The sequence below is a fragment of the Gracilinanus agilis genome, chromosome 2 (genome assembly GCF_016433145.1).
Source record: "Gracilinanus agilis isolate LMUSP501 chromosome 2, AgileGrace, whole genome shotgun sequence".
NCBI lineage: Eukaryota > Metazoa > Chordata > Mammalia > Didelphimorphia > Didelphidae > Gracilinanus > Gracilinanus agilis.
Window position 1 is genome coordinate 603,992,074 of NC_058131.1, and position 130,359 is coordinate 604,122,432.

General features: G+C 35.5%; 2 protein-coding genes across 2 annotated transcripts in view; both read left to right on the forward strand.

Annotated features, from left to right (window-relative positions):
- The first annotated feature begins 1,227 nt into the window (after nucleotides 1-1,227).
- On the forward strand, nucleotides 1,228-90,701 carry ZFAND6 (zinc finger AN1-type containing 6). The gene is made up of 7 exons (XM_044665472.1): nucleotides 1,228-1,369; nucleotides 61,789-61,920; nucleotides 72,265-72,435; nucleotides 75,503-75,614; nucleotides 76,969-77,069; nucleotides 87,998-88,111; nucleotides 89,543-90,701. The coding sequence occupies exons 3-7, from the start codon at nucleotides 72,282-72,284 to the stop codon at nucleotides 89,689-89,691; spliced, it is 630 nt and encodes a 209-aa protein (XP_044521407.1). The 5' UTR covers nucleotides 1,228-1,369; nucleotides 61,789-61,920; nucleotides 72,265-72,281; the 3' UTR covers nucleotides 89,692-90,701.
- Nucleotides 90,702-109,949: 19,248 nt separating this feature from the next.
- The window catches only part of FAH (fumarylacetoacetate hydrolase), a 57,036-nt gene continuing 36,626 nt past the window's right edge, over nucleotides 109,950-130,359 (forward strand). The window contains exon 1 of the mRNA XM_044665470.1: nucleotides 109,950-110,115. Within this exon, the coding sequence (XP_044521405.1) occupies nucleotides 110,035-110,115 (81 nt within the window). The 5' untranslated portion in view covers nucleotides 109,950-110,034. The remainder of the gene's footprint in view (nucleotides 110,116-130,359) is intronic.

Consider the following 130,359-nt stretch of genomic DNA (forward strand, 5'->3'; position numbering starts at 1 on the left):
TTTTTTTTTTTTTTTTTTACTTATTTGCACAGAGACCACATGGATGACCTTAGTGTTAAATCAACTTCAGAGTGCACCATATTTGTTATTAGAGAGTTACAAAATGGACAAGATATAGATTAGAGGACAACTGAGAAGTTAACCTTATTTTTTGTATTATCTCTCCCAGTCATTTATTCTCCCCACATCCATATCCTCTTTTTGGCTCAAACTTCTAGAAGCACAGTTGTAGGCTGAGTGTAACAAGAACAACAACAAAAAGCGAGGGGTCTAATATGGGCAATAAAAACATTTTCCTTAACAGTGAGTATTGGCGAATTTAGGAAGATTGGACTCCGGATTGGAAAATATCACACCCCCCCATGCAAACATGATTTTGCTCTATAGACCCATCTACTCATGTAGGTGTAGTGGGGTTTGTCCCACCTGCGTAGGTGGGACAAAAGTGCACTTGGAGCTAGTTACTTGGAAAAAAAAGCATCCCCTAGATTTACGCTTCCCCCCAAAACTGGGGCAATTTTTTGAGTGTTAACAGTTTTGCAGCAGAATCCCCACTAGGGGTCCTCTGTTGTTTGCCACTGCCATTATCAGTTGATTTTAAGTAAGTTCTGAGGAAAGGGGAATGTTCAGCAGCTGAGCTCGCAGGTGCAACTCCTACAAACACCGGGCGCTTTTCACTTCCCGTGACCCAGGGACAGAAACGTCCCGCCCACCTCGCACCAGCTGGGTAGGAGGAGGAAGGTGCTGCTTCTGCCTGTGTCTGTCTCTTTAAATTTTCACTTTGCCAGGGAAAGCCCAGCGCGTCATGGCCACGCCCCCCTCCGTGCCAGAAACTATTAGATGCCTGGAACGCAGCTGGGAGTGGGGGTAGGAGTAGGACGTGAGGGTGAGGAAGGAGTGAGGAGGGAGGAGTTGAAGGGAAGAAGGACCCGGGAGTGGGTGGGAACAAGTTAGGAAGGGATGGGAATGAAAAGGGGGGAAGGAGAGCGGAAGAGGGAGGGCGGGGGAGCGTCGCTCCGCGGGTTCGGACCAATCGCCGCGCGCTCCGAGTCGTCGCCCCACCCCCACCACCCATCCCCCGTCCCCCAGCTCCGCCTCCGCCGGTAATAATTAGTCTGCGGGAGGGGGGCGCCGCGTCAGCGCCGGGCGTTGACCAATCCCAGAGCTCTTCCCGGCGGTCGCGTCACGGGCCGAACAACCAAACAGAAAAGTTTAATAAACAGCGGACGGAGGGGCCGGCGGTGGTGGCGGCAGCGGCGGGGCCGGAGCCGGAGCGAGTGGGGGGTTCGGCGGCCTCACCTGTCCCCATTCACCCGCGGCGGGGGCGGCGGTGGTGGCGGGCGCGTCAGGCGGAGGGAGCCGCCGCCAGGTAAGAGTGGTCCGGGACCCTCGTCGGCTGAAGCTGTCCCCTCCCCCCTTTCGGGTCGGCCGGCCGGCTGGCAGCCTGAGAGGCTGGCGGGCGGTGCTCGAGCTAAGAGTTAGGCACCTCCCTCTGCCCCTCCCGGCTCGGGTGGGGAGGGGGGAAGCCGGAAGCGCCCACGCAGCAGGTGGTGGGACCGGACCTCCCCCCGCCTTGTGGGTCTCATACTCCGGGGGGGGGCAATGGGGGGAGGTTGAGAAGAGGGAGCGAGTAGGGACGTTTGTGGGGGAGGGGATTCCTGTTCTGGAGGATAATAGGGAGGAGGAAAGAGGGGGTGGGGGCGGGATGATGGGCGGAGGCTTGGATGAGGCCGCGTGTGTGTGTGGGGTGTCCAGGGGCGGGGCCAGCCGTGGGGTGGGAGGATTAGGTTAGGGTGTGCTGTGGCCTGTGGGGTGGAGAGGAAGGGAAGGAGACTCGTGGCCCGGCCCGGTTAGGGTGGGGTTGAAGTCTACTTTGTTTTCCAAAAGCTAGGTCAGGTCCCGGGTTTTGAATTCGGAGGGTCTGGCCCTTCGGGTGTAGCCGAACCCTGGCCAGCGTTTCCCTGGGGAGTTGGGGGGCGGGGTAGGAGTAGGCTTCCATTGGGCAACTGATCTGTAATCGACCTGTTTACCCTTTTAGGTCTCTGAGTAACTCTTTTCCGGCCCCAAGGTCCCCCGACTATGCCCAGTTAACCCCAATTTGTTGGTGGTGTTGGGAGGTTCTTAAGACGGATGGTGTGTGTAAAGGTTTTTAAACACCTTTAAAAATTGATTTTGTACGTTTCATGTCTATTTCTGTGTAATAACCCAAACTACTTAGTTTTTAATTCTTTTGAAGTGTCTTATCTATTGCTTTGGTAATGTCCCTTTCCAGAGGATGGGGGTAGGACACTTATTCCCTCTTGCATACAATTCTTCGACATCTGATGATCTCTCCTTTGTAATTTTTCTCCGGGAGGTGGTGACTTTGGCATAGAATGTGAACATAGTACATAGGTGTCATTCTTTACACACAATTGCTCTTTTAGTTATACCTGGAATTTTAGAGTTTTCTAATGCATGTATTAAAAATAATGTTTTTCCAGGTCAAAACCTTATTTCAGGCCTCTGATTCTAGTGAGATAGTTTTTTTTTAATTTTTTCCTCATGGGAAGTAAGGCTTTTGAGTTTAACATTAGGTTATGGTTGGGAAAATTAATTCTCTAGATCAAAATTAAATATGCAATGGGAGAGAGATTGTTAATGTAAGAAATTTAAGAGCCTTCCACCTCCTATTAAGTAACCATTGTTATAATCGAAGTCATTTGAAAATATTAATAGCTGGAATACAGACATTGATTTTAGGTGAAAAGTAAATTTAGCTACATAAATTAACTGTAAAAAGTTGTTTCTAATGAACACTAATTATAAATGAATGCTTTAGGTAAAATGAGTACATAAAGAAAATTGTATTCTGAAAGGGATTTTAAGACTTGCGTCTTTCTAGTAACCAGAAGTAAAATGGAGTCAATGTATGACTTTTGAATTTTAAGAGAATCTCTAAAAAATTTTTATTTACATCTTTAAAAGAAGGCATCATAGTGTGGAGAGGATACTTAAGAACAAAAAGAAAACTCGATGTTTGTGATCTTGGGCAAGTGTGCTACCCTTTTCTATTTATTTCCCTATAAATTAAATGGAAATGACATTCTCCCCTCCTAAGTACCAAGTAAAGGTCTGTAATGTGAGGGGAAAATTTAGGTTGAGTCAACAAGGTGACTTCTGCTAAATTACCATGTTGCTGGAATTTGTGTGTATGGAAAGCTAGATACAATGATAGTGGGTGAAGAAATAACCCAACACCTTGTGTTTTTTTGTTGTTGTTTTTTTATAGTGTTAACTTTTAAGTTAAGAGGCAATATCTAAGGAAGTCCTCCACCTACATACTGGACTGTGACCCTGGGCTAGTCATTTAACCCTTCAGTGCTCTAGGCCACTTTCCAAAATTCAGTTACAGAAAAGTGCTGACCTGTATCAGTAGAGGGAGTTTTACTTACCCAGAAATTTCTCTATACTATTGAACTCACAGGTTCAATCTCTAGCCTTACTCATATGGTAGAAATTGCTTAAACTGTTTTCAAGACTAAGAATTTCCTTTCTCTTCTACCCGTATTATTCTGTCCCAAAGGGCAGGAAAAGAGAAGCTTGTCCAAAGTTTTAAAAATTCTTAAACAAGGCACATAAAATGAGCTTTGATTGGTTCATATAGATAGTTAACTTTTATAATTTGAAAGGAAAGAAATCCCAGTAGTATACTTTTAGTAACTTTTCAAAAACTTTTGTGGATTGATAGCCAGGCCCAGAGGGGAGGTCCTGGATTCAAATTTGACCTCAGACTCTCTGGGCAAATGCCATTTCCTAGAGCTTACTGCTCCTCAGCTGTACACAATATTGATTCAAAGACTGTGAAGGTAAAAGAAAACTTTTTAAAACTTCTCATATCATCTATTGCAGATTTCATTACAGTGTTCGTGCAAGAAATAATTTGCTATAAAGTTATAAAAGCAATGTGGAAATTTGCTTTTATCTTTTTTCGATATAGGCCTGATAGTGTTTGTGGGCAGTATTGTTGATTCTCCTGCATTGTTCTTATTAATGAACTCATTGAAAGAGCTTTTTTTGTATAGTATCTCTTTTCTATAATTACCCTTACAAATAATGCCTTTTTGGCTCTATGGTGACCCAGTAAGACCTGTTTAGGATCCCTAGTGATTACAAATTATTTTAAGAAGTGTTTTTTGGCAGACCCCTGTGTCTTCTGAGAAGTGTGACTATTTAGAAAGCTCCCTGCGATTTTAAATCCTCTTGACTTATTGTATGAAAGTTCTCTTTGCACCACTTAAAAATTAAACTACAGTAAATTTGGTATTACTGAAAATGCTGCCTCCTACTTTTCTTCTTAGGGTCTTGGAAGAGTAAAAAACATTGGATGTGGCTTATTCTCTAGAGCCTTTCTAAGAAGATCATATTAAAAAACCTCTTGGATTTACTTAGTGAATGTACTTTCTGAGGATATGAGTACTTAGTTTTTTGGAGGTAGAGATATCTCATCAAATTGAAGAAAAACAAACTGATTTCCTTGTTTTGGTAAAGGGTCTTTCTCACAAAATTTTTTATTGGTGGTTTATTTACTGATAATGGGATTTCTTTGTGTCCCCTTTTAGTTTACCACTCAGCTTTCTAGATTAACCTGGCCCAGGGGGGACTTCCACACTGGAATAACCAATTTTGAGGGGTTTTTATGTCTGGAGTGAACTTTTGGGGTACAAAGTTTTATTCCTTTTGTCTTAACAAAAATTTGAATTTTTTATTTTGCAATTTTATGAAGTTGATTTTGTCTTTATTAAGTTTAGTGTCCTACTTCTTCCAGTCTTTGTTTTCTAACTATGAGTTGCAGGTGTGTTGATGACATCCTGGTTCAGCAGGATTGCTGAATTGTAACCTATATCTTAGGGTTGCTTGTGTCTATTTCATACCAATAATTAACTTTTGTGGGTGAAGGATTGTGGTCAGATCAAAGGTTGTTTTGTTTTGTAACTGTAAGCTATTTGCTTCCAATTTCATGCTTACCAAATTTGATGTTTAAAATGTTTGCCCTTTGTATCTTCTTGTGACCTTAAAATTTACTAGTCACACCCACACCACATATACAGTATATGGTGTATATTTTTTTCTTTTTATTGTTCATGTTGTGAACAGGGTATGTTGGTGGCTTTACTTTTTTCCAAGAACAATTGGGAAGTTAGGTTAGGAAGAAAACCTAATGAACTTTACTCTTGCAGTGCTATGCATTCAAAGCACTGAGTTCTTGCAAAGCATCTTGGGATTAGAACTCTGTGAATTGGCTCTTTCAATTTGTACACTTAAACAGCATAATAGATTATGCAGCTGTCTAGGGCTTCTTGAGTTTGGTTATTTTTTTAATTGCCTCATGTTTGAGCCTTAGAAGTAGATATGTGAATCTTATTTTATTAAAAAAGACCTTGGTTTGGTATTCAAAGCACTTTTGTATGTGTTTCTTTAAAATAGCCTACTGTAAAAAAGAATTGTTTTGCAGTGGCTTGAAGTTAGTTGAATGCTAACTGAAATGAAAAGATGCCCTAATTTAAAAATAATTTTGTTTAATCTCCTTTCAACATTAATTTTTTTTTGTTAAAAATTAAAAGTTGAAATATTCTGCATGTTTTGAATCTATAGTTGACATCACAACTATATTGCATAGATACTACCGTAAACATGTTTATGAAGTTTTATTCTTTGAACCATTAAAACGATGTTTGGGGACCTAGTAATTAGTTAAGTAGTTAATTTCTTAGAGACAATTTTCAAAATTGGTAAGTTTGGAAAAAAAAATTTCGACTGATTCTTCAGTCTCTTTTTGATATCGTTCCTTTAGCTATCTGTAGGGCCCAGAGATACTAAAGAAGAAAAAAATGGTTCTTAGGTTACTAGAACTCTGGCTTTGTAATAGATGCAATAATTTTAAATAGTTTAGAATAACCATAAAAATGACAATGTAATGTAAACCAACCTCTTTAAGTTATAGTATAAAAATAGTGTTTCTCCTTATAACATTTTCTTGTAGTCTAAAATGTGATTGAAAAAATATAATTTTGTGGTATTGAGCACAAGTTTGTCAAAGAATTTTAGAAATATCCCAGAAATGAACTTCTAGTAGTTTATGATGAGCTGTAGTTATGTTATAGTGAATCTTCTGAGTAGTTTTCTCCATGGTGGAAGTTTAGGTATGAAAGTAGTTTAAAAATATGAAAGCTAAAAAACGTTGCTGAATCATTTCCTCAACTAGTATACTGAAACTAATTTAAACTTTACAAAAAAGCATAACCAACCTGTTATTCATTGCCATTTCAAATGAGCATTATTAGTTTTTATTTTCAAGTTAGTATCTTTTTGGCGTGATATTAATTCTACCTTTAAGAGTTGACAGGAAGAATTTTTTTTTTGAAAGGAATACATTCTAATTTTTAGACAAAGTGAACAAATCCATAACAATAAAATCATGATTAAAAATCTAACCTTATTTTCATAGATTGAATGAAATGCAACAGTATTCAAGCACAGATTTAAGTATTGTATTCTGAATGGTTTGACAGCATTAACTTACATTAAAAAAGTATGTGATCCTATATGATTTTGTTAGGCAATACAGTTTTATTTTTTGAGGAAGGTAAAGGAACATTTTTTAGTTTGGTAAAAACTGAACCCTTATTACATACTGTTTCTTTAAGGAAGCAGCTTGCCTAGGGTGTTTTAACATGCTTAACCTAACCTGCTAGCTGAGAAAAGTTCTTTAAAATAATGGATATTACCGTTTACCAATCAAAATGAAGAGTTTGACCAACAGGGCGGAGATTTGATTCTTCAGCCACTAACCTCTGAGAAGGCTGGGCTTGATCAGGGTTGGTTGCTTTGGAGTACAGCTTCAAGTGAAGTTAATCTGAGGTGAAGCAAACAGAAAATTGGGGAGGTTTTGTTGGTAGGATTTTTGTTCTCATCTCATAATGTTCCTCTGTTTCACACTCGTGCACCTTTAGATTAATGTGAACGCCAGATTTTTTCATTGTTTTTATTTTCCATTGTTAGCTGAACATAAGAATTAAGCAGGGAAGCAGAACAAAAGGGTTGTTTGGACAGGAAATAGGATGCAGAGAATCCAACTTGACTTTCCATGGTGGTTTAATTTAGTGTAGTGTCTGCCTTTTATTTAAAAACTAGCCCCCATCCTTACAAGAATCTTGTTATGGATTGCTCATGTAAAAAGTAATTCTTGATGAAAAAAATAAGAACTTTAGGAAATCATCTTGATTTGTAAAAATTCTAATTTCTTTGATTTTAAGAGATTAAGTAGCTGAATGAGCTGTATGTATAGGATGGGTATTAAAAGTATTGAAATATTATAGTTTCATTTGTATTCTAACCTCATCTTTAATTTTTAATTATACCAGGGAACTTTAGATTTAAAAATATTCATGGTACAATTTGATCTTTCTGAAAAGGTCAGTTGTTTCCTTTTGAATTGAAGCAAAGCAACACTTTCACCTTGATTCATTGAAACATCTTTATTTCTTCAAAAGATAGAGAGTGGAACTGGGAATGGTTTTTTTTTTTAAGCCTTATAAGTATGTTCTAATTCAGATGGGGAAAATTTTTATTAGGAAATGACAGTCATCTTTTATTAAAAGGATTAGAACATATTTTAGTTGACATTTCTTTGTTTAAGGTGCATTTTCTTTTTAAAAACTACTACTACATTACATCTGTGAATTCAGGGGACTTTAAAAGAATGACTCACAGCTTTTTAAGTAACACTCAATGGGCTTAAATTCTTATGTTTACAGACTCATTTCTTCAGGTACTGAAGTAAAAAATTCACCACCCTTTGTTAAAACTTTTACTTGGAAATAAGAAATTGAATACTTTTGGAGATTATGAGAACAATCAGGAACACTGAATTAAATTGAGACTGCTTTGACTAGATTTGCTTTTTGGAGTTAATATTCTTGATCTCAAGTTCCCTTGCTATATTTTAAAATAATTTCTTGTAATGACCAGCAGAAAGAAACCAAGATAATACTTTGTGGAAACCAAGAAAGATCTTTACCATTCATTTTTCATTTTTCAGTAAGAGTAGTTGTTTTCATATTTATACTATCTTTGCTCTTGTTTTAGATCTTATCTTTGTATGTTTTTAAAGATAACACTATTTAAAAAACATTTTTATTCTAAGTAAAGAAACCTAAGAATATTAAGGGAGTCTAAAAAAGCTGTGCCCAATAACCAATCTCTTTCTTCACCTGTCTGACAATCCATTCTATGCTGCATAATTCTCATGTAGCTACTAGGAGTGTTTTTTATATGGACTTCAAGAGCAACAAAAATAATATTTAGTTTAAGTAATAGGTTTAGGTTTAAAAGTGCCAGTGCTCTTCCAGCTTTTTATTAGTTTTCATGACACTGGCTTTACCCTTAATTGTATATACTATATATAGACGATATTGTATATCCTTTTGCCTTTAATAGTATTCTTTGTTTCCTGGTGACTTGCAGATTATATTTATTCATCACTACTAGTCTTTTGATGCTAAATGTGCTATAATAGAAACAGTTTGGTTCTTAGTCTGGATATTTAATGTTGATTCTTCTTCCCACCATATCTCCTTCCCCCAAAAGCAAAATGCAAAACAAATGTAAGAAATATCTTAAATGATAGATTTACCAATGAAGGTAGTTGTGTATAGAAATTAACTGTCTTTAAGCCAAATATTTTGTTAAAATATTCTTATTCATTCTATATCTTAACTAGTCATTGTGAAAAGATTAATGTTGATTAGCTGTAACAGTTCTCAATTTATACTTCTTTCAGCTTTTAGAGGCCTACTATAGTAGTGATTATGTGTCTTGTGTCTTCCACTTCTAGAAGTGGAAATTATATCGTCATGACTGAAGTGTTGGGGTTTTTTTCTTACTAACTTAATTTTGTACCAAGTAGATAGATATTTAGCTTTCATTGCCGAGTATATGTTACTTGACCAGTTTTACTTTAGTGAAATAGTTTCTTTGAGGATCTGTTGTACACTTGCATTTAAATTTTTTAAGGTGTAAGCATTTAGGCATTTTCTGCCTGCCTATCATTTACTTTTAATTTGAATAATTGAACCTAGACTTCCTTTTAGTTGTAACTATCTGAATGAAATATTTATCTCATTCAAAATTTCAGAAAAGGAATTGATTTTTATTTCTTTTACTTTGACCAAAAAGTTAATTTCATTGCCTCCATGTTGAGAATAAACTTTTGATTAACTTTCAGACAATATTATTTTAAAGCTCTTTGCAGTTTGTTTTGTGTATGGAATACCAGGTAAGGACTGCCAACTTTTCTTTATATGATAGGTATATCCAAATCCTCTAAGACTTTTACTGACTGAAAATTGAATCCCAGGAGTTGGCAGGGAAAGCACGGAAGCATAACCAGGGAGAAAAATCAAAAATTGCTAATATAGTTTCTTGTTTCCTACTAACTATAGGCTATGTCTTTGAATTGTGGCTAATCATAATTCAACTTTTTTTTGTTCTATAGAACATAGCTATTACAGTCTTATATTATAAAGTAGTCGTGAAGGTTGCCTTTCCTGTTTGTCTTCTCTGTGAAACTAGATAAATGTTTAGTATAGGTAACTTTTGTTCCTAATTCCAGAGAAGCTGTTAACTATTTATACTCCCAAACCTGTTTTTAAATGAATGTGTGTTTTCCTATATACTAATAATTAGGAACAAACTGGAAGAGAAGAAAACTGGGGCAGAGGGAACTAGGGGACAGTGAGTAGGTAACTGTAGGAAGCAGTTAACCCCTTTTAATGCTTGGTTTTATTTTTGCATCTGATACAAAAAAAGCTTAAAATTACCTCATTATGATGTTATTTTTCAACTATCATTGCCTTTTGTCATGAACTGAGAAGTATTATTTAAGCAGATAGTTGGCTTAGGAGGTAGAATGCTGGTATTGGAGTCAGGAAGATTGGAGTTGGAATCCTGCTGCAGAAATATAGTAGCTGTGAGATTATAAATCATTTTATTTCTCTCCACATTTTTCCTTTTCTGTAAAAAGGGGATAATAGTACCTACCTCACAGGGTTATTGTTAAGGATTAAATGAGATAACATGTAAAAGTACTTTGCAAAACTTTTATGTGCTATCTAAATTTATTACTACCACTATTACTAAAAAGAGCACTGGACTTTGATGTCTTCTGATGCTAAGGTTTGAGTTTAAGTCTTGTACTCACCTGATTCAGTTTCCTTATTTGTAAAACGAGGATAAGAATACTTGTACTTTCTTGATTTGTATTGAGAACCAAATTATATGAAATGTTCAGTTTAAGGCCTAAATAAATCCAAACTATTATTATTCTCTTAAGGCCTTACTGGACCCCATTTCCTTAAAGTCCCTAACTGGTTCTAAAGGTACTTTTGACACTTGAAATGTTATAAAAGGTATGTTTTTCTATTTGCTTTGGAATTAACAGCTACTCTGTTTCCTCTTGAGTGACTAAATCCTAGGATTGAAATGGTCTGAACAGAGATTAGGCAAAGTATGAAAGCACTTTATACAAGTCCCTCTGCTGTTTGAAATACTAATGTCTTATAATTCACACTTAGTCACTTTTGCATACAGGTACAGGCTTACCTCAGAGATATTGTGGGTTTGGTTCCAGACCACCGCAATAAAACAAGTCACACAAATTTTTTGGGTTCCCTGTGCATATAAAAGTTACATTCACATGATGCTGTAGTTTATTAAATGTGCAGTAATTTTGTTTAAAAATATGTACAAACCCTAATTAAAAATACTTTATTGCTAAAAAATAATGCTAACTTTCATTTGAGCCTTCAGCAAGTAATAATCTTTTTGCTGGTGGAAGGGGTCTTGCCTCAACTGCTCACTGGATCAGCAGCCTGAACTAAAGGTTGGGGTGTGACAGTTTCTTAAAATAAGACAGCAATGAAGTTTGCAGCATAGACTGACTGTTCCTTTTACTTGAAAACTTAGTAGTCATTAAGGTTATTAACTGGCCTAATTTCAATATTGTTGTATCTCAAGAGAATGGGGATGCCTGAGGAGAGGAAGAGACTGGGTTGCTGAAACAGTCAGAACACATACAACATTTATCAGTTAAGCTGTCTTGTGGTTCATGATGCCCCCAAATAATTACCATAGTAACATCAAAGACCACATTTACAGATCACTGTAACATAATAATAATAATAGTAATAGAAAAGTTTAAAATATTTCCAAGAATGACCAAAATGTGAGCATGTATTATTGGGAAAATGACACCAATAGACTTTCAGCACAGGGTTACCAGAAACCTTCAATGTATAGAAAATGTAATATCTTTGAATTGCAGTAAAGCAAAGTGCAATTAAATTAGATATGCTTGTATATGAAGAATCCACCTGTGAATACAGCATCTTTGAAAGCAAATTCGAAGGTAACTTTAAAATAGCTTAATCCAGTTGTTTTCCCTTGCACCACCCTACCTTCAGCATAATTTGAACTCTCATGCTCTTCCATACCCACCCACCCCCAATGCAAAATACAGTACCACATCTTGTGCAAAGTGACTCATGTGGAATAAAAAGTGTGATCTTGTAAACTTCTAGATAGAGTTATAAACAAAACAGTGCCCTTGCTATCCTAAAAACAACAGCCTTCTCTCTTTAGATGTAAAAACTCAACTTTTCTCATTATGACCAATCCCTGAGAAAAGTTTGGAAATGGACTATCCTCAAAATTAGAAAATTGAATAAATTTTGCAGTTTATTTTCAAAAGAGTTTTCTTTGCCCAAAGCTTTAGATTACAGGCATTTTGGCCCTGTTTAGACTTGTTTTTTAAAGATATAAAACCCTAACTTGTTCATCAACATTTGTGTATAAGGTATTTTGGTATGTGCTGAGGATACAAAAATGAAAGCACAACAAATTCTCGCCTCTAGGAGAAATACAATATGTGGTGGTAGGAGGGAACAATACATTTTCATAAAATGCAAGGTAAAATGTGGTAAAGACAAAGGGAGGGATTTAGACATAGTGGTGTCAAACTTCAAATAGAAACGGATCCCCAAAGGCTCCATAATAACTTAGGAAATCACAAGTTAACATATTATATTGCATTTGTATTTATTTTCTTAAACTTTTCCCAATTACATTTTAATCTGGATCAGGCCCTACTGGAAAGTTTCAGTCAGTGAATTAGACACCTCTATCTAGACAGTTTGCCACTGGGAAGGAAGGACGGACCATATCCCTTTTCTGGGAAAAGAGAATTGGTGGGAAGTTAGAAATTACAAGGGGGCTAAATGAAATTAAGATAGATGAACACATAGACTGCTGTTCATCTCATTCATTTTATGATTCATTGCATTGGATCTTGGATCTAGAAACTGAAACCTCATTTGCTGTGATCAGGCTTCTCATTTATAGATGAGGAAACACAGCTTTAGGGAGATTAAGAGACTTTCTATACTACCAGTAGTATTGGGGCCAGTGAACTCAATTCCACTGACTCCAGAGACCCTTAATACATTAAAGCTCGGGTTTTGTTTTTGTTCCACATATTGTCCTTCACTGGATCAGTCTTGATGACCATAGGGATACAGCTGAATTGCCAAAAAGTAGAACTTCTGAAACTGACTTTCTTCTTCATATGAGGGGTATTTTTTTCAATTATCCAAAATTTACATTTCAGGTTTTGCTTGGGAGATAGTATTTGCAATTGCTTTGAAAAAGTGGTTTATTTTTAAAATTTAAGGTTTGCAGTTATTTATGGCAGTAAGCAAAAACATTTCCTTCTAACCATTTCCCTGCTACAGCTATTCCAGTTGAAAAAGAAAGAAAAACAAAACCCTCCTAATAAAGATATATAGTCAAGCACAAAACAAATTTGTGCATTGGTCATGTCTAAAAATATATTTATATCTCAGTCTGCAATGTGAAGTCCATCACCTCTTTGTCAGGTGCAGGGAACTAGAATGTTTCAAAATTAATTCTCTGGAGCCAAGGCTAGTGGTTAGGTGAATCAGAGTTCTTTGTTCTTCAATTACAAAATTTTTGTTTTTGCATAAATTCTTCTGGTTCTGTTTGCTCCACACTGCATCAGTTCATACATATCTTTCCAGGTTTTTCTTAAACTGTCCCTTTATCTTTTTTTATTGTATAATAGTATTTCATCACATTCTTGTGCCATAGCTTTAAAACATTCCCTAATTAATGGGCACCTCTTCATTTCCAGTTTTTGTACATTTGGGTTCTTTTATTGTGGTGAGTTATGGAGGAAGCAAGGGAGCAGTCAAGTGGCACAGTAGATAGAGTAGAGTAGTCAGGAAGACCCAAGTTCAAATGTTTCCTCGTCTGTAAAATGAACTGGAGACATGAATGGCAAACCACTCCAGTATCTTTGTTAAAAAAAACCAAAAGGGGTAACAGTTGGATATGACTGAAAAATGGCTAAACAGCAATAATCTTGGCAAAGGGCATGTGTGTTTGGGGGGGTTGCTAGTTCCAAATTTTTTCCAGAATGTCTGGACCAATTCACAACTCTATCAACAGTATATTAATAGTACTTCTTTCACTTCAGCCCCTCTAGAACCTGAGTTGTTTCAATAGACATTTCTGTAATAGTAAATTAAAACATTTATATGGCTCTCGATAGATTGAATTTTTAAATCCTTTGAAAACTGGTCTGATGTTCATAGCCTTTAACCATTTATCAATTAATTGGACAATAGTTTATAGACATTTCTACTTCGGAAAAATAAAGAAAATTCAAATGAGTAATTTTTATATAGCTTGTGTTTGAATCAATACTAATTGTATTTTCTGAATGATTGGGAAGAAACCAATACTTTGAGAAGTGTGTAATTTCTAAATGAAACATCTTTATCCAATAAAAACCATTTCATAAGGAAGATTTCTTTAAATCTTGTTAATTCTACAAACACTAATCATTTCACTTTTCTTCAACACGTGCTACATCTATTCTAGTTTAGGCTCTTGTCACATTCATTGAACTATTAAAATGGCTTTGTAGCTATTGCCCCTGCTTTTCTAGTTGTAATCTTCCTAATATACTTTTCTGTTGAAGTTTTTCTTTAAAAAATATTTAGTGACTCCCTATTGCCTATCAAATAAAATACAGACTTATCTTGATATTTAAAGTGCTCCATAGTCTAGTTATAACTTCTTTCCACACTTACCTTCTTTGTGTTCCATCTAAATTAGGCCAGTCACTATTCTCAGTTGTCTTATCACCTTCTCTTCTCAGTACCTGTCTGCTATAACTTGAACCTCCAGTTGATTCTTTCTTCTTCATAGTCTTCCATCAATCAGTGCCTAATGAGAGTTTCATTCTCACTGTGAAGCCCTGTATGATTTTACTTCCAAGTTGAAAAAGGTACTTTCTCTTTTGTTGATTTTCCCATGATACTGTGCATTGTGGGGCTCTTCTCTTCACTTTGAGGTAGCTCAGTAGTGCAGTTATTAGTTTTGTGTCTGAACTCAGGAAGATCTCAGTTTAAATGTGACCTTAGACACTATACTGGTTGTGTGACCTTGGGCAAGTCACTTAACCTTTGCCTCAGTTTTTCCAATTGTAAAATAGGAATAATAATAATAGTACCTACCTCCAACATTTGTGAGAATCAAATGAGATATTTGTAAAGTACTCAGCATGGTGCCTGACATAAAGTAGGCACTATACAATTGCTAACTGTTAATAATTTTCATTATTCATACCTTATTTTTTTCTTTTTTCTTTTAAACTCTTATCTTCCATCAGTATCAATTCTAAGAGAATGACAAGGGCTAGGCCAGTGTTGGTGAAAGTATTAGTAAACCTTAAGCCCGAAGGTTTGGGGGGGCAGGGGACTGCTCCATTCTGTCATGAATAAAATTGATATAGATGGATATAGATAAAAGCATTAATAGTTTATTTAAAGGCATATTGGTAAATTAAGGCCACACGCCTACTAAGATCTAATTCAAATCGCCCGCCATTACTTCCTGCCCACCTGGCTACTTCATAGGAAAGAGAGCATCTCCCAATCACCTCAGGAGTCTTACACTGTTCTCTATGTAATCACACTTACTTCCTAAGAGGAATCATGGAAAATGTAGTTTCAAAGTCCCCTAAACGTCCACAGGAAGTTTATGTCCTATATCTAAATATTTAAGGCTCAAATGAACCCCAAAGAACTCCCAAATTCCAATAACACATTTCCTTCTCTTCCCAGTGTCTGAGGACATTTTTTTGCATGTCCAACCACTCAAAGTGAGCACTTCCTCCTTCCACTGTCTGGGGTAATAGGTGGGTTGGGGGTGGGGTTCACAGGCAGCTTGAAGTTGCAGTTTGGGCATATGAACTCAAACATTCGCTAATACTGGCTAGGCAGTCAGTTAAGTTATTTGTCCAGGGTCACACAGCTAGGAAATATCTGAGGCCAGATTTATCTACTTTGCTACCTAGCTTCCCCTTATCTTATATTTTCTACTTTGGATTGCCATTTATCTTATTCAAGTTATTGCCCCATGTCTCCTCCCTTTCTTAGCTAAAATACTAGAAAAGGCTGCCTCTGATTCTTCCCTGTTGCTTTTACTTCTTCAGTTCTCTACTTGTTACTGTCTGACTTTCAATCAACCAACGATTTTTTTTTTATACCCTAGTACTTCGGTGTATTGTCTCATAGGTGGAAGATTGGTAAGGGTGGGCAATGGGGGTCAAGTGACTTGCCCAGGGTCACACAGCTGGGAAGTGGCTAAGGCCGGGTTTGAACCTAGGACCTCCTGTCTCTAGGCCTACCAACGATTTTTTTTAAGCACTTTGTTCCAAGTGTTGTACTATACTATAGGTGCAAAGACAAAAGTGAAACAGTACCTTTCTCCAAAGAGCTTACATCTTAATGGAGAAAAGAACACACATAAATATGTAAATAACATGTACAAAATAAGTCACAGGTGGTTTGTGGAGGGGAGTTCATGAGCATTTGAGGGAATCAAGAGAGCATCAGAATATATATATAGCTCTAGCTTTTTCACATATGTAATTATTTGATGATCTTGTGTATTAACATTACTCTTAGAGTACTTGGTTTAAAAAAACCACCAAATGCAACTATTTGAAGAAATTTTTTAAAACTTATTTTTTATTTTTGTCTTTCCTTTAATTCCCAATGCCCCTTCCCTTTCCTTTGTTCTTATTATTTTTTCTTTTACTTTTAAATTATGTTAAATATTTCCCAATTATATGTAAAAACATTTTTGACAATTTTTAAAATTCTGAGTTTTAAATTTTCTCCATCTTGCCCCTTCCCCATCCTGAGAAGACAAGAATTTTATTTCAGTTTTATATGTGAGATCATGCAAAACATTTTTATATTATCTATGCTGCAAAAGAAAATAAACAAAATAATAAAAAGTACTCCAACCAGCATTCAGAGTTCATTAGTTCTCTCTATGGAGATGGATGCCATTTTTCATCATGAGTCCCTCGGAATTGTCTTGACTTTGTCTTGATCAGAGAAACCAAGTCTTTCAAATTTGCTTATTTAATACAATATTGTTGTTATTGTGTACAATGTTCTGGTTTTGCTCACTTTACATTTTGTAAGTCTTCCCAGGTTTTTCTGAAATTGTCCTGCTTATCATTCCTGATAGTAAAATAGCATTCCATCTTTATCATATACCATACCTTGTTCAGCCATGCTTCAGTTATGAACATCCCCTCAATTTCCAATTCTTTGCCACCACAAAAAGATGCTATAAATTTTTTTATACAAATAGATCCTTTTCCCTTTTCCTTGTTCTCTTTGTAGTGTGGGCCTAGTTATTGTTGTGGCTGGGTCAAAGGGTATTCACAATTTTATAGCCCTTTGGATATAGTTCCAGATTGTTCTCTAGAATGGTAACAATTCCACCAACAATGCAGTAGTGTCACAATTTTTCCACATCTCCAGCATTGGAGGTAGCATCTGAGTTGTTTTAACTTGCATTTTTCTAGTCGATTGTAATTTAGTGTTTGTTCATGTGACTTATTTCCAGATATCTTAGCTCTGCCTTTTTATCCCCACACATAAAAGACACCAATTAGCAAACTGATATGTGTGTGTATGTATACTGTAATATATATTGTGTGTGCATATATGTACACACACATATATATATATATTGTGAAATTGAGCTAACATCTACATCCCAGAGTGATTATGAGGATCAAATAAGGTATCATTTTCCAAAACTCAAAACACTACAAATGCCTGGCTATTGTTTTTATAATGGTTTTCCTGCTTTTTCTGAATTCTTAATAGTCATCTTTTCTTACAACACAATAATATGCCATTATGTTCCATTGGTATTAAATCTGTGATTTGATGTTTAGATAGATTTCTTTTTTTTTTTGGTCAGGATAGTCTAGCTTTGAGCACTAACTCTTCCCTCCAAGTTTTTAGGTTATTCCTTTTCTTTATGGAATATATATATATATATATACACACACACACATACATACACACATTTTATGGAATATATATGTCTTGAATGTGATTCTGTTGATTAGACATCAAATATTTTATGTTTTGTAGTTATTTTGAACAGGACTTAAATTTTTTATTTCCTAAAGTATTTATTGTAAAAAGAATATGCTTCATCTTTATTATTACTAAGAAAAAAGACAATTTCTTCTTTGAGTTTAATACTTCAAAGTACTCTGACTTCAAGAAGGCCAACACTCTTTGCAGTAATATTGAAATGCTCTTTCCCATATTTCTGCAAAAAAAAATTTTTCTATTGGTTTGTTGTTGTCAAGTTGATTATCCTTACAACTTGAAAAACTATAGCATTTTCCTTGTATTTTTTAGTTTAAGCAATTATGAATGATTATTCAATATATCTACATTGCTTTTAGGTCAGTGCTTTATTGACATCAGTTGAACTCTGTACAGAATCCATTATAATTTGTCAACATTTATCAATTTTATATTAAAAAATTAACTTTTAAGTTCTAGATTTCCCTCCTTCTACACTGCCCATTAGCAAGAAATCTGAAACCCATTACAAAATATTGTCATGCGAAACAAATTTCCATGTTAGCAGTCTTCTAAGGAAATTTTTTTTAAAAGGAAAAGATATTCTTCAGTCCCACTTTGAGCCAATCAGTTCTCTGTCTGGAGTATGTGTCATCATAAGTCTTTTGGAATTATAGTGGGTCATTGTGTTTGGTAAGAGCTAACCAAGTCTTTCAAAGCTGATTATCTTTGTTATGTTCTCACTTTTCTTTGCATCATTTCACACAAGTCTTCCCCTGTCTTTTTAAATCTATCTTCTTCATGATTTCTTATATTGCAATAGTATTCTATCATCTTCATATACCTTAATTTGTTTAGTCATTCACCAATTGATGGCCATCCCCATATTTTTAATTCTATGCTACAACCAAAAGCTGCAAAAATTTGCCTTTCCCCTCTTTAATCTCTTTTAGGTATATACTTAATAGTGGTACTGCTAGGTCAAATGGTATACATAATTAGCTCTATCAGCACATATATACTAAGTTGCTTTCCAGAATGGCTGGATTGATTCACAGCTAACCCTCACAGTGTAGTGTACCCATTGTCTCACATCCATTCCAGCAATTGTCTTTTTCTTTTTTTGTTATGTTAACCAGTCTTGATTTGTGTAAGGTGGTCTTATGGGGAAAACAGAGATACCTCAAAGTGTCTTAATTTGGATTTTCTATTAATTATTAGGGATTTAAATTTATATGACTATTGATAGCTTTGACTTTTTCCTATGAAAACTATCTTTTCATATATGTTATTTATTGGCAAATATCTCATTCTCTCTTAATCCCCTTAATATTTTAGAAATGCAACCTTTATCAGAAACTTGCTACAAAGATTTCTCCACCTCAGTTCCCTGCTTTTCATCTAATTTTAGTTGCATTAATTTTGTTTGTGCAAAAACTTTTTAATTTTGAATAATCAAAGTTAATCATTTTACCTTGTGTGAAACCATTCATTTTTTGTTTAAACTCTTTCCCCTATCCATAAATCTGACAGGTAATTTCTACTCTACTCATTTCTCTTTGGTCTTTGCCTATTTTTTGACAGAGTACGTGTCAGTTTTCCCAGTAATATTTGTCAGATAGTGAGGTGTTTTTTATTTTCCTTCTAGCTGGAATCTTTGGATTTATTTCACACTTTGGTCATTTACTTATATATATAGTATACTAAATCTGTTCTTTTTATCAACAGAATCCTGACTTACCCAGAATTCATTGATCTTATTTCTTACTTAGTATCACGTTGTATTTGGTGATTACAACTATTGTACTATAATTTGCAATTTGGTACTTCTAGACTCCTTTCCTTCCCACTTCTTCACCTATTCCCTTGATATTCTTTTTATACCTTTTTTTACCCTTACCTTCTTTTCTTTTGTATTGATTCTAAGTCAGAAGACCATTAAGGGCTAGGCAATGTGGGTTAAGTGATTTGCCCAGAGTCACACAGCTGGGAAGTGTCTGAGGTCAGATTTGAACCCAGGACCTCTGTCTCTGGGCCTGTCTCTCAATCCACTGAGCCACTCAGCTGCTCCCTTGATATTCTTTATCTTTTTTTCCTCCAGGCGATTTTTGTTACTGTTTTTTTCTAGCACTATGAAGTAGTCTTTTGGTAGTTTGGTCTGGCAGCAAATTAAATTAAAAAAAATAAATTTAGATAATATTGCTTTATTATTTTGACTTGGCCTATATGTGAACAGTTAATATTTCTCCAATTATATAATTGTCTTCATATAATTCCTCTTTGTTTTTTGTCACTTAGACTTCCAGGTATTTTTATATTGTCTATAGTTATTTTAAATGGATCAATACAATTTTTAAAAAATCTACCAATTGTGTTGAAAATTTATCACTTGCAATGAAAAATAGGCAGATGTTATTTATGATACTACTCTATGCTGTCTCATTCTTCTCAGGCATATTTTTAATTTTTTCCAGATATGTTAATAAAATGTTCTTACTTGTTTATGGTATCCTTTATTTTGAAATCTTGACTTTACCTTGGGTGGTATATAATGTGAGGTGTTGGTCTGTACCTAGTTTTTCCTATAATCTTTTTTGCGTTTTCCTTGCACTTTTTGTTGAAGTTCTTTCAAAACCTTGGCTTCTTTGGTTTGTCAAGCAGTAGGTGGCTATGGTCATTTATTACTGGAGTGCCTGATCTCTTCCATTGATCATTACTTTATTTCTTACCCAGTACAAGATGTTTTGATAGCTGCTTTTTTTTGAAAGTAATTTGTTGAATTTAATATACATATATTTGAAAATAAAAAAGGAAGCTCTTCCAAACAGATTCTCAGCTTCACTTATAATCTTCTACTATGTAGATGAAAATACTGTATGCAAGTTATTTAAATCCAGAAGAAAAAACAATAAAAATAAAAAAGAAATGATAAAAACCTTCACAATATGGATCAAAAACAATGGCAAAAAGATATGATGGTATCCTGAAAGAAGTGAAGTTGACTCTCAAGTCTCTGATCTGAGCTCGATTTTTTTTTAAGTTAATTAATTAAATTTAGAATATTTTTCCATGGTTACATGATTCATGTTCCCTTCCTCTCACCCCGTCCTGTAGCCAACAAGCAATTCCACTGGATTTTACATGCATCATTGATCAAGACCTATTTCCATATTATTGCTATTTGCAATAGAGTGATCCTTTAGAGTCTACGTCCCTATCCCCATTGAACCATGTGATCAAGCAGTTGTTTTTCTTCTGTTTCTACTCCCACACTTCTTTCTCTAGGTGTGGATAGCATTGTTTCTCATAAGTCCCTTAGAATTGTCCTGAATCTTTGCATTGCTGCTACTAGAGAAGTCCATTATGTTAGATTGTGCCACAGTGTATCAGTCTCTGTGTACAATGTTCTCCTGGTTCTGCTCCTTTCACTCTGCATCAATTCCTGTTCATATGGAATTCCTCCAGTTTATTATTCCTTTTAGCACAATAGTATTCCATCACCAACAGATACCACAACTTGTTCAGCCATTCCCCAGTCGAAGGACATCCCTCATTGTCCAATTTGTTGTTACCACAAAGAGTGTGGCTATAAATATGTATACATATTTTCCCTATTATCTCTTTGAGGTACAAACCCAGCAGTGGGTGTGGCTGGATCAAAAGGCTGGCAGTTTTTTTAAGCCCTTTGGGCATAGTTCCAAATTGCCTTCCAGAATGGTTGGATCAATTCACAACTCCACCAGCAATGCATTAGTAGTGTCCCAATTCTGCCACATTCCCTCTAATATTTATTACTTTCTTTTCCTGTCATGTTAGCCAACCAACCATATTAGGTGTGAGGTGGTACCTCAGAGTTGTTTTGATTTGCATTTTTCTGATTATAAGATATTTAGAACACTTTTTTCATGTGCTTATTGATAGTTTTTATTTCCTTATGTGAAAATTGCCTATTTATATCCCTTGCCCATTTATCAATTGGGAGATGGCTTGATTTTTTTGGTACAATTGATTTAGATTAAGACATTTGTCAGAGGTTTTTGTTATAAAGATCTTTTCCCCCATTTGTTGCATCCCTTCTAATTTTGGTTGCATTGGTTTTGTTTGTACAAAACCTTTTTAATTTAATGTAATCAAAATTATTCATTTTACATTTTGTGATATTCTCTTTTTCTAGCTTGGTGTCTTAAATTCCTTTCTTTCTCATAGATCTGATAGGTATACTATTTATTCTGTGTTCACCTAATTTACTTATAGTTTCCTTCTTTATATTTAAGTCATTCACCCATTCTGAATTTATCTTGTGTAAGGTTGATAATTGCTGCTTCGAGGTCCAGTATTACTAAGTCACTTTCCTTCATATTTTTTCCATTAATTCCTTTGATATTCTTTTTTTTTTAATTAATTTTACTATTTTTTCTAGCTATGAAATAATTCTTGGGGGATTTGATTAGCAAGATAGTAAATAGTAATATAGTAATAGCAAATAAAAATTAATAATTGATAAATTTATTGAATTATTCAATTAAAAATAAAAATTAAATTACTTAATTAAAATTATTATTAAAATTATTTAATTAAAAATAAAAATCAAATTATTTAATTAAAAAATAAAAAAATTAATTTAAGTAGAATTGTTATTCTTATTATATTGGCTTGATCTACCCATGAACAATTAATGTTTTTACAGTTGTTTAGATCTGATTTGTGTGATGTGTTTTGTAACTATTTATATAGTTCTTGGATTTATCTTGACAGGTTGACTCCCAGATATTTTTTATTGTTTACATTTATTTTAAGTGGGATTTCTCTTTCTATCTAACTGTTGGACTTCATTGGTAGTACAGAGAAATGCTGCTGATTCATGTGGATTAATTTTATATCCTGAAACTTTGCCAAAGTGAGTTGTTTTGATTTTCTAGGATTCTCTTTAAGTATAACATCATATCATCTGCAGAGAGTGATAATTTTATTTCTTCATTGTCTATTTTAATTCCTTCAATTTCTTCTTCTCCCATCATAGCTAGCATTTCTAGTACAATATTGAATGGCATAGTGGGCATCTTTGCTGCACTTCTGATTTTATTTGGAAGGCTTCTAAGCATATCCCTCTTACAGATAATGCTTGTTGATGTATTTAGTTTTCTGTTGATCATTTTAAGAAATGTTTAATTTAATCTAGGGTTCTCTAGTGTTTTTTAATAGGAATAGGCATTGTATTTTGTCAAAAGATTTTTCAGCATCTATGGAGATAATTATATGGTTTCTGTTGATTTTGTTATTGATATGGTCAGTTATGTTGATAATTTTCCTAATATAGAGCCATTTCTGCATCCTAGCAGAAAACACACTTGGTCATATTGTATGATCCTTGTAATATATTGCTGTAATCTCCTTGCTAGTATTTTATTTAAAATTTTTACATCAGTATTCATTAGGGAGGTTGGTCCATAATTTTCTTTTTTTCTCTCTTTCTTGATTAGATATCAACACCATTTTTGTATCATAAAAGGAATTTGTTAAGAGTTCTTTCTTTAGCTGTTTTCCCAAATAGCTTATATAATATTGAAGTTAATTATTCTTTGTATCTTTTGTAGTTTTCACTTATGAACCCCTGTGGTCCTCAGACTTTATGTGTGTATGTGTACTTTTAAGATATTTATGTATTTATTTTATCAATTAAATGTTAAATTACCACAAGTTTTCCAATGTTACAGGATCGAAATTGTCTCCCTTCCTCCCCCGTTCTGGGACTGGCAAGCAGTTTGATCTGGATTATTATCCTGCAAAATGTTTCTATATTGTTCATTTTTGTTTGTTTGTTTGTTTTTAAGCCCTTAACTTCTGAGTATTCCTTGGTGGAAGAGTGGTAAGGGTGGGCAATGGGGGTCAAGTGACTTGCCCAGGGTCACACAGCTGGGAAGTGTCTGAGACCAGATTTGAACCTAGGACTTCCGCTCTCTAGGCCTGACACTCTCAATCCACTGAGCTACCTAGCTGCCCCTTATTGTTCATTTTTGTAAGAGAATAATCATATAAAACCAAAACCCTGAAATAAAAACCTATACAAACTAAAGTGAAAAAACCATGTGCTTTGATCTACATCCTGACTCCTACAGTTCTTTCTCTGGAGGTAGACAGCATTCTTTGGCATGAGTCCCTCAGAATTGTCTTGGATCATTTGTGTTGCTGAGAGTAGCATCACAACTGATCATTCCACAATATTGCTGTTACCTGTATACAATGTTCACCTGTATTCTGCTTATTCCTCGTTCTGCTTATTTCACTCTGCATCTGTTCATGTCTTTGTAGTAAAACTATCTTTTCAGCTCTCTGAAATCATTGGTTCATCATTCCTAAGAACAAATTGTATTCTATCACCATTATATAACCATAATTTGTTCAGCCATTTCTCAATTGACTGGACATCCTTTCAGTTTTTAATTCTTTGCCATCACAAAAAGAGCTGCTATAAATATTTTTGTTCAAGTAGGTCATTTCCCCCTTTTTTTCAAATTTCTTTGGGAAATAGACCTAGTAGTGGTATTTCTGGATGAAAAGAGTATGTATTGTTTTGTTTTATTTTTTAAATTCTTACCTTCTGCCTTAGAATCAATACATTATGTATTGGTTCCAAGTCTGAAGAGTAGTGAGGGCTGGGCAATGGGGGTTAAGTGACTTGCCCAGGGTCACACAATGAGGAAGTATCTGAGGTCAGATTTGAATTTAGGACCTCCTATCTCTAGGCCTGACTCTCAATCCTTTGTGCTACCAAGCTGCTCCTATGTATTATTTTATAGCCCTATAGGCATAGTTCCACACTGTCCTCCAAAATAGTTGAATCAGTTCACACCACCAGCAATGCATTAGTGTCCCAGTTTTGCCCCCATAACATTTGTCACTTTTCCTTTGCCTGTCATATTAGTCAATCTGATAGGTTTGAGATGGTACTACCTCAGATTTCTTTTAATTTGCATTACTCTAATCAAAAGTGATTCAGAACATTTTTATATGATTATTGATAGCTTTGATTTCTTCATCTGAAAATTGTTTATATTCTTTGACCATTCATCAATTGAGAAATTGCTTGTATTCTTATAAATCTGACTTATATTTTGAAACCTCTCCTACCTCACATAGCCACCAACTTAATTCACATTCTCATCACCTCTTGCTTGGACCATTGCAATCTAATAATTGATTTCCTTTTTTCAAGTCTTTCCCTATTTCCAATCCATCTCCACACTGTTTCCAAAGCAATTTTTTTTTAATTCAGATTTGTCCATGTCACCTTCCTGTTCAATAAATTACCTTTTATGCCTGTGGTATTGCCTCTAGGATGAAGTAAGACGGTTGTGTTTGGCTTTTAAAGCCTTTTACAGCCTGATCACCATCAACTTTTTCCAGCCAAAGTGGGCTTCTTACTAGTGTGTGCCTTTGTACTTAGTTTAGTCTTCCATGCCTGGAATGCACTTCTTTTTTGTCTGTACCTCATAGAATTTTCTTAAAGGAAAGCACCACTTTCTACCTGAAGCCTTTTCTCTGTCATATTTATTCTTTATACACTATATGGACTTATTTTCTCCTCTACTTAATTGTACACTTCTTGAGAACAGGGATTATTTCCTTTTGATTTTATATTTCCAGTGCCCAGGACCTAGTAGATAGATGTTTGTTAATTAATAGATGCTTGTTGACGTTTCATGCTAAATGCTCTTAAAATGTATAAAGCAAACCTAGTACATGAATGATGAAGAAAAATTTAACATAATTATAATACTTTGCACTTTTACAAGAAGATTGTTTTTGAGTTTATACTTTGTGTTCCAGATAACACTAGAACTCGATGGCACATGCATGCACCTACTGACTAAAATTTTAGTTCGTTTGTATGCACCATTCACTTGCTATTCTGGATTCTTAGTCAATTAGTGAAGATTTGGATGTCAATTATTATTGATTTTGACATTTGTTTTCTTTGAAAAAAATTGAATGTATTTTTTGGGAGAAGGGCATTCTTACAAATTGTTTATAGTTTTCGCTATTGCTTCTTATATATCTCTCATACGTCTTATACATTTGGAAAACTCTGGATTAAGATATTTAGAAACAGATTGCTGGAGATAACCAAAGCTTGGTTACTGTCTGTTACTTTTAAAGTAATGACTTAAAAATTATGACATCCCTTACTATGCCTTTTGCTAGGATATCTATGCAATTTTTACAAGCCTTCAGGTAGTAGAATGGGTAATTTCATGCCAGTCAAAATGCCTTCCTATTGAATTGGTTGGTTTCTTTCTCCCTTCTGACATGTATTGGGGAAAACTTTTGGAGAATTGGAGAAGAGCAAAAGGTAAACTTGGTTTTGCAGTCACTGAGAAAATACTTTTCTACCATACTTGTCCTTCGTTCATCTTGATTCTTAGAATAAGAATAGATGAAAAGGAACCTAGTGTGGTTGAAAGCACCATAGAATATGGGCAACAAGAAATAATTGCACCCCAGGGTTCTTATAAGTTATTAGCAACAGCTGAGTATCTTTTCTAAAAATCCCAGGAGATCTAATTATTTCATAGCATTCATATTTGTCTCAGTTCAGCAAAATTGAGAGTGAGGGGTGCCATCTTCTTCATGGAAAATTTAGTACTTAATCGAAGGAGACTCATGTTAGACATTTATAAAAGAAAAAAAGAAACTTGGAAATTCTTCACTATACTTGGGCTAATTTTGAGCCAATTCAGGTTAATCTAGTCATGGTTTTATCATGATTTCAGTCTGAAGAGAATAATTTTATTTACTTGTTCCAAATGTTTAATGAGAAAATGTGAACCATCTGCTTTTCCCTACCCATCAGGTGCCAAGGACAACCCAAAACCCATCTAGTGGCCACTAAAAGCTTTTGAGGTATTCCAGGAAGAAATGGCTTAAGTAGAGAAGCCTAAGCTTCTGGGAGAAGATTTTCTAGAAAACATATAGAAAAAGAGAAGGGAATAAACTTATTAAGCTTTGTATTCCAGTATAGCAGACAGCATTGTAACCCTGATGGATAGCACATGCACATACCTACTGACTAAAATTTTATATCTTTTGCATGTACCATTCAATTGCTATGTTGGATTTATAGTCAATTAGAGCAAATTTGTTTTTTAGATTAATCTTTGTTTACGAGATTTATTTTCTTTTAAAAAATCAGATGTATTTTTTTGGGGAGGGAGGTTGTCCTCAAAAATTGCCAATAGTTTTCGTGTTTAGTATATGGAAGGCCCTAAGCGTTTCAAAAATTTTGTCCCTTTTGATCCTCACAATAGCCCTCTAAGATAGATTCTAGAAGAATATAACCACACTGGAAAGATAGGCTGAAGACAAAGGATTTTAAATGCCATATGGAGGGGATTAAAAAAGAAACACTCAAATACACTGTTGAAAACCAATTTGGAAATATTCTAGAAAGTTATTAAACCTCGATTCAGAGATACCATTGCTAAGCATATACTCCAAGGAAATCAAATATAGAGGGGTGGGGGAAGGGTCTGTAAACACTAAATTATTCATGGCAGCATTTTTTATGGTCGTAAGAACCCTGAGACAAGATAGATGTTCTTTCAATGGTATGGTGAAGCAAGTTATAATTACAAAAGGAATGCCATATCACTGTCCCATAAGAAACGATCAGTATGAAAATTCAGTGAAGCATGGAGATTGGTTCAGTGTGAAATAGTCAACAATTTACAGAGTGAAAAGGCATTTTAAAGACCTTATTATGTGTCAAGCACAAATGGCACAATACATATAGAAAAATGAATCCTTTGAGATCAAGACTAATGTTTGGGGAAATAGTATATAAAAGAAAATTCAGTTGCAAGACATGAAAAGTTCCATAAATTCTAAGAGATTATCAATGGCACATATTTTTGTATTGTCGAACTCAAATAGAAATGGGCCACGAGGGCTGCATGTTGACTTGCAAAACCACACATTAATATTGTCAGTGTTCTAGTGTATTTTTCTTTATTTTGTTAAATATTTCCCAGTTACACTTTAATCTTGGTGTTTGAGACCTCGGATCTACCATCACCAGAAGAAAATAGAATTGGTGACAATCTCTAAGCCATATGAGTCATCAAGCAGCAGTGGGAAAGACATTAGGTGTTAGCAGATCTTTCTACTGTCCTCAGTGGGTTCTGGATTCTCTTGGAGCCTTAGTGAGTAGAGAAAGAAGAACAGAGGATTTTGGATTATCCCTGATGAAGGGACCAGACCTGAGTAGATATTATGAAATGAGAGAAGCATAGAAGGGTAAATACATTTGAACAGGTAGAAAGAACCCTATATGGTCAACTGCTTATATTCTAATAAAGAAGAAACATTGAGAGCCCCAATATTTTATTGTTGGTATTTTTATTGTATTGCCAATATTTTTGCATTTCTAACTGTGCTCAAGAATTTTTTAATATTGATTCCATTATTATTATTATTATTATTTTGGTAAAAGAACCAGATACTGCTGAGAATTATGTTTTCTTTTAAAAAAGTGTTAGGCATATCAAGCTTTTTGTAAAGTTCTGTTTAGTATTTTAATTTATCTTAAAAAATGTCTAGGGTCTGAAAAAAAGAATTGTGGGGGTCCCTGAATATTAGTTTTGTTGACTATTTCTTTCTATAATTCATTTTAGCTTTTTCTTTAAAAAGTATTTAGATTCTATGTCATTTGGTGCAGATTTAATAATTACTTTTTCTGTAGTGCTTTTGAACATAATGTATTTTTCCTATCCATCGCTTCTACTTTTACTTCTACATTGTTTGAGATCATGATCACTATACCTGCTTTTTTGAGTTTGCCTAAAACACAAATTCCATTCTACCTCTTCAGTTTTAACTTCATGAATCTATTTCAAGTTTATTTCATGAAAAAAAAAGCCATGATGTTCAATTGTGCTTTTTAAATTCATTTTTGTATCTTGGCAACATAGAAAAGTACTTATTAAATGTTTATTGATTGATTCTTAAATTCTCTTCCTTCCCTTCCATTGAGAAGGCAAGGGAAAAAACTATTACAAATATGCATAGTCATGAAAAACACATTTAATTCCTTTAGTTTACACACAGGACAAGAAAAAGGAGAGGAAAAAATACTACTAATTGCTTGTGATATTACTGTTTGGGGGCTAAATCATGTGCCACTTTTGGGCTTCCCACAGTTTTCTCAACAGTTTTTGTCAAATAGTTTTTGCCTCAATAGGTAAAATCTTTTCACTTTATCAGAGGCTATTTGCATATCTGCATATTGTGTACCTAATTTGTTCCACTGATCAACCACTCTACTTTGTGTCTGTATGAACTTAATTCATTTTTAAGGGCTTATATCACAAGGAAGTTGATCATTAAGGGGAAATAAGGTCCCACAGATATCAAAATATTTATGTCATCTCTGTACTTAACAAGAAGGTGGGGGGGGGGGAGCATATATGCCAATCAAATGGGGAATGACTGAACAAAATTCAATATGTAAATACAATGGAATATTAATTATCCTAAGAAACAGTGAATAGAGGACATTGAAAGAATGAATATGAATTAGGAATAGTATAGGAAAACTTGCATGAAATGATAAAGAATCAGTAGAGCAGAACCAGGAAGAAACATTTATTTAAATGATGATGGTACAAATAAAGACGAGACAAGATGCTACAGAATTTAGATCAATTATATTGATTCCAGATATGACTGTTGAAATCACATGATCTCTGTTAAGAAATGATTACTATAGGGCAGCTGGGTTGCTCAGTGGATTGAGAGTCAGGCCTAGAGACAGGAGGTCCTAGGTTCAAATCCGGCCTTAGACACTTCCCAGCTGTGTGACCCTGGGCAAGTCACTTGACCCCCATTGCCCACCCTTACCACTCTTCCACCTATGAGCCAATACACAGAAGTTAAGGGTTAAAAAAAAATAGAAATGATTAATATAAACACACATTCTTTCACAATTGCCATCTCTGAATTTTTTAAAGGGAATGTAGGAGGCACCTAGGTGACTCAATGGATTGAGAGCCAGGCCTAGATATGGAAGTTTCTGGGTTCAAATTTGGCCACAGAAACTTTCTAGTTGTGTAAGTCACTTAATTCCCATTGCCTAGCTCTTACTTCTTTTAATACATAATATTGATTCTAAGACAAGGTAAGGGTTTAAAAAAAAAAAACAAAAACAGTCCTGGGCAGCTGGGTAGCTCAGTGGATTGAGAGCCAGGCCCAGAGACAAGAGGTGTCCTGGATTCAAATATGACCTCAGACACTTCCCAGCTGTGTGACCCCGGGCAAGTCACTTAACCCCCATTGCCTACCCTTACCACTCTTCTGCCTTGGAGATAATACCCAGTACTGATTCTAAGACGGAAGATAAGGTTTTAAAAAATAATAATAATATGGGATGTAATACTGGGAAATACATTGAATCAAAATCAATTAGACTTTTTTCATTTCATTAGAAAAAGGATTTTATTAGACACCAGAACAATTATATAAAAGAAACCTGAAGAAAAACAAATGCCCTCATTTATCCTAGGTCTGCATATAAAGAACAATAATGCCCATGAGGACAAGGACATCAGTATGAAGAGAAGTAAATAGGTTGGAAGCTTGCAAATTCTCAACACAGAAGAGGGGGTGGGGTGGGGTGGTAGTGAGAGAAGCTCAGAGAATGCTAATGAAGGAAGCTCTAGGGAGTTCTGAACTCAGCAGGACTGATTGGGACTTGGAGAAAAGGGGGTAAGAAGTTACAAGAGTGAGAGATGGGGCATAGAAGTCACAGAACTCTGAATTTAGACTGTAGCATTAATAACTCTGGTTGATTGGAGGTGAAGGGGGGGGGGGAGAAGCATGGAATAAAACTTGCCCCAGTGAAAAGAATTAAGACATGTTAGGACAGATGAATTCAGGATGTGAAGGGATTAAAATCAGAACCAAATGAACTCCATGCAAGTGGATGCAGGGGTAGAGCTTGGCTACTCTAGCAACAAAAACCCAAATTAGGGACTGAGGCTAGAGATAGTTTAAAAAGAAGACAACAGAAAACAACAGAGAATTGCCCAAAATCAAGAGATTTCTAAAAGGTAAACCCCATAAAGTCCAAGTAGAGCTTCAGAGAAAATAATAGCTTGACCATAAGAATTACAAGAGTACTACTACCCACATGAAATCAAATGGGGGTGGGAGGGTGGGTGGGTGGGAGGGAATGGAAGTAAAGTAGTTTATAATAGAGAGAAAACTTACTGAAGGATTCACTGGAAAACAGAATGAGCAAGGAGAATCCAGTGATTCTGGGCGGGGAATCAAAGGTTGAAAAACTAGAAAATGAAAGATGTGTTATGCAATACAAAAACAAGGTTAAGAGAATTTGAGTATCATTGAAATCAGAAATAATTCACCTCAATAACCAAGTGTTTGATAAATCTAGAAATATAAATTATCTAGGAATTCCTTATTTGAGAAGAATGTCCAGGAAAACTAGAATGCATGGCCATTCTTCTCAAATAAAGAATTTCCAGCAGAAAATATTTGATCTCTCTTGAACCTTGTCTCTTCTCTTCCTTTGTCCCTTTCTGACTTATGGAAATCCTTTTGGTTGTGGCATAAAATCAGTTTAACTGATTTACTTTTAAGTACTTTGAATGTTCACTGTAGCACCATCAACTTGAATCATGCCACCTTTTTCAATTCTCTCCATTTTTTATATAGTATCTTTTTCACTTCTCACTTCATCAGAGTTAACTTTTGTGGAACCTTATAGATGAAATCTTATTAGGAATTTGACTACATAACATTATTTTTTTCTGGAGCACATGTGAATTATAGCTGTAGTGAATTTTAGTTAATATTTGTCTTGACTCTTTTTACTGAGTATGAACTGGAATATGAATACTTAAATCTGAGAACTTGGGGTCATTTAAGGAAAATTGATCCTGTAATCCAGGAAGACTACAGCCCACAAATTGCTGTGGAATTCTGTAGAATTTAGTCATTTCTATTGATTTATGGTGCTATTGGACTTAGTTCTGAAGCCCTTGTTACCTTTTAAAGAAGTAGCATCACACCACATTGCTTCTTTGAACAACTTGGAACCATTTGGACTTCATCCAGAAACAGATTTCACAGAGAAAAAGTAGGGCAGCTGGTCTAAGGCTTATTGTTTCTATAGAAATTAAATCTACATCTGGATGTCAGCTGTAGATTGGTGTCATTGGATTCCATGGTACTTAAACAATTTCTACTATGTTAGTTCTCAGAATGCTATAGAGGTTATTATTGATGATATGTTTTCATAGCCTAAGTACAAACCAAACCATACAGTTTTGATGAATTTTTGGAATAGGTTTGGATTTATTTTCTTGGATCTTTTTAATATCTTTCATAATTAAGGGAAATTTGTGAACTATTACTAATAGTAAATTTGTGAAATATTTCATTTTCATTGAAAATATTTCATATTCTATAATTTGTGAAATATTAATAATAAACATTAAAATGTAGGACTTTTTAAGGCAATTCATTATTTTTATACTTTGTAGATGCTACTGATATTTTTAATTTTTAATTATTAAATTAATAAAATTTAATAATTTTAAGTGACCCTAATTCTTTCTGAAGATCCTGAAATTATTATACTTCTGTAAATGAGAATTTAGGGAAAGAGAACTTGGAGCATCTGGTAGCCTATTTTCAAATCATCACGTTGCTTAAATCTACTGCTATAAGTCATGGAGTAGTGGAAGAAAGGTTAGAGAGGCTCTGTTTCTGCTGTAAAGAGTTTATTAAATTACCTAACATAAACCAAAGATGTAAAAGATTATTATGCTTAATTTTTCCTAGCAGATGATTTTTTCTATAGCAGACATTTATTTTTTCTCCTGTCTTTTAAAATATTTATTTTAACAATTTTGAAAAAAAACTTCAAAAGTTTCAAATTCTTTCCCTCCAGCCTCCCTCATCTGCTGACAAGGCAAGCAAATATGATACTCTTTCAAGCAAAACATATTAATACATTAGTGACATTGCAAAAAAAAAGGCAAGAAAAATTATACTTCAGTTTGAGCTTGGGAGTTTGTTAGTTCTTTCTCCATAGGTGGATAGCAATTTTCATTTTAAGCCCTTTGAATTAACTCGGATCATTATATTGATCAGAGTAGCTAAGTCTTTCATAGTCAACCATCATCACACTAATTCTGTTACTGTAGGGCAGCTAGGTGGCTCATTGGATAGAGATCCAGACCTAGAGATGGAAGATGTTGGGTTCAAATCTGGCGTCAGCAACTTCCTAGCTTTGTTACCCTGAGCAACTGCCTGGCTCTTACTGCTCTTCTGCCTTAGGACTAATATTTAGTATTCATTCTAAGACAGAAAGTAAGTTTTTATGTTGCTGTTACTGAGTACAATGATCTTCTGGTTTGCTCACTTCACTTTGCATCAGATCCTACAGGTCTTCCTAAGTTTTTCTGAAACCATTCTCCTCATCATTTCTCAGAGTGTTATCACAATTTTATACTGTGACATGTACAGCCAATCCCCAATTGATGGGCATTAGCTCCTCAATTTGTAATTCTTTGCCAGCACAAAAAGAACTGTCATGAATATATTTTTCTACTTTTTTATGTCCCTTCCCCCCCTCCCCCCTATCTCTTTGGGGCACAGACCTAGTAGTGGTATTGCTGGATCAAAGGGTATGCACAATTTTATAGCCCTTCAGGAATAGTTCCAAATTGTTCTCCAGAACTGTTGTATCAATTTACAACTTCCCTGAGATTTCACAATTATACTTATTTTTTTCCACATCCCTTCTAGCATTTGTCATATTTGATAGGTTTTAAGTGGTGGGACCTTAGGGTTGTTTTAATTTGGATTTCTGCTTAATGATAATTTGGAGCATTTTTTGATAGATAATTTTAAAGAAATAGATAACTTTGATTTCTTCTTCTTAAAACTGCCTGTTCATATCCCTTGACTATTAATTGAGGAATGGCTTATTTTGATAAATTTGACTCAGTTTCCTATAAATTTGAGAAAGGAGTCCTTTATCAAAGAAGCTTACTATGAAAAAATTAACTTATTTTCTTTGGTATCTTTGATCAAAATGTAGTTTTCCTGCATATCTTTTTTATTGGGTCCATTTTTGCTTTTTCATTTTCTGAGAACATGAATGCTTTTCCACTTAAGCTGAAACATAATAGATTCTGCTCCAACCCCTTATTTTAACTCTTGTGTTTTTCTGTTTTAAGTGTGTCTCTTGTACAACAACATATTTTTGGATTCTAGTTTTTAATCTATTATGCTACTTGCTTCAGTTTTTTGGTTTATTTGTTTAGAATTATTTTTCATTAAATATTTCCTAATTACATGTAAATTTTTTTAAACAATCATTTTAAAAGTTTTTGAGTTTTAAATTCTCTCCCTCCTGCTCCTCCCCTTGAGAAAGCAAACATTTCATTAGCTATGTTGCAAAATAAAACAAAAATAAAATTTTTAAAATTATGTTTCTATCTACATTTAGAGTTCTTCAGTCCTTTCTCTGAAGATGGATAGCATTTTTCACTAGGGCTATTTTAAGAGTCTACGTCCATTTTTTCATTGAATTCATCCTACTCACATTCATCATTATGATTACTGTTTATTTCCCTCCATCATATTTTCTTCTATTTATCCTTCTTTCTCTGTTTTAACCCTGTCCCCCTTCAAAAGTTTGATTTGCTCCTGACCACTGCCTCCTTTAATCCACCTTCTTGTTTAACATCCTCCCCTTTTCTTATCTATTTTCCCTTTTTTTTCCTCCAACTTTTCTGTTGAGTAAGATAGATTCTCATACCCAACTGTGTATAAATTCTTCCCTCTTTGAATCAGTTCCATTGAGAGTGAGTTTCAGGCATTGCCCACTAACCCCCACATATCTGTCCCCCTTTTCCTTTCCGCTGTAAAAGCTCTTTCTTGCATACTTCTTTTTTGTGAGATACTTTTTCCCATTCTTCCTTTTACTTCCCCTTTCTCCTAGTACATCTTTCTTAATATTGCTGTCCCCACACCCTTTTTTTTTTTTTTTTTTGCTTTTTATGTCATCTCAATATAATAGACTGATATCCATGCCTTCTATGTAGATTCCTGTGAAGTGTTCCAATAATGATGAAGTTCATAAGAGTGCCCCAAAGGGATTTCTATAATCTCTGACCAGTTGACTGATCTCTTTACATCTCTTTCTCTGGGCTGAGAGCGCCTGAAGTTGCTGCAGCTGACCCTGTCACTGTTGCTCTCCATGTGTAACCTCCATGTGTGCTTCAGGCTGATCTCCATCCCAATGTCACAGACCTCTCCTGCCAACCTCCTTAGTTGTTGTAAGCAGGAAAAATGTCTCACCCTGATATTCCAGAATTCAATTTGAGGCATTGTTTTAAAGTTATTAGGAGGGAAATATTAGTTCAACTACAGCATCATTTTGGTTCTACCTCCAGACCATTTCTTAACAATCAAATGACTAAAATATAATAAATATAAAATCAGCCCATAGTTTATTATTTTGTAACTGGATTTTCAGACTTTTCCCTATGGACCAGGGGAAAAGTTTTTTTTTTTTTTTTTTTAAACCCTTAACTTCGGTGTATTGTCTCATAGGTGGAAGAGTGGTAAGGGTGGGTAGGGGAAAAGTTTTGAAGCCAGTAATTTCCTGGGAAATTCATCCCAAGGTTCTCTTCCAGTTCTGGAAGGGACAGACTGAGTGAGACTATTGTAGATTCTGGCTCTGGAGAGGTTTTCAGTGAATCTTAGAGGGCAGTGGCTGTAATTGTGTCCCCTGATAGGAAGTTTACATGAAAAAGTTCATTGACAACAATAGTAGTTAGAGAATTTGGGAGGGAGAGGAGAGACTCATTTTTTGGCTCCATTTGCCAAGCATCTGCCAATTAGGTAACTTTACTCTATTCCTAATGGAGATTGTCTGGGACACACTGAGACTGACAACTGTAACCATCTCTTCTAAACACAAAAGGTTTGACTTCCATCACAAATTTTTTTTTTTGTGAAAAGTATCTTTAATTTTGTCTATGTATTTATTAAGCACCTATATAGATACTGTGCTAAGCACTGGAGAAAGAAAAGACTGTCCCTAATAAACTTGGAGTAGTCAGTAGAGTGAAGGCACTAGTATTACTGGGGATCTATAAAGGCATCTAGTAGAACATGGGGTTTAGCTGGGACTTGAAGGGAAACTATGAAGTGGAGTTGAGTTAGGGATAGAATTCTTGGTGTGGAAGATAAAAGAAAATTCTGGAGAATAGTGAGATATGGAGTGTCTTATGTGAGAAATAGCTAAGAAGCCAGAGTGTCAAGATTATTGAACATATGGGAATAGTAAAGTATAAGACTAAAAAGGTAGAAAGGACTCAGGTTATAAAATCAAATTATAAAATTTGAATGCCAAAAAAGACTATTTGATTCTGGAAACTAGATAGAGCCATTGGAGGTTTTTATCATATTCCCCTCCACTATTTATTTCCTCCATATTTGCACTGGAGGTGCAGATACTTTCCATATTATTTTCTCTACTTTTTGAAGCTTTTTCTATTTTCTGACTTTTTTTGTTGTTGTATGTAAAATCTAAGACTGATCATAACTTATTTATGGTGCATATCTGCAAATTTCATCTGGTGAATGGTAGTTTCCCTGCCCTCTGATGTATTGCTTCCATCTATCAGCACTTTCTAACAATACTGAATTAAATCCCTGGACATTTTTTTTTTTTTAGTACCCATCCCATCTCATTGGTCTTGGAGGGGAAGTCAGAATATTCCTTACTCCCTTCTGGTTTCTTTCATACTCCCTTTATTTCCCTTATTAAGTTACCTTTCCACTTTTGAAATCTACTAAAAAATTTTCCCCATTCACAATTTACAGTAGCTCTAGTATCCTGAACCCCAGGTCATTTTACATCCTATCCCAAGGAGTTCAGAACCATGCCTCCCTATCTTCTCTCCGATCCTTGTCCTTATTCTAGAGGTCTTGGACTCTATTAGAAAGACTTAACATAACTGATACTAAGTGAAATGAGTAGAATCAGAAGAATATTGTATACAGTAAAAGCAATATTATGTTATAAATCAAGTGTGAATGACTTAGCTATTCTCATCAATACAGTGATCCAAGATAAATGCAAAGACTCATGGTGAAAAATTTGCATTCCACCTCTAGAGAAATAACTAATAGAGTCTGAATACAAACCAAAACATGCTGTATTTTACTTTTTCTTTAACTTTTTATTTGAGATCTCTTCCATAAAATGACTAATGTGGAATGTTTTACATGATTGCACATATAAAATCTATATCAATTTGCTTACCATCTTAGTGAGGAGAAAGGGGAAGAAGAATTTTGAACTCGGAATTTTAAAAAATGTTTTAAAAAGTGGTTTTTACATGTAATTGGAGAAATTGAATATGTACATGCTTTCTCAAACTACCTAACTTCTAATTTCCTCAACCTCCTCAGGTGTAATGATGTACTCCTTTCTACCTTAGCCACACATAGCAATAATCATAACCTAGATCTCTTTACCTGCAAGTGTTCCCACTTTCCTAATTAGAAATGCTCACATTCTTTTACCTGTCCACAACTTTGTCATTCTACCTCCCATAAAGGTATTGTATCTGTTCATTGACACCTCCTTTCCCTTTACTTCTCAGGATTTTTATCAGGCCATTAAACCTGTTCTAAATTCACTTTTCTTTGTCTCTGACCTAAACCCAGTAGTTGACCGGTTCAACACTATAATGTTCTCTGCCCTTGAATCACTTTCTGCCTTTGCCAGTTGTTTTTCTTCTTTTGCCAAACTATAGCCCTTGTATTTCCTACCACCTGTATCCTCTTTTCCTACTCAGGGTCTGGTGAACAAAGCTGGAGGAAGTCTTATAACTGTACTAACTGGGTATACTGCAAAAATATATCTATCTATCTATCTATCTATTATCCAACATCCAACCTCAATTGAAGCCTTACTATAGAAAAGCTATTCTTCCCCCTCCCCCCAATTTGATCATCTGTCTCAGTTCCTGGAGTAGCTATTTCAAACCTCTCCTTTCAAGTCTTCCCAATTGTCTCTCCCCTTTTCTCAACTGAGGACCTTGCCTCTTAACTGAAAAAATTGAGAACATTTTGATGTGAGCTCCTCCTCTCCCATTTTATCTTCAAAACTCTTGATTTCTTCCTGTTTCTCTGCCCCCCCCCCCAAGTTTCTGAGAAAGCTGGTCCTTCTTTCTGTCAAGTCCAGCCTTTCTATATGTGTTCTCCATCCTATTCCCTTTGATCAACTTCAGTAGATTATAATTTCAGTCATCTCCCTACTTTCTTCAAATCTGCCCCTATTTACTGGGTTCAAACATAGTAAAGTCTGTCCTTAAAAAACATCTTCACTACACTCTACCATCTCCTTAAGTTATCCTATGTCTCCTCTCCTTTTCAACTAAACATTTTGAACTATCCTCATTGCCTTTACTTTTTCTTTCATGTACTTTTCATTTTCAACCCATTGTAGTTACCAAGTTATCTCTTAATTGTCATATTTCATGATCTTTTCTCAGTCTTTATCTTTATTGACACTACTTGCCTCCCATTTGATGTGATTTCTCCTCATTCTAATCTGTTGAACCATTATCCTTAGCTTGATACCCTAATGATGGTTAGATTCTTAGGTTCTGCCCTAGGCCCTTTTTTTTTCTTCCTCTCTACTCTTGGTTATGTCATCAGCTCCTATGGGTTCAACTCGTCCCTTTTGAAATGACTCTCAGCTCTATGTATTTAGTCCAGTCTCTCGCTCTTGAACAGTTGCCTATTAGACATTTTAAATCGGATGTCTTGGAGAGACATTAATAAGTGGAGAAATATTAATAAATTCAACCAAAATTGAACTCATCACCTTTCTCCTCAAGTCAGTCTTTCTTCCAAACTTCTATTTCTGTTGAAGGTACCACTCTCCTTCCATTGTCTCAGGTTCATAATGTCAGCATTATCCTGGCACTCCTCACATATCCTATCAGCTGCCAAATCTTGGTATTTCTAACCTCCATTATATCTCTTCATTCTGACCCCTTCTCTCTTCTCATATAACTATCTTTTAGTTACAGGCCATATCACTTCTTGTCTAGATACCTGACTTATTGTAACAGCCTGCTAATTGAGTTCCCAACTTTTAGTATCACCCCATTCCAGTCCATCCTTCACATGCAGCCACCATAGTAATTTTCCTTAAGTACACATCTGATTCTGTGTCTCCTCTTTTCAAAACAACTATATCTCTGTGCCTTTGCATTGGTTGTCCCTCATGCCTACAATGTTCCCATTTTACTGCCACTTGTAGAGTCCTCACTTGAAGATGCAGCTCATATACCACCATTCCCATCTATTAGTGCTGTCCCGTCAAAACTCATTTGCATTTAACTACTTTGTGTATATTTTTATTAATTTTTTATACTTGCGTGTTCTATAATTTTTTATGTACTTTTCTCCCTCTTCAGAATATAAAGTCATTGTGAACAGGAGCTGTTTCATTCTTTGTACTCAGCACTGTTTCATTCTTTGTGCTTAGCATATTTCCTTCCACATAGTAAGCATTTAATAAATATTTGTATATCTATCTGTCTTTGAGAACTACCAATTTATACTTGTTTACTGGGGAATAGCCTTCATTCTTATATTTGAGTCAATTACTTCTATCTCCTAGATATCACATTGTTATCAGAGAAGTTCACTGTAGAGATTTTTTCCCCCTAGTTAACTATTTCCTTTTCTTTTTAACTGCATTGATTTTGTGTAAGATTTTTCTGTTTTATGTCTTCCATGATTCTCTGTATCCTATGTCTGGGATCATAGATTCTTTCCCTATTCATAGTTATGAAAAATTCTCTTCATTTCTAACTTTGTTTCTGGTGTTACCTTTTATACTTAGGTCATATATCCATTTTAGTCTTATCTTGTTGTACATTGTACATTATTGCTCCAAAACTAATTTCTGTCAGGCTATTTTCCACTTAGTCCAGAAGTTTTTTGTCTCGTATAACCCAGATCAAATTGCTTACCATCTCCAAGAGAAGGGTGAGAGGAAAACTCAATTTGGATCTTATAAAATTTGGAAACCATATGTTGAAAATTATTATTACATATAATTGAGATAATGAAATATCTTTGAATTTAAAAAATTTAAGAAGTTTTTTTGGCAAATAATTAATTCTTACTCTAGTAATTGGGGTCCCTAAGTTATCAAATATTCTACTGCTGCATTCATTTTCTTGCGTATATGGTATGCTCATTCTGTTACATTATTAAACTAATTTTAAACTACTACCAAATAGTTTTTGTGGTTACTGCTTTGTAATGTAATTTAAGATCCATGATACAGTTTTAACAGATGGCCAAGGGAATTGTAATTTTTCCTATTTTACCCAACTTTCTAAGGACTAATGGGAAGGTTACATGCAGAACCCAGAAGTGGTTCCTAATTAAATACAAATCCTAGGCTATATTCTCTTTATTTTGTTTGAAACTTTACAAAGCAACACATTATACAATTCAGTTCACTTTTATATCTAGAAAACTATGAATAATAGAACTTTAAGTTTTGAACATTAGCAAATTATTTAAAATCTTTCTAAGATGATAAGTTGCTGACTTGTAATGATCTGGTAGAGAACTTTCTCATGCTGAAGTTCTTTTCCCAATGAAATGTGTCCAGAAATAGTATTACTGTTTCAAAGCAAATCATCCATTTAGTCTCTTGTATAATTTCAAATTAATATCCAAAATGGCTGAAGTCAGTTAATAATTCCACTAACAGTATATTATTTCTGTCTTCCTTCTGTTTTTCCTCCTTAACTTTTATGCAGCCTCTATCCTAACAGAAGTCTTTTATGTCCAAAAATATTTCTAATTCAGGGAATGTATGAGTGATAAAATTTAGTATAAGCTGATGTTTTACATCATTCTTACAGTTTATCAGCGGATTATAAGGAAGGGCTAAGATTCTGGTGGGGAAAATGTCCCTATGTAAAAGAAGACCTTTTAAAATATAAAAATGGCCTTAAGGCATTTGAAGGAATTGGCTAAGTGCTCTTCCCCCTAAAGAAAATCTAGTTAGTGACTAGAACCCTGGATTTGGAATCAGAGGATCTGAGTTTGAATTCTAACTCTGCCATCACTTCTGAGGCCTTGAACTAGCTAACTTTGGTTTTAGCTTCCTCAGCTAAAAGAAAGGACTTGGGTTAGATGATCTTTAAAGCGCTCTTTTGCCTCAAATCCTAAGAAGAGAGGGTAGGATAGACAGGAAGCACAATTCCTTTGAAACAAGTAATGAATGAGCTTTTATTAAGTACCTATTATGGTAATTAAGTACTAAGGCACTGTGCTAGAAACTTATTCACAGTTTAAAAGTGAGACACTCTAATCCTTGACTTAAAGCTATTTATATTCACCTGGGTTAGATATCATTTAGGAGTAAATAAAATAAATCCAGAGATTTGTTCTTGTAAGTGCATATCCACTTGTTTATATGTACAGTTGGGGGAATCAGGAAATCTTGAAGGATGTAGAACTTTAGCTGGTTCTCGAAAAGATCTAGAAGTGCTACATCGTTCCAGTCCAGAATTGTGACACAACCTGTGCAAAGTCATCTTAGGTGGAGTGATGCCATACTGTGAATGAGAGCAATGAGTGAGTGGATCATTTTGATTGCTGATGAAGTGTGGAAGGGAAAATATAGTCTAGAAAAGATGGGCAGGAGCTAGTAAAAAAAAAAAACTGCTTTCAGATCCTCAACATATTAATGTTTTATTCTAAAGACAGTGAACCACTAAAGCTTCTTGTGCATATGAGTGACATGGCTCAGATTAGGTTTCAGTAATGCTGATTTGGCAGTAATGATGAGGTTTGGAGAGGTCAGAGATTAGAAGATACGTTAGTCCAGGCTGGTGAGGATCATGTGTGTAGTAGGAAAAAGAGACAGTTGTTAAATGTGGGACTGGAACTTTGGAAAGAGATGAGGAGTAGATATATAGATATATAGTAGATATATAGATTTGTATTAGAATGGTTTTACCCATTTGTAAAGTCACAGAGGATACTCTCTAGAGTTCTGTGTAATCCAGGAAAGACAGTATAAGGGAAAATATGAAAAATTTCTACTTAAGAATTACTATTTTATAATATATTAGGTACATTGGTATTTGTAGGATTAAAAAATACCCAAAAGCCAAATAAAAGCAATTTAAATTATATTTTGAGATAATATGTGTAAAACAAAACCTTTAGGTGCAATGTTTTTAAATTTTAAGCTATTTTGGATTATCCAAGTCTCTGCTGTCCATCATTATTGCAAGTTAGTGTAATAAACACATTCAGAGCATTAAAAAAAATTTTTTTTTGTAAACCCATATCTTCAGTCTTAGAATCAATACTGTGTATTGGTTCAAAGGCAGAAGATTGGTAAGGGCTAGGCAATGGGGGTAATTGACTTGCTGAGGTCAAATTTGAACCTAGGACATCTTGTCTCTAAACCTGGCTCTCAATCCATTGAGCTACCCAGCTGTCCTACAGAGCATTACTTAATTTTTTTGTATGTCATAGACTGCTTTGACAGTCCAATGAAACCTTAAGGCCTCTCCTCAAAATAATGTTTTGATATACATAAAATAAGATCCATAAACTAGCAAAGAAAACAATTATATTGGAATGCTTATCAAAATAATTAAAGTCCAATAGATCGTAGTTTAAGAATTCTTGCTTTATGAAACAAGTAATTGACAGGCTGTATCTCATTTGGCTTAGTATTGTTCCATTTGTTCCTTAAAAGAAAATTTTATGGTCATTTAATCCAAACTCCCAGACCTTTTCCTAATTGTTATTAATGCTTTTGTCTTTACTTCACTTAATTTCTGGATTTCTCTCACCTATTCCTACTTAGCCATTCCTTGTAAAAAAACTTTTGGGGGGGAGGGGAGGCAGACAGGAAAACCAAAACATCAAATATGATTGACTGTGACAGTCCCTGACCTTTACAAAAAAAGGGGAACTTTTACTAACTTCTGCAGGGACAATTTAGATCATTATAATTCTGAAACATTAATCCTTTCTTTAAAAGACCACTTAAATTGATATCATTATATTGTTTTTATATTTTACTTTGTGCCTCTGAAGTCATCATAGTTTCTTACAAAATGGTAATATCATGTACATTTGTGTACGACAATATGTTAGTACATTCCCCAGTCAAATGGCAGCTACTTTGTCTCCAGTTCTTTGCTACCACAGAAAGCTTCTATGAATACCTTGTGTATGAAACTTCTGTCTCAACATCAAGGTATATTGCTAGCAGAAGAATTAAGTCAAAAGATGTAGACATTTTGTTCACTTTTTTTAAAGGTATAATTTGAAATTACTTCATAGATTGCAGGCACCATTTCATGTCTCCCCTAACAGTGTGAGCAATAGTTTGTCTATTAGTTTGCTTATCTTTCCACAACCACTACACCATTAATTAGTCCTAATTTTTGTCATATGTCATTCTACAAGGTGAAGTCTTAAAAGTTATTTTGATAAGCATTTCTTCTTAATTATCTGTTCTTACATGTACTTGTTACTAGTTTACAATCCTTTGTAGACTATTTATAAACTTTGTCCACTTATCCATTCCCTCCTACCTAGATGAAAAAATACCTTTGAATTAGATTTCTAACAGAGCCATCTTACTTCTTTAATCCTTCCATTACTGAATAGATTTCACTGCCTTTTAGTAGGAAGCTGTAGAAAGAACAAATCTTATTACTCCTTTTCTATGTGATTTAAAGACAGCTGTCATATACTTCTCTTTCTTCCCTATCTCTTAAATCTTATCATTAGGCTAAACACATCTAGTTCCTTCAATCTTTCCTTATATAGTGATCATTTAGATTCCTTTTGAATGCACTCATTTATCAGTATCCTTTTTAAAGTGTGGTACCCACAAATGGATGCAATTCTGCAGATGTGGTGTGACTAGCATAGTTAGATTATTATTATTTCCTGTGATCTAGAAAGTATATTTCTTTAATGGAACTTGATTGTTAGCTTGTTTAGCAGTTGTTTTCATGTTGCTGTTTCATTAAGGCTTTGATTAAGCCTCCAGATTTATTTCACTAACATCAATACTCTCATGTACTCCAACAATTGTTGTCTGGCTTCTTTTTAACTTTAAATATAAGACTTTATATTACCCTATAATGATTTAACTCTTTAGCTTTGTTTGAATCTTCTAAGTAATTGATAGATATGACTGAGTAATGTAGGGACAAAGAAGAGACCTTGAAAACTATCAGATACCTTTCGCCAAACTACTGACTTGGAGCTGTTAATAGGTTTTGGGTGCATCTGTTCAAACAGCTGGTACTTACTGTTTTATTCTTGTATAATTATTCTTATTAGAATGATAGTTTTCAAAGCAGTAACAAAGTGTAAGTCTTATCTTTAAAAGTCTTAATCATATCCCTTTGGGGATTCTCAAAATGTACTTTTGGAATAAATCTAGAGATTAGAGTTCTACAGTATCTAATGAATTTTTGAATCTCTGCTGGCTTTCATTCAGGGGGTGTTTATAAATTGTCTTTGCATATTTGCAATCAAAGTTTAGTACTTTGATAAACTGGAGAGTCTTACTGTTTTTTGTTATCCTTGTAAAAAGGCATTTAAGTGTGTGCTATTTTAGAGAGTAAACTTTCTTTGTTGATACATTTTCTAAAGGATATAGAAACACCAAGAATTATATTTGGTATAGAATACTCATTCTACTTTTCTTCTAATAGTATTACTTCTGATAGTATTCTGCTTTTCTACATTGAGTAGAAAATTTTTGTCAGGCACCTGTGAAATTATTGCATATATTTACTAGTAATACCTAGAATAAAGTTAGAATATTTGTCTTTCTTTTTCAACATAGTAAGATATGTTGAAATCTCTGGTTTTGCTTTATTAAACCAAGAAGATTTTTAGGTAAACTTAACCAAATTTAAAGTGTAGAGTCAAGGAAGAATTTCTTTTTAGGCCTAGCCATTTAAAATTGATTTTTGGGTTTGTTTTTTTAAACATAAATTTAGAGCAAATTTATTTTGGTTTACCAGTGAGGTGGATTATAAAAGTCAAATGTATATTTGAAACTTTTAAAGGTCTTAATAAATGTTACTGAAGCACATTTTAAAAGAGCTTAGAATCATCCTTTTACAACTTCAATTTAATTGTTTAAAAGATGGTCAGATTGTAATATTCTCATGGGATTTTGGCTTATGTCTTTCAGTGCTGTAAATCGAATACCTGTTTATGTACAATGTAACTTAGATTGTAAAGAAACTTTTGGAATATTATGAGTGGACCTGTGCATTTGGTCACCTTTTATAGCACAGCAGGTATGTCAGATGCTTCAGTGTAAAGTAGTACTTTATTCTGATTTCACTGATTCTGATTAATTTCAATTAGGTGATGCATTTAGTATGGAAGAGATGAGAGGGGAAACTTTTTTTTCTAATAAAATAGAAGGAAAAAAACCTTTGAAATCTCTTTAAAAACACCATATTAAATACTGAATATATTAGAGCTAGAAACCAAGAGGGGTGGGATTTAGTTATAGCTCTACCAATTCAATTTCCTTATTTCCTTATCTTTAAAATGAAGGAATGGGACTAGATCTTTAAGGACCTATTTAGCAACAAGCTGGGGGCAATAATAAAAGATTGTGTGATGTAGTGGATAGAATGCTAGACTTAGAGTCAGGAAGACCTGAGTTCAAATCTAGGCTCGGACATTTAATAAGTATGTGACTTAGGCGGGGAAGTCCCTTAATCTCTCATTATTATCCCCATTTTACAGATAAAACTAAGAATAGCACTCACCTCACAGGGTTTTGTTGTGGGGATCAAATGAGATAATAAATGATAAAACACTTTGCAAACTGTAAAAAGCTCTATGTCAATGCTAGCTATTATTTTACCTGTCATTACTCAGCTAGAGAAAAAATGAATGCTAACCAAAAGGCAAACAAATTCCTGTAGACAATTGTTATAACTATAGTAATCTCTTTCTCATCTTGGAGATACTGGCATTTATAATCTCCATCAGTGTGGTGTCATAGGGAAACTGCCTCTTTTTGTGATACTCATAGGAAGTGTTGGATTTCAAGTTGGAGGCCCTGGGTTTGAATCCCATATCTATTATTTAGTACTGGTATGATCTTGGGCGAATCAATTAAACTCCTTGGATCCCAGTTTCTTCATCTCTAAGATGAAGGCCCTACACTGACAGTCTGTGAACCTCATTCATGGCATTTTGATTGAGGGATGGGAACAAAACTTTAATATACCATTTTGAGGGTATTGTGAAAAGAAAAACAAATCAGAAAATCTTAATCTAAAACTTAACCTCAGCTGGTTGACCTAACTGAATTAATGTATATGCAATAATTGTATCTACTGTTTAAATAAAGAAAATTATTGTAAGATTTAGTAATGGTGCCAAAATAATTTAAAGTCAATTTATTGCCACTATGATTTAAAACTCTACTATACTTTAAATATTTAAATCACCTTGTTCTTGGTACATAAACTCCTGCCTCCTTTTTATTTCCTTACCACCAAAAAGAAAATTGAGAAGTTTCTTTGGAAAGTGGGGAAGAACAGAATGAATTGAAGACTGTTTTTCTTTAACATGTACTATTAAAGGTAGATATTATAATACCAAAATATTAGGCATAAGGAAAGAAAAGTAGAGAAAGAGATATTATCTTATTACAGGGCATTTCCCAACTTGTAGGATGTGTTCCAAAACTTTATGAAGTTAGCTATTTGAAATTCAGAACACATTTTCTGTTGAAACCACATAAATGATTAGGATCCCAAGGCAAACCTCCAAAGCTTATGTAACATACTGTTACCTTATAATGCCTACCATTTTACAACATGAATTATTCAGGGAAATATATTCCAAGGCCCAGGTATATTTCTGACCACTGTTCCTCCCATCCAAAGGAAAAAATTGATTCTTTCCCAATTCATTACTTGCAAACATACATGTGCTTGCAAGCAAGGGCAAGTGAAAGGGGAACTTCATACATCCCAGTGATGGAGAAAATCAGGATTTTTTGGTTCTATATGTAGTATTTGCATGATGTTGCATGATGAAAAGTCTTGCAACAGTCAGGGACACTATGTTTGTTAAATAACTCAAATGAATGTCTTTTTATGAAGGAGAGATGATCTGCATATCTTAATATTCATACAAAACTGGGGGTTAGAGCATTCAGGAGGGGCAGCAGTTATGGAGAGCTTTGACAAATAATTTCCAAAAGGTAGCTCTTGCTCCTGATATGTACCAGACAGAATCAGAGAATATGTGTGTATGGGACATTTTTTAACCTAAACCAACCCATAAATTTTATTTTAAACGCTCTGTTTTAGGATTGACACTAGTTTCAATTCTAAAGAAGAGTGGTAAGAGCTAGGCAGTTGGGGTTAAGTGACTTGCCCAAAGTCACATCTAGGAAGTATCTGAGGTCAGATTTCAACTGAGGACTTCCTGTTTCTAAGCCTGGATATCTGTCCTCCAAACTGCCAGCTGCCCTATACCCATACATTTTATTAATAACTACTTTATGAAAAGCTTCTTGTGGATGTTTCTTAAATTTTTTTGGATGTTCACAGCAGATCATTTTTTAATGAATAGAAATAGTATTGAAACTGTTCTTAAAATTTTAGAAGACTTTTTAGAATGTTCATACTGGATTTTAACTGTGTCAATTCTTTCATATTAAATGTGTTGCAGGAATGAAACTGAAGTCTGCTGCAATAAAACACTGAAGGCTTTAAAATGTTTTCTTGCATAAAACTCAAACTTTAAGTAGCTGCTTATGAGGATAGGGAAGTCAGGAAGCTAATGTCTGTCTCAAGATACAGGACAGCTGTTTGTTCATCAACCTCAACTGTGTGAGTAGAGCCTTAAGCCTGTAACCCTGCTTAATTGGACATAGTGAATAAAAATTTTTTCTTGTGTTTGTGTGAAGATATAGTTAAATCAACACGATTAAATATTTTTAAAGACTTGCTTCTCTTCTCTTCTCTTCTCTTCTCTTCTCTTCTCTTCTCTTCTCTTCTCTTCTCTTCTCTTCTCTTCTCTTCTCTTCTCCTTGCCCCCTCCTCACCACCCCACCATGGGGTAGGATATTGAAGGTGGAGCGATAGTGAATGTTTTAAAAGGTAATATAAAATCCTGGATTATTAAGAGCCATAAGTAAATTCCTAGTGTGACAGTTTTTCTTCTAGTATAACCAAATCATTGTAAATTTTAGGGATTCTACTTCTTAGAAGAATACCCCAAATCTTGTTTAGAGATACATGATTAATTTTTGGCTTAGTTTATGCTCTAAGAATAATTTTTTAAAAATATATTTCTATATATTTTAATATACATGTGTATATTTTATATATATTATAATGTATACATACACATATATTCGTACATGACAGTGAAAAATAGGAATTCAGGAAACAATAGGTCATATTTGGATTTGGTGCATTGATTATGAAAAGAAAACACATCATTCCAAAGGTTGTACTTAAACTTTGCATCCCTAATTGACTCTGGCATTTCAAACTCAGTAGTAATAATTCTTTAAACATTGATTCTTTGAAGTAGTCAGAGTATTTGTTTTTAAGTATAGTTGGTGTTATGTGTTAAACTATTTAGGATGCTTGTTTTTTAAGTATGTTTTATAATTTACTTTCTCTTAAACAGTTAACCTTATATAAGAATTGATTTGTAGAGTTCTATTATTTCTACTTGGTCTTTTCTTCAAAAGTTAAGTAGTGATTCCTCTTTGTGTCCAAGAGGAATATAGTATTTCATAGAATATTGGGCAAAAGAAATTGTATTAGAACATGAAATACTTTATTTTAATAAAATTTTTAAACAATTATTTTTAAAAATTTTGAGTTTTAAATTCTCTCCTTGTTCATATCCCTTTAACCATTTTTTAATTGGCGAAAGTCTCAAATTCTTACAAATTTGACTCCTACTTGAGAAATGCCTTAAAAAAAAATCTTTTTTTAAACCCTTACCTTCCGTCTTGGAATCAATACTGTGTATGGTTCCATGGTTCCAAGGCAGAAGAGTGGTAAGGGTAGGCAATTGCGGGGTTAAGTGATTTGCCCAGGGTCAGTCACACAGCTGGGAAGTGTCTGAGGTCAGATTTGAACCTAGGACCTCCTGTCTCTAGGCCTGGCTCTCAATCCATTGAACTACCCAGCTGCCCACCTCTGAGAGAAATGCCTTTTATCAGAAAAACCTGTAAAAAAAAAAATTTCCCTTCTGATCTTGGCTGCATTGGTTTTGTTTATGTAAATACTTTTTTTTTTTTTTAACCCTTACCTTCCATCTTGGAGTCAATACTGTGTATTGGCTCCAAGGCAGAAGAGTGGTAAGGGATAGGCAATGGGGGTCAAGTGACTTGTCCAGGGTAGCACGGCTGGGAAGTGGCTGAGGCCAGATTTCAACCCAGGACCTCCCATCTCTAGGCCTGGCTCTCAATCCACTAAGCCATCCAGTTGCCCCTATGAAAATACTTTTTAATTTGATGTGATAAAAATTATCCATTTTTATGTCCCATAATTTTCTGTCTCTCACTTGGTTAGTTACTTTTAAAAAGCAAGATTGCTTAGTTATTTCCTTCCCTTGAATAATTTTTGGCATTTACCTGTCTAAAGATGAGTTTGCTTTGCTGTTATTGTTAATGGTGAACAGATTGCTCCTGCTTTTCACTTTGTATTTGTCATTGTTTGAGTCAGAAAGTTTGCAACTATATAAAACTGTAAAATGAAAAACAAACTTAAATTCTTTTTAAAATTTAGTTCAGGCTATGGGAATTAAGTATTTCTTACCCCCTCCCCAGAGTTTGATAAAGAGGACATATGATAAGCCTAGAGGAAAAAGAGAAATGCTTTTGCATGCATTTCTTTGAGGAGCTTCTGTGATTCTTTACTGATTTCTAGAAGACAGATTCATTATCATATCAGAAATTCTAGAGGTGGAACATACTTTAGACATCACCTAATCAGATTGCCTCCTTTTCAGTATGGTTGTACCTAAGATGACAGTACTACTTACAGTTGCACAAATCAGCTTTTTCAATATATCATGGCTCCTGCTGACCATGGCAGTTTCAGAGCCATTACCACTCCTCTGTTGCAGTCTATTAAAAGTTTGCTTCATATGTTCTCTGGGCTATATTTCATACAGTGGAGATAAGTACCAAGAAAGTTTAAATCTGACCTCTTACTAGCTGTGTGACCCTGGGTAAGTCATTTAATTGTGTTGCCCTCAGTTTCCTAATATGTCAGATGAACTGGAGAAGGAAATGGCAAAACCACTCCAGGATCTCTGCCAAGAAAACCCCAAATGAGATCAAGAAGTTTTGGGCACAACTGAAAACATTGATCTACTTAGTATGGTCTCCTTGTTTTACAGATAAACAAACTAAGGGTGAGAGCTGAAGAGAAAAAGATTGAACAGTTGATTATCTTGCTTTATGAGAGGTGACTCAGTGTGCTGGATAGACAGCTGGCCTTCATGTCAGGAAGACCTGTACTTCACAGGTCAGACCATCAGACCCATACTGGCCATATAACCCTGGGCAGGTCATTTGATCCCTCAGGGCTCCCAAAAACTCTTAAGTTCCAGAGTAGGAGTGGATCTGTATTGGTAGAGAGAAGAAGTTCCTTACAAAGATCATATCACAAGTAGTATAAGCCCATACCCATATGGTAGGTGGTGTGTTTTTTTTTTTAACTTTGTTTTATATTCAGGAAATCTTGATTAAACTAATTGCATCTTTTTAGACTTTGTTTTTGGTTTTGCTAATTTGAAAGCAGTATCTATTCTATTCCCTTAAACGTTACAGAATGCTCAAAGTTTTAACAAATTTAAGTTCTTATTTTGTAGTCTCTTACATTGTGGTTCATTTTTTCTTTAATATACAATCTCTAATATTTGTAATTTTTTAAAGTATTATGAAAACTGTGTCTGTTATTTGACATCTGGTGGTTCAAAGGCTAGATCACTAGGCCTGAAATAAGGAACACCTGAATTCAAATCTTTCCTCAGACACAAGTCATTTAGACTCTGTCTCAATTTCCTCATCTGTAAAATGGGGATCATAATAGCTCCTACCTTCCAAAATTGTGGCAAAGGTCAAATGAGATAATAATTGTAAAGCAGTTAGTATGGTACTGGTACATAGTAAGCACTATATAAATGTTGTAATGGGACACTTTTAGATTTAGAGTTCTTTCATCTATAAAAAACAAAAAAACCAGCAATTGATTTGATTCAGTTCCTTTTTCCCTCTTGAAAAGTTTCCTTAAATATCAGGTTGCCTTCACATTGTCCTGGCCTAAAATATTTATATTCCAAATGATTAGTTTTAAGCTTACTTGTTTATTTACCAGTTTCTAGCCATACTACTTACATACAAACTTGATAAATATTTAATTCAAATCCCCCCTCCCAAAAGAAATAATTCTAGTTAGTGTAGAGCATTGTAAACAATAGGGTTAAAAGATAGCAGTTTATGTGAAAACTAAAGTTGATATTGTTGTCAGCTGTATTTTGTTCATGTGTTTCCAAAAACTATGCATTTTTCAGAGGAAGAAGGCATGCATAACTGTATGTTTTTAAAAACCAAGGCTTTAGATATTATATAATGATTCAATTAGTTTCTGCCATCAGGTCCTGTAACTTCATTTTTTTTTCCTTCATTGACAAAATTTTAACTTGATAGGATATGTCTAATAAAAGCAACAATAGTGTGGTAAATAAGAGTTGAGTTCTGAATTCATTTTTCTCATAAACTAGCTCTTGTGACCTTAAAAAAGCTTCTTCTGATTTTCTCTGACTCTAAACTGAAGGTATTAGACTAAAGCTCTAACAACCCTTCCAATTCTAAAATTCTGTAATAACATAAGACAATTCAGATATGTCCTTCAAGTGTTTAAGAGAAAGGAAAAGAGTTCTTCTAAGCAAGTGCATGGAAAGTGTCAATTAAGGATTCCTTTTCATGTGAAAGTAGTGAAACAAAGTAAGAAGTTGAAAGGTATCTTAACTGGTTTAAACTAGTTGGGTTTTTTTTTTGGTCGAGGGTAGATGGAAATATTGGAGATCCTAAATCTTTACAGGTAGTTATAATTGGTGACACAAAAATAAGGATCAAGTAGATTTTTCCATGTATGCATTTGGAGGAATCATTCCTCTTGGGATATAATTCAACCAGACAGAAACAGTGTACTTTAAAAGTCCAGGATCTTTCTAGCAAAGACATTAGGCAGGATAGTCATTAGACAGATTGAAAATAATAACAGGCCCTGCAAATGATGACAAATTCAAACAGGTCTTCATATATGTAGTGAGGAAAACACTATTGGTGATCTAACTGATCCTACTTTTTGGAACTATGGTCATTAACTCAATTCAATAAACATTTACTAAACACTTAAGATAATGCTGCACACTGTACCACTCACTGGAGAATACAGATAGAGGAATTAGGACATACAAAGTAGGTTTTGTATAGTGGCACTAAAGGTATTTGATGCTTTGAGTGTCTGAACTCTGGAATTTGTTTCAGAATCTTAGAGATTTAGACTCAAATATTTTTTGAACAGTTAACAAGTTTCAGTATTTTTATGTGTTATGTGTAATGCAAGGAATTGCAAGATATATATGGACTTTGCCCTTAGGATTTTATCCTCTAATTGGGGAGACAAGTTGTAGGCTTGTAAAACAATTAGAGAATAACTAAGTATAACTAAGTGTATTTTATAGGCTATAAATGCAAAAGCAATTTAGAGAGAGGAGAAATCAGCAGAGAAATAGAAGGTAAAAATAGAGGTCATTCTGGAGAAAGGAGACTAGCAACAATGGGAGCCAAGACTTAGAGGCAAGAATAGACATGGTTATATTCAGAGAATGGAAGTGAACTTGACTGAGTAGAAGATTATAAAGATGTTAAAGTTTTAGACTTTTTAATAGGAAATAAAGTTGGATAATAATTATGAAAGGCTTTAAAAGCTAGACATAGAAATTGAGGTTTAGTGTAATTGGTAAAAGGGACTTAACCTTTTTTTTTTTTGAGCAAGAGATGAGAATAGCTTTAGAATGTTTAGGGCAGAGGTATGTAGAATGGATTGTGGGATGAAGGAAGGAAGGAGGAGAAACTTAAATATACTGTTATAATCTGTATGAAGTGAAGAGGGCCTATATTTAAAGTCACTGAGTGTAATTACAAATTAGGCTATTTTTGAAGGAAAAAATTAATAGGCCTTAGGGGCAGAGTGGTTATAGAGAACAAAAAGGGAGAGAAAAAGCATCAGAAGTGATGCTAAGATTTCTGGTCTGAAAAGCTGATGAGATCATTGTAGAGATATCAGTGTGTTTATAAAGAGACCCTAATTTAAGGAAAAGCACAAAGCATAGAATCTAATACTCAGCACAGAACATGCACCAAATGTACACTTTTTTGTTTGCTTGTTTGTGGTTGTTTTTTTTTGTGTGTGTTTGAAAAGTGGGAGGGCATTTAAATTGAATGAGTTTTGTTTTGTCCATGGCCTGAAGGAAATAGAAAGGTGTCCATAGGTTAGTGATTTGCTTCATAAGGAAGCAAAGAAATTTCTTCTAGGGCTAGAGGAGCAGAGAGGTAATGAGCTGAGGAAAAGGGGATGGGAATTTTGAGGAAACTTTCTTTTTAGAGGTTCTGTCTTGTCCAGAAACTAGGTAATAAGGACATTTATAGAGTGAAGGCATTAGGTACTTAAGGAATTTAGAAAAATTCTTAGACTACCGTATATGTATTGGATGCTCCAAAACAGTTGAGTACATTTATAAAAATTGCTGATTCTTAGCAAGAGTCAACTTTAATAATCAACCACCAAGAGCAGAAGAGGAGAAAGCAGGTTGGTAGGATTGAGGATTTGACTAGATGGCTCCATGCAAAGTCAGAGAATGAGGAAGGATTTGTGGCAAGAGTAAAGTATTAGACACTGATATTGAAATAGTTGACCCTGAAGTATGGGGTAGGAAGAAAAACCATTTGTAATCATGATAGGACTAACAAAATGGGGGTGGCAGGGAATTATGAAAGAATGAAAATCTCTTTGAAAGTGGTTAATATGGAAGGGGGCGTGAAAGGGAAGGAAGGGGAAGGGAGACAGAGATAATGAGAACAGGCAATATTGTTGTGATGGAAAAGGAGCAGTAAATTTGAGACTTCCAAGAAGGGAGGATGATACTTGTAATGATGGATATTGAAGGTTATTTAAGTTGTTGTGTGGCTTTTAGAGGTCTGCAAAATAGGGAATGGTGAAAGGACCCTGAGAATATAATGTTTCCAGAAATAATAGTAATTATGAAAATCTATGAGCCAAGTGTTAATCATTTGGGGAAGAGAAAATAATGAAACCTTAGAAACAATGATCATTTCAATTAATAGGGTGATAGATAATGGCCACTCTAAACTAAACACTATACATGTGCATAAATAGTAGAGCTGAATAAAAAATTTATTAAGTAAGCATTTACCATGTTTAATGCACTATACTAAATCCTGATAATATAAAGACAAATAGAGAATGTTTCCTACTCTCAAGTAATCTAAATTTTTACTGTAGGGACACTATAGGTACAAGACTATTATTACACAAGATAATTTGACAAAGAAGACAACATTAACAATTCAGAGGAGGGAATGAGGGAAAAAATTCCAAAAGGAGATAGATTTTATCTTATCAGATAGGCAGAAGGTTGGTGAAAAATTTATGCAGATGGAAGATGTATTTGCCAACAGTCCAATTTGGCTAGAACATACAATGAGTGAAGACAGGTAAAAAAATAAGGTGATAAAGTTATATAGAAGTCAGATTGTCATGAGCTTTAAAAAACAACCTGAGAAATTTGTGTTTTATCCAAGAAGCAGTAAGGAATAATACTTGTCCTTCCTATTTCTTATACAAAAGAGTTTTTTTAGCCAAATAGCATTATAAAATAGGCTTCTTTGAAAGACTTATTTTGAAAACTTGTTTGTGAAGAGGGATTAGGAAGATAAACTGTTAAAAAAGAATCTCCTTAAAAGGCATTTAAGACTTGAACTTGATTAGTTGACTGAGTAGAAGAGAATAGGAAAGCTATTAGAGCTATAGAAGTGAAATGACTTGACAGCTGATTAGATGGGGCGGCAAGAAAGAGATAGATGGAAAGATTAGGAATGGAAGATGATTTTAAGGTTAACAAATCAAGATGATTGGACAGATAGTGATGCCTTTGACTAGAAATGAGGAAATTTGGAAGGGGGGTTGGGGATTTAGAAGAGAAAAATGTTGATATTATTGAGATTTTGGCAAGAACCTGTTATAAATCATTCCTTCACATATCGTCTGAAACAAAGAGTTGGCGTAGGTAGCTTACTTTCATTAAATTCTTAGTGTGTGAACATGTGTGTACTAAATCTGAAATAGCTTTGGAATTCAGGTTGGCATGTGTCTTCTATTGATTTTTTAAAAAAAATTTGTGTACTTTATTTTTTTGTATGAAAGCATATATATTTTTATTTTTATATGTCCAGATATGTCATTTTTTCCTCCTTCCCATCCCTCCTGCCTCTCCAAGAAAGTGGGTAATATTATATAGGTTGTACTTATATAATCATAGTTCCATGTTTGTCATGTGAAACAAGAGACATATAGCTACACTAGGAAAAAATTAAAGGAAAAAATAAAATGAAGAATAGTATGTTACAATCTGCATTTGGAGTCTAGCTGTGGCATCATAAGTCCCTTGGATTTATCTGGATTCTTCCCTGGTTGAAAATAGTTACCATTCACAATTGATCATCATGCATTATTATTATTATTATTTCTGTGTACCATATTTTCCTAATTCTCACTTCACATTGCATCACTTTATCTGTCTTTCAGGCTTTGTTTTTTGTGGTTGTTTGTTTTTGTTGCTATTTCTTATGGCACAATAGTATCCTATTACAATCATATACCACAACTTGTTCAGCAGTTCTCCAGTTGATGGACATCCCTTCAGTTTCCATTTCTTTGCTACCCTGAAAATAGCTGCTTTAAATATTTAAAAACATGTATTTTTCCCCTTTTGCCTTTATCACCTTAGGAAATAAGCCTAACAGTGATATTACTGGTTCCTAAGGTATACACAGTTTTATAACTCTAATTCCAGATAGCTTTCCAAATGAATCAGTTCATACCAACTACCAACAATGTATTTAGTGTCCCTATTTTTCCACATCTCTTCCAACATTTGTCATTTTGACCTTTTATCTATGTTATCGATATTTTAGCCAATCTGGCAGATGAGAGATGATATCCCAGAGTTTGCATTTCTCTAATCAATAGTGATTTAGAACAATTTTTATATAATAACATATCTTAGATTTCTTCATACAAAAACTGTTTATTTCTTTTGACTATTTTATCAGTTGGAGAATGACTCACATTCTTATGTTTAAGTTCTTTAAATATTTCAATATTTCAATATTTTAGATATTTAGATTTTCTCTATCTGAGAAACTATCCACAAACTTATTGCTTTCTTCCTAATCTTAGCTGCTTTTTTTATGTTATCTCCCTTTATATACCCTAGGTTATATATTCATTTTGATCCTGTTTTGATAAATGGTATAAATCACTGGTAGTTTCTGCTGAACTGCCTTCCAGTTTCCCCAACAATTTTTGCTTAAAACTTTACCTTTGCCAAACACAAGGTTGCTAATGATCTTTTATGAGTGTTACTTTTATGAATGTTATTTTCTAGCATCCACTTACTAAATGGATTCCAGAAGTTTTCCTTTATAAGATACTCAGAAGGCACATCATCACTTCTCTGGATTCCACAACCATATACTTTTTTTTTGGCTAAAAAAGTATTTCCTAAATCATAATTTTGTAGATTTGATGGAGTTTATTATTTTAATATCAAGGTGCTTAATAATATTTGCCTTTCAATGGAGAAGGAACTGTCCTCAAATATCGGATATATTTTTAAAACTTAGTTGTTGTTTTCCTGAATTAAAAAAAAGTCCCTATTATTTTTATATTTATTTTTTCATGATTCCTTTGGGTAAACAGGCAAAATAGAAAAAATGGAAAAGGAAATTCTTTTGTTAACTTTATAGTCGAGTTTTATATAGAATAGCTTGTATGTCATTTTGAAGGCTTATTGCATTAACTTGTTGGAAACCATTCTTTATGCTGTCAATCAGGAAAGTTTTACTTTCTTGCCCCCCATATAGAAGCCTTATACAAAAGTTTCTACCAACAATAATTAATGCCTGCTTGTGTAAGAATTGCTGTTACATTACTGTCCCTTTTATTCTTTTATATGTTCAAATTTTTGTTTTGTGACTGTAGTCTTTTTTAGCACCTGTTACTGTAAATCTATATCTTGTGGTTGTCATCTTTGTTATCCATGCTGCATAACAAATTTGTCCATCACCATTACCTGGATTAATGATTAATATTGATGCTAGTTCTCACAGAGAGACGCCTGTAAATTCTTTAAAGTATTATTCTGGCAGCCTTGCTTCTGACTGGCTGCTTTGAGCTTCCCCAGAACAGCTATACTACTTAAGTATTCCGCTTTAGTTCTTATGTGTCTGTTTTGTAAAGATCTTCAGTCTAAAGAATCATTTGAATTATCAGAATGCTTTACTCTTGTTTCATCCTCAACCTGATCTTATGAAAGTAGTGTATTATCCCTATTTTACAAATGAAGGTTTTAAAGTTAGAAAGGTAGGATGATTTGGCCAAAGTCATAGCAATTAGTGACAAGCCTGGGATTTAAATCTAGGACTAGTTATATTATAATATTTTATCCATTGTATTGTGTTTTCAAGCCTACTACTTTCCAGAATTTTATTTTTTACTATCATTACTTATATATGACTTAAACTGCTCATGGCTTCAGACTTTGCTGAAGACTTTCACAAAACGTTGAACAAAAACACATACTTTCAATGTAATCTGGAATTTCACACCTCATCCTTTGAGAAACTTTCTAATAATAGTTAAGAAATAACATTAGTATATACCTTTAAAGTGTGCAGAGCACCTTAAAGTAGCCGGATGAGTTAGGGAGCATATATATTCTCATTTTGTAGCTGAAAATCCTGGGACTCAGAGATGAATAAACTATACAAAAGTATTTACACAAATGGATTTAGAATTCAGAGCATGCTATGCATCTGGGTGAAAATCTTATAGAACAGGTCGGTTAGTAAAAATATATCTTGAATACATATCTCAGATGAATAATGTGCTTGGCCCAGGAAAGAAAAAAGTAGGTTAAATTGAAGTTGGGAAAATGGTATAATACTTAAAAGAACCTTAGACTTCTTCATGAAACAAAAACTCTTCTCATCACCATTGTACCTCCCAAGATGCTTATATAACTTGAAAATAGAATAACAACCTTTGAAGAGATACACTTAGTGGATATAGACTACAGAATTTTACCAAGCATGAATTTCATGTGAGATGTGGTATTTTAAAGTTAACATGAAAGAAATGTATGGCCAGAAAAGAAAGTGGTCTGGCCACAGTATAGCAATAGGAAAGGATAACATATAAATAGACCATATGTTACATGAGTACCTATATAGTGATAAGATGTCTAAATGAAGTGTCTGTGTCCCAGCATGTTGGGTGTATATGTGAGGCATTTGTGGACAGAACATGTTTAGTCTCTTCCAAAATGTAATTCGAGATAATCTTGTTTATACAACTATTTTCAAAATTGCATGGGTATATTACTTTCTCCAGTAGACTTAACTCCTTTTAGGGCAAGTAATTTTTTATTTTTGTCTTTTTATTTCCCTAGTCAGTCAACAAACATTTATGAATTCTGGTTGTACATGTAGTATTCTTGGGGATACAGATATAAAAACATGTAAGCTACATTGAAAAAGCTTACATTTTGAGGCAGATAATAAGTAAATACAGAATTAATACAAGATAATGTTAATTTGCATCTGATTGCACGAAGAATTTTGGGATACTTGATGAACTTCAACAGGGAAACAACCTGAGATTGGGAAAGAATATTTCAAAAGGAGGATGGAGAGAGGTAGAATTGCCATAGGCAAACAAACTTCCTGAACTTTAGGGGCCATTAATTGGAAAAGGGATGGGAGGAGAGAGATTGGTGACAGAAAGTAAAAAAGATTGATCTGAGGGGAAAACACTTGGGGAATTGCTGAACAAATCAAATTATGGGATATGAATAATACAATGTTAGTATGCTATAAGAAACAATGAAAGACGTTCATGACTTTAGACAACTTTGAGCAATAGTAACTAAAGGGCATAGTAAAGTGAGCTGAACAAGGAAAAGAGTCTATACAAACATTATTGTAAAGGAAAACAGCTTTAAAGATTTAGGAACCTCATCACTCATGCAGTGACCAACTTAGAATTAATCATGTTATTTATTAACTTCCTGACAGAGAAATTATCAACTCCAGTGCAGAAAGAGATATAGACATGGCTAATATGTGGATTTTTTTTTGCTTGACTATTGTTTGTTACAACTTTTTTTTAGTTTTTAATTGGAGGGGAGGGTAATAGTCATGATACAAAAAAAGGGCCATTGAAACATTTCCTAAAATGAACAGAAGAGAATAGAAGGAAGTTCAGAAGGAAGCACAACTAGTTTGGAAAGTAACATCTAATTTTGTACTTTTTAAAAAAGCACGTAATCTGAAATGGAGATTCACAGTTATGATATGCTTGTGTTCTGATGTATATATGGAAATGGACTTTTTGATGTTTAATAATAAAAAAATAAAAGTTCGAATACTTATGAAGCCACAAATAACATTTTAGAAATGTGAAACCAAAGATGAGCTGATGACCCAGAAAAAGTTTAGAAACTTAGAAATACATAAAATATATGTGGTGTAGGGGGCAGCTGGGTAGCTCAGTGGATTGAGAGCCAGGCCTAGAGACAGGAGGTCCTAGGTTCAAATTTGACCTCAGACACTTCCCAGCTGTGTGACCCTGGGCAAGTCACTTGACCCCCATTGCCTACCCTTACCAATCTTCCACCTATAAGTCAATACACAGAAGTTAAGGGTTTAAAATTAAAAAAATATATATATGTGGTGTATTATATAGTATCAACACATTTTATTTTTTAAAACCATAGTTTCTTTTTAAAAGTTAAAATAAGTAAAAAGTTAGTTTGTGAAAAGAAACATGAAAACCAGCAGATGATAAAAGCTAGAAATTCAGAGCTATCTTAACATTGACCTGCATATAACCCATGACCAAATACTGAACCCAAATTTTTACATTAAGGAAGTATAAACACCCCATAAAAGAAAAATTTTAAAAATTATGCATATTTTCCCAGATTGTGCCCCTTACTCCTATGTTGTGGAAGGGATATCTGTAACTGTACTTTTATATTTGATCCTGAGGTCATAGAGATCCCCTGTAGTTTCTAATACAAAGGGCTGAGATGAACAGATTTTTGCTTCAGAAAAAGCACTTGAGAAGCTATGTTGTGGTAGGTAGATTGGAGTGGGGAGAAACTTAAGGTAGGGAGATAAATTATAAGCCTCTCACAATGAGCGGCAGGTAGGTGCTTATTGGATAGAGAACCAGCCCCTAGAGGTGGTTCACATCTGTCTAAAGACACTTTGTTGCTGTGACCCTGGGCAAGTAATTTAACCCCATTGCCTAGCCTTCTTCACTGATCTGCCTTAGAACTGATGCCTAGTATAAATTTTAAGACAGAAGGTAAGGATTTTTTTTTTTTTTGTAGTTGTATTGCAGTAGTCCAGGTGAGAGATGTTGAAGTCCTGAATTTACTGAATAGGAGAAGGAGGAGATACATAATAGAGATTTAACAAGTAGAAACTACACAATTCAACAAATTACTCAGATATATGAGAGTGAAGAGTCAAGTAGGGTTGTACACCTGGGAGACGAAAAGGATGTTGGTGTTCTTGACAGTAGTAGGAACACTGGAAAAGAGGAAAGGAAAGTTCCTGGGACAAGATAATTTCTGATTTTGGCATGCTGTTTCTGAGATGTCTACTGGACACCCAGTTGGAAATGTCTAATAGTTAATGATAGAGCATTAGAACTTAAGAGGCAGACTAGGACTGGATATATAGATCTGGGAATTATCTGTATAGAGATGGTAATTGGATTCATGGGAGCAGATGAGAAAAAAAGAGAACTGGGCCAAGGACAACACCTTGGCACAAGGGTTGTTGGAGGACATGAAAAGTTTGAGAACCAGGAGATATAGTCCTGAAAATCTAGAGGAGATAGTATCCAAGGGGAGAAGGTAATCTACAGCGTCAAATGCTATAGAGAGATTAAAAAGGATGATGATGATTAAGAAAAGATCTTTAGATTTGGCAGCTGAGAGATCATTGGTAATTATAGAGAAAACCACACCTGCCATTATTTTTATACATTGGAGTGATTCTGGCATGTATATCTTGATGTTAGAATTGACTTTATTGTTACGCTATTGGGCATAATCAATAACGAAGAAGTTTTTAATAATGGATTTATAAATGCTTGTTAATTGATTACTTCCATTTGGTGCCCTGTAAAGGATACCAGATACAGGAACTCGGTTATCTTTTTTAGATGATATAGCCTGTGATTAGAGCATATTTTCTGGATTTACTCTTTTATAAGATACTTGTATTTCTATGACGACCTACTTAAATTCTGAATCAAAGAAGAAATAATATTCTGAAGTTTTAGCCTTCTTTAGGCTTGGATTTTAGAAATCCTTAATAGGTCAAACCTTTTGAGTTTTCCCAAGTGTTCTTTCTCCAGCACAGTCTTTTTCTTTGTACCATGCTCAGCAACAAGTAGCTCCTATTTCTTCATATGTGGGATATTATGGTATCAAGTAAGCTATGATGATTTCTGGGGTCTTTACTACAAACTTGGTAGCAGGGTTCAGGAAAGGAAATGGGGAGATATTTTTCTAATTACTAAAATAAACTTCAGTGTTCTCATATTCTTTGTATGTGTTGGCTTAGGATGTTGGGAATGAGTTGATTATCATTAACTAAAGTGGGGGAAATTAATCCATGAGTCTTCTATCCACATTAGCTAGATGTGTACCTTTTGTCTTTCAGCCCAAGCTGCAGAGGGAAAGACAACCTGACATAGGGAAGTGGGGACGGCTACTCAGAGAGAACCGCAAAACATCCTCGGTACAGTAGCAAGCCTGTACTCCAAATCCAAAATCCCTATACTTTTTCACCAGAGTGAGTAAAATTTTTCCCTTCTCCTTTCTTAAAACAAGTCATTAAAGCATTTCCAAGCTAATTCTATTACAGCTTTTCCTTCTTTGACCTCCACAGATAATTTCTTGACCCCTGGACCATCCTTGTTTTCCCCATTATATGTCTGTTGGTCTCTATCCGTCACTGTCTCCAACTGTCTTTTTCTCATTCTTTCTCTCTCTGTCTGTCTATCTGTGTCTGTCTCTTTTTCTTCCCCTCTCTCCTCATTCTCTTTTGTGAAACTTTAATATGAAATGAGTTGTTAGCAAACACCTGTTTATATTCCTGTAGGAGATATTACTCTGCTCTCTTCTGGCTTCAAAAGGTTACTGCATATAACCCTATTTGTAAGTTTTGAAACAAAATTGGTTATTTGTATCAGAAAAAGTGGAGCATGTACCCTAATAATCAGTGTGATCATAAGTCTTCAGGCTTAAAATAACTTCTAGTTTAGATTTACTACTATCAATTTTTCTTTGTTTTCTGAAAAACTACAGTATAGAAAAGTCAGTTTGAATACCAAGTTGAAAAAAGAGATCAATTTTACCACAAGTTATTCTGACCTTATGAATTAAGATTTTCCCATCCTATTCTCTTCAGAAGAAACACAAGTAATAGTATTGAAATATGCATTCTTAATTCCTTGCCTAGCAATGAAGTCTATTTAAATAGATAGACATCTATCTGCAAAATTAAATTCTTAAGACATAAACAGATGTATTCATTTTCTTTGTAACTAATTTGTCTAAAGAGTAAAATTTTGCTTTTGATCTTACAAATAAAATGAAAACATTAATGTTTTTGGAATTTAAATTAAAAAGGAGTTTCACATGTGAAATTAGCACTAATCTTATTTTTTTATTCAGTGAGTATTAATGGAATTCTTAAGATGGACAAACATGGTGGGAGTTTCTTTGTTGGGAAATACATAAAGGAAGTAAGTCCTGTTCTCAAGTATCTTGTAATCTAATTGGGACAATAAGATCTATGTACTTTTATTTAGCAAACATTTGTTAAACACCTCTGTGAAAGATAGGAAAATAGAATTATAGATAAGATTGGGTCCTTGACTTCAAGGAGCTTTTACTCTAGTAGATATATAGAAGTTAAATAGCTGTACAAGGCATACCAGAAGATGTCACAAATGGATGGTGTGGACAACTATTCAAATGGAGGTATAATTTCATAAATTTCGAAGTACCTTCCAATTATGTAAATCACAACTCATCCATACCTGCTCATCTTGTGTAACTTTTATTTTTATTTTACTGTAAAGTAAATTTGACACTGGGGTACTCTCTTGCTTTCTCTTGAAACTACAAGAACACCAATGTCCAATTATAATTACTGGGATTCAGAATGGAGGAGAAAGTGTTGATGCAGTGGGCAGTGCCTCAGAAGTCAGTAATGGGGATTTCCACTATCACCAAAAAAAAAAAAAAAAAAATTGGGTGATTAAAAAACTGTAAGGAAACTAAACCTGATTGGCATCAAGGTGTTTCCATTAGGGAAGAGTGGAAGATAAAATTGGATGGATGGATTAATGTCAAAGAGTTTTGAATGTCAGATTCTAAGGAGTGTTTAAACTTTACATTTGGGCTCCATTGGCAGGTTTTTGAGCAAGAGAATGAATGACATGATAATAGCTATTTTGAAATTTTATCTGGGTAAAGAAATTATCTATACAAAATGTATTTTAGCAAGGTGAAACTAAAGGCAGGGAAACCAGTGAAGATATCAGTTGCTGGTGTATTAGACTATAGTAGGTGGTTACAGCAAGAATGGATGCAAGTGGAGATGATGTCAAGAATATTTCAAAGTAGTAATTGCTAGAATTTGGAGATAGCAAAGAAATGTAGCTATTGTTAAAAGTTATTTGCATACAAATGGAGTCAATCTTTTATGTTTCCCTCTTGAAAGAATATACATATGGAGTTGGGTTGAGAGTTTGAATCCAAGTTCTGTTACTTACCTCCTATGTGACTTTGAGCAAGACATTTAGTCTCTCTAGGCTTCAGTTTTTTGTTCTTGTTTTTTCATTTTTAAACCCAAGGAATTGTACACTCAAGGAGATTTCCAAGGTCCCTTCAAATTCTATATTTGTGATTCTAAATTATAAATTTTAAAGCTTCCTTTTTTAAGACATTTGAATTTTATTTTTAGGGTCTTCCTAAATTAGGGTCTTCCTAAAATTCCTAAATTGCAGGATTGTGTTAATGTTTATTACTTAAGAAATTAAAAAAAATAGGGGAAAGAACAGATTTAACAAACATTCTTCAGACTTTTAAATTTTTTAAGGCATAAAATTACCTTCACAGAATAAATGTAATGTTTTAAAGTTTACAGGAGTAATGTTAATTGAATCATACCCCTTTATTTTATGGATATGCAAATTAAGGCCCAGAGGTGTTACGGGACTTAGCCATGTTCATACAGACAGTGACAGAACCAGACCTGTATTTTTGTTCTCCTGATTTCTAGTCCTACCCTTGCTAATGAGTGACTGATTTTTTTTTTCTGATTACCTGTCATTGTTATTTTTCTAATTTTTTTTGGCCTAACCTTTGTAGCTATAGATACTAGGGATTAGACTTGTGGTTTAATTTATATAGGAAACTTCTAGATGAGAAACTTCCTCTTTTAATGAATAGACATCTCTGCATTTTATAAATTAGAGAACTCCCTAGAGCAGTAAGTATCAAGCTCAAATAGAAATGGATATCTGTGGGCTGCATATTGACGTAGAAAACAAATATTAATATTATCTATAATTTATTGCATTTTTAATATTTTGTTTATACATATTTTATATATATGTATGTGTATATGTATACATTATATATGGAGGTTAAGTGACTTGTCCAGGGTCACACTGAGGCCAGATTTGAACCTAAGACATCCCATCTCTAGTCCTCTGGTACTCTATCCACTATGCTATCTAGCTTCTTCTCCACCTCTCCCATCATTATATTTTAATCTGGTTTGGACTGCACTTGGAGTTGTTGTGAGGCATATGTGGCTGCATAGTACTCTACAGGACTTAGAGGTTCAGTGGACTGTTCAGCATTGCTTATCCACTTTGGTCAGCAGGTGTTGAACTTAAGTCTTCTGGATGTAAAGCTAGCTCTCTATGTAATTCACCACCCTGTCTCTCCTTAAATGTATTAGTATAGCAATTAAGAATTTGTTTTCCTTTCTTATTCGCTTCTACTTAACTTCCTCCTGGAAATTACCAGGCTAAATTTCTTTGATATATGATTCATTATTCATCTACCAAATAATTATAACGTGAGAAACTGTAGTTCCATATTCTTTTCCTTCCCTGTTTCACTTCCTAGCACATCTCTTCACCATACCAGCCTGGTTTATGCTTAGGGACCTATAAGTAAGAGTTCAAACCATAGAAAGTATTGGCCTCCTTATAATTTGCCTCCTTGATATTTCTTTCTTTTTTCTTTTAAGCTTTGAGGGCTGGAAAATAAAGGGATATTTATAAGAAAATACTCTATAATTTTTTAAATTCTTTTTTCCTTCTTTATGTCTCCCCACCCCTCAAAAGCCTAGAAAAGTACTTTTAAGTTATCAAAATGAAGATCATAGTTTAGTCTTTACATTACTTAAAAGTAGCATTTTGGGTTAGATACCCATTTCAATTTAACTATGACACATGATTTTAAATTTTGGTAGAATTGTACTGGTGTATTTTAAAGTTTCTAATGAACATATAATTACTTTCAATTTATGGCAATAAGTATCAATAGAAGTATAGTATTTATAGAACTTGAAACTGCATGCATGTGTATCTGTACACATATACACACATGCATTTAGAAGTTCAGCAGATTTTTTTTTTTCCTGTCAGTGTTTTGTTTCTTTCACTTAGTATTCTGGCAGTTAGAAGATGCAGCAGATATATTACTAGACTTGAGAAGACCTAAATTCAAATCCTATCTTAGATAGTTCACCAGCTTTTGTGATAGCTGCTTTGTGAGTAGGCAAATTATTTCACCTCTTTCAGCCTCCATTTCCTCATCTGTAAAATGGGAATAATAATAGCAACTACCTCACAGGGTTGTTGTGAGACTCAAATTAGGTAACATAAAGTACTTTGCAGACTTTAAAGAACTATAAAAATTTAAAAAAAAAACTTGTATAGCAAGTACTCTCTGAACTCAAGTCAAGCTGCTACATCCCCATCTCAGGATTCTGGGGCTATTCCTGAAGGGTTGAGAGGTATCTCCTGTAATTAACTCAGGCCCCCATTATGAATACGTTCTCCTCACTGCTAGGTGCCAGTGATTTAACATCAGCTGACTTTCACAGATGGAATTTGCTTCTATAATAAAGCAAGAACAGAATACATTCTCACTCCCAACACCTCTAGAACACGGACTTCCTTATACTACTGCCTAGGTCTTGGGGAGGGGGATTTAGACTTAAAGCAATTTCTACATAGCATTGGGCTCACAAAATTTTGTGTCCAAATGTGGTGTTGCCGACTCCAATCATTTCGTCCTTTGTCCCAAAGGTCGTTCCTCACTGTTAACTGCATCAGAAGTGGACTAGCAGCAAAACCCACAGGGGACTGTAAGGGACTGTATTCCCTATACTCTTAGACCTTAGGTGGCTCTTTCTCCTAACTTTTTAAAACTTATAAGGTTCACCCAGAATGAAAGAATAAAGGCAGAGGCAGGTAATGTCAATGGAAACACACCTCAGCCTCTGATGAGAGAAGGTCCTAGACTTCTCCCTCTTATAGCAGTGTCTTCCTCTGGATGTTTGAAATTAGCAGAATCAAACCAAGAGAGGAAAAAGCAGAGACTGGGGCCTTTTGAGGGATGTCCTTAGTTCTGGTTTTACATCTGCAGAGGCTGCTGTTTACCGTGTGGTTAGGATTCTGCAACCAGTTATAGAATGTTCACACATACTTCAAAGTCTCTCCAAGGTACTTCATTACATGTCATCATGACTCTCCTGGAAGCAGTTGTCTTAGCAATACCCTATACAGATGCTAAGCTCCCATTAAATGTGATAAATAGAATCAGGACTGATCAGAACATTTTGAGTAAAAATGCAGATTTGTGAATCAGTCAAATAAAGACAATAACCCAAAATGGAGGGAACCGTTTAGATCAAGATTTTTAAAGCATATTCACATCCATTTAAAATAATTAGGATGTAGGCCCTAATTGAAAGCACACATTAGTTGGAGGTTATTATCAAGGGAGAGTGTTTATGTCAAAAGCAAATGATTGAGGATGGATGGGGATAGGGAAAAAAATTGCAAAAAAGAAAAATTCTGATATAGTTAAGATTTAGTGAATCTTAAAAAATGATGAATTTTTGATGAAAAGATGAATTTGAAAATTTCATGAAAGAGGACAAAAAAGAGTTGTAAAGTATGCTATTATTTCATTGAAGAACTTGTAAATTCAAGATGGGCAATAGAGATTTTTATTAGTAGATGAATTCTTTTATGCTTTTGAACCTAAGGCAGCACATATTTAGTAAATTGAGTCAACTTTAATAGTCTTCGGGAAGTGTTTTTTGAAAAAATACTGTCTCTGTCAGTTTTCCCCAGAATTGCCATTCTTCAGCATCTTCAATTTCTCCTTATCAAAATTCCAACATGTCAAAATTTCTAGTAATTTTGTATTTCTAGTGTCAAACATGTTTTAGCATTTTAAAATTATCTTTTACAAATCTAATGCCATGGTTAAGAATATAAAAACAATTATATGAGACTAATCATAATTCTTACATTTCATATATTGCAATGAAAAGTCTGTCAATCAAAATATTTATTAAGCATCTACTGTGTGCCAGGCACTGTCCAAAGTATATAAAGAAAGGTGAAAGACAGTCCTTATTCACCAAGAGCTCATAGTCTACAATCTCATAGATAACATGCAAAAAACTATGTACAAAAAAGGTATATGCAGAACATTTTAAGTAACCAACAGAGAAAAGGCAGTAGAATTCAGAGGGCTCAAGAAAGGCTTCCTTTAGAAGATAGCAATTTACCTACTACTTAAAGAAAGATAGAGGACAGAGATGAATATTCCAGGTTTGGGGAACAGCCAACAGCATCAGGAAATGGAACATCTTGTTTGAGGAGCTGCAAAATTGCCAGTGTCACTGGACCTCATAGTATATGGAAAACCATAAAGTATAATAAGTCTAGAAGGATGTGTGTGGGGTGGGGTAGAGATCTGGGGGACCTAACATTTAGAAGGGCTTTGAACACTAAACAGAGAGTGTCATATTTGATCTTGTGAGGATAAGGAAGTTACTGGGATTTATTGAGCACATAAGAGTGACATGGACAAGACCTGTACTTTGACAGCTCAGTGGAGAATAGACTCCATTAGGGAGAGATTTGTAATAGGGAGACTGCCCAGGTTGTTATTTCAGTAATCTAGATATCAGGTGCTAAGGGATAGTGACAGTGTCAGAGGAAAGAAAGAGACTCACATAAAGATTGAGAAAGTATAAAATCAACAAAGTGAATATGAACATGAGAGAGAGAGTAGAGGTTAATATGGTTGTAACTTTAATGATAATAGGGAAGTTAGGATGAGAAGAGTCATCAGTGAAGTGGAAGGAGACAAGACAATGAGTTCAGTGTTAGACATATTAAGTTAAAGATTTCTATGACACATAGTTGAAGATACAAAACTGGAGGTCATCAGAGAAACTAAGGTTGGATAATTTCCGGATCAGCTGAGAGGTGATAATCAAACCCATAGGATTTCATAAGATCACCTCAAGAGATAGTATAAAAAGAGAAGAGAAGGATGTAGAAGACAGAGTTTTTCTGAGAAATTCATAGTTAATGGATTTTACTTGAAGATTCAGTAAAGCAAACCAAGGAATGGTCAGAATACATAAGAGGAAAACCAAGTGAGAATACTATCATGAAAACTATAGAGGAGAAAAAGGGTGACTGTGACAGCAAAGGTTGCAGAGAGGTCAAGAAGGATGAGGACTGAGAAGGGGCCATTGAATTTCACAATTAAGAGATCATTGATAATATTGGAGAGAGCAGTTTCATTTGAAAGATGAGGTTGGAAGTCATTAAAGAGAGTTGAAAGTGAGAGGAAAGGAAGTGGAGAGAAGACCTATCATCAATAGCCTTCTTCAGAAGTTTAGGTAGAAAAGAGAAGAGAAATTATGGGGTTTTAGTTTGCCAGGAATGGGTGATCCAGTGGGGATTTTTTGAGGATAGAGGAGACAAGGGCATATTTGAATGCAGTAAACAAAGAGCCAGTAGATAGAGAGTAAGATTAGTAAGAGTAATGATAATAGCAGGGTGCAGTGTGCTGAAGGATACAGAATAGAATGCACATAAAAGAGTTTGTCCCGGCAAGGGGAAAGGGTCAACTCAGTACATGAATTAGGAGTAAAAGAGATGATAGTGGCAAAAGGCTTCTGGATGATTTGAGATGAAGAAGATGGAGAGAAAAGCTCAGCAATTAGTTCAATTTTTTCATTAAGCTATAAGAGAAGGCTCTCAGCTGATAGGATGGGGGAAGGCAGTACTATAGAAAGTTTGAAGAGTAATGGAAGGGTTTGGAAGAACTGGTGTGGTGAAGTGGGATAGTGAGTTAAATAAGTGGAAGTAGCGGGTAAGGATTGCCTTGCAGCATTACGAGTTCAGTTTAGGTTACATAACATAAATTTGTAGTGGATCCAGTCAACATGGTATCATTTTCAGGAGCATGTAGTAATTTTAAAATTATTAAAAGCATTTTAAAGTAAACTCAATTTCTGTTATAAAAACAAGTTGCTGAACTTTTAAGGAACTCACTGTCAATGAGTCAGACAGCTTTTATTAAATACCTATTATGTGCTTGGCACTATCCTGAATAATGAAGATATTTAAGAAAAAGCAAAACAATCTGGCCTTGAGGAGTTTATGTTTGAAATAGGCAAAAATGTAAAAGAAAGTATTATAGTTATATCCCTTCAGCATCACAGAGGGGATCAGGGGTATGGCACCCCTACATTCTGGAAGATTGCGTAAGATTTTTTGGCCCTCCTACCATACCAGAGAACTTTTTTCTTTTTCTTTTATGGGGAGTTTACAGTACATTATTGTAAATTTGGAGTTAAGTATACATTTTCAAGTTGCTAAATTTTTTATATGTTGCTTGCTGGCCTTCATGTGTTGTCTGTAACTTTCACAAAACTTCCCTCAAAATTCTCATTTAATTTCATATATATAAACCTCTGTGGGAAAGAGAACAAGGATATTATATTTTCCTGATTTTACATTCCCTACAAAGTCCAGCAAGTAGTATTAAAACGAACTGGATATGGGTGAAGGGAGGAGAAAAGAGATCATAAACCAATCCATCTAATTGATTGAATAAAATTATTGCCCTGTCAAATTTCATTGACTTTGTCAAATTTTCTAGAATTTTACTCTGAGAGTCTCTGCTCTATCTAGAACTTTTATTTTCATCTACTGGATATGAAAATTGTTTGGACTTTGTTTTTTGTTTGAATTGAGACAAATTGCCTTAACTTTATATTATTAAACTTTCAATATATTGGTTTAGTGGTAGTACTTCTAAATATAAACCTACTTCTTTCATGTGCTGCATAAAATGTAGGAATTTGAACCAGGCAAAAAGCTAGGGGAGTCAAAAGCCATGTTAAACAAAGATGTAAGGAATACAGGCTTTTAATGACTTTCTGGACCAACTCCTGAACCATCTTTATTTTTCACCAGTTGCATAATACCTTTCTATAACAAGTCTTATATGCTGCTTGTATTTTAAGCTCATAGTCTGTAGAGAGGGTACTGCTATTTAATTTTTTTTCCTTTTGATTCTTGAACCCTGGCAGAAGACTTGGAAGCAATAGACTAGATAATTGTCGATGAAAAATATTCTTAATGCATAGTTTGCTTTTTAGGAAATCAGTTGGGCCGAGGAAATTAAGTGTATTATAGAGATACCAGCAAGAAAGATTTTCTTGGATCAGTTTCAGAGCAGATTGGATGGTGGTAGTGTTAAACCTTGATGGGCTTTGTGCTTTTAGGTTAAGAGACTAACCTAGAAAATAACTAACAAATAATTAACCTTTATCTAGAACCTCTGCCTGTCTAGGTCCAGTATACAGGTGTCTAGGTCCAGTATACAGGTATATATCCAGTATACAGGCAGGTGGGCCATCTGCATTATGATTGTTCAGGTCACTGATTCAAGATTTCAGGGGGACATATAATTGTACCCTTTATATTTACTAATATAATGTAGAACTTCTATGACGTTTAGCATCCTAGAAAGGTTCAGGACTTGTTGTCTCACCATTTCTGACTTGTTTGTACTTCTGTGATCCAGTACTCAAACCTGAGTGTGATCTGAATTGATAGAGAGGGGGTTTTCTCACCCGGTTGTTACTTAATTTTATGCCAATAAAATTACAGGCAATTAACTTCTGTACTCATCCTAAACTGTAGATAAGTTTTTGAAGATTTTCCCATTTGTTCTAAACATTTTCATAATTTTAAATTCTTCAAAATTAACGTTTCTCCCTCATATCTTAATTTTTTCCACAGTTTTTTTTTTCTTAACACAGGCTTTAATAGAGACTTATCTCTAACTATAAGCATCCTTGTGGGAATTTTTATAAAGATCCCTTTAGAAATATTTGCAAGCATGGGTTAGCAATTGTAATATTTTTTTGGTCATAAAGTCAAGTGTGAGCCATTTGTTTTATGGGAGAAAAAAACCTACTACAATTAATGATTACCTTCAGCTAAATGATAACTTTCATTTTGATACTTTAGCATCATTTAACTAGAGAAGACCTGGTATCTACTCTGATGGTATAGAATGCTTAATTGTTTTAAAAATCATTTAAGAGCAAAATACAGGTTCATATCTAACACTTAAAATTCGGAGCAGCTGACTAATTGTACTATTATTACTCAGAATTGTAAACATTGGTTTACAAATATGAAACTGTATATTTTATCTATGGCTATTTCTTTTAACAGATGAAACCCAGACCAGAAGAATCCATACAGAATTTGTTTAATTTAGGCTTCCCATACCACTCTTAAACTTAAAGAGCCTGAGGTTTATGATTAGAAAGACAAATATTTCCCAAAATACCTTAATTTATGAGCCAATAGAGTTCTGCTCTGACTCCATGTATGGTGGGACATAAAGGAGTATAGATTTTTATCTTGTTTAAAGAAAATTCCAGCTCTGTCACCCACGTAATGCACTTTTAGAAAAGTATGGTTTATTTTTTTTAAACTAATTTGGATAACACTTGGATTTTTATCTCTGAATGCTCTGTCATTTTCAGGTGCACAGAAGAGGAACATGGCTCAAGAAACTAACCATAGCCAAGTGCCTATGCTTTGTTCCACTGGCTGTGGATTTTATGGAAACCCTCGTACAAATGGCATGTGTTCAGTATGCTATAAAGAACATCTTCAAAGACAGAATAGTAGTAATGGTAGAATTAGCCCACCTGGTAAGTAGTTCTTGTGAATGGCACACCTATTTATTTATTTGTTTGTTTGTTTGCTTATTTATTTTGAGCCCTTACCTTCTGTCTTTACAATTATACTGTGTATTGGCTCCAAGGCAGAAGAGTGGTAAAGGTAGGCAATGGGGGTCAAGTGACTTGCCCAGGGTCACACAGCTGGGAAGTGTCTGAGGCCAGATCTGAACCCAGGACCTCCCATTTCTAGGCCTGGTTCTCAATACGCTGAGCTACTCAGCTTCCCCCTAGTATACCTATTTTAAGTAATGTGTATGAACTAGAGCATATTTCCTCATTTACTACATCATATAAAATTCATGCATATATATATATATATCCCTTAGTAGCTTTTAACTATTCACCCTGAATAGTTATAGAATATATTAACATATTACAAATTTTAATGCAGACTTTTAGAAGTATCATTTAATCTGAAAAAATATAGAGGGTGGACATATAGACATTGTTTTATGTCTTTACAAGTATGAACGGCTTTAGAAAGGCATATGTTGGAAAAAGGAATATTTCCAAGATTTAAATAGTTATGGATGACTAGTAAAAATCTTTTTTTTAAATTTTTTTTTAAAACCCTAATCTTTTATATATATCCTTCTATATTAATTTTATTTGTTACAGGGCTAGGCAGTGGGGGTTAAGTGACTTGCCCAGGGTCACACAGCTAGGAAGTGTCTGAGGCCAGATTTGAACCTAGGACCTCCCGTCTCTAGGCCTGGCTCTCAATCCACTGAGCCATCCAGCTGCCCCCTAGTAAAAATCTTAAAACAAAAAACCAAAAATTTCTTATGACTTTGTGAAGAGGCTGGATAATCTTTTATGGCATCTAAAATAGTGTTGTATTTCATATTTTAAATCAAAATCTATATTGTTTTAATTGAAATCTTTAGTTTTTCTTAAAGCTAAGATGAAATTAATATATTTTCCCCTGCCTCAATTTCCCAAGCTAAGTGATTAAACAAAGGGCTTGTCTTTAGAATTGTAAACTCAAGATTAAATATATTTTTGCCATGAATGATAGAACATTTTTATGTTTTTGTGTTATTTCCAAAAATATCCTTAACTACTTAAACAGAAATTTGTTTTAAAGGACATCTAGTTGTGATAAGAAATATCCATAGCATATCCTGCTGGGCCTAATGGGATCAAGAAATAACCTACCAGCAAAAAAAAAGAAAAAAAAAAAAGAAATATCCATAGCATTTTGCATTTGTTTTTAAGGCAAATCATTTATCCACAAACACACAAGATCTCATTAAAAATAAGTTTTCCATTCACTAAGTTTATGACTCTTCCTCTAGACCGAATGTCTAGTTTTCATTATTTGATTTTAAGGAGTAGGGAGAGGCTGGAGTTGAAGATTTCTTTTGAAATGAAGTAATAGGAAGCATACATTATCACTACTTCAGGGGCAGGATAACCTCTTACAGACCTATCATTTCTGCTATACCTTCCAGCTAACTATAAGGTGACTATAATCTAACTATAAGGTGACTATAATCTAATTTTACACTTCAAGACTATCATGAATGGCTGAAACTGTGGATATAAATGAATACCTACTGTTAACCTCTGGTCATTGAACTAGTGGATACAGGAGCACAACTGAAGCCATTATTACAGTAAATAAGGGCTTTTCAAACAACAGCAATAATTTCAAACAACTGCAATAATTCTAGATTGAGTAGAATCAGCAAAAACAGTATAGTCAGGCAAGGAAATTTTTCATGGTAGTGTGTGTATGGGGACAAAAAGAGAAATGTTATGTAACCGGGTTGAAAGACTTTACCATATTATAGCTTCTATGAACTGTTTTTTTTCCTGGTTTTTCCTTTTCCCCCCCCCTGTGGTTACCCATGGGTAACTTAATCAGCTGATACCAAATCAGCAGAACATAACATAGTGTTTTGAAAGTTTTTTTCTCATTTCATCTCTTCCATATTATACATGTTGTTATATCTAGTTGTGTTGAACAATTACACTGTAGTATTGCATCTAGATGGCTCAATCGATAGAGCATTAGACCTAGAGTCTGGAAATTCTGAGTTCAAATGAGGCTTCTGATACTAGCTATATAATCTTGGAAAAGTCACTTAACATCTGTTTGCTTTAATCCACTGGAGGAGGAAATGGCAAACCACTCCAGTATCTGCCAAGAAAATCCCATATGGAGTCACAAAGAGTTGGACACAATTCAGCAACAGCTAAAACACCAAAATATATACAGTAGACCTTTTTTCATGATATAACTCCTGTGTTAATATACATGAGAACTAATGATTAGAAGATCTTAGAATGGCATGATATGTAAGTTCATTAGAGGAACAACTTCCAGAGGACTTAGTAGGCATTAGATATAAGTATTAGAAATGGCAACAATGTCAGTACATATTTATTGTCTTCATAACATTTATGAAGTACGTGGAAGTATTTACTAGACTGATAATGTATTTTAATTCTAACTTCAAATTCTCAATGTGTGTTTTTTTTTTTTGTTTGTTTTTTTAAACCCTTACCTTCTGTCTTGGTGTCAATACTGTGTATTAGCTCCAAGGCAGAAGTCTGGTAAGGGTAGGCAATGGGGGTCAAGTGACTTGCCCAGGGTCACACAGCTGGGAAGTGTCTGAGGCCAGATTTGAACCTAGGACCTCCCATCTCTAGGCCTGACTCTCATTCCACTGAGCTACCCAGCTGCCCCCTCTCAATGTGTTTTTGATGATAAGACCACTTTTTAAAGCTAATTACTGACCACAAAAGTTTGGATTTACACTAGTGAAATATTTGTGGATTAAACAATAATGATAATAATAAAATTGGTGGGGTTTTCTTCCAGTGTATCATTATGGCCTTAAAACTGTTATTTTACTTAAAATTTTTATTGGAGACCTTTTGATGGAATATGTACATGATAATAAGGATCTTTTAAGTGAGCTAGTAATCTTTAGTAATGTTTAGCAGAAAACTATCCTTAATTTTATAGGTGACATTTTGGATTTACCAATATATAAAAACATTAATTTGAAATGTGGTATTCTTACAGCAACTTCTGTCAGTAGTCTGTCTGAATCTTTACCAGTTCAGTGCACAGATGACAATGTCCCAGAAGCTCAGTCAACATTAGACTCCACGTCTTCCCCATCTATGCAGCCAAGGTGAGGCCTCTTTAAGTTTCAAAGTGATAATTAAAAATAAAAATAGATAGTACATAGGTTTGACCCATTTGCTTTGTGAAGAATAATGTATGAAAAACTAGTTTTGCAGGAAAAAGTGAGTTTCATTATGGTTGTTTTGGTCCAAGTCACTGTGACTTTTAAGTTGCTTTTGGCAACTTCTTTCTTCCTTTGCTACCTCAGTGGTACTATGAATTAAAGCTGATTACATTTTCAAATATTAATTTACTAATAAAATACTCTTGTGTTTTCTCTGTCTCAAGTTTATGTATATGTTAAGATATGAAGATTTGTTTTCTTCCTACCTGTAAGTTGGTTATAGTGAACCTAATATCAGGACCCAATTTTACAGAGAAGGAAACTGATGCTTAAATGTTCAGTAACTTGTTACCCAGGTCACAGATCATAAATCTAGAATTAAGAAGGACCTCAAAAGCCATGTAACCCAGCTCTCCCTTATTTTACAACTGCTGATTTACATTTAGTTCTTTTGACTCCAAATCTTACATTTTCCAGTATAACAAGTTGCTTGTTTCTAAAGAATGTAATAGTCTGTTTCAAATTGTCTTATAAAACTCATTACCATGTACTCTGAGTAAAGATTAAAAATAAATTTAATAAGCCTTCATTCATGTCTACATTGGTATGTTTTTTACTTTTAATTTTCCAGTAGAGACTTTAAAAAGATTGCATTGCATTCTATCTTACTCCACAGTTGATATAGTGTGCCAAGACTAGTTTCCTACTTTCCTAGGTTCCTAAAACCATGGATTATTAGTGGCACAAGAAACTAGTGGTCATATATTCAAACCATTTTCCAGATGAGAAAACTGAGACTTTAGAGAGGTTAAGCTGTTTGCCCAGGATCACATAGTTACTTTCTCCTTGTTCCAAAATCAATATTCTTCTTCATTCTGCCATCATCTTATTATTTGTGACTTTTTATATTATATACTGTTCTGGTTGATTATTTTGTAATGACAGGACATTGCTATAAAATCATATGTCTTAAAGCATTAATCATATTGGTCATACCAGTTTCATGTGGTGCCTTAAACATTACAGATTTGTCCTATTGTACCTTCTGGTGGAAATAATTGTTTAATGGATTATTTGACTTTTATCGATGAAATTATTTTTAACTTAAGTAGTTTAAAAAATATTCATTTTCTAGTACTATTTAGGTATGCTATAAATTATTCTTTTGGTCGATTCCATATGTTGTAACAATTTACTATAATCAGCTAGATTATTGCCTGATTATCTAAAAGTACTAAATAATTGAAATTCAGGCTTGAACTTTTTAAATCTAAAGATGTGCCTTTCTTTCTTTTAGTCCTGTATCAAATCAGTCACTTTTGTCAGACTCTGTAGCATCTACCCAAGTGGAAAGTACATCTGTGGACAAAGCAGTACCTGAAACAGACGATCTGCAAGGTAAGTGACTAAGAAGGCACCCAGTTATGTAACATGCACACAGACAGGTCCCCCTTCATAAGACCCTTTGGTATTTAATGCCAAAGTCCCCAGGCCCTTGAGCATATTGTATTAGTAAATGAATATGGCAAACTTGACTACAAGGTTGAAAAAAGCTTTCCTATTTAAGGGTACCTCAAATGGTACAGTATTATTTAAAGTAGTTTTTATATAAAAATAAAAAAAAACTCAGAGCTGAACAAAAGAAGTGGCTTTTGCTTAGTTTATAACTTGAAAATGATAGGACTTTGGTTCAATTTGCTTAGGGCAGGGGTTTGGTCAGACTCATCAGACAGTCTTGAAACCATACCTAATTATTCTTAAAGCCAGTTCTCTCTGCCACACTCCTTTCTTCAGAGTTTGTGATTCCCACTGGGGAGGGGAGCACATCTATTAGCTACAGTGTTTTCCTTCCCCACCAGTGATGGGCAGTTTCATTAACTGATCAGCATTTTGTATGTTCAGCATATTCCATGCAGTATTCATGATTTAATTTAGGAAAATTTACAAATCATCAGTATGGAAGATAAATTTAGTGGGAAAAGTCACAGTGGCTATATAGGAGGCTATTGCAGTAAGCCAGCTGAACAAATTAGTAGTGGGAATGGAGATGAAGGGAAAGAGATATTTTTTAAACTCTTACCTTCTTCTTAGAATATTGATTCTAAGGTAGAAGAGCACTAAGGGTTAGGCAATTTAGGGGTCACACAGCTAGGAAGTATCTGAGGCCAGATTTGAACCCAAGACTTCCTGTCTCTTGGCATGGCTCTTTATCCAGATAGTCATCTAGCTACACTTGAAAGAGATATTTTAAAGGATAAACCACTAGACTATTTTTATTTAATTGAGTGCAAAAGATGAACAAAATTATGAAGCAAAAGTGACTTAAAATTCTTCTATAGATCTTAGATGCTAGATGACATTGACAGTCAGGGGAGATAGCTCATTTCAGAAGTAGGATGATTCATTTGGTTTTAAATTTGAGGAATTTTTTCCACAAGTAGAAATTTTAATATATAGTTGGACTTACAGGTTGGGAGTGAGAGATCAGGATTCATCATGATAAAAGTCATCATCATAGATAATTGGTAGTTGAAGGCCTAAAAATGTATGAGTATTCCATTGAGACAATTTGGAAAAACATAGGAAGGACTGATCTTGAACTTGCTTATCGCTAACCAGAACAAAGGGAAACTAGCAAAGAAAATGAGAAATAATAGAATTTGTGATGGATCTGATCTTGGAAATCATGTTGTCCAATTCTGCCATTTTAAAAATGAGGAAATTGAGGGTCAATGAAGTAAAGTGGCAAGACCTCTTGTCTGAAAAAGTTAAGCCAAAATTTAAACCAGGGCCCTAACCACTGGGACAGTGAAAGAGAAGACATAACATATGAGAAGTTTAAATGGGAACAATCTGAAAAGATGTAGAATAAAAGCCAGAATAATATTAATATCTTGAAGTGAGAGGTTAGAGATACTCAGCAATGTTAAGTAGAATAAGGACAGAGAAAAGACAGTTGAATTCAGCAGTAAGAGTATTGATGACAGGCAAAATTGCAGAGGGAATGAAAGTTAGGTTGCCAAGATTATAAAGGGCATTGTTATAAGCAGTAAATTTTTGTACCTAATTAGAAAAGTTTGGTATTTAAAGGAAGGAGGAAAAATCTTTTAACTAGCACATTTTTAATATCTTTCATAACTATCAATAATGGAACTGATAAAATAGAGAAATAAGTTCCCCAACGGATCTTACTTTTTCCCCCTCCACAGTCTACCTAGAACTGATTGTATACTTTTTAGGATAAGAGTCCAGAGCACCACATAAATAAGAATGGGATGAATGGGCTTTGAGATATGGGCTACTCTACCTCATAAGATGGCATCCTCTATCCTAAATCCAATGTAATTGTTTTTAAGTTAAGTTAGCTCTTATTTTAATTACTTGTTGTTATATTTATTTTTATTAAAGGCCTGACTCATTTAAAGAAAAACACCCTAGGGAAACTTGCAGTCTCTTTGGCTAGCTCACTAACCCTTTTGATCTGAGGGTATAATATTTAATGGTGGAGGATGACTGAGATATATAACTCTTTCTAGGTTGATGGGCGGGAAATGGACATTAGATCTACATGGGAGACCTAAGCAATAGGAGCAGATGGGAGTTCCTTTAACAAATTAGATTCTATCCTCAGTAAAAGAAGTTCCTTCTTAGTTATATGCTTGCTCCTTTCTTTATGCTGACATTCAAAATAAAATAATGATAAAGTGCTAGAGTGCCCTAAAAATTTATCTTTATGTAAATATGTTTAATAATTATCCTTTCCATGCCTCCTCACATTCACAGATAATTTAGTTTTCTTCTTTTCATATCCAGAAACCCCTCAAGATGAGCCTAGGCACAATGATTCTATATGGCCTTCTGACATTTAATGCCAAAGGAAAGAACAAATTACCTGTGAAAACTGTTGAACCTAAGATGATAATGATGCTAAAATAGTAAATTAGCAAAATAATCTTTAAATTTTTAAAGAGAAATATGTAAGATTTAAATTTATAAACACTCTAATCAGGGTATATTGTACTCTTGACCTCATGTGAGATTTAAGCATTTAGCATTACACATTGGTATAACCATTTCTCAATTAGAGTTCTAAACACTCTTGATTTCATTGTTCAGACACCAAAACAGACGTGTCAAACTATTTTTAAGACTGTTTGAATTTATTATCCAAAATTTGTCAACAATGATTTTTAGTGTACTTTAACCCTCACTCCATCCCTTTAGATTAAGCTAGTGTGGTCTTTGGGCCCCTACCCCTATCCCTCACTCATGTCTGATTGTTTAGTAAATGATTTTTTGTTGAAAAATTAGAATTTATACAGTTTCTGTTTTTATTAGTAACATTGAATTTCCCTAATACAATGGTATTTAACATGTGATTCTCTAATAGACTTGGTCCATGCCAGCTGCTTGTTTGCAGACAGATGAAGTTCAGCTTTTACTGATGCCACTTTGCTGTTGCTGTGCTGCTTCTTTGAGACTAAGGACTGAAAGGAAGGGGACAGCCAGCGTTCAGACTTTTCACCTTGGCCTGATGTTCCTATTTTGTTCCTTACTCTTATTTTCCCCCTCCTTACTTTCCTCTCCTTAGGTGACCATAGAATGGCATTTAATAGGAATTTATGCCATTTATAAAACTGCATGCTATTTTCTGCATTTCTCATAATCTTTATTATTAGTGGAATAAAAGGGGGCATTTGACCATATGTTTCATACCATCACAGGAAAATGACACTATAGTGGAGTTAAATGTCAGTGTTAAGCATAAGCTTAAATTAAGTCAGTAACGTTTCCGAGCTTATTTTGTGAAAAATTCTGTAATAGGTGCTATCAAAAGAGGCAGAATGAATTACAGTTTTCTTAGAGTATCCAATACTTAACGGTATTGAATTATCATAAATATTAACTTACATTCTTAGGTCTGTTAGGGTAGCTGTTGTGTAGTGTATTCCCTGCCCAAGAAGGGCTTTGTAATCTTAATTGTCTATAAAACAGCACATGCTTGCAAAAGGCATAAAAAGACAAAGATGAAAAAATATAATACATGTGATTTCAATTGGAAGAAGGCATATCAAGGAGAAAGATGTTCATGCAACTGCATCTTTCAATAAGTTTTTGAAGGTAAAAAGGTGTGTTGTTTTTTTTTCCAGAGAATGTGGGATGGGAGATTACAAAGCAATAGTAGTAAACAGATATACAGAAGCCTACAAGGAGTTTTGCAGGCTAAAGCAGAATCCATGTTGAGAAGATATTAAAATAATATTACATGGCATCAAGAAACTTGTTTGTTCACAAGACTGGCATTGGCTAAGTAGGAAATTTTACAGAAAGTTTGATAGGTGGGATTTGATGAAGAACTAAATAGGGAGAGAAATGTTAAGGAAATATTATGTATGCCTAATAAAAAAGATCCCATATTCTCTACACATCTGACATTTCTGATTAAGAAATATTTTATGTCAAATACAATTGCTTTACAACGCATGCAGAAGAGTCACCAATATTAATGCGTAATTATATCTTTCTGGCATGATTTAATGATATCTTTCAACCCTCAGATTTCAGTTCTAATATCTTTATATTTCCTAGACAAACAGTATTTTAATCTTTATAGAAAGTAGAGGAGATAGTGCTAAAAAGTGCAGTTCAGAGGATGCTTCTGCGTTGACAAAGAATGCGTTCACTTTGGAGACAGAGGCTTAGAAACTAAAGAGAACTGGAGGAGATAAATATGAAGGAATGGGATCTCGGTGAACTTGGACAAGTTCACTTCTCTTTCTTAGATTCCACATCTATTAAAAAAAGTATATTTTTAATTAAATGATAAATAATTAAATGATTTCTAAAGGTTTTTTCTTTTAAAAGCCTTTTATAAGAATTAAACTGGAATAAGAGGCAAAATCAGGTGTTCAGGAAGAATAGGAAATTAATGGTTATGTTAAGCGTGAAAGTTCTGGAGATTTTTTCAAAAACTCCTTTAATTTACCAAAATTTAAGAAATTGAGAAAGAATAACAGTTTAAGAAGAAAATGAGCTCAGTTTTTAGCATTTTAAAATAAAGTTCAAGTATCAATGAAACACCTAAATAAAAAACAGTTTTTTAAGACAACTGAACATTTAGGACTATATAAAGAATAAAAGGCCAGAATTTTAATATGTAAGTTTCATCTGTATAGGCAATTAATGCTGGCTTAATAAGTGCAAAATGTTTTACATGATAGCTTATAATCTAGTATTCTAGCTGATAAATATGATTAGAGGAAAACACACTTGTATGTTATTTTCCATGTTTACTCACTTCTTGCCTTCCCCTTCCCATTACTTTGGCTAAATGTCTTTCAGTATCACTTGTAAGTTCTTGAACCATCTCACTATCCCTTCCTGTTCTTGTACACAAAACATTTCCTATTTTCTAAGGGGGAAATAACTGACTTTGGGTGGGAGTAAGGGAAAATATAGAAAGAATATTGGATCATCAGCCATGCAACCCTTATATCTCAGTTGTCCCATGTTTAAAGTAAGATTTTTTATGTTTCTCATCTTATATTTTATAAATTGTGAAGTCACTCTGTAAATGTGGGTTTGGGTTATCATAATACCTAAAGTCTCACATCTCAGGATAACTTAGTGTTTGTTGTTTAGAAATTGTAAGGAAATATAGTAGAGTGGGAAAAGCCCTGGATTCAAAGTCAAACCAAGATCTATGGTTCAGATCCTAGCTCACCTATTTTAATTACCTCTTATAGCTGCAAAACGAGATAATTGGGTAAATTGATTTTTAAAGACCCTTCTGGTACTAGATGTTCATATTATTCTATAAGGAAGAAATTTAGGATTGGAAACTTCTTCAACATTTCCAACTTGAATTTTTAAACTTTAAAAGTTATTGGTGGTCCTTAGGTTTTTATTTTCCCAATTAAATGAAGTAACATACTTTAAAGTGCTTTGCAAACCTTAAAGCACTGTACAAATATTCACTGATACTACTATGATTCAGATGAACATAATACTGCTATATTTTTTATGATTTTGATATGTATTATTTCCTTTTTTCCTAATAATTTACATTTGAAATGGAGAGGCTCTGGGATTTCCCTCCCCTATTGCCTCATTATTTTTTGATGAGGGAAAAGGAAGCACAGAAATATTACAATTTCTTGCTTGAAGTCATAATTGGTTTTAAAGTTAGAATTAGGGCCCCAGGTTTTGTGAATCCTATCCCAGTGTTCCTACCACTAAACTACCCTCTGGTGTCTCCTAAGTGTAAAAATATGGCACCTAGAATTACTCCATGTTTTGACTTGCGAAACTGTTATGTACTCCCAATTACTTTACCTTTGCAAGAGTACTTTATTAATATTTGAAGGTATAAGAGACAGAATGTTAATAAAAAGAGATTTTGAGCTAGAGGCCCTGGGTTCAAATTCTGACTGCTGTTTTGTTTCCTATAAGACCTGGCAAGTTCATTTAAATTTTAGAGGGGACTTAGTTTATTTATAAAATGAAGATTAGACTATCTGGTTTTCATAGCCTTTTCCTGTTAAGATTATGAGTAATTTATTTAATGTCATTGGGAAATGAGAGGTTCCACATAAGTTAATAATAAATGCAAAAGTATTTGAGTTTGACTATATGGTTAAGCTGTAGTTATTTGGAAAATTACATTTCTTAAGCAGACATTAAGTGCCTACTACATAAATATGTTTTTGAAAATACTACACTGAACATAACCAGCTTCTCACAGACTTAATTACAAATATCCTGAAGAATCTTGGAAGAATATAGGGCTATTTACCTTTTATTTGAGTGATCCCAGATAGCTTTGTAGTATTTGGTGATTTTGCTGCTTCTACTATTTTTCCCTTGTTGTAATCTATTCATTGCTAACGTTTATCCCCACTCAAGGTTGATTATAGAATCAGATATGATGAGGAAACTGAGACCCAAAGAGAAATGACTTGCCCAGGGTCCCACAAGGTAGCATGTATGAGGGGGTTTATTCTATTGTATTAAAGATTAATAAGCTTATTTTTACACAAATTAGTGAATCAACTAGAACCAGAGTGTATTTCTACTGAGCAAAGGGCATAGGTCTTTTCTACCCAAGCTCTTTGGTCAGTCATTTTCAGAGGCAAGAACAATTTAATAAGTTCTGTTTTCAAAATAAATAAAATACTGGCTTTGGGCATATTTTGTTATTGTGATATTGCCAGTTCTATCTAGTAAATGGGGTGGTAAATGAAATCTTTAGTATTAAGAGTTAAGTTTACATTCACAAGGCCAATGTTTCACTTAACTTTAAGTCATACTAATGCTATGAAAGCAACTGGTATGCTTAGGTCTTTAAGGGCACTTTTGTCATCCTAAGGGGTGCTTTGACACTGCTTAATTTACATTTCTGTGAATGATAGAATTTTGAGCTGGAAGAGAAGTACTTCAGGGATCACTTAATCCATTCCTCTAATTTTACAGGAAAAAAAAAATTGAGATTCAGAGAAAGGAAGTGATTTATCCCAAGCCATAAAGGTAGTAAGTACTAGCCGGGCCAAATTTTGAACCTAGATTCTTTGATTCACATCCAGTGCTTTTAATGGAAGCCACCACTGGGGATATTGTGTCTTACCAGAATTTCTCAGGTATCATAAGTAATCAAATATTTTCTTTTTTAAATTGTAGATTTTTGCTTGGAGACACATTCCAATGAATGCTGTTTTCTTTGTCATTTTGTCTGTTATATCTCAGAAGTTTTTTTTATCTTACAACACATTAATAAATATATGTGTAGTGTTTCTATGTGCCAGGTGTTATATAATACTAAGAGATAAAAGGAATGATTTTGCATAGCCTCTGCCCTCAAGGGATATGAAGTTCAGCCAAGAAGATAGAAACATGAAGAGTTAAAGAACAAAAAACAAGAGAAGAATAAATCCAGTACAATGCAGATGGCATGGTTTGTGATCATTTAAGAAGAAACTGGTGATTGAGTTATTAGTACAGATACTTTTTTGAGTGTTAAACTGACCTCTTGTTAAACCTACAGATCAAGCAATATTGTAGACATAGTGTATCTCAATTTCAACAAGATTTATACAAAGTTTTCACCCTTTTGGATAAGATAATGACTCAGACTGAATTCTCTCTATAAGGATTATTAATGAACTTAATTACACAAGCTAACAATGTGACCTTAGGCTGCACTGAGAGACACAGAATCCAAAAGGAAGGAAAGAGTTAGTCCTACTGTTAAAAGGAGGGAAGTAGTCTCTTTATATCACCTCATGTCAATTCAAGAGCTGTATTTTAGGAAGGCCATTACCAAGCTGTATTTCATCCAGAAGAGGATGGTGGGGAGACTCAAAATTATTTCACACAGAGATGATTTGAAGGTACTTGGGATGTGTGGGTGATGTTTAGTGTACAGTTTAAACAAAAGGAATCTTGTGACTATCATCTTTTTCTTCCTCCTAACATTCTCTTCCCAACTTCTTCCCATTCTCCCCACCCCCCAAGATTGCTATTTTGAAAGAAGAATTATGGGACAGCTAGATGACTCAGGGTAGAGATCCAGATCTGGATTTGGAAGGACCTAAGTTCAAATCTGGCCTCAGATACTTCCTAGATGCATGACCCTAGGCTAAATGCCTATTCCTTACCACTTTTCTGCCTTGGAACCAATACTTGTAGGGTCTTTAATTAGGATTGATTTTAAGACATAAGGTAAGGATTTTTTTTTTAAATAAGAAAGCAGTTATGTGATCAAAATTTTCCTTTAATAAGGGCAATCCACTGGAAGTTCTTTAGAAAACAAATGGTAGGAAATCCGTAAAGATTCATTCTACATTTTGAAATGAGAGATATGTATTACTGTTGAAGTATATGTTGTAGTAACATGTTTTATTTTTGTTGAAGTTTACTTTGTCCGAGAAAAGCTTTCATTGCTATATATAAAATATATACTTCTCATACCTCTTGTGCTTTTCATTCTACATTACAGAACTATAAAGAAACTATAAAATATACTATATTAGCGTATGTTGTTATATTCACCATATTGTTGTATACTCTCCTAAGGTAGTAAGATATTAATATGTCTGTAGTTTGGGAACAAGGGATATCCATTCCACTTAGCAATTTTGGTTATCTGAGTACACAAATAGATACTGAAGAATTGTCTTTACACACGTGCTAATATTTTTGTGTACTTGTTTTTATTCATGTACTTTTTTTTACAGGACCCAGAGCAGAGGACCTTGTTCCTCTTTGAGTGTGATCCTCCATGTGGATAGTTAATCTTATTTTACCTGTCTGGTTCTTCTTAAACAGCCATAATTACTAGTGTTTAACAGACAAAATTTGATTCGCCCCAAATAGTGAAAGCTGCTGAACAAGAGAGCCATATTCTCCCCACCAGTCTTAACCTATTTCATATCTCTTTGCTCTTTCTTACTCTTCCCCTCACCACAAAAATAAATAAATTGGGGCTTAAAGAGTTTACTATACAAGGGAACTAACATCTCTGAAAGCTTACCAATGAAAAACAGGTGGCATTGTGAACATGGTTTGATAATTAATGTTTCTCACCAAAGATAGTAGCAGGTTTCATTTTGACCCTGGACCCCATAAAAAGTTTTCCAGGGGAAATCTATTGAACTTGCAGGATCTTTAAATTGAGCTCTTTGCCCCCAAATTAAAGCAAATGACTTATTTAGGAAATTTGTTTCATTTACTTATATTAGCTTTCTAGTTTCTACTCTCAACCTAGAAATAGTCATATGAATCTGAGATAAAGTATATATCATTTTGTCTACTGACTTACTGCTTTAAGCTTTATTGTTGAATGCAGTCTTAGTGACAGATTTGTTGGCCTTTATCTTACAACACATTCCTTATCATTCCCAAAATACAATCTCATCTTAGGCTCATTTTAAAAATATTTAATGTGACAAAATCTTATTAAAATTTGATTAGCTGTTTTATTACAGATTAATATTTTGCTTTTGTTTCATATACAAACTTTTCAAAAATTTTGTATCTACTCTGGCAAAAACAGTTATGATGTTGATAATTTACAGTGGTAGAACTGTTTGTTTCCAAAAAGTACTAGCTGTCTTCAGATGGTTTGTATGACATATTTCATTGGTATAAAAGAACACACGAGTTACACAAGATTTTGAACTGTTAAAAAAAAAAAGAGATTGGATCTTAGTATTATTTGGTCTCTTAGACACACACACACACACACACACACACACACACACACATATACACACACAGTCATATTTTGCTAAAAGTGGAGCTTCTTTTCTTCCTTAAATACCTAAACTTGTATCTCTGATTTTCCAAAAGGGATATATTTTTTATGTTCCATGTCTTCCAAATAACACTTCCTTTTTATACGTAAAATCAGTTTAATAGAATTGAGGTGTATATTATTTGAAATGTTTAGTATCATATTTTTGGCAAGTTAGTTGCTTTGATCTCAATTATACATGCTTCAGATATTGAAAGAGTTTGAATTTAGGTGTTCATTAGATTAGACTAGAAATGACTGTTGTCCTAAGGGGTGTGGAATGCTATTGAAAGAGGAGGGAGTACAGTGACACATGAATTTTGTACAACTGTGCAGATGGTTAATGTTGTGGCAGAGTATTAGAAGTCACTAAAGACAGATACATCTGCTATAGGAGACTTTGGTAGTTAGAATTGAATAAGTGGTTCTCATGTCAAAGTAACAATTCTAATCCTAAGATTTAAAAACACACATATACACACACATGCTTCCACCACCACCACCAATACCAGTACCACCACCACCACCACCACCTTCATGCCTTCCCCACCCTCCAACCCCAACTGCAGACACAAAGAAACATTTCTATTCATTTTAGAATTCTATGTCTTCATTCTTATTTCTCTTTCTCAACCCTTAAATTATGTGGCTTAAATTTTTAGTCTTGGTCAGCATGTCATTTTTGAAACTCGTCATGGAGATTTTAATTTTTATATCCCTAGGATAATAGCTCAGAGCATCCCCCTTGTATGTGCATTTAAAAAAATTACTGTTTTTAAGTTAAATCTAATAATGAGTGCATGATATGGGAGACTGGGGCACAGGACTTGGAATTGGTTGATCTGAACTGAGAACTTTCCCAACTTAAGCAGGTTACTTCAGGTTCCTTCCCAAGGCCTCGCTTAACTTTTCCATCATGAATTTTTTGGATGCAGATAATATTTCATGTCCTTTTCTAACTTTGACATTCATTGATTCTATGACATCAAGATTTTATAAAATGATCATTTCATCATCACATTCCTATTTTTGTTAGCTTCAGTATCGGACACTGCACAGCAGCCCTCTGAAGAGCAAAACAAGTCACTCGACAAACCAAAACAAAAAAAGAATCGCTGTTTCATGTGCAGGAAGAAAGTGGGACTGACTGGTAAGAAAAAGAAGGACATGCATTATCTAAGATTAAACTGGATACCTACATAACAGGCGTCTAAGTGTGCTTTCCTATGAGTGACTTCAGTTTGCATTGTTATTGTGCCTCGAAGTATTGCCACAAGAGGGAGAAGTTTCCTGGAGAGGTCATGCTATCCAAACCCCCAATTAATGGTAGTCATAGAATTGGTCATTAATAAGATGACCCCACTTGTTCCCTTGGAAATCTTTTCTATTTTACTGGTCTATCCAATAACTTTTTTTTTTATTGGAAATATTTTTCTCTAAAGTGAAATACATGTGGGAGATTTATTCACATAAATACTATTAAATATATGCAATTTTGGCTTTTTGTGGTTAATCTCACTTTTAAAAGACATTATTCTTAAATTAATGACTTGGACATATACAGAGAAGGGAAGTTCCATAGATGAACTTTTTATGTATTGTATTTTCTGATTGATTCCTATGGTTCATCTTCCAGAATCATTGATAGCATAAGAATAGGTGGTGAGATTGCTAGCTTTTAGCCACTGGGGAGAAAGCAGGGGTAGATGTGAAGACCATATTTATTTGTGGATTATCCACAGTTCCTTTTTTTTTTTCTTTTCTTTCTTACAGCTGCTAATCTTTTGGCCATTTCTTTCACTAATCATTAGCACCTCTGCTGGAGGCTGGTAGAGGGAAGCAAGAAGAGATGAAATCAACATCAGTCACATGTTGTTTGTTACAGTTTTTATGAAGGTTTGGTTTTTTTAAGAGGAGGAAATTTAAACTTAGGATGTGATAGTATGATGTAGTAGAAAGAGCATTGGATTTAGAAAGGACCTACTTCTGAATTCTGACACTGGCTCTGCTAATAACTCCCAGTGTGATCTTGGGCAAGTCACTCTCTGGGCCTCAGTTTCTTCAGCTATAAAAAGTGAGAGGATTTGACTAATGTATAAAGTTCCTTCTAGTTCTAAATCCCATGATATTCTTTAATTCTATGTTCTGTAGTCCTATATTAGGATCTCACTTATTTCTTTAGCACAGATATTTATTTCTGCATACTTGGTTGAGCATTCATTTGACTTTTAACTTGAAGAATTTTATATTGCCATTTCATTCTTTCAGCAGCTCTATGGGATAGGTCACACGAGAATCACACCGATCAGAACAAAAATTGGAGCTCTTGGTTTTCAGAATATCATCTGACTCATTTGAGTCATGCTTTCCATTATTTTGATTAGTTTAGCAGTTGGGATCATACTGCTTGCCCTAAACACAGGATTTGGCTTGAGAGTTACTCATGTTTCGAAATGGTTGAAGTGTTGATATGACCTGTTCTTATTGTTAAGTCTTTTCATTCAGCCATCACAGCCATGATGTTTTAGTTCCTTTTGGCTAAGATCCTGTGCCTCTAATAGGCTGATATTTCTGTTTTCAGGGTTTGAATGCCGGTGTGGAAATGTTTACTGTGGTGTGCACCGTTATTCAGATGTACACAATTGCTCTTACAATTACAAAGCTGATGCTGCTGAGAAAATCAGAAAAGAAAATCCAGTAGTTGTTGGGGAAAAGATCCAGAAGATTTGAACTCCTGCTGGAATACAAAAATCCTTTTGACCATCTGCAAACTAAATTGACTTGAGCTTTTTTTTCCTAGTCATTGGGAATGTAGAGCAATGTATCTTGCATAGACCTTTTAATCATGCATGTCATCAGAAGAATAGATTTTTGTTTTGTTTTGAAAATGACTCTGAACATTTATTTCCATTGCAGTTTCTGTGGCTGAAAAGACTTAAGTAAACTTTACAAGTATTATCCTTTTAAGATCATTTTAATTTTAGTTGAGTGCAGAGGGCTTTTATAACAAACATGGAGAAATATTGGAGGGCTGTGCTTTTCCAGTATTAAACATGCATGCGTTAACATTGCAGCAGTTTATTTTCTCATTGTGTGTGTATCTATAGCTTTTCTCTGCAGCACGATTTCTCTTTGGATAATGCCCCTTATGGCACAACTAGTTATCAGTAACTGAATGTATTTTAATCATTATGGCTGCTTCTGTTTTTCATTAACAAAGGTTATACATACGTTAGCATATTAGCTTCTTTGCACCCACGACCTATTTATGTATGAATCATTTGTAATGAGAGAGTGTGTGCCAATGAGATATTATAAGTTTGTGTGGTTTTTAAAAATTCTTTTTGAGTGAGGGGAGGAAAGGCTGTATGCACTTCATTGCTGACTGCAGGTTTCACTGGGATTAAGTTCATCAGTCTGTATGTACACAAATATGAAGAATGATCTGAAGTAATTGTGCTGTATTTATGTTTATCCACCGGTCTTAACTTTGATTAAATAAAAAAAAGAAAAAAAGAAAAAAGAAAGGCAAAGCAAATCCCATTGTGTTTCAGCATTTCTCAGACACTACCAGTTGATTTTTACTCTTGTCTTTGATTCTGATTTTCTAATGTAAGCAATGAGAGATACCACAACAGTCAGCTTCCCCCCACCCCCTTCCGGGAAGAGCAATGTCTTACATATCTATTTATATGACTAGCTAGGTGACTGAAAATTAAAATAAAATGAAATTATTTACTACATTCTTGTGAATCATAAATGACAAAATTCTGAACAGCAGGGAACATTGTCTCAGGGAAATTGAAAATATTTAAAACAAATGTTTCTCTCCCTAGATTTTTGACCCAGTGTTTCTTTTTGAGTTTAGTTTTTTGTGACTCTAGGCAGTCACCTTTTTTCCCTCCACTAATTTTAAATCTTTTCACCAGAGGAATGACTGGTAATCCATTCCATTAATAACTATAGTTTTGTTACCTTTCTGTATATTCCTAGTGTTCCCAGGGCTAGACATGAGATAAATTCATTGGGAGAAGATAATTAAGAACACTTCTTCTAGCTGTTTTTATAGATATTGAAAACAAACTTGACACTTCTATATGCATTCCGTGTGATCTTAAGGAGCACAAGGAGAATGAAATTCTCTTGGTCCGCCTCCCAAGTATACAATATTCAGTTGGATTTTCTAAACCCTCTGTTTTGATTGGAGAGTGGTTTGGGCATGGGATTGGGCATTACAGGGTAGGACAGAAAACTTGTAATCACTCTCACAAGTTTTTGTTAATATAAATTTATAATTTTGAGTTTTTTATTCCTCTGCCAGGCAATTTTCATTTCATAATAATTCATATTTATAAGGTGCCTTAATGTTTATAGAGGTTTTTTCTTTGCAACAAACGGGCCAAGGAAATTAGTGACATTTTATGGTTAATGAAACTGAGGGTCAGTAAAATAATGAGTTGCCCAAGGTTACAGGTTGGATTCAGACCTCTCTGTCCTTCGACTCCAGGTCTAGGGCTCTTGCTACTTCCAGTGACAATCTGATAACAAAAGAAGTGTTGAAAGCAAATTGGGCCATTTTACAACTAAAATGAATGTCCCCAAACAGCAGTACATGCATATAACTCATGGTTCAGGATGGCTTCCAGTTTCTCATTCAGGGTTCATGTACTCCTTATTTGAGACACAATTAGAATCAACTTGATGGCTTGGTTTTCCAGCCTTCAGCTAGAGGCAAGCATACTTACATCAGAATAAAGTGACAGCCAATTAGCCTAGGCAAAGTTTGAATTTGCAAGTTCTTAACCATAGTTGACTTCCTTTTAAGGATTAGATAATCTAGGTAGATAATCATCCAAATGAATGATACACCTTGCCTTGACTTATTTAGATGTATAGGCTTTCTCCATTTACAAAGCTACTATAAATCTTGAGGATATTACTGTTATAGCATATCATGATAATTGATTTATCATGAAGATGATCTGCCATTACAAAAAAAGGGTTAGGTTATGTCTTGTACATTGTTAAAGACAGTAGGATAATTAGTCATGCATTTGACAAATTTTCCAAATGGTTGAAATAAAAAGTTGTGACATTTAAGAGTGATAAATTTTAGTTGTCTGGAATATTCACTTTTACAGAGTGCTTTATTCCCTTAAAATGCCAAGTAAATGGGATATTCTTTGAGTTTAATGTAAAGTATCATGTGATGTGGTATTCTAGAGTAGATACAAAAGGAAATTTTTAGTGTTAAAGGAATCCTGGAACAAAGAATGGTGGTCATGGGGAGAGAATATGTTTATTCAAACCAAAATTGATCATATGTATGTCTGATGCCAAATTTTATTAAAATTCATTTACCAAGGCAGGTGCCTTTACATAGTCATGAATAGATATACTTATCAATACTACAAAACATCTTTATTGTGACATTTATTATTAAAGAAGATATGGTCATTTGAAGAAGATACATTCATTGAAGAAGATACATTCAGTAATACTGAGCATGGTCTCTGTCTTCCTCTCTGCTTTTACCATTTTTTATCCCCGCTAATGACAAATCTTCCTTCCCTGGGATCTTTCCTTTCAGCTTATGTCTTTTTTTTTTTTTTTAAACACATGCATGATTTTGACACATCAAACTGCAAGCAAGTATTATGTTTCCCAATGTGTACCATTAAGATCTCTATAGTGTTACAAGATTCAGCTCTCTGTAACTGGCTGCCAGTGTCTCTGCTGTCACATCTTCTAAGTGCCTTCATTTTTTAAAATGTTAAATTTTTATTCTTTTGGAGATCATAAACTAAATTGCCTACTCCTTTTGACATGTCATGAATTACATAAGTTTGAATTTGCAAGTTCTTAACCATAGTTGACTTCCTTTTAAGGATTAGATAATCTAGGTAATCATCGAAATGAATGATACCCCTTGCCTTGACTTATTTAGATGTATAGGCTTTCTCCATTTACAAAGCTACTATGAATAATTGAGATAGAACATGCACAATTTGCTTCTGTACCTAAAAAGGATTTGGGGGCATAAAATACACTTTTAAAAAGGAATAGAAAAATAGTTCTCATGTTTTGTCTTTTTAATCTCTAATACCTTGCATAAGACCTGGCAAATATATAAGTATGCATAAGGCCTGGAATATATTGACTGGTTAATAAAGAATTTAGGATTAAAATTTTTTTGATAATTGATACCTAGGGTACATCGTTTGATAACCTTTTGAAATTTCATTTTCTCTTGAGTAATCCTAACAAAAGTTTTACAGTTTCTCCACAAATATAGATAACATCTTTTCCCATTAAACTTAAATCACTCCTACAAATGTAATGATAGACTTTATAAGGACTAAGAAGGAAATAGTTTGTATGACCAGTTTTCTTCTGTGTTTTTGTCCTTCCGAGGAACTTTTTCATCAGAAGTCCTTAATACAGTTTTGAATTATGAAGACACTATGCTTTCTGAGCACAAATAGCTGGCTTTCTGCCCCATACAACTTCTCCGTACTATAGAGCTTTGTTTTCACTAGAAGCTAGGAAAAGTTTTCAGAGGCACCTAATATCTTTGTAATATAGATCCATAGTGAAAGACTCCTAAGGTAGTCTCTTTAAAGCAGGAGATTTTCTTCCAATGTATCCTACTTTGATGACTTAATGTCTTATCCTTTTGTAGCTGGGTTTTATGTAAAAGTTAATTTACATAAGTTTCCTTAAAATTCTATATTAACCCCCATTTAAACAGAAGAGTTTAAAAACATGTAGGCACTTCCAACTTTTAACAACTATTAGCTCCATCAATTTCATTCTAAATAATTCTCTTATGTCATTTCTTAGTATCTTTTGGTAATCTCCACTATTAGCTTGTCATTAACTTTCAAATGTTAATAGTTACCCTAAAATACCTCTCCTGTTTTCAATCTGGCCTCAAATACTTCCAAGTTGTGTAACTCTGGGCAGGTCACTTAGCCCCTATTGTCTATCCCTTACCACTCTTCTGCCTTGGAATCAATATACAATACTGATTCTTAAAGAGAAGGTAAAGGTTTAGAAAAAAATCAGAAAGGTATATAATGAATACACATGACATATCTGACTATTGTCAAGAGCACTGAAGCTTAGAATGAACAGAGGTTATCGAGGAAAGCTAAGGATGATAAAAGGGTGGGTGAGTGTAAATATATTGGGAGAAAGTGGATCAAAGAAGGAACTGACTCACTGACTCACCACTTGGTATAATCCCTGATGAGAGAGGAAATGATGGCTGCTCAACTTTTATTTTTTCAAAGAAAATGAAATATTCTCATCTTTTTGGTATTTTAACTCTTTATCTGTTCTACTTTATATTTCCAGGTTGGTTATGCATTATGCCTCCTTCATATTATTTCTAAATAAACTGGCTTAGATACCATTCCCCCATGTGATATTCTAGTTACCACTCAATGGGGAAAAAAAAGAGTGGTCCTTTGATCAAAAGCATATTTTTTAAACCAAGGGCTAGCATTGTTTTTAATGGAAAAATAGTAGAAGCTTCCCCCCAGTACAAACACAAGTCAAGCAAGAGGCCCCTATTTCTCCATGATTATTTCACCACAGTTCTAGAAATGCTGGCTATAAAGGGTAGGACAAACCAAGAAAATAAAAGGCAGACATAGAGGAAATAAAACAATTTCTATTTTTAGATGGCGTGATATGCTGATTAATGACTAAAACAAGATTGTAGGATAAAATACAATGATATTAAAGAAGGGTCAAGGGGCAGAGTCAAGACGGCATCATACTAGCAGTGAAAGCTGAAACTTCTCTGACAATCTGACAAAGCAGTCTTTCAAAAGTGCCTGAAAACGACAGTAAAAAACTAATAGTAAGGTGGAGTGAGGTGACTTGTGCTGAATACAACTTGAAAGGGAGGCAGAGAGTTGGTTTTCATTTGATAAGGGGGAGCCAGAAGCAAAAATGCACACAAGAGAGCTGGCCAATCACCCCTACAAGTACTGCTATAGGTTCCCCAACTGGGCATAGGCTACAACAAAAAAAGAGCACCTCAGACCCATTCCTTGAAGCTCCAGGCCCTGCCACAAGCCCATATTAAGGCTTGGAAGTCCATAGCACTGGGCCCTTTCAACCCTGCACTGCCCCAGGCCAAAATACCTCACAGGGCCAACCCCTGCAAGCTATTAGCAGAGGAGACAGAAGCAACAAGCAGCTTTCACAATTTCTAGTCTGCAGAGGCTAGGAAAATGAGCAAACAGCAAAAGAAATACAGTGCTCAAAACTTTATGGGGACAGAGCAAAGCACAGAACCAGTGGAATGGAGAGATCCAAGCAACCACATACAAAACTTAAAAAAAAACAAAACGGTGTGTGTGGGGGTAGGGAATTGGTCTCAAGTACTGGAAGGACTCAAAGGAATTCAAGAAGTAAACAAGACAGGTCAAAGAAAAATGGAAAAATAAAAATAATGCAAAAAAAAAAAAACCAACAGCTTGAGCAAAATTGGTTAACTGGAAAAAGCCAAAAAAAAAAAAAAATTGCTGAAGAAAGAGTGCATGAAAAATAGAATGGACCAAATGGGAAAGGAGGATCAAAAGGTTGTGGAAGAAATTCAGTCTTTAAAAATTAGAATCGGGCAAATAGAAGCTAATGACTTCATAAGACATCAAGAAACAACACAAAAGAATGAAAAAATAGAAGAAAACATGGAATATCTCAATTGAAAAGCAACTGACCTGGAAGATCCAGGGAGAGACAATTTAAGAATTATTGGATCCTCTGAAGTCATGACAAAAGAAAATGTCTAGACATCATGTTACTAAGAAATCCAAGAAAACTGCCCTGATGTGTGTTTAAAAAACGGTAAAATAGAAATGAAAGAATCCACAGATTGCTAAATCCTAGAAATGTTATAGCCAAGTTTAAGAGCTCCCAGGCCAGTGAGAAAACACTGCAAACAGCCAGAAAGAAACAATTCAAATATCATGAAGGTCCCAGTCAGGATTACCCAGAATCTGGGCTTCCACATTGAAGAACTGGAAGGCTTGGCATATGATATTCCAGAAGGCAAGAGAACTGGGCTTACAACCAAGAATAACATACCCATCAAAACTGACTCTATTTCTGTTTAAAGTATGGTCATTTAATAAAATAGAAGATTTCCAAGCATTCCTGAAAAAATAAAAGGCCACACTTAAATAAAATTTTATATCCAAATATAAGATTCAAGAGAAAGAGAAATAAGAAAGAAAAAAAAATTAAGGGCTTCAATAAGGTCAAGTTGTATATGTTTCTATATGGAAAAAATGACATCTGTAACTCAAAAATATTATGATAGTAGTTAAAGGAAGTATATACATAGAGGGTGTGGTAGTAAGCCATTTAGGATATGTTTTAAAAATGAGATGGAAAAGAGGATTTGTACTAAGTGGGAAGAGAAGTAAAATGGGGTAAATTATATCACATAAAGAGGCACAGGGCAGGGGAGAATACTATTATAGTGGAGGGGGAGGTTAAGGGTGGTGACAAGCAGTACTTAAACCTTACTTCATTGGAATTGACCCAGAGACGAAAGAACACCCAGGCTCATTGGTGTATAGAATCCTTTCTTACCCTAAAGAGAAGTAGAAGGGAAATAAAGGGGGTGGTAGGGAGAGAGAAGTTTGAGGGGGCATAATGTGTGATTAAAGGCCCTTTAGAGAAATAGGAGGAAAATAAAGGTGATGGTGGGAAGGTGAATAATATAAGGGAGGAGGAATGGGGGGAATGACTAAAAGCAAAACATTGGTTTGGAGGGAGAGAGTGAAAGGAGAAAGGGCAGTATTAAAAGAAGAAATCAAGATGGAGGGGGATACACAGATGGTAATCATAACTGAATGTAAATGGGATAAACTCACTCATAAAATGGAAGCAGAATGGATTAAAAACCAGAATCCTACCATATATTGTTTACAAGAAACACATTTGAGGCAGGTAAACGTACAGAATAAAGATAAGCTGGACCAGAATCTATTGGGCTTCAACTGGGATCAAAAAAGTAGCAATAATGATTTAGACCAAGCTAGAGTAAAAATAGATCTGATTAAAAGAGAGAAGGAAAGTAATTGCATCTAGATAAAAGGAAGCACAGACAATGAAGAAATAACAGTACTTGACATATATGCACTAAATGGCATAGCATCCAGATTTTCAAAGGAGAAATTAAAGGAACTTGAGGAAATAGTAAAACTATACTACTGAGGGACCTCAACTTTCCTTATCAGAACTAGGTAAGTCTAACCAAAAAATAAAGGAGGGAAGTGAATGAAATGTTAGAAAAAATATCTGGAGAAAATTGAATAGGGTTAAAAAAGGAATATTCCTTTTCAGCAGCACATGATATATATGCAAAGACTGACAATGTACTGTGTCATAAAAACTTCACAATCAAATGCAGAAAAAATAAATGAAACTTTTTCAGATCATAATGCAATAAAATAATCATTAAGGATTCATGGAGAGGCAAATTAAAAATTAATTGGAAATTAATTCCTCAAAATGGGTCAGTCAAAGAACGATCATAGAAACAATCACTGATTTCATTGAAGAGAGTGACAGTGAGACATATCAAAATTTATGATGTACAGTCAAAGCAGTACTTGGGGGAAAATTTATATTACTGAAAAATATCAATAAAATATATATCAATAAAAAAAGGAAAGATCAATGAATTGGGCATGCAACTAAAAAAATGTAGAAAAAAAAATCTCCTGTTAAAGACTAAATTGGAAATCCTAAAAATCAAGGAGAAATTTAAGAGCTAATTCTACAAAAAAAGTATTGGTTAATTTGATTTTTAAAAAGAAGGGGAGAATCAAATTACCGGTATCAAAAATAAAAAGGTGATTTCACCTCTAATGAAGAGGAAATTGAAGCAATTATTAGGAGCTATTTTTGTCAATTATATTACAATAAATCTGATAATCTAGGTGAAATGGATGAATATTTTCAAAAATATAAATTGCCCAGATTAACAGAGGAAATAAAATACTTAATCTCATCTCAGAAAAAGAATTTGAACAAGCCATCAATGAACTCCCCAAGAAAAAAAATCCCCAGAGCCAGATAGATTCACAAATAAATTCTATTGAACATTTAGAGAATAAATAATCCCAATATCATGCAAACTGTTTGGAAAAATATGTAAAGAAGGAGTCCTACCAAATTCTTTTTGTAACACAAATATTGTGCAGAGACCTAAGCCAGGAAGACAAAAACCAGAGAAAGAAAATTACAGACCAATTTCCTTAATGAAAAATCTTAAAATACTAGCAAAGAGACTACAGCAATATACCACAAGGGTTATTCACTATGACCAGGTGAGATTTGTGCCAGAAATGCAAGGCTGGTTTAATAGTAGGAAAACCATCAGTATAATTGACCATATCAATAATCAAACTCAACAAATCACATCATTATCTCAATAGGGGCAGAAAAAGCCTTTGACAGAATACAACACCCATTCCTATTGAAAATGCTAGAAAGCATAGGAATAAAAGGGCCTTTCCTTAAAATAATTTATCTAAAATCCTCAGCAGCTTTCATCTATAATGAAGATAAGTTAGAAGCCTTCCTGGTAAGATCAGAAGTGAAGCAAGTATGCTTGTTATCCCCACTATTATTTAATATTATACTAGAAATGTGGCTTCAGCAATTAAAGAAGCTATCACTCTTTGTGGATATGATGATATACTTAGAGAATTCTAGAAAATCAACTAAAATACTAGTTGAAAAAACTTTAGTAAAGTTGTAGGATACAAAGTAAACCCACATAAATAAGCATTTCTATATATTTCCAACAAAACTAAGCAGGAAGAGTTAGAAAGAAACTCCTTTTAAAATCACTAGACAACATAAAATATTTGGGAATCTATTTGCCAAAATGAATGTGTATTAAATGAACACAATTACAAAACACTTCACACAAATAAAGTTAGATCTAAACAATTGGAAAAACATTCATTGCTCCTGAGAAGGCCTAGCTAATATAATAAAAATTACTATCTTACCTAAATTGATTTACTTAAGTGACAGATCTATCAAACTAACAAAAAACTATTACAGAACTAGAAAAAATAAATTCATCTGGAAGAACAAAAGGTCAAGAATATCAAGGGAACTAAAGAAAAAAATGTGAAGTACTCTGGCCTAGCAATATCAGATCTTAAACTGTACTGTAAAGCAGTAATCAAAACAATCTGGTACTGATTAGGAAGTAGAAGAGTGAATCAGTTTGATAAACCAAAGATACCAGCTTTTGGGATAAACTATTGGGGTAGGGGAGGAACTGCTGGGAAAATTGGAAAAGAGTAAGGCAAAATTAGGTGTAGATCAATATCTCATTTCATATGATTATTGAAAGCTTTGATTATTTGAAAACTGCCTATTTATATCCTTTGACTATCAATTGGGGAATAACTTGGATTTTTATGAATCTGACTTAGTTCTTTATATATTCTCAAAGAAATCAAAGCTTTCAATAATCATATGAAAAATATCCTAAATTCCTCTTAATTGTAGAAATGCAAATTAAAACAACTCTGAGATACCACCTCACAGCTATCAGTCAGATTGACCAATATGACAGTAAAGGAAAATAATAATGTTGGAAAGCATGTGACAAAATTAGGACACTAATGTATTGCTGGTGGAGTTGTGAATTGATCCAACCATTCTGGAGGGCAATTTGGATTTGCGCGTAAAGGGCTACAATAAAATGCATACCTTTTGATCCAGTAACACCACTACTAGGTCTGTATCCCAAAGAAATAAAAAAAATGGGAAAGGACCTATTTGTACAAAAAATATTTGTAGCTGTTCTTTTTGTGGTGGCAAAGAATTGGAAACTAATGGGATGTCCCTCAATCGGGACATGACTGAATAAATTGTGATATATGATGGTGATATGATTATTGTGCTATAAGTAATGATGAACAGGATGATTTCAGGAAGAACCGGAAAGACCTTAGTGAACTGATGAAGAGTGAAATAAGCAGAACCTAAAAAACAATAAAAAAAAAAAACAAAATCAAAAAACAAATCAAAAGTAGTAGACTTTGCTACTAACAGCAGTGCAATGATCCAGGACAATTCTGAAGGACTTATGAGAAAGAATGCTATCCACATCCAGAGAAAGAACTATTGGACTAGAAATGCAAATGAAAACATATGATTTATCACTTATTTATTTGGGTATATGATTTGGGGTTTTGGTTTTATAAGATTATTCACTTATAAAAATGAATAATGTGGAAATGTTTTGCGTGATAATACAAGCATATCCCAGAAAAAAATTTTTTAAAGAAGGCTCGATAATAAATGCCATTTGATTTTCTATTAAAATTACAAAATATCTGAGAATTCGCCTACCAACACATAAAATTTATATAATATGAAATACTTTAAGAGAATAAAGGGAGACAGCCATGGAAAGAACTCTGCCCAGCATGGTAGAATCACATCAATGTGATAAAAATAAATGAAAGTACTTTATCCTTTGCACAGGTGCCTTTATTTTTTCTCTTTTCTCACCTTTGCCTTGGTCTCTTATTACCCTTCATGACTCAGTTAAAACTATGAGGTTTATTCTGTTTAACCCCAGAGAGAAACATATAAATAATGGTTAAAAGTTTGAGGGGCAAATTGCAACTTGATTTAAGTAGCTAACATTCCCCAAAAGTGGAACGAATCACACTTGGAATTGGGTTGCTTTTCATTTGAGGTCTCTAAGCAAAATAGGGGTTCACTGATTAGGAAAATGAAGGGTTTCCTGTTCATTTTGCAGTTGGAATAGATGGGTTTCTGAGCCCTCTTTTAATTAGATGATTCTGTAATATATCCCCACTTTGATGTTCCTTCTAATCTCAAACTCATTGTGTTGCAAGCTGAATTCTTTCTTTTCCTCTTTTTATCTACTATTTATGTAGTTAGCACTAACTCCTCAGCCACTCAAACTCTTAACCTCAAAGTCCTATTTGAATCCTCTATACTTTAACTCTCCTTCCCACATATTCAATTACAGCCAATTAATCAGTAAGTACTAATTGAACATCTACCATGTATCAGGCACTGTGGTAGGTCCTGGAGATAAAAAACAAGTCAAATAATCCTTGCTCTCAAGAGTATTTTCTTTTGAAACAATAACAACTACATAAATATATACAGAATAAACATGAAGAGAATAGATACAAGTAATATGCAGCAATTAAATAAAGGGAGGGAGGAAAAGAGGGCACTAGCAGTTCAAGAGATCTAGAAAAGATCTTTGCTGAATAAAGAAGATGGTACTTGAGCTGTCTTGACATAAGAGAATGAATCGAGTTGAGAAGAGAATGAATTCCAGGGTAGAGGGCAGGCTAATGCAGAGGAATAGAGACAGGAGATGAAGTGCCTAGTGTGAAGATCAATTTGGATGAAACTATTTAGGTTGGGGTCTGGTTCTGGAGGACTTTAAAAGACAAATGAGAATTTGTAGTTTGTTCTAGAGGCAATAATAAGAAGCTGCTGAAGTTTATAGAGGAGCAGCATATTCAGATCTTCACTTCAGGAAAAGCATTTCGATAGTTACGTGAAAGATGAAATGGAGTAGAATAGAATTTAAGGTAGGGAGGACATGTAGGAGGCCATGGTGATAATTTAGGTAAGAGATGAGTGTTTTAAGGTGGTAGCCAGGTGATTTGAGAGAAAGGTCTGATATGAAAGATGTACAAATGGTAATGATAATGGATCTTGAAGAATGGAGATGTCTTCAATTAAAAATGAATCATTTGGAAGATGAATATGTTTGGAAGGAAAAGTACATCTAGTTTAAAGTGTCCAATAGGAGGTTGGAGATGTGGGACTAGTTCTTAGGGAAGAGCCTGGTGCTGGAGACGAGTCATCTGCATAGAGATAGTAATTAAATTCATGAATTTGATGATGTCTTCAAAAGAGAGAAGAGAGAAGAAGGCCCAGAACAGAACCTTTGGTAATCACAGGTTGGGAGTGAAATTGTAAAGGAGGAAAATTAGTTTTGGTTGGTCTAAATATTTAAAGGGGTGGTTGCCAAGGAATTGATTCAATTCCTAATGAAAGACTCAAGTCAGAATGACTTTTATGGTAGTTTATTTACAAATAGGAAGAGGGAGTAAAGTAAGAAAATCAGAGAGAGGATAGGGCAAGATATCTAACCCAAAACCCTAAGTATATTTGCTCTGGCCCCCGGCTCAACCCAGGCAGGGCTAATTAGTCTTCAACCAGAGGGCCCTCAGTCTTAAGCCAAGGGCCAAGGACCGAGATCCGAGGGCCCAGGGATGAATAAAGCAAAGGCTTCAGTCATGAAGCCCTTCTTAAGAGGAGAGTCTTTTCAGAACAATCCTGGAAGGAGTCAGTCATTTTCACTCACCACATGGTAGTTCAAAGGGAGAGATTTAAGAACAGTCTCACCACATCCAAGGTCTCAGGTCCAGTAAGCAGATTCTTCACCAGATTCCAACTCAAACTCTGAACCCCAAAGAACAAAGAAATAGTCTCACAGGAAGCTGTAGCTCCCTTTTATAAGTGCTTCTTTTGCATCACTTCCTCTGCATTCCTCCCCTTTTACGTGTACCAATCACAACAAAGGGGCAGTCAGTCAATTCTGATTCATCACCCATTCTTGCACATGTGGGTCACAGACCTCCCCCACTTGAGAATTAAGTGGGGTATTTATACTTTTGGTGATTTAATCTAAAAATAGGCAGGGTGGGATTAATCCCATCTTCACAAAATATAGATGATATACCAGCAAAGGAGACCAAGAAGCAGCAGGAAACAATGGTCAAGTGATTTAAGTCCGAATTTCAAGATGTCTAAGACCTTTCTAACACCTCCTGCTTTACATGTGACACTTAAAAAGTGCTTTATTTTCATTCATTCACCTACTAGGTACTATGACCTATGCAAGAGATATAAAGAAATCTTGCTCTTCCCCAAACATGGAAACACTAAAACATACACTTTCATAACTTGTCTTTAAGTCTTCTCTTCCCCCAAAACATGGTTCAGATAATAACAATAATTAGCAATTATATAGCACGTTAAGGTTTGGAAAACACTTTACAAATACAAAATTTTATTATCACAACCATTAGAGCTAGGTACTATTATTATCCCATTATGTACAGATAAAAAAGCTTTGGCAAATGGTGGTTAAATGACTTACACAGAGCCACATAACTAGAATGTGCCTAAGATTGGATTTGAACGCGGGTCTTCCTGATTCTAGATCACATATTATATCCAATGAGCCTCCCTTCCCCAAAGATGAAAGTGATGTTTCCCTCCTTAAACTTTTACTTACACTGTGCCTGGATCTTTCCTGTGCCCTTTTCACACTTCCCCTTATCATCATCATCCTTTTTTGTTTATTTGCTTTTCCCATCTCCATTAGATTATAAACTCCTTTGGATCCAGACTGTATCTAATCTATCTTTATAATTCTTTAATTCTTAGTTAATAGTGCCTTGTACCTAGTAAGTGCACAATGCTTGTGATAAACTAAAAGGACAGTATGATAAAGGGAGCCAGGGACTTTGCTTCAGCACTGCCTTCATATGCAATTGTCTCAAACCCGTAAAGTTTCTTTGCAAGCATTTATTAAGTACTTTCTATGTGCCCTGGCACTGTACTAAGCACAAAGGCCAAAACAAAACAAAAAATCCAAATTCCCCAGACTAAAGGAATTCAGTCTAATGGGGGGGGGGGAGGGGGGAGGGACCTGAAAGGAAAAACCAAACAAACATATGAGATCTGCACAGTATAAGGGGAAGGTGATCCCTGATGGAAAGACATGAGCAATTCTGAGGAAAGGCTGTTTGAGAAAGGAGGAACTGATCCAGGTCTTAAAGGAAACCAGGGAAGCCCCTTTCTCATTGGCAGGGATAAATAATGACACTCATTTACTACTCCTACCTAATCCTTACCTAATTTTAGCAAATAACACCACAGCCCCACAGTTAACTCTGATATTGTGCAAACTGCGTTGTTATATTGGTTGTCTTTGGACTTCTCTGTCTTCAGAGAAGGCACACCATCTTTTAGGCTTTGCTGCTTCTGATGAGAGAAGTCCTTGGGCTTATGGCGCACACATTCCTGTGTCCTTCAGCATCATAACACAGAAAGTGCTGGACCTGCAGCCAGAAAGACTTCCTGCCATTGACATGTGCTAGTTCTGTGATTATGGACAATTCACAACCTTTCTGAGCATTTATTTTCTTATCTGTAAAAGAAGCAGAATTATTACTTTGGTTGAGGAGCAGCTAGGTGACACAATGGTAAGAGTGCCAGGCCTATGTTATCTTCCTGAGTTCAAATCTGGCCTCAGGCACATACTAGCTATGTGATGCTGGGCAAAGTCACTTTCCCGTTTGCCTTAGTTTCCACATCTGTAAAATGAGCTGGAAAAGGAAATGACAGATCACTGAAAAAAAAAAGAAGTGAAAATTCTTTTGGTATCTATCTCATGGACTTCATGTATACCTACAAAATCATCTCAAATGAGATAATGTAGATAAAAAGCCTAAATGACAGGACAGGTTAGCACAGTGCTGGCACATTGGAGGCACTTAATGTTTATTGATTGACTGAGAGCTTGTATTTTGATTTTGCAGTAGAGAGTTGGCTTTGGAGCCAAACCTGAGTTCAAGTCCCAAGTCTAATGCATACTGGTCGTGTGACCCTGGGCAAATCCTTTAACCTTTCAGGGAAGTAGGCAAGTCTCTAATTTGCAGAGACTTTCACTGATAAAGGGAATTTCCTCACTTGGGAGTTCCCTTAAAAGACAGCTAGGTAGTAGAGTGGGTTGAGCACTAGATCTGATGAGTTCAAATCTAGCCTCAGAGACTTATTAATTAGATCTTAGACAAGTCATTTATTTAACCTCTGTCTCAGTTTTCTTAACCATAAAATAAGAACAATAATAGTATCAAGTTTGAAGTGTTATTTGTGAGGATTAAGTAGGATAATATTTGGAAAGTGCTCAGCATGACATTATAGGTACTTTATAGATGCTATTATTATTAGTGTTGTTAGCTACTTCATGACCCTGGGCAAGTCATTTGACCTCTGCCTCAGTTTTCTTAGTTCTAAAATGGCTATAGTAATAGTACGTACCTACCTCCTAGATTTGCTGTGATGATCAAAGGAGATAATATTTGTAAAGTGCTGGATAATGTCTGACGAAGAATAGGAGCTTAATACATGCTTGTTTCTTCCTATACTAATGAAAATCACACACTGAAACCATACGCATGTATGCGTGTATATGAACATATATGTTATTGATAGCACCATTATTGTCGCATTGCTGAATTGTGATAGATTGCTATACTAAACTGCAAACTGTATGTATCTCTGGGGCTTCTTAATCTTTCCAAAATTGTCCAGCAATCTGATAGACTGGTAGGGGAGTGAGAACCCAGAAACCCACCCAGCCAGGTATGAACTATATGGGTTACAGTTCTTCAAGAAAGAGTTATCCAGTGCCTTCTCTTCCCCAGGCCAGCTCGACCAGTCCAGACTTGCCCAGCACCTTCAAACCTGACTCTGGACTGAGGAAGAGCTTAGGAAAGGGATATCTGGCCAATCCATACCCTAAGACAGGCTAAACAAACCACGTGAATTTCCTCAGCCATTCACCTGAATGCCAATTGCCAGGTTCTTCTAACCTTATTGAAGTTAGCCTCAGAGACTTAAAAATTGCTTTACAGAAGAAGAAGCAAGGAGCCAATTTGTCCTAAAAATAAAAGGGCGTAAAGACCAAGGCTGTGATACCTTTGGTGTGGGGAACTCCCTGTGGGGTTCAGCTATCAATTTGGAACAGCAGCCACTCCTCAAACATAGTCCTAGAGAACTGTCTAGATCACCGAGATGCTAACCACCTTTCTAGAATCATGTGGGCACCATGTGTCAGAAACAGACTCACGTCTTCCTGACCCAAGAGCCAGCTCTCCATCCTTGGCGGTCTCTTGGCAATGGGCTCCTCCATCAATTGATTCCAAGGGAGAAGAGCGATAAGGGTTAGGCAATGGGGGTTAAGTGACTTGCCCAGGGTCACACAGCTAGGAAGTGACTGAGGACAGACTTGAATCTAGGACCTTCCATCCCTAGATCTGGCTCTCAATCCACTGAGCCACCTAGCTGCTCTCCTCCATCAACTGAAAGCTAGTTGTTTGACTGGAAACACCCAAAGTAGGGAGGGCAACAACGGAAGTGGTGCCATCTTTGTTTTCTAAATTGAGACAGGAGCAACATCTCCATCAGGCAGCTTACATACACCACAGGGCTGGAACTGACCTCTCTAAACTGGTTTGATGGAGGACTGGAAGGAAATTAAATTGGCATGGTTTGTCTCTAGAGTGTGCCAGGGGAAGGCCACAGTCTTTTGAGAAACTGCTCCCAAGAGTTAGAAGCTTTAGGTTAAGCTTTTGCCAGTTAGATGGGAAGAATCCCATGATCCTTCATGCATCAGGGAAGCCAAGCTGTACACTAAATGTTTTATAGGAAGAGATAAAATTTTAGGTGCAACTGATCATTTTATTGCCCCACATCAGTGCCTTGAAAGTGTTCATTACTGAGGCTGCATGGAAGGCAGAAGCTTCTAGCAAGGAAGATACGGGCTGAGGAAAAGGGTTAAAGCAGAAAAGAGGGCATACCCAGGCAGGAGAAGAAGGTATGACTAGAGCAGTAACAACCTACTGAGTTTATTATTTGTGTTTTAGTAACCCTTGTAATCAATGCTGTGTGTTGGTTCTAAGACAGAAGAGTGGTAAGAACTAGGCAGTGGAGGTTAAGTGCCTTGCCTAGATAGGAAGTATCTAAAGCCCGATTTGAATCCAGGACCTCCCATCTCTGGGACTGGCTCTCAATCCACTGAGGCACCTAGCTGCCTCTGGCAGCAACCTATTTTGGGGATGGGGGTGGTGGTGGAAGACTAGGCCTCCAAAACAAAGAGATGGAAGCCCAAGGGACAGAACAACAATTAATTTCATTTTCCAAATTTTCCTGTTTCTACCGAGAATAAAATTTCTTCATCCCAAAATTTCAGCCCCTCCAAGCTACTTTGAAGGTAAACTGAATTCTGAGAAGATCCTTTAGTAGAATTTAGAGGAAGCTTAAATTACCTGGCTAGAAAGCCCAGGGATAGTAATATTTATATGGCTTTTTAAGATTTGCAGAGCACTTCACAAATACCCCATTTTATCCTCACAACTTTGGAATATAGGTGTATATATTCCCATTGTACAATTGAAGAAACTGAGGCAAACATGTTAAGTGACTGAGCTCAGATCTCCCCTGACTCCAGGAGCAGACTTCTGTCCAAAGCACCACCCAGGATCCCCCCAGAAAGCTCAGATAGAGGGCCTAAAACAATTATCTTCAAGGTATAGTTCTTTGGGACACAGATCATTCTTACAGTGGTCTCTTTTTACTGAGTGGCTATAGGCAATTTATTCACTATCTCCTAAGGGTGGAGGATGAAGGAGTGCATCCTACCAGTAAGCAATTCCCTTCTCCAGAGCGGTCATCAAAAGCTTTACCAGAAACAGGAAGGCCAATACAGGTTCACATTCCTCTGCCACTGCTGGAGGTCTTCTTCAATGTATTAATTATGCTCCAGTCCTACACAAGTTGGCCAAGCTTTGACACTGGAACAAAATGAGACACTGGTAAATCATTCAACAGTTTAAGAATATTCAATCTGATATTCAAGCTGAATCTCCTTTGCCTGAGTTACCAATTACTTTCCATCAAAGAAGCCTGAAAGAGGGCACTTTGAGCTCCTGAGTTTGTTTATGTGATCAGGAAATGATGTCAACAACCTGATCCTTTAGTCTCCCAAACCAACCAAGTTCTGAGGATATTTTCAATATCATTTAGGGAAAAGTAGCCTAGCTTGCACAGGAGAAAGAGTTGATATTGGTCTTTCTTCATTCACTAAGTTGGCATCTTCTCTGTAACTCATTGTCTTAGAGTTGTCTGGAGCACTGAGGAGTTGAGTGCCTTGCCCAGGATCTCATAGCCAGTACTAAAATGGGTCTTGAGCTAAGTCTTCCTGCTTTCAGGGGATGGCTGTCTATCCACTAAGATTAGTACTACTTCTCCAAATTGTTCATTTGTGATTTTGGGTGACACCATAATACTTTGTGTCTATTGTGCACCAGACACTCCTTGGTGATGGGGATGTCAAAGGGCACAAAGGGTTTTCAGAAGAAGAAATTAAGCCATGAAAGTCATTTGAAAAAAATGCTCCAATTCAGTAATAATTGGAGAAATGTAAATTAACTCTGAGATCCTACTGCACACTCATCAGATTGGTAAAAATAACAGAAAAATGACAAATGCTGGAAGGTCTGTGGGAAAACAGACACATTAATGCACTGTTGGTGGACCTTGAGATGATCGCCCGTTCTGGAAAGCAATTTGGAACTCCGCCCCACAATATCACTAAATTTCATACCTTTCGCCCCAGACACACTCTGGGTCTATGTACCAAAGAGAACACAAAAAATGTTTATGACAACTTTTTTTTTTTTTTCAGAATCATTAAAATGAAACTAAGGGAGGGCTATCAGTTGTGGGACTGGATGAACAAGTTGCATCATTTGTATGCATGTAAGGGAATATTATTGCATTATCAGAAATAAAAGGATGCTTTGACAGAAAGCTGGCAAGAGTTGTATGAACTGACGCAGAATGAAGTGAGCAGAACTAATAGAACAATTTTTACAACAACATTGTAAAGACAAACTTTGAAAGACTTGAGAACTACATCAATACAATGATCAAACTACAATTCTACAGGGCTCATGTTGGGGCATACTTCTCACCAAGAGAAATAATGGAGCCAAGATAGAAAATGAGACACCCTTTTGGATGTGACTAATCTGAAAATGGATTATACACAATTGTTATAATGCACACGACACCCCCACCCCCCCTCCTTTTTGTCCAAATGGTTGAGGGTTGGGGAAAAAAAATACCAACTGAAAAAAAAATTTTAATGGAACAATCCCTTCTCAGAAAGAGCTTATTAACCTTCTATTCGGGATAATTACATGTATAGACATCATATACACATGCATACATATACAAATACATATATAAGCAATTACAGAAGGAATACAAGCTAATTTGAGGAGAAAAAGCTCTCCAGATTTTAGGGATCTAGAAAGGTTTCTTGTAGAAGATGGTTGAGTTGGGTTTTGAGGGAAGAGAGGGATTTTATATGGTGAAGGTTAGGAAAGGAATGCGAGTCCCAAGGTGTAGCCAGCTTCCAAGTGCCCACGATCAGGAGCAAGGTATAAAATGAAGCTACACAGAAGGGTCACACAATTTGGCAGTGCTGGCATATTTCGCTTTCTCTAAGGATGGTTGGGTTTGTTTTTCGGTCAAGTCCTCTCTCTAAAATCAATAAAGGTCCGTGGCCTGTGAGGGCTATGCACTCTCGAACTTGGACTCTGGACATTTCGGACAGAGGTCTCAAAAGGGGAGGAGAGGACTCTGCCCACTGGGGTGCAAAGAGAAGAGGATCTAGCTCTAGGGCGATTGACAGGCTTTTTGTAATGGCTGGGAGGGACTCCGCAAAATTGACCCGTAACAGCTCAGAAAGTCACCGGGTCTCTCTTTTCTTCTACTTCTTCTTTATTTTTTTTGCTGAGTCACACCCAGACCGGGACTGCAGTAGCATTAAGCAAACCCCGGAGAGGTGCAGGGGTGAAGGCCAGCTGGACGGGAGGGTGGAGAGATAGTGGGAAGTAGAGGGAGGAGCGTCAGGGAAAGGGACTGGAACTGCCCGACTGCAAGTGGGGCCGGGCTGCGCAGGTGGGGCTCCTATTGGCTCCCTGCGAGGGGCTGGGCGGGAAGGGAGGAGCCAGCCCGCAGTCCGCTTTAGGGTCACAGCGGCGGGATCCCGAGGAACCTAAGCCAACACCGAGCTGGGAAAGCGCAACGCACGGGGCGGCCTAGGTGGAAGCTGCTGCCGAGCTTTGAGCTGAGGCAACTCCATTCGGTACAAACATGTCCTTTATCCCCGTGGCCGAGAACTCGGATTTCCCCATTCAGAATCTGCCCTACGGAGTCTTCTCTACACCAGAGAGCGTAAGTCACGTAGGACTGAGACCTGGAGGGGCAACTTGGAGACTGGGCCCTCCAAACCCCTCCTTTTACAGGTGGGGAAACTGAGGCCCAGACGTTTCTGCTTTGGCAGGTGGAGGGTTCTGAAAGGGTCGCCAGGGAGTCCCGGGCCTCTTTTCTGCGCCCTCCTACCTGGATCCTCGCTCCAATTCTGCTCCCCTGCAGGGTTCCTAGCTCCAGCGCTCCAGGAGCCGAGCCCTGATCCCCGCGCTCTGTCCGCAGAAGCTACGGGAAAGAGGCCACATTTAATTCCTGGTGTTGGTGGTCTCCAAGGAAACAGGCCGCTTCTATGCATTTCCCTCTAGTAGGAGACCGAGTAGGAGTTTCGATCCTGGTTGATTTCTTGCAGGAATTTCGATTATCAGCCCTCTTCCTTGGTGGGGAGGGTGGGAGGGAGGATGTTTTGAGCCACCTAAATCCATTTGCCTGATTCTTGTTCCCATTCTGCTTCTGGAGGTGGAGACTAGAGACAGTGGTGGATAGCTCGAGGTAAGAAACTTGAATTACTTGTTGACTGTGGGATAACTGGAGCAAATAGCCTATGGGCCTGGAGAACGAAATGTGAAAACGTTTCTAGGTGCCAGGCAAAAGACCAAGCAATCAGGGATTTTAAACTAGGCCATTTTAAAAAGGTAACATTTTAAATGACCTCATTTTTTCCCCCTTTGGAACTACTGTTAGCAAACTCCAGCTTTTGCCTCCTTTCTCCACCTCTCTATTGGCAAGGTAAACTCATCTAATCATAGTAATCTCTCACACGCACCTTAAATTTACATGTTATCTCATTTGATTATTTCAGCCCACCCACCCCCTCCAACTAGAGGCATGATCAGTCTCATTTTACAGATTAGGAAAGAAATATAGAGGTTAAGTGATTACAGAGTTATTACGTATAGGAAACAGCATTCAAACTCAAGTCTCTTCAGAATCTCAAATTTAACTTTGCTTCCTCTCTACAATATTGTCTAAATGAACTCAGACTAGGAGTAGGCAAGGTAGGCAACCACCTATGTCACAACTTGCAAGGGAGTCAGGATACTTTTTATTATTACTTTTTATAAATGCACAGGATTTCATTCTAGAAAATTTCTTCCTCTGGGTCACATTATTTATTTTGTGATGAGCCAAACCACATTTGTTATTAGAGTGAAATATCAAAGTTTCTTGTAGATAATAACAGGTAGCTAGCAAAAATTTTAAACTTCGATTAGGACTCATACTTTATCAAGGCTCTGAGCTGAGTTAGGTTTTTAACTCAATATAATGTTAGAGCTGGAAGACCACTGCACAGGTCCATCTCATCCTACAGATGAGAAATCTAATTTTTGTTTTTATTAACAGTGACATATATACTTTCTCCAAATCACAGAGCTATTCAATAATAAAACTAGGACTAGAACATGTCTTTTCATCTCTACAGTGCTAGATCATAAAAATATGGGTGGTTTCTGCCTTGCCATGTAATTTTATTTTGTTTATATTAACTTAATTTTTATCATCTTTGTTTAATGCCATTAAAAAAAAAAAACTCTTACCTTCCGCTTTAGATTCAATACTGTATATTGTTTCCAAGGCAGAAGAGTGGTAAGGGCCAGGCAATAGGGGTTAAGTGACTTGCCCAGAGTCACACAGCTAGGAAGTGTCTGAGGTCAGATTTGAACCTAGGACCTCCCGTCTCTATGACTGGCTCTCAATCCGCTTAGGGATCCAGCTGCCCCCTGTTTAATGTCATTTAAAAAAGATTTTATCAATACTTTGTTTTTGCAGTCATATCCTATTATGTGCTTCCCTCCCAACCACTAAACTGAATCTTTCCTTTTAACAACAACAAAACATTAAGTAAAATAGACTGGAAAAGCAAACACATCAAACAGTATGTGCAACATTCTATGCTCATAGTCCCCAATCTGTATCCAAAGGAAGAATTTCACTCACTTTCTACATAGTCGAACTGAAATAGACAGAAGATAATGCCTAGCACCTTAAAGTTTGCAAAGCACTTTACAAATATCCTATCTAATCCTCACAACAACCATTCTAAGTAGGTGCTGTTATTTATTATACAACTTTTCCAGATGACAGAGGCTATGTGACTTGCCCATAATCACATAAGTGTCTCAGACTAGATTTGACTTCAAGTCTCCCTTATTCCATAGCTGACACTTTATTCCCTACTACCTTGCTTTAGGATTGCTAGATATATAGATGAATGAAGATGAAGGCTGTTGTTGTTTTGCTAGTTTCTGTGATAATAATCATAATATTTATTATAATAACAAACCTTGCTTCCAAAGCTCTTAGGATCATGGATTAAGAGGTTGGGGTCCCTAGAGGTCATCTAGTACAACAAATGAAGAAAATGCAGTTTAGAGAGGCTGTGACTTTGCCAGTATCATATGGTAAATGGGAGAGCCAGAATTAAAACCCAGGCTCTCTCCTTGCAAATCCACTGCTCTTTTTTCTCTTACACCATGTTAGATTACTTTTAGCTTTCTAGAACTGTTTGTGACTATATTTACATGGAAGAAGCCTTTGAAACCATGCCCTCTGTCTTTGGTCTCAGTGTCCGACTTTGTTCAGTGGTATGTGCCCAGGATTAGAGAGGGCAGATGATGGTAGTTATCCAGGGATGGCATTAGACAAGGGATGCCACACAAAAGACCTAGGAATTTGAGAGCAGATTTAAGTGTGGAGTTGTGCTGGTTAGCCAAAAAACAGAGAGAGATGGAATGATAAGAGGTTATGGTCAGAGAGAGGAATGTAAGAGCATTTAATTAAAGAAATGGAACAATTGAATAAGGGCAAGATCCAAGATGTTACTGTCCCTATGTAGAGTTGAGGTGGAGTAAAGGAACCTATCATGGGATGTAAAGAGTTTAGGAAATCTTAGGGAACATCAAGATTAATGCAGAAATCTTCTAGTAAAAGGGTAGGAGATACAGAGAAGATAGCAGACTAGATGCTCAACTCTGAGAAAGGAAGGAGTTGGTAATCTGTATCATATAGCCTCTATGATCTATAAACAATGAACATTTTTAGCAGCACCAACCACAAAAGAAAAGTGATTGCTGATTGGATTAATGGAGATAAAGGAAGAGTCTAGAAGTGGTAGCAGAGAGTAAAGAATATTTTTACTTCCTTTCTAAGTTAGTATGTTGAGAGTGTGAGAAAATGGATGGCCAATGTGGGAGAGGTACAGAATGAAAGTGTGTTCATTATGGAAATGGAATTCCAAAAGACACAGTAGAAGAGGTGGGCAGAGTTAGAGTAAGTCTTGAATAGAGTTGAAGAGGAGGATGATAATGAGCTTGAGAGGTAGGGATGGGGATCTTTTCTCTTAGGTGACTGATTGACACAGGGCTGGAAAAAAATGAGTAAAGGTTGATGGCACAATGCTGGGCCTGGAGTAGGAAGACTCCTCTTCCTGAGTTCAGATCTGGCCTCAGACACTAGCTGTGTGACCCTGGGCAAGTCATTTCACCCTGTCCACCTCAGTTTTCTCATCTGTAAAATGAGCTAGAGAAGGAAATTGCAAACCACTCCAGTATCTTTGCCAAGAAAACCCCAAATAGGGTCATGAAGATTCAGACAAAACTGAAATGACTTAACAATAGGAAGATGGAGAAGTGGTAGGAGGTAGCTATCCAGAGAGCTAATAGTAGTGTGTAGCAGATAAATCGTAATGCTCAGTTTCCATGGGATGGTCTTTCATGGGAAAGACCAAGGGAGCTAGACCTTATTTACCTTCCTATTCCTTTTGGTTGGATGGGGACAGGGTTATGCTGTATTCCCTTTTCATCCTTGCCTTTTCAGGTATCAACTCTTATTTAAAACCTTTTCTGATACCTCTCCTCCCCAGCTGTCAGTGCTCTATCCACCCACAAATTATCTACTACTTAAGTATCTATATATTTTATGACCCCTACCCTACTCCCATTAACTAGACATCTCTTCATGTCAAGGACTATTTTGAGTTCATCTTTGTACCTCAAAGCACATAGCATAATTCCTGTCATGAAGTATGTACTTGATAAATATTTGTTGAATTAAATCAAATTATTGGCATCTAGTCCTTGTCCCACTGTACCACAGTACTTCCCTTTAGCATTTGTCCCTGATCTCTGAATGAACTTCAGTGAAGTCAGGAGTATGTACTCTGCCTCCTCTCTTAACTCTTTCTGTATCCCTGGCCTAATTATTTTTTCTTTTTTTTTCTTTTTCTTTTTTTAAACATTTATTAATATTCGTTTTTAACATGGTTACATGATTCATGCTCCTACTTTCCCCTTCACCCCCCTTCACCCCCCCCCCATGGCCGATGCACATTTCCACTGGTTTTATCATGTGTCATTGATCAAGACCTATTTCCAAATTGTTGATAGTTGCATTGGTGTGGTAGTTTCCAGTCTACATCTCCAATCATGTCCACCTCAACCCATGCGTTCAAGCAGTTGTTTTTCTTATATGTTTCCTCTCCTGTAGTTCTTCCTCTGAATGTGGGTAGCGTTCCTTTCCATAAATTCCTCAGAGCTGTCCTGTGTCATTGCATTGCTGCTGGTACAGGAGTCCATTACATTCCATTTTACCATAGTATATCAGTCTCTGTGTACAATGTTCTTCTGGCTCTGCTCCTTTCACTCTGCATCAATTCCTGGAGGTCTTTCCAGTTCACCTGGAACTCCTCCAGTTTATTATTCCTTTGAGCACAATAGTATTCCATCACCAGCATATACCACAATTTGTTCAGCCATTCCCCAATTGAAGGGCATACCCTCCTTTTCCAGTTTTTTGCCACCACAAAAAGCGCGGCTATAAATATTTTCATACAAGTCTGTTTATCTATGATCTCTTTGGGGTACAATCCCGGCAATGGTATGGCTGGATCAAAGGGCAGGCATTCTTTTATATCCCTTTGATCATAGTTCCAAATTGCCAGCCAGAATGGTTGGATCAGTTCACAACTCCACCAGCAATGCATTAATGTCCCAATTTTGCCACATCCCCTCCAGCATTCATTACTCTCCCCTTCTTTCATTTTAGCCAATCAGCTAGGTGTGAGGTGATACCTCAGAGTTGTTTTGATTTGCATTTCTCTAATTATTAGAGATTTAGAACACTTTCTCATGTGCTTATTGATACTTTTGATTCTTTACCTGAAAATTGCCTATTCACGTCTCTTGCCCATTTATCAATTCCTGGCCTAATTATTTTGACAACAAATTTTCCTCTTCTGTCTACCACAGCCACACACTGCTGATATCCAGCAGTATGCAGAAGAAAGAGAAGATTTTGTTTTCCTAGGAGTGGAGTCCAGTTCTAGTGTGTTATGAACCAGCCATTTGTCTATAAAAATATTTATTAGTTGGATATTCACAAGTAAACAAAACAAAATAAAACCCCAAATTTCCAACCTTGTTATTCTCCCAACTTTACACATGGGAAAACTGAGGTATATAACAACAGACGTGTAGAGCTATTGGTCCCATACCAATGGGATGTGTGTATTTGTGAGTGTGTTTGTAGATATATATATATATATAAAATACATATATAAATATATATAAGATACATACACAAAATACATATATACTATATATTGTAACTAGAATTTGTACCCTTGGACTTTATCTCCCAGAATCCCTTTCCTTTCGTCCCCATGTTATGTCCTTATGTTGTATAGATAAAAAAAAAACTTTCTGTAATTCCGCCCTCTTTCCCTCTTCTCCCATGAACATGGTCTGGGTAAACTTTACTCAGGCTATTTTATTCCTTTACTTCAAGTGATAATTAATACATTTTATAAAAATAATGCTTGGAGTATTTGATATTAATTTTTAATCTTACAATATCTAATACACAAATATACATATATGTTTTGTCTTTATAACACACTTATTTCTATGGGGAAAAAAACAATCCTCTTCTCACATCCTACTTCAATCTCCCTTGTTCATTCATTTAGTCATGTCCAACTCTTCAAGACCCCACGGAACATAGTTGGCCAGGCTCTTAAGGAATAACAATTTAGAAAAATATACAATGTAGAGACTGTATCCTAAAGTGTGTCTCAGCCATGAAGAGGGAGATATGTCTTCATTATCTGTTTTAGGAAACTAGTTTTGAAATTCCTTTAAATTCAACCTTATTTTAATGATCTCATTTCCATTGTTGGAGTCATTATTTTTCTCTTGGTTTTGCTTATTCTTGGCATCTGTTAATTATTCCAGTGTTCTTAGCATCTGGTCTATGGAGCTACATAATCTGAGAACTAAAAGAAATCTTAGAGATTATCATCTAATCAAACTCTTTTATTGATAATGAAATTATGACCAAAGAGGTCTAGGAACAAGATTTCACTATAGGTTGTTTGTAGCAGTAATACTAAGATTTCCTGAGTTCTAGGCCAGTATTCTTTCTACTACACAAAAATTTGATTTGTATACTTAATATCAAAGATGTATCAAGGTTAGCTAGTCTTGCCTGATGGATGGGGTGGGGAAGCTCACCATCCATCTGGAAAAGTAGTCTTATATGTTTTTCCACAAATTTCCTAGGGATTGAATGGCAAGCATTTTCTTTAGTTCCATACCCCAGCATCAGAGATAATTGAATGCATACCCAAGTTGTCCTGAGTAGGACCTCAGGAAATAGAGGCTTGTTGAAAAGAGATTGGGCTGTTCTATTGTAGGAGTAAACATAAATAAAGGAAAAGCTGCCCAGGAAGGGGTTAGGCTAAAAGCTATGTTGTCATTATGCCCTAATTTGTGGTCATTCTTCTCTTTCAAGATATTTTATTTTCTGCTGGAGGGGATGTGGCAAAATTGGGACACTAATACCCTGCTGATGGAGTTGTGAATTGATCTAACCATTCTGGAAGGCAATTTGGAACTATGCCCAAAGGGCTTTAAAAGAATGCCTATCCTTTGACCCAGCCATACCACTGCTGGGTTTGTACCTCACAGAGATAATAAGGAAAAAATTTTGTACAAAAATATTTATAGTCATGTTCTTTGTGGTGGCAAAAAAACTGGAAAATGAGGGGGGTGTCCATCAATTGGGGAATGGCTGAACAAATTGTGGTATATAATGGATGGAATACTATTGTGATGAAAGGAATGATGAACTGGAGAAATTCCATGTGAACTGGAATGACCTCCAGGAACTGATGCAGAGTGAAAGGAGCAGAACCAGAACATTGTACACAGACTATGGCAAATTGAATGTAATGGACTTTTCTACTAGCAGCAATGCAATGACCCAGGATAATCCAGTGGAACTTGTGAGAAAGAGCGCTGTCCACATCCAGAGAAAGAACTGTGGGAGCAGAAATGCAGAAGAAAAACATACGATCAATCACGTAGTTCGATATGGATATGATTGAGGTTTTGATGTTAAAGGATCACTCTACTGCACATATGAATAACATGGAAATAAGTTTTGAACAACGATGCATGTATAACCCAGTGGAACTGCTTGTCGGCTTTGAGAGGGAGAAGGAGAAAGTGTGGGGGGGCGGAGATCATGAATCATGTAACCATGGAAAAATATTCTAAAATTTTAAAAAAGCTTTTATTTTCCCAATTACATATAATAACAATTTTCAACCTGTGTTTTTCCAAAATTTTAAGATCCAAATTGTCTTCTTCCCTCCCCCCTCTCATAGATGCTATTAAAATCATTATCTGGGATAAGATGGATGCCACCTTGACTGACAGTGATGGCAGTTGAGAGATTCAGAATGTTCCCAGGTGCCCTGAGCCAGGGGCAAAAGTTGGTTGGCCCCACCCTATAAATACCCATCCATAGCTATTGTGAGAGGAGTGGGTGTTCCTCCCTCACCAATATAACTGGCTTAGGCCTGGCACTTGATCCCTCCTTCATTCATACTTTCTCTAAGATCTACATACCATCTATCCTCCCAAATCTAGAGAGGAAGATCTAAAGGAGATATACAAAGATATATATCCTTCTTCATTCCTTTTTAACAAAGGTAAGCAATTTGATGATAATAAAAGTATTATCATGGAAAACATACTTCCATATTGGTCATGGTTATAGGAGAATACACCTATAAAACCAAAACCCCAAAATAAAACCATAAACTAAAGTGAAAAATCATATGCTTTGAGCTGCATCTGACTCGAACAGTTCTTTCTCTGAAGGTGGAAAGCATTTTTGACGTAAGTCCTTCAAAATTGTCCTGAATCATGCTATTACTGAGAATAGCTATGTCTTTCACAGTTGTTCATCATACAATATTGCTGTTACAGGATACAATGTTCTCTCAGTTCTGCTTATATTCTCTGCAATAGTTCATTTAAATCAGTGGTTCCCAAACTTTTTTGACCTACTGCCCCCTTTCCAGGAAAAATATTACTTAGCCTCCTGGAAATTAAATTTTTTAAAAAATTTTAATAGCGATTAATAGGAAAGATAAATGCACCTGTGGCCATCACCACTTCCCTGGATTGCTGCAGCACCCACCAGGGGCAGTAGCGCCCACTTTGTGAATCACTGATTTAAATCTTTCCAGATTTTTCTGAAATTATCCTGCTGATTGTTTCTTATAGCACAATTGTATTCCATCACCAACATATACCATAATTTGTTCAGACATTCCCCAATCAATGGGCGCCTCCTCAATTTCCAATCCTTTGCCACCACAAAAAGAGCTACTATAAATATTTTTGTACAAGTAGGTTCTTTTCTCTTTTTTATGATCTCTTTAATACACAGACCCAGTATTGGCATTACTAGATCAAAGGATACACACAGTTTTTTAGCCCTTTGGGCGTAGTTCCAAACACCTTCCATAATAGGTAGATCAGTTCACAACTCCATCAACAATGCATTGGCTTCACAATTTTGATATGGTCATTCTTGATTGGCGCTCTGCTCTTAATGTTGAACACACATGTACACTATATGCAATATTATAAAGTTTATGTTTTCAAAGTTTTGCCATTAGGATTTTTCGAAGATAAGAGCTTTACTGTTTCTGTGATTTCCCAACACCCAAACTGCACCAGTGGTTCTTGTGATGTTATAATGTGATAAGAAGTTAAATCTAAATCAGACAGTGCAACTCAAATACACAACCTGGTTAAACTTTAACCTTTATTAGCTAGAAACAGACTTTTCAAGATGACCCTTCAAAAAATGAACCCTGAGAGTATCTTCTTAATTTTTATCTAAGCAAATGGCATAGTAAAGTGACAGGAACACTGACTCTGAAGTTAAAGAATCTGATTTCAAATCTTGCCTCTCATACCACTTATGTTGCTTTGAACAACTCATTTGACATTTATACATTCCTCATGTATAAAATGAGGGGATGGGTAGATGTCCTCAGGTCCCTTACAGCTCTAGATCTATGCTCCTGTGGTCTTAATTGGACCTACCATGAACTCTTAGCAACACATATGAATCAATTGCAAGAAAAACCTTTGGAGGAGATAAAATAGGAGGTGAGCTAAACATTTTGAGAGGTGAAATTCTGTTGCTAAATGCCTTTAGTAGTCCAAAACATTCTTGAAACAGCTCTTAGAAAGAGGTTTGGTATATCATCACATTCCTCTAATGTTTAGAGGTAGAAATGTGCTGAAAGAGCAACTGAGAGGAAGCTCTATGAAAGGTGAAGTCCACCTTACCTTCTTTTAATAAAAGAAAGGTTTTTATCAGGGGATTGAGAGCCAGACATAGAGACGGGAGGTCCTAGGTTCAAATCTCACCTCAGACACTTCCTAGCTGTGTGACCCTGAGCAAGTCACTTCACTCCCATTGCCAGCCTACCACTCTTCTTTCCTGGAACCAATACATAGTATTGATTCTAAGGTGGAATGTAAGGGCTGGGAAGGAAGGAAGAAAGAAAGAGGATTTTTAAAAGTATTTTTCAGTTAATTGAGAATTTTGAAAAGGACTTCCTAAGGATGCTTGAGACTATTAGTCACTTTTAAGTATGATTGACAGTTGTAATATTATTCCTTCTCTATCTAGTTCCATGCCTTTCATTTTCTTCCCAACCCCCAAGAAAAAATTCTAGTTTGACTGGCAATAATAGTAGAAAACGTGATTGATTGACAATCAGCATAACTATTAGAGAGAAAGAGTAACCTTTAAAGCATGATTGGAAAATAGTGCTATGGAACATAGGTAAAATATCATTTAAAGAATATTAATTTGCCATATAGCTAGGTATTAAAAAGCCATATCCAATGTAGAGCTAGAAGAAAAAAAAATTAAGTAACTAGCCTTGAGGCTATCTTCCCCACCACCTTGGAGTATTAGCCTGCCAAATAAGAAGAAGGAATATTAACTGAACCTATGATTTTATTGGTACATGAAGATTCACTCTCTGCCTGTGCAGGTCTCTGTAACTTCTAGTCTGAGAGCAATGATGGCAAACCTACGGCATAAGTGCCAAAGATGGCACGCAGAGTACTCTCTGTGGGCATTCAGTTGCCCCCCTCCCCCAATTACTAGAAAGGCAGAGGGACTTGGGTGGAACTTCTCCCCTCCCCCTCTCCACTGTGCCTGATGACATTTTTTCACTCCCCCCACCCCCCAGCCTAGCAGCCCAATTGGAGTGCTTCCTCCCTCTCCTGTATGGGATAAGGGTGGGGTGGGGAGCACATGGCACTCAGTGGGGAGGGGGACTGGCATGGCACCCAGTCTAGCTGGGAGCAGGGCCTGGCACTCCATCTCTAAATGTTTGCCATCACTATCTTAGAGCATTCTCTAGAGCAATGATGAGCAAACTTTTTAAAGAGGGGGCCAAAGGAAAGGAAATGCTCATCTCTCAGTCTGTTTCTAAGGCAACTCTTTCTAAGTTTCATTGTATTGTATCCTACTCATTGTATTCATCAGATTAGGAATAATATGCCCAGCTGAATGGAACATTTTAGGCCCCCCCCCCCCAGTCTGGCCCATGGGCCATAGTTTGCCCATAACTGCTCTAGAGCACTGAAATGTTAAGTAACTTTTCTCTGATTGATTATATAACCATGATGCGTCACACTTGAACCAGGACCTAACCCCAAACCTTCCTGGCTTAGAAGAGCTCTCTAACTACTACCTTACTTGAGGTAATCTAACCTGTCAAACTTAGTATTTGCTTAAAGCAAATAACCTAACAGATTTCTCTCTCCCTCTCTCCCCCTTATCCCTCCCTTTGTAAATTCTTTTGCAAGAAGCCATTTTGGACCAGGATAGTTTCCAGTTACTTGAGTTGGAATAAAGAATGCAGGAGTGGCATGAGCTGGCATGAGACCAAAAAGTCTGCTGAGATGAGTCTATAAATTGAGAGAGATTTCTAGCTTCAGGGTCTCAATCCATAGATAAGATGGGAAGGTAGGCATCTCAGGATTGTCTCTTAGCTAGGTTAACTTATATCTTATAGGATTAGTTACCTAGGCTGCTCATTGCTCATCCTGTGCTATTGGTATCCAGCTTTAAACATCATCATCAACAATATACAAATTTGCTAAACACCAACAAGAAGATCAACTCTGTTAAATCAAATCAACTTGAACTGAGCTTGAACATCAATTAATCAGAGTCAGGCTTTAGGCCTGCTCAAGGAGGTCTGCCTGGCAGGCTTCAGGAAATCAGCTTCTCCTAAAAACTTCAGAAGATTTAATATAACTTCATTAGTTAGCCAAGGTTTTAGGATTTATCTTTAATCCCTCTTTCCTCAGTATTTCAAATTTCCTTTCCCTAATCTTGTTTACTATCATTAAATAAATTAATAGAGACAAGCTGGTACTGACCTATTCTGTAATGAAGATTCCAAGGGGAAGTTGTCAGTTAACACTTCTCTTTTATATCACTAAAGTCATCCAAGAGCTTATTGATCTTCTGTGTTCAGGATTAACAATCGCAGTCAGAAATAATATTCATAATAATTAGTGTTTATTAATTTTGAGTTCATCTAAAGAACTAAGTTCATATAGCTCTGACACTTGGGGGAAGAATCTTCTATTTCCTTATTGGTCAGTTGTAAAGGTCGAATTAATTGAGTGAAGTGACCTGTCACTTGTCAGCTGATTCAACACAAACCACATCCAACTGCAGAGTTACTGAAGCTTATTTATATACCATCTATATAGGAGGTCTCACAACCTCCTATTACAGCTTCATTTACCACCTTTTACACTTTCAATATTATTGGGTTTTTTTAGACCCTTAACTTCTGTGTATTGGCTCATAGGTGGAAGAGTGGTAAGGGTGGGCAAATGGGGGTCAAGTGACTTGCCCGGGGTCACACAGCTGGGAGGTGTCTGAGGCCGGCTTTGAATCTAGGACCTTCCATCTCTAGGCCTGACTCTCAATCCACTGAGCTCCCCAGCTGCCCTTCAGTATTATTGTTTTAAGGGGGAAAATTGTACATATGAATACTAGCTTCATTCTTGGCTGATCTATTATATTTCTGACATCACTGATGAATATTAGCTTTCTTCCAGATTCTTCTAGATTTTACTGGATTACTAAAGCTAAAATTTCCAGACTCAGTGCAGTGTTATCCAAGAAATTCCATTCTAAACAGTTATTGGAACCTCTTTTCTTCTGAAAGCAGGCAGATCTCTTGAAGTGACTGAGTCATCCTGTTGTCCCCAGCACATATAAATACAAACAAAATGCTCTGACATCATGCATGACCTCTCTACCCCTCAGCCAAAAAAAGACAATTTAAAGCTCTTGTATAGTAAAGACGCATTGCCTTTATTTTTCATTTCTGGGCCTGCTATTAATTTTCCTTAGGGTCATAGGCATAAATCATAGAATTTCAAAGTTGGGAGATACATAAAAATAATAAATAGTACCTTACATTTAAAATGTTTCTCCATTTTTCACAATGTAGTTACTAATTTCTGATTTCACAACTCTGCCATATAGATGGAGGAGAGGCCAGATCTTATTTTCATCCAAGGAAACTGAGTCATGGAGAAGTTAAGGGGCTTGCCAAGGTCCGATGAGTGACTTAGAGCCCAGACTAGAACCCTGATCTGGTGCTGACTCTTTGCATGCTACACAATCTAGCACTTGATTGATAAACAATGAAGACTGCAGGGCAAACATGACGTTATAGATGCCAATAGTTGGATGATGTTGATTTCTGAAGCTTCTGTTTATGGACTGTCCCATTAAAGGGAGTCATTGGAAGTGGGAAAAGGTATGGGTAAAGATGAATGTGTTTTTGAGTACTATCCAATTATCTACCTTTAAGAGCATGAACAGGAATAGGTTGTTCATTGTCTATTCAAAACTAGAATCTGTCAATTAGAATTGCTGAATATAATAACTCATGTTGTTAGTGCTTTTAAGATTTAGAAAGTATGTTGTGTACATTACCTCAGTTATTGTCCCCATTTTACAGATGAAGAAACTGAGATTCAGAAAGATCAAATGCCTTACCTTTGGTCACATGGCTAATAAATGTCTGAGGGTGGGATTCAAACCCAGGTCTTTCTCACTTCGAGCCCAGGGATCCACAGTGGTGTTCTGAAAGTATAATAAGTTAGTTCTCTGTATGTTTTGGAAGTAAAGTGTGGAATAATTAGGATGTTCTGGAGGCCTATGGAGAATGAAGGGATAGTTCTTTGGAGGGAGGATACACAGCTTCTTTGTATTGCAATTGTTATCGCTATTAACGAAAAATCACAGAAATAGTGTCCCTAGATGTAGGTCACATCATTATGGCAGGAAGGTAACTTGACTTCTCAAAGCTGAGGCCAGAGAAATGCAAATTCCAGCAGGTCTTACTAAGTTGGAAAGACTTTTTTTTAGGAGCATGGTGTACTGTAGACATTGTGTTTGCCTGAAGGCCAAGCTTGCAAGATTCTAAGAGCCTCATTACTGGTGCCCTCTTGGTCTGATGAATCTTTTGGGCACAGCACCTTGAAATAACTTCCTCACTAAATTGACAGAAGGGCTGTCAAAGGATTGGGTACCCACTGCGTTGTAAAGTGCTTTTGTGATTGACTTATATCAAAGGCTTACCCAAGTTCAAAAGTACTACAAAAGCATAATTAAAGGATAATGGAAAGGAGAAGTCAAAATCTTTGTACCCTTTTGTTTGTTTGTTTCAAACTTCTTCCTGATTTCTAGGTGGTAAAGGTGAAAGACTGACTTAGACCCCTTTTAAGAGAAAAGAGCACCAGATTTGGAGTTTGAAGATTCAGATTGGCATCTTTACTCAACTAAGATCATAGCTGAAGGGACCTTAGAGGCCATCAAACCAAACTTTTTCATTTTATAGATGAGGAGAATAAGGCACAGGGAGGCTAAGTGACATCTATAGTCACACATCTAGTAAGTAGCTGAGGCCAGATTTAAACTTTAAGCCTTCCTCAATCCAAGTCATCACTCTATGCCACATCATAGCCTCTACATACTAGTGTGGTACAGAGGTGCAATCAACCTTGCAAAAGGCTAACTGCAGAATTTCTGGCAGTTGAGAGGGTTTAGAACTCTGACTAGAGGCAGTTGATCCTGGAGGCTCTGTCAGAGCAGGAGGGTCAACTGAGCTCGGTCTTTGGGCTGAAACCTGGTCTTGATTCTGTACCTTTTCTCTTGAGATTTTGTAGCTTAGCTAATTCCTCTGGATCTCCCTGACCTCCCCTATTCCAATCACCATTTCTTTTTCTAATTTCCTGTGGGTTTGGGGAGAAGGGTGGATTTGGGTGTAACAATCAAACTTTGAAGACTTAGTTTTCCCCATAGTCAAGTAGGGCTTACCCTTGATACAAATTATCTCCTGATTCATTGTGTATAACTTCCCTAACTCTAAAGGCAACAAAACCTCCCAGGATTGAGTGAAGGCAGACCCTTTCTCAGTCTCCCATTCCTGTGTCCCTCCCCCACCTGAAGCTTCTCCCTAGAAGAAACCTTGTATCCCTCTGTCCTTTATAATCAGTCCTGATACTTAATAAATCCTGTGGTCATTTAATCAAACCTTTTGCTAGATCATCGGTTGAATGATAAAAGAGGGATAAGGAGACAAAGGAATAGTTTCTCTTTGGGTCCTGAGGGGAGCTGGAGGCGTCCATCTTGAAGGAAGTGGTGATCTCTATACTTCCTCTGAGAAGCCCTTCTATTTCACAGACAGGGAGGAGCCTCGGGACTCTGTGTGAACCTGAGAAACTGACTAGAAAGCCCTCTAGTTAGTTTCAAACCATTTCTGACTGGCCCCAACCTTTGTCTGTAGAAGTGCCCTTCCTACTGGGAAGGGTTCAGCCTGTTTCCCTTCAGTGTCCTCTGTCTCAAGCCTGTGTACCCAGTCTGTGTCTCCCTGTTGCAGCTGCCTGCCCAATTACCTCATCCTCTCCCCTTGCTGCTTATTATACTTCATCATCTTATATTTCCCTAAACTCAGTTGTTCCCTTACATCTCCTACCACCTCGATCTACTACCTCCACTATTGTACTCTCCTTTCCCATCTACTGACTTAGGGACCTACAAACCCCATCCACTTGCTTTATTCCCATATTACATTAGCTGTATGCCTTTGAGTAAGTTGGTTAATTTTTTGGAGCCTCAATTTCCCTTCTTCCAACGGTTGTTCATAAGATCAAATGAGATTGTGAGTATTAGGAGTGCTCTGGAAATAATGATGATAATATATTTATATAGCCCTTTAAGGTTGGCAGAGTGTTCTCTGTATTTGATCTCATTTGATATTTCATTATCTTGTTCACTGTGAGGTAGGTACTGTTATTATCTTCATTTTTCAGCTGAGGAAACAGAAGCTGAGAGAGGATAAGTGATGTGCTTGGAGTTAAGTGATATTTTTTTTAACTATTAAAGATTTAAATATAAAAGTAAAGATTTAAATAAAAATATTTTTAACTATTAAAGATTTAAATTTTTTTTTAAAAATTTTATTTAGAATATTTTTCCATGGTTACATGATTCATGATCCCCTTCCCCCTGCCCTGCTCTCTCCTCCCCCCTCCCAAAGCTGACAAGCAGTTCCACTGGGTTATACATGTATCATTGTTACAAAACCTATTTCCATGTTATTCATATGTGCAGTAGAGTGATCCTTTAACATTAAAATCCTGGGGCAGCTGGGTAGCTCAGGTGGATTAAGAGTCAGGCCTAGAGACAGGAGGTCCTAGGTTAAAATGTGGCCTCAGATACTTCCTAGCTGTGTGACCCTGGGCAAGTCACTTGACCCCCATTGCCCACTCCTACCACTCTTCCACCTAGGAGTCAATACACAGAAGGTAAGGGTTTAAAAAAAACATTAAAATCCCAATCACATCCTTATCGAACTATGTGATCAATCATAGGTTTTCCTTCTGCATTTCTGCTCCCACAGTTCTTTCTCTGGATGTGTAAATGGATAAATTAAACACTGGGTTTAGAGAAGGGGAGAAGGAGGAATGTTTGGGTGAAGAGGGATAACTAACTGAGACAAATACAAATTGGAATCTTATCCACACCCACAAAACACAGGACTTGGAAATGAGTGAAGACAGTTGAGACCAACTGTCACTTCAGACCTATTCATTAACCTATAATGAGCCCTCTGGATTGTGAAGAAGGAATAGCAAAAGGAAGTTAAAACTACTACTTAATAATGAATTTAAGGGTAAGAGATGTAGGGAGAGGTCACCCTAAACTAGGTATTTAAGGACAAAACTCAGGGCCTGGGAGCTGGGTCAGGATCTATACTAGCCCAGGCTGCCTGGTTTAGCCTGACTGGATGGAAGGGGAATGAATGTCTCACAACTGAGTTCACTTCTGTTCCAGTGATGATCCAAGGTTTCCAAGAACACGGGTTCTCGGAAAAATTAATCCAAAGGGAGAATTAAGGCAGAGAGCTGATTCAGTCTGGAAGTCCATCTTTCTGAGCTGTGATCAATGCCCACACCTGCACTTCCTGGCAGAACAGATGACTCCTTGATAAAGGAAAATCCCCTCTCCTGGGCTCTCCACTAGAGGCAGTTAAACATATCACACTGTCCCCTCCATAATGGAGTCCTCAGGAAAGACTTCCTTCCTTGCCACTATTCCATCATTGGAACCTTTAGGTCTTATCTGAAAGCCTGGGTGCTATTTACACTAAATGTCTATAAAAGCTTAGTTTACAAATTTGCCTATTATAGATGTGAATAGTGTTCTTTCTCATAAGTCCCTCAGAATTGTCCTGGATCATTGCATTGCTGCTAGTAGAGAAGTCCATTACATTCTATTTTACCACAGTGTATCATTCTCTGTGTACAATGTTCTTCTGGCTCTGCTCCTTTCACTCTGCATCAATTCCTGGAGGTTGTTCCAGTTCACATGGAATTCTTCCATTTCTTTATTCCTTTCAGCACAATAATATTCCATCACCGACATATACCACAATTTATTCAGCCATTCCCCAATCAATGGACATCCCCCCATTTTCCAATTTTTGCCACCACAGGTATGACACTCTTAATAAGTAACTCAGGCAAGATCCAAACTCTAGGTCCACTGCTCCACCTAGCTGTTTCCCTGTAAGCTGTAAAGTAGAGGAATCAAGACACATAGCCCACAACACTAGTGTAGACTGAAACAAAATAAGATGTAATTGGGAAATATTTAACAAAATAAATAGGAATCCTGGAGCAGTTAAGTGGCCCAGTGGATTGATAGCCAGGCCCAGAGACAGGAGGTTCTGAGTTCAAATCTGGCCCCAGACACTTCCTAGCTGTATGATCCTGAGCAAGTCACTTAATCCCTATTGCTTAGCCCTTACCACTCTTCTGCCTTGGAACCAATACACAGTATTAATTCTAAGATGGAAGGTGAGGATTAAAAAAAACTAGTAATCCAGTAGAATGTAGATAATATTATATGTGGTTTTCTAAGTCAATTTGTGGCTCATAGGCACTATAGGGTTTACATGGCCCCATTTCTATTTGAGTTTGACACCAATATTGTAAAGCATGATATATAATGTTATATGTATATATTTATTATTGATTACATAATTATATATTATTTTACATTCATGTTTTATATTATGTATTTATGATTATTATAATATTATATTAAATATATTTGTAAATATATAGAGAAATATTTATCATCAATAAGAGATCACTATTATTATTTGAAGCTTGAGTTTTAAACTAAAGGTGTGAGACTCACACAAGGTGTGAGACTTAACTGGTAGAAACTGAAATCACGTCAACAAACATTTATTAAGTGTCTTCCATGTGTCTAATTTTCCATTTAAGTGGTGGTTTTGTGGCTGTTTTTTTGTCTTTTCAAATGGACCTGTGATTTCATTTTGCAGGAGACCTTTCCTTGTCCCACTCCCTATCCCTGACAGTTGCTCTTGCCTTCTTCCCCTTTCAGAGTATCTTCCTGTGCTCTGTAGATAGCTTGTATGTACCTAGATACAGTGTTTACATATTGTTTCTCCCTTTAGAATGTATGTGCCTTGAGAGCAAGAACTGGGTGGGTTTCTTTCCTCCCTCCTTTGTATTCCCAAACCTTGGCACATAGTAAGACCTTGACGAAGTGACTTGACCAACTCCTTCTCACTGAGGGAACCCTATCAACCAATTCAGATTAGCACCTGCTGTGCAACCTATAGTTCTATAGAGTTGCTTTAGAGCACTGTCAGTTAATAATAAAAACAAGCAAAACAGAAATTTCACTTAAAAGGGGATAGAATACACCAGTTGGAAGCCAGTCTGTGTGACACTATGCATTGTCAACTGGGCGAATATTAGCTAGGGCTTTCTGCTTTGAAGACTTTATTTTAGACCAGTAGAAACAAACTTCATTGGTTTTTATTATTATTTATTTGTTCATTTTTACTCTTCACTAATTTTCCCCCAATTACATGTAAAACCATTTTTGGCATTTGTTTTTTAACACATTGAATTTCAAATTCTTTCCCTTTCTCCTTCCCATTCCCTTCTCCCTCCCTGAAAAGGTAAGCAATTTGCTCTTGATTACACATGATTACCTATCATACAAAACATATTTGTCATATTGTGGCAAATTCTAGTGTTTTGCGGAGTATTTCCTACCATATTTTTAACAGCCAAAACCCATTATGGGCTTTTGTGATACAGAAAAGAATATCTAGATTACATTGTGAACTTTTAGGATCTCTGAAATGTTACATACTCTGTCGCTGTTACTTAGTTTTGCTTAATTATTTTTCTTTCCTATAAAGGAGGGCTCAGTGTGTGTGTGTGTGTGTGTGTGTGTGTGTGTGTATTATGTGCAGATGACAGTGCTGTAAACCCAAAAGACATCAGTGCCTCTTATTATTAAATTAATTAATACATTAGTTAAATCATATCTAAGAAAAATTCTTGGTGTCCAAATAGTTATTAATGGTAATGGATTTTTGTTGAGCCTTAATTTTAATCAATTTGGATAATAATATCTTACATAAATATAAATTAGGTTGTAATAGACTTGATTCTGAATAGTAAAAGGACCATATTGTTAATTTTCCATAAATAATACTTAATATAGGGAAATAATATCCTAACAGTGGGAGAAAGAGACCTTAGAAATCATCGTCTTCATTTTATACTGACATCCGCAGAAGTTGTGATTTGCCAAGTTCGTCTAGGTAGAGAGAGATAGAGCTGGGATTAGACCCCAATCTAATCCCCATTTTATAGGTGAGAAAACTGAGAGGTTAAGTGACTTTCCCACGGTTGTGCAAAAAATAGCTGTTTAGGCAGGATTTAAACTCAGATCTTAACTCCTGGGTGCAGCCCTCTATCCACTATCTGCCTCAGCAGCTAAATCCAACAGCACAATGAATTACTTTATGAAGTGGTGAGCTCGTCATTAGTTGAGCTCAAAAAGAAGTTGTATAATTTATCATAAGGGATAAGGAACATTGTAGAAATGATTCTTTCCCTGGGTGGGAGGTATGACCTCAAAGCTTGGACAAGCTCCAAAATTCTCTCTTTTTTCCTCCTAGTGAATCTGATTCATTTCCCACTCCAAAGGTACAATATCCTTCCTTCTTGCCTTTTAAAAAGATATGGATGGGAAGCTGCTAGGTGGCTAAATAGATAGAGAGCCAGACCTGGAGACACAGAGGTCTTGGGTTCAAATATGTCCTCAGACACTTCTTACCTATGTGACTCTGGAAAATCACTTAATTTCAATTGCCTAGCCTTTACCACTCTTCTGCCTTGTAACCAATACCAAGTATTAATTCTAAGACAGAAGGTATGGGTAAAAAAAAAT

What these genes read in the sequence shown, in the direction of transcription:
- ZFAND6 (XM_044665472.1), top strand. Translation starts at nt 72,282, where the DNA reads ATGGCTCAAGAAACTAACCATAGCCAAGTGCCTATGCTTTGTTCCACT. An exon ending in TCCCCATCTATGCAGCCAAG is followed by an intron (nt 75,615 to 76,968) that starts GTGAGGCCTCTT and finishes TCTTTCTTTTAG; the next exon opens with TCCTGTATCAAATCAGTCAC. An exon ending in TGAAACAGACGATCTGCAAG is followed by an intron (nt 77,070 to 87,997) that starts GTAAGTGACTAA and finishes TATTTTTGTTAG; the next exon opens with CTTCAGTATCGGACACTGCA.